Raw genomic sequence first — 144,179 nt, 5'->3', positions numbered from 1 at the left:
CACTAAAAAATTTTTTAAAACACAGTAAGTGAAATGACAAAGGAATTAGGATGCTACACTAGAAAATATCTATGTTCTATATGAGTTTTGTTTTTGGTTTTGTTTTGTTTTGTTTTGTTTTTTATTTTTTTTTTTGAGACGGAGTCTCGCTCTGTCGCCCAGGCTGGAGTACAGTGGCCGGATCTCAGCTCACTGCAAGCTCCGCCTCCCGGGTTTACGCCATTCTCCTGCCTCAGCCTCCCGAGTAGCTGGGACTACAGGCGCCCACCACCTCGCCCGGCTAGTTTTTTGTATTTTTTATTAGAGACGGGGTTTCACCGTGTTAGCCAGGATGGTCTCGATCTCCTGACCTCGTGATCCGCCCGTCTCGGCCTCCCAAAGTGCTGGGATTACAGGCTTGAGCCACCGCGCCGGGCCGTTTTGTTTTGTTTTTGAGACGGAGTCTCACTCTGTCACCCAGGCTGGAGTGCAGTGGTGCGATCTCGGCTCACTGCAACCTCAGCCTTCCAGGTCCTGGTTCAAGCAATTCTCGTGCCTCAGTCTTCCGAGCAGCTGGGATTACAGGCACCCACCACCACGCCCAGCTAATTTTTGTATTTTTAGTAGAGATGGGGTTTCACCATGTTGGCCAGGCTGGTTTTGAACTCCTGACCTCAGGTGATCCACCCGCCTTGGCCTCCCAAAATGCTGGGATAACAGGTGTGAGCCACCGCGGCTGGCACTATATGAGATTTTAAAAGCATTATCCAACTATGTGTTGTCTATAACAAAAAAACTTTAGATCCAAAGATACAAATAGGTAGAAAGTAAGAGAATTATATATATCGAGAGAGACTCTGTTGCCCAGGTTGGAGTGCAGTGGTGCAATCTTAGCTTACTGCAACTCCGCCTCCCAGCTTCAAGTGATTCTCTGGCCTCAGCCTCCTGAGTAGCTGGGATTACAGGCACACGCCACCATGCCTGGCTAATTTTTGCAATTTTAGTAAAGACGGGGTTTCACCATGTTGGTCAGGCTGGTCTCAAACTCCTGATCTCAAGTGATCTGCCCACCCCAGCCTCCCAAGTGCTGGGATTACAGGCATGAGCCACAGCCCCTGGCCAAAAAAAAGATTTTTTATGCAAACTAACCAAAAGAGAGTTGGAGTGGCTATACTAATATCAGAGAAAACAAACTTTATGATAAAAGTTGTTACTAGAGACAACAAAAAAAAGGAGTGTGTGTATGGGTGAATCCATCAAGAAGATATAACATTTACAAATACATATGCATCTAACAATAGAGGTCCAAAATACAGGAAAGAATCCTGATAAAATGGAAGAGAAAATTATGATTCAACCACAAGAGTTGGATACTTCAATACCCCACTTCAAATAATGTGGGACTTGAACAACAAAATAAACCAGACATAAATAACAAATATTTATAGAACACTCTATCCAACAGCAAAATACAAATTCTTCTGAAGTGCACATAAAACATTCTTCAAAATAGACAACATATTGTGACATAAAACAAGATGCAATAAATTTTAAAGGATTGAAGTCATATAAAGTATGTTTTTGGACAAGAATGGAATGAAATTAGATATAAAAGAAGAAAATTTGGAAAAGTTACAAATACGTGGAAATTAAACAACACACTCCTAAATAATCAATGAATCAAAGAATAAAAATAAAATTATAACAAATAAGAAAATGTTATGAGTTACATCAAAACTAAAACATAATAAAACTTTTGCAATGCATAATTTTTATAGCTACAAAATCCTATATTAAAAAAGAAATATCTTAAATCAATAATATAGCCTTATATCCTAAGATACTAGAACAAGAAGAGCAAATTAAACCCAAAGCAAAAGAGAAAGCAAATAATAGAGATTAAAGCAGAAATAAATGGAGTAGAGAATGAAAAATGATGGAGGAAAAAAACCAAAGGCTGGTTCTTTGAAAACGTCAACAACATTGATAAACATTTAGCTAGACTAAACAAGGACAAAAAACACAAATAACTAAATTCAGGAATAAAACCGGGTACATTACTACCAACATTACATAAATAAAAATGATTACTTAGGCATACTATGAACAATTATATGTCAGTAAATTAGGTAACATAGCTAAAATGGAAAAATTCTGACTTACATCAGCAAGACAGCCACTAGAGTCAACCTGGCACTCATTCCCCTCACAAAAGGAAACAAAACAACAAATAAACAACTATATTTCAACAGAAGTGACTGAGAAAGTACACTGGAAAGCAACAGGGGAGAGCAAAATCCCTGTGGAGCATGGAGGCACAGAACACCACCATAGAGGGGGAAGCTCTGTCTCCTCCACCAGAATTGCATCAAATACAGGGAGACGACTTCTTACAGGGAAAAAGTAAACTAGAGGCTCCCACCTGTCCCCATTGTCACCACAGATGCCAGCAGTCCTTGCTGTACATCTGACAAGGGATTAATATCTAGAATACTAAGCAACTTAACTCAAGAGCAAAAAAAATCAACAACCCAATTGAAAAATAGGCAAAAGACCTTAACAGGCATTTTTCAAAAGAAGACATGCAAATGACCAACTTATATATGAAAAAATGCTCAACACCACTAATTATCAGGGAAATGCAAATGAAAACCCCAACAAAATACCACTTCACTCCAGTTAGAATAGCTATTATCAAAAGACAAAACAAAATGCTTGTTGGCAAGGATGTAGAGAAAGGAAAACACTTATATACTGTTGGTGGGATTGTAAATCAGTACAGCCATTATAGAAAAGAGTATAGCGGTTCCTCAAAATATTAAAAATAGAACTGCCATATGATCCAGAAGCCCCACTACCGGGTATTATTCAAAGGAAATAAAAACAATATGTTGACGAGATCTCTGCACTCCCATGTTTATTTATATTAGCCAAGAAATGGAGTCAACCTAACGTCCAACAATGGATAAAGAAATGTGGTATATATATACAATGTGTGAATATAAACATATACACACACACACAAATGTGGTGTATGTATATATGTAATACACACACACAATGGAATACTATCCAGCCATAAAAAAGAATGAAATCCTGTCATATGCAGCAATATGGAGGAGCCTTGAGGACATCATGTTAAGTGAAATAAGCCAGACACAGAAAGACGAATAACACCTGATCTCCCTCATATGTGGAATCCATTTTTTTAAAAGACTGATACCAAACGGTCGCTTCTATCTTGGGCCGGTCGGGCGGGGGTGGCGGGAGCGGCCGCAGCTTGGGTTTCCAGCGCGCTGGGCTTCTGCGCCGCCCCCGCCTCCTCCCGCCGCGGGCAGCAGCGTCCCCGGGCGCCCGGCAGCGGTGGGGTCGGGGGATAGGGAAACTCAACCGGCAGCCTTGTGCCGGAGACAAAAGCGGGCTGCCGGCCACATTGTCTGACGGCGCTGCCTCCCGGCCTTTTGTTCTCGCCTGGCGCCTCGCCGCCACGCCCTGCCGCAGCTCTCCAGGCTCCTCTCGCTCCGGGTCGGCGCTCGCCCTCGCTTTCCTCGCCCTCCGCCCCGGCCAGGCTCCGCGCCTGCCATGGAGAAGACGGAGCTGATCCAGAAGGCCAAACTGGCCGAGTGCTACGACGACATGGCCACCTGCATGAAGGCCGTGACCGAGCAGGGCGCCGAGCTGTCCAAGGAGGAGCACGACCTGCTCTCCGTGGCCGACGAGAACGTGGTCGGGGCCGCAGGTCCGCCTGGAGAGTCATCTCAAGCACCCAGCAGAAGACCTACACCTCCCACAAGAACTTGCAGCTGATTAAGGACTATCAGGTGAAAGCGGAGTCCGAGCTGAGATCCATCTGCACCACGGTCCTGGAATTGTTGGATAAATATTTAATAGCCAATGCAACTAATCCAGAGAATAAGGTCTCCTATCTGAAAATGAAGGGTGATTACTTCCGGTACTTTGCTGAAGTTGCATATGGTGATGATCCAAAACGATAATTCCCAAGGAGCTTACCAAGAGGCATTTGATATAAGCAAGAAAGATGCAACCCACACAACCCAATCTGCCTAGGGCTTGCTCTTAACTTTTCTGTATTTTACTATGAGATTTTTAATAACCCAGAGCTTGCCTGCACGCTGGTTAAAACGGCTTTTGATGAGGCCATAACTGAACTTGATACACTGAATGAACACTCATACAAAGCACCCTCATCATGCAGTCGCTTAGAGACAGCCTAACACTTTGGACATCAGACAGTGCAGGAGAAGAATGTGATGTTGCAGAGGGGGCTGAAATCTAAATCCATGCAGGGTGTCATCCTTCTTTCCTTAAAGAAACCTTTTTAGACATCTCCATTCCTTATTCCACTTGGATTTCCTATACCAAAGAAACCCATTCATGTGTATGGAATCAACTGTTTATAGTCTTTTCATACTGCAGCTTTGGGAAAACTTCATTCCTTGATCAGTGTTTGTCTTGGCCTTCCTGGTGTGCAGTTACTGCTATAGAAAAGTATTAATAGCTTCATTTCATATAAACATAAGTAACTTCCAAACACTTATAGAGGACTAAAAATGTATCTAGTATTTAATCTGAACCAGTTCTGCAAGTGACTGTGTTTTGTATTACTGTGAAGATACGAAAATGTAGTTAATTACAGTTTAAAGAGTGTCCCACATAACTTAATTTCTACATTCCCTCCCTTACTCTTTGGGGGTTTCCTTTCAATAAGCAACTTTTCCGTGTTCTTAATGTATTCCTTTTTAGTAGGAATCCAGAAATATTAGATTGAATGGAGTCACAAATTGAAATGCCTCCTGTATCACATAAGGAGGTCATGTATATCTGTGGCAACAGGGAGTTTCCTTATTCACTCTTTATTTGTTGCTGTTTAAGTTGACAACCTCCCCTTCCCAATAAAAATTCACTTACACCTCAAAAAAAAAAAAAAAAACAACTGATACCAGAGAAGCATAAAGTAGAATGATGGTTACCAGAGATTGAGAAGGGGAGGGAAGAGGAGAAGGGAGGATAAGGAGAGATTGGTCAATGGATATGAAGTTACAATTAGGAGGAATAATTTCCAGTGTTCTATTGTATAGTAGGGTGACAATGGTTAACAATAAGGTATTGCGTATTACAAAATAGCTAGAAGAGAGGCTTTTGAATGTTCTCACCACAGAGAAATGATTGAATGTATGAGGTGATGGGTATGTTAAACACCCTGATTTGATCAGTATACTGTATATATATATATATATATGCATATATAAACATCAAATTGTACCCTGTAAATATGTACAGTTACAAACTGTCAAAACTACAAAATCACCAAATTACAAAAAAAAAATAAAATGAAAACAAAAAATCAGCCAGGCGCTGTAATCGCAGCACTTTGGGAGGCTAAGGCAGGCAGATCATGAGGTCAGGAGTTCGAGACCAGCCTGGCCAACATGGTGACCTCTCCCCCCCTTCTCTACTAACAATACAAAAATCAGCTGGGCGTGGTGGCACACACCTGTAGTCCCAGTTACTTGGGAGACTGTTGGGAGAAAAGCTGAGTGTTGGGAGAGAAGCTGAGGCAGGGCTTGCATATCTGCTAGACTTGCTGGCTCATTGCTTCTAGCATTCCCATTATCTCAAGCAGCTATATGCTTCTCATTCACTTGATACACTGTTTCCTTTTAACCCCCCATCCTCACCACCTGTTTCTTTGTTTGAGCACCAATAAATAGTGTGGGTTCCCAGAGCTCAGGGCCTTGGCAGCCTCCATACTCTTGATGGCCCTCTGGTCCCGCTTTCTCTCTCAAACTTTTTCTCATTCCTTTGACTCCACCGGACTTCGTCGCCCCCATGACCTGGTGTTGGGTCTGATCACCCCAACATTCCTAGCTGCCCAATGTGGGGCGACAAAGACCCCAGTTAAGGAATGCTAGAGCGTGTGAAAGAAGAGGACACATAGTCAGAGGACACCCGAGGATGTCTAAAAGACGTCCTAAAAGAAGCTCGGTGGGAAAGCTGAGTGCTCGGAAGAACCAGGGTAACAATGGGAAAAAGTGAAAGCAGACATTCTGCTTATTTAAATTTCTTAAGGCATTTATTACAAAGAGGGGGAGTGAAAGTTAGTACTCAGAATTTGTTATCACTCTTTAGTACAGTAAAGCAGTTTTGCCCATGGTTTCCTGAACAAGGGACTGTGGAGTTGGATGAATGGGAGATAATTGGAAGAGATTTTAAAAAGGCGCACAAAGAGGGAGCAGAAATTCCAGTTTCCATTTGGTCAGTGTGGGCACTAATAAAGGCAGCTCTTGAGCCATTTCAAACAGATGATGAGGCAGATTCAGATGAGGAAGAGGAGGGCAAGTGTTAAAAACTAACTTCAGATTCTGAGTGTGAGGAACAGCTACCGGAAGAGATTAAAGAAAAGAAAGGAAAACTTAAAAATGTATGGTTTTCTAGCCCGTTGGCTCCACCTGCTGAATTAACTGAATGGCCACCTCCTCTCTCTCCCCTTAATGGATGAGAAAATAAATGAGCTGAAAAACTTACTGCTCCTGTAGTTGCACCATTGAAACCTGGAGCAATTGGCAGTGCTGTACAAAATTCTATTCAAAAAGCTAGAACCGAGGGAGACCTTGAAGCATGGCAATTTCCCATTACTATAATCCAGCAGGAAGGACAGAATATAGCTAATTGGGCCACTTTTCCTTTTAAGTTACTAAAGGAATTTAAGCAAACCATTAGTCAATACGGACCGAACTCTCCTTTTGTGCAAACTTTATTAAAAAATATGGTTCTTGATAATAGATTAATATCATACGATTCAGATACTTTGACAAAATCCGTTTTCACTCCATCTCAGTACTTGCAGTTTAAAACCTGGTGGGCTGATGAAGTTCAAACTCAGGCAAGGGAAAACACACAAGCACAGCCACCTGTGCCTGTTTCCTTTGAACAGTTAATGGGAGTTGGCCCTAATTGGGGTCAATTAGAGAATAAAGCAGTAATGGAAGATATTGCCATTGTTCAGCTGCGTTTTGTGTGCTTACCGGCATGGGAAAGGATACATGTTACAGGGGAAAAATATCCTTTCAGTTCTGTCCGGCAAAGACATAAAGAACCATATATTGATTTTATTGCTTGACTCCAGGAGGCTATGTATGATGCCGTTACTGATAAAATGGCTCAGGATGTTGTAATACAGCTTCTTGCATACAATAATGCTAATGCAGAGTGTCAAACTGCTATTAGATCCCTGAGAGGGAAGGCTCATTTAGCTGAATATATTAAGGCTTGTGATGGCATTGGAGGTAATTTACATAAGGCTACTCCTTTAGCTCAGGCTATGGCTGGATTAAGAATAGGAAAGAATATGCCCTGTTTCTCAGGCTGTTGCTTTAATTGTGGGCAATTTGGACACACAAGAAAGGAATGTAGAAAAGGAAATGAAAAGGCAAAAACTACTATCATCAATCAACAGAAAAGTCCTGGTGTATGTCCCCGTTGTAAGAAAGGCAATCACTGGGCAAGTGAGTGTCATTCTAAATTTAGTAAAGATGGACAACCTCTTTCAGGAAACAGGAAGAGAGCCCCACCTCGAGCCCCTCAACAAACTGAGGCATACCCGGCACAGCCAGTGCCCTTACAAATGCACAAGAATTGTCCCCCGCCTCAGCAGGCAGTGCTGCGGTAGACCTCTACAGCACAATTCCCATCTCCTTACTTCCTGGGGAGCCACCAAAGAAGGTCCCCATGGGAGTTAGGGGACCCTTACCCTCAGGAACAGTCAGTGTATTACTTGGAAGGTCTAGTCTAAATTTAAAAGGTGTTATGTACATACGGGAATAATTGACTCTGATTATACCAAAGAAATTCAATTAGTTATTAGTTCCTCGACTCCATGGTCTGCCTCCCCAGGAGAAAGAATTGCTATTACCTTACATAAAACTAGGAAGCAGCACAGTGAAAAGAACAGAAGGCTTTGGTAATACTAATCCAGCAGGAAAAGCTGTGTATTGGGTTAATCAAGTGTCTGACAAAAGACCTATTTGCACAGTAACTATTCAGGTAAAAGATTTTGAAGAACTAGTAGATACTAGAGCTGATGTCTCTATTGCTATAAATCAATGACCCCGGCACTAGCCTAAGCAAAAGGCATCCATTGGTATTGTTGGAGTAGGAGCTGCCTCAGAAGTTTTTCAAAGTTCTTTGATTTTACCACATCAAGGGCCAGATGGTTAGGAAGGGATAATCCAACCTATCATTACACCTATTCCTGTTAATTTATGGAGTAGAGACTTATTGCAACAATGGGATGCTGAAATATCTATTCCTACAGATCAATATAGTAATAATAGTAAATAAATGATGAAAAATATGGGATATCGCCTGGGAAAAGAACTAGAAAAAAATAAAATTGGCCAATCAGAACCTTTAGAATTAAAAGGGCAAACAGATCGGACCAGATTGGGTGTCATTTTTAGGAGCGGCCATTGTTGAGCCTCTGGCTCCCATTCCTCTTGGTAGGCTAACTGTCAAACCGGTTGGGTGCAGTAATGGCCGCTGAAACAGGAAAAACTGGAGGCTTTAAAAGAACTGGTGCGGGAACCATTGCAAAAGGGACACATAGAGCCTACTTTCTCCCCTTGGAATTCTCCTGTATTTGTCATTAAGAAAAAATCAGGGAAATGGAGAATGTTAACAGACTTAAGGGCTATTAATGCTGCTGCAACCAGGGCTTCCCTCCCCAACACAGATCCCAAAATACTGGCCTCTCCTCGTGATAGATCTAAAGGATTTCTTTTTTACCATTCCTTTAGCTGCCCAAGATTGTGAAAATTTTGCTTTTACTGTTCCTGCCATTAATAATAAAGAACCAGCGGACAAATACCATTGGAAAGTACTACCACAAGGCATGCTAAATAGCCCAACTGTTTGTCAAACTTATGTCAGGAAAGCTACTAAGCCAGTTAGATAACAGTTTAAAAAATGTTATATCATCCATTACATGGATGATATTCTGTGTGCAGCTGAAACTAGGGAAGAATTGATGTGCTACAAGCAGTTAGAAAAGTCTGTAAATGCGGCAGGGTTGGTTATAGCCCCCGATAAAATTCAAACTTCTACTCCCTTTCAATATCTGGTAATGAAGGTAGAGCAAAGTGCTATGAAGCCTCAAAAGGTTCAAATTCAAGAGATAATTTAGAAACCTTAAATGATTTCTAAAAATTATTAGGAGACATTAATTGGATTCATCCAACTTTAGGCATTCCTACCTATGCTATGTCTCACCTCTTTTCTGCTTTAAGAGGTGATTCTAACCTTAACAGTAAATGCTCCATGTCCAAAGAAGCACTGGAGGAACTTCAATTAATTGAGAAAAGAATTCAGCAAGCACGAGTAGAACAGATTAATCCAATACAGCCATTACAGTTTTTAGTTTTTCCTCCTAAGCATTCGCCTACAGAAGTTCTAGTTCAACAGGATGATCTGGTTGAGTGGCTTTTTCTACCTCACAATACAACCAAAATGCTCACTCTGTACTTAGATCAAATTGCTGTGCTAGTAGGACAAACAGGGCTGTGTACAACAAAGTTAATGGGATATGATCCAAATAAGATTATAGTTCCATTAACAAAACAACAAATTCAACAAGTCTATATTAATTCCCAAGAATGGCAAGTTAATTTGGCCAGTTTTGTTGGCATTCTTGATAATCATTATCCTAAGTCTAAAATCTTCCAGTTTCTAAAATTAACATCCTGGATATTGCCTTCTATTACTCAAAAAACCCCTATTGATGGGGCCATTACTGTTTTCACTGATGGATCTAGTAATGGAAAAGCCTCATTTGCAGGACCTCAACAGCAAGTTTTTCAAACTGACTTTGCTTCTTCTCAAAGGGCTGAACTTATGGCTGTAATAACAGTGTTAAAAATTTTTAAACAGCCAGTAAACATTGTTTCTGATTCAGCCTATGTAGTGTAAGCCACGCAAAAGATTGAATGTGCCTTAATTCAAAATATGACTGATGAACAACTTAATTTTTTCATTCTTTACAGCAAGCAGTACAACAAAGGCATTCACCTTTCTGTATCATTCATATGAGAGCACATACTAACCTCCCTGGCCCTTTAACTAAACTTAATCAAAGGGCGGATGCATTGGTGTCTGCAGCCGTTGCTGATGCACAAACATTTCATTCTTTAATCCATCTTAATGCCACAGACCTTAGAAAAAGATATGGTCTATCATGGAAACAAGCTAAAGAAATTGTGCAACATTGTTCTGCCTGCCAAGTCCTGCATCTGCCACATCAAGGAACAGGAGTTAACCCTAGAGGTTTATCTCCAAATTCCATCTGGCAGATGGATGTAACACATACTCCTGCTTTTGGAAAATTGTCCTTTGTTCATGTTTCATTAGATAACTATTCTCATTTTATTTGGGCCACATGTCAAATAGGGGAAGCCATAGCTCATGTTAAAAGACATCTTTTATCTTGCTTTTCAGTTATGAGAATCCCAGAAAAAATCAAAACTGATAACGGCCCAGGATACTGTAGTAAAGCCATGGCTACATTTTTTCAACAATGGAATATTACCCATACTACGGGTATTCCATATAACTCACAAAGACAAGCAATACTGGAAAGAACTAATTGTACTTTAAAAACTCAAATACAAAAGCAAAAGGGAGGAGAAACTAGGAATATAAGACATGGCATATGCAATTGCATTTAGCTTTATTAACATTTAATTTTTTTAACTTACAAAAAGATCAACCCATGACTGCAGCTGAACAACACCTGACAGAACAAAAGGAAAATTAAAAGGCTGGACAAGATATATGGTGGAGGGATGCACATACAAAGAGCTGGGAAAAAGGAAAGATAATTTTATGGGGAAGAGGATTTGCTTGTGTTTCTCCAAGTGACAATCAGGTGCCTGTGTGGGTGCCCACAAAACATCTGAAAATCTATCATGAGCGACAGCATCTAGTGGACCACCTGTACAGTGCAAATTGAAGGTTTAAGGATTGCTTTTAAGCCTCAATTTGCTTTTTCTGTGCCTTCTGTTAGAAGGGGCCTGCTTCTTGTTATCAACGGTAAGTTTTACCCCGTGGTAATTAACCAAAGAGGCAGAAGCTGAGTTACAAATGCTTCAGCAATGGCATGCCTCCCAGCTACAGCCACAAAAGTTTTTGCTTCTGTTTCAGTAGATTTACTAACGTGGGGGTGAGGGTATGCTTGTGTTTTTGCAGGAGATGAACAAACCGTGTAGGTGCCCTCAAGATGTGTATGACCATGAAACATGAGACTGGAAGGACCCATGGATCCCAACCATGGACTGGGTTCTCCCAGTACGAGCCATGCTGAGAAACTGCTGGAGTGCCAGGGTTTTACCTATAGATGCTTAACAGACCAATGCTTTCTGACTGAACTCCTCTCTACCCTGAATACAAGAGACCCTAATAGGCAGGAGTATCATCACCCCTATTCAGCATGAAGAAGTTACAGAAGACAGACTTTCATCCTTCTGCAGCCCCTAGAATTAAGGGCCCTCTTGTAAAACGGAAAGGGGAGAGATGTAGGAAGCATTCAAACCAGAGTGACTCCATTTTGAATAAGGGCTAAAAAAAAATGAAGCTGGATCACCAACTGGCAATTAAGGGCTGCACAGCCTGCAATTGCCTTACTCAATTAACTTTCTTTTAAAAAAGTCACCTTATGCTAATAATGATAGCTGTGGTGGTTTTTACAAAAAAGAAAAGGGGAGCATGTTGGGAGAAAAGCGGAGTGGTGGGAGAGAAGCTGAGGCAGGGCTTGCATGTCTGCTAGACTTACTGACTCCTTGCTTCTAGCATTCCCAGTATCTCAAGCAGCCATATGCTTCTGGTACACTTGATACACTGTTTCCTTTTAACCCCCACATCCTCACCACCTGTTTCTTTGAGCACCAGTAAATAGTGTGGGCCTCCAGAGCTCGGGGGCCTTTGCAGCCTCCACCCTTGCGATGGCCTCCCAGTCACACTTTCTCTCTCAAACTGTCTTTTTCTCATTCCTTTGACTCCGCCGGACTTTGTCACCCCTACGACTTGGTGTTGGGTCTGATCACCCCAAGGAGACTGAGGCAAGAGAATAGCTTGAACCTGGGAGGCAGAGGTTGCAGTCAGCCGAGATCGCACCACTGCACTCCAGCCTCAGGCGACAGAGCGAGACACCGTCTCAAAAAACAAAAACAAAAACAAAAACAAACCTAGAAAGACACAAGCTGCAAAAACTGACTCAAGAAAAACGAGAAAATGTGAATAAATAGATAACAACTAAAGAGACTGAATTAGTTATTTTTAAAAAACCTTCCCACAATTAAAAGTCTAGAACCAGATGGCTTCACCGATGAATTCTACAAAATATTTAAAGAACTGATGCCAGCCTTCACAAACTCTTCCAAAAACAGAAGAGGAGGGAGCACTTCCTAACTAATTATCTGAGGCCAACATTACCTCAATACTAAAACCAGACAAAATAATCACAAGCAAAGAAAACTACAGATTAATATCACTTATGAATATAGACATAGTAAATTCTCAAAAAACTAGCAAATCAAATCCAGCCACATATAAACAGTACTACATGCCATGACCAAGTGGCATTTATCCCAGAAATGTAATGTTAAGTCAACATACAATAATCAATTAATGTAATACATCATATTAATAAAGGATAAAACCAAATCACTACATGTCAATAGACACAGAAAAACCATTTCACAAAATTCAGTATCCTTTCACAACAAAAGCACTTAGCAAACAAAGAATAAAAGGAAACTAGGGCCGGGTGCCATGGCTCACACCCATAATCCCAGCACTTTGGGAGGCCGAGGCGGGCAGATCACTTGGGTCAGGAGTTCGACACCAGCCTGGTAAACATGGTGAAACTTCAGTTCCACTAAAAATACAAAAATTCGCTGGGCGCAGCCCACGCTTGTAATCTCAGCTACTTGGTAGGCTGAGGTGGGAGGATCACTTGAACCTGGGAGGTGGAGGTTGCAGTGAGCTGAGACTGCATCACTGCACAGTGAGACTCCGTCTCAAAAAAAAAAAGAAAAAAAAAAAGGGCCAGGACAGCACTCCTAGCACTTTGGGAGGCCAAGGCAGGAGGATTACTTGAGTTCAAGACCAGCCTGGGCAATATAATGAGACCCCCATCTCAAAAAAAATTTTTTTTAATTAGCCAGGCCTAGTGGCACATGCCTATAATCCCAGCTACCTGGGACGCTGAGGTGGGAGGATCACTTGAGCCCATGAGGTCAAGGCTGCAGTGAGCCATGATGGTGACACTGCACTCCAGCCTAGGTAACAAAGCGAGACGCTGTATCAAAAATAAACAAATAAATAGAAGAAATTTCTTAAACCTATAAACATATTCTACCAAAACCCAACAGCTGATATCATACTTACTATTAAAAGACTGAAAGCTTTCTCCCTGAGTTCAGGAACAATAAAAGGATGTTCACTCTCCTCATTTCCATTCACCATTGTACTGGAGGTTCCAGCCAGGATAATTAGTCAGGAAAATGAAATAAAACACATTCAGATTAAAAAGGAAGAAGCAAAAACATCTCTATTCACAGATGACATGATCTTGTATATAGATAATTCAAATAAATCAACTCAAAAACTATTAAGGCCATCAAATGAGCCAGCAAGGTTGTAAGAATCAAGATCAAATTACTAAAATTAGTTGTGTTTCTATATGCTTTAATAAAAAATGCAGACATAAAAATATTTCAACTGTAATAGCATCAAAAATAATAAAACACTGAGGAATAAATTCAATTAAGTAAGTATAAGACTTGTACAGTAGAAACTACAAAACGTTGTTGAAAACCATACCTAAATAAATGGAAAGACATCTGGTGTTCATGTATTAGAAAACTTAAAATTTTTTAAGTCAGTACTTTCCAAAGTGATCTACAGTTTCAATGTAATTCCTATCAAAATTCCAACTGCCTTTCTTTGCAGAAATTGACAAGCTAATCCTAAACTTCATATGGAAATGTAAGGGACCCAGAAACATCAAAAGCAATATTGAAGAAGAATAAAGTTTGAAAGTCTCATTCTTCCCTATTTCAAAATTTATCACAAAGGTACAACAACAAAGACACTGTGGTACTGACCGAAGAAGAGACATATAGATCACTGCAGTAGAATTCAAAGTCCAGAAAAAAAATAGCTTCATACTTCTATAGTCAATTGATTTTTGACAAAGATCCTAAGAAAATTCAATAGAAGGTAAGAATAGCCTTTTCAACAAATTGTGTTGCAACAAACTGATATCACCATGAAAAAGAAATAAATTTAGACCACCTCATACCATATTAAAAATTAGCTTGATCCCATCTCTACAAAAAATAAAAATTAGCCATGTGTGGTGGCATACCCCCATAGGCCAAGCTACTTGGGGAGATGTGGTGGGAGGATTGCTTAAGCCCAGGAGGGCAAGGCTGCAGTGAGCCATGATCACATCACTGCACTCCAGTTTGGGCAGCAGAGCAAGACCCTCTCTCTAAAACAAAAAAACAAAACCATTAACTTAACATGGATAAAATACCTAAATATAAGAGCTAAAACTAGAAAATTCTCAGAAGAAAACAATGATGTAAATCTTCATGACCCTGGACTAGGCAACAGTTTTTCAGACATTACACCTAAAGTACAGACAGTCAACAAAAAAATTAGTTGGACTTCATCAAAATCTAAATATTTTGTGCATTAAAGGGCGCTATGAATAAAGTATACAGATAACCTGCTATTTGCAAATCATATATCTGAGAAGTGTCTTATATTTGGAATATATAAAGATGTCTTACAACTCGACAACCAAAAGACAAATAACCCAATTTAAAAATGGGCAAAGGCCGGCTGTGGTTGCTCATGCCTGTAATCCCAGCATTTTGGGATGCAGAGGTGGGAGGATCACTTGAGCCCAGGAGTTCCAGAACAGCCTGGGCAACACAGTGAGACCTCAGATCTACAAAAAATAAAAAAATTAGCTAGGTGCAGTGGTGCACAGCTGTGGTCCCAGCTACTCAGGAGGCTGAGGCAGAAGGATCACTTTAGCCCAGAAGGTTGAGGTTACAGTGAGCCACAATCATGCCACTGCACTCCAGCCTGGGTGGTGGAGCAAGACCCTGTCTCAAAAAAAAAAAAAAAGTCAAAAAACATAATTAGGCATTTTTCCAGAAAAGATACACAATGGCCAACAAGACATGAAAATTATGTTCAACACCACTAGTCATTAGGTAAATGCAAATGAAGCTATAAGATATTACTTCCTACCTACTGGCATGACTACAATAAAAAATAACAACAGTTGGCAAGGATGTGGAGAAAATAGAAGCCTCATACATTACTGATAGGAATGTAAAATGGTACAGCCATACTGAAAAAGTTTGGTGATTCCTCAATAATTTAAACATAGAATTACCATAAGGTCTAGTAAACCCACTCCAAACCCACAAGAATTGAAAAACAGGCATTCAGGCCGGGCGTGGTGGCTCACGCCTGTAATCCCAGCACTTTGGGAGGCCAAGATGGGCAGATCACGAGGTCAGGAGATTGAGACCATCCTGGCTAACATGGTGAAACCCCGTCTCTACCAAAAAATACAAAAAATTAGCTGGGCGTGGTGGCAGGCGCCTGTAGTAACAGCTATTTGGGAGGCTGAGGCAGGAGAATGGCGTGAACCCAGGAGGTGGAGCTTGCAGTGAGCCGAGATTGCGCCACTGCACTCCAGCCTGGGCGACACAGTGAGACTCCGTCTCAAAAAAAAAAAAAAAAGAAAAGAAAAACAGATGTTCAAATAAACATTTGTATATGTGAATATTCACAGCAGCACTATTCACATCAGTCAAAAATGGAAACAATTCAAATGTCCATCATTGATGAAGGACTAACAAAATATGCTATATTAATACAAAAGAATATTATTCAGTCATAAAAAGGAATGAAGTTCTGATACAAGTTATAACATGCATGAACCTTGGAAACATCATGAAAAGTGAAATAAGCCAGACAGAAAAGGCCACTTATTGCATGATTCCATTTATATGAAATATCCGGCACAGGTGAATTCATAGAGACCAGAATGCATATTGGTGGTTGCCTGAGGCTGGGAAAAGGAAAGGAATGAGGAGAAAATACTTAATGGGTACAAGGTTTCCTTTTTGGGTGATGAAAAAGTTCTGAAACTAATACTGGTGGTACTTGCACAACATTATGAATATCCTTAATGCCACTGAATTGGACTTTAACATGGTTCAAATGGTAAATATTATGCAATGCATATTTTACTAGAATAAGAAAAAGTAGTAAAATGCAAATCAGTTATCAAAACTAGCCTTTAAAATGCTTAAAGAAATCTAATAATTCTAAAACATGAATTATGAAATGTTTAAGAAATCAAAGTTAAATCTGTTGGTGACAGAATAAAACAAAATGCTAAGAAGAAAAAATGTAATGCTGACTGATGGCAAGGAAATTCTGAAATTTAGGGTAAGAAGAGCTACTGTAGTTATTAACCAATGTGAGTACTCTTATGTAAAGTGGCTTATAGGGTGAAAGTTCTTTAAGCAGCATAGATCTGACCAGGCATGTAATTCCAGCACTTTGGGAGGCTGAAGCAGGTGGATCATCTGAGGTCAGAAGTTCGAGACCAGCCTGGCCAACATAGAAACCCCATTTCTACTAAAAATACAAAAATTAGCTGGGCGTGGTGGCAGGCACCTGTAATCCCAGGTACAGGTACTCGGGAGGTTGAGGCAAGAGAATCGCTTGAACCCGGGAGGTGGAGGTTGCAGTGAGCCGAGATCATGCCATTGCACTCCAGCCTGGGCAACAAGAGCAAAACTCTTTGTCTCAAAAAAAGAGAAGAAGAAGAAGAAGAAAGAAGAAGAAGGAGGAGAAGAAGGAGAAGAAGAAGGAGAAGAAGAAGGAGAAGAAGAAGGAGAAGAAGAAGGAGAAGAAGAAGAAGAAGAAGAAGAGAAGAAGAAGAAGAAGAAGAGAAGAAGAAGAAGAAGAAGCAGCAGCAGCAGCAGCAGCAGCAGCAGCAGCAGCAGCAGCATAGATCCTAAGGGAGGGGCTTTGAGACAGCTGACTAGAGGCATCTGGTACTCACCTCCACGAAGAACCAAAGTAGCAAGTAGATAATCATATTTCAAACAGATCATTTAACAGAGAACACTGGAATTAGAGAAGTGACAGGAAACACTAAAGAGAGGAAGGAGAGGGAAGCGAAGCAGCCTGCTACCTGGGATCAGCTGGGAACCTGGAGAGGCTCCAGGGGAGCCCCTATCCAGGGGAAAGGATATGTGAGTGGCCCCCAGTGTCCACATTTCCATTGCAGACTCCTTCCCAGCCACAGGAAAGCCCCTAGACCCTTTCAGGCCCTGAGAATAAGCTGCCTGAAGAATGCATAATGACATGGCTCCAGAGAGGGGGCTCACACTGGTTCCCACACATACTCCAAGCCCTAAGCAGTTACAGCAAGGCACCATATTGGTTGCTAAGACTCACCAGACTGCATCCTGCCTGGGGGCCCAATAGCCCCTGCATCTCCAATCTTTGGAGCCCCATTGACGTTTCACACCCACAGCCACCATTGCAGCTGACTGTGCCACCAGGGCTAAAGCGCAAGAGAAGGCATTGGCAAGGATCCTGCTGCCCCCAGCAGTGAAGCTGCAGCACACCTTCACATGGCCTGAGGACAAACTCCCTTACCAGCAGTAGCTACCACATCAGACTGCCTCCACCAGGCCAAAGTGTGAGCACCCACCTGCATATAACTGCTACCAACTGAAAGCAACCTGTCCTCTATAGTAGCAGGGCTGTTGCAGTTGCTGCTGTCCCCATTCAAACATTCTGCCTTGAGCTTGAGGAGTGCCCTGCGTCTACCTTACACAGCCAATGCCTAAATGCACCACCTGGGGAACTGAGGACAGGTCCACCCAGCCTGGCTCAACCCTCGCTGTGACCTACCATGCCATCCAAGGGCCTAGAGGCTGCCCAGCAAAGACCACCACTGGTGGCACATGGGCATTCATCTTGAAGGCCTGAGGTTGGGCCCACCCAACCTGCCACTGCAGGTACCCACCTGCAGCTGGTACTCATGTGCACATGCCACTTGCAGGCCTCAGGACTATCTTGTATAACCCATTACAGCCATCATAAATACCAGTGTGGATAGCTTGGGAGCAAAAGGCTTGTACCACCACTGCAACTATCATTGCCCACACCATACCTGCATCCAGGAGCCCAAAAACCTACCCACCTTCCCAGCTTGCCACTGCCACTATTGGCACCCAAGCAAGCCACCTAGGAGCCCAAAAGACAGCCACCCCCCAGATCTAAAATAACACTGGTATCAACATACACCACGCTGAGACCCAAGGACAGGTACATTCAGCCCGCCACTGGAATCAAGGGACCAAGGACAGGCCCATGTGGTGTCCCTGTCCCCAGGAAAACCTCACCACAGCCTCCACCAATAATAGCATCCTAAGCCACTGAGGAAATCACAAACATCACCATATACTAAATCAACTCAGCATGGTAACGACTGAAACATTAAGACCTAAAATTATAAAACATTGGTCTATGCAAATCACTTATGGCTAAAACCTCGAAAGCACAGAAACAAAAACAGACAAATGGGACTATATAAATAAAAACCTTTTGCACAGTAAAGGAAACAACCAACAGAGTAATATCATTGAACTGAAGAAAATATGTGCAAATGAGTCATCCTACAAAGAACCAATATCCCCAATATACAAGGAACTCAAACAACTTAACAAGATAAAACAAACAAACCCATTAAAAAGTGAGCAAAGGACATGAATAGACAGTTCTCAAAAGAATACACACAATTTCCCAATAGGTATATGAATAAAAATGCTGAACATCACTAATCATCAGGGAATGCAAATCAAAACTATAATAAGATATCATCTCACCCCAGTTAGAATGGCTATTAAAAAGAAAAAGTAACATGCTGGCAAGAGTGTGACGGGAATGCTTATACTCTGTTGGTGGGATTGTAAATTAGTATAGCCACCACGGAGAACAGTATGGGAGGTTCAAAAAACTAAAAATAGAACTACCATATGTTCCAGGAATCCCACTACTCTGTATTTATCCAAAGGAAAATAGATCAGTATATCAAAGGGACACTTGTGAGCTTACTGCAGCACTATTCACAATAGAAAGACATGGAATAAACCTCAGTGCCTATCCATGGACCAATGGATTAAAAATGCACATACATACACACATACAATGAAATACTATAATCTATAAAAGAATAAAATCTTGTCATTTGAAGCAACATGGATGGAACTAGAGGTCATTATGTTAAGTGAAATAAGCCAGGCACACAAAAACAAATATCACATATTCTCACTCATATGTGAGAGCTAATAAAGCTGACCTTATGGAGGTAGAGAATAGAATGATAGATACCAAAGGCTGGAAAGGGTGTGGGTTTGGTGGGAGTTGGGGGAGGATAAAGAGTGATTAGTTAATGAGTACATTCAGTTAGATAGAAGGAATAAGCTCTAATGCTTGACAGCACAAGAGGGTAACTATAGTTAACAATGTATTGTATATTTCGATAGCTAGAATAGAGGACTTGAAATGTTTCCAACACAGAAATAATAAATACTCAAGGTGTTAGACATCCCAAGTACCCTGACTTGATCATTATACAGTCTATACATGTAATAATGTATCCCATGCACCCCATAAATTTGTACAAATATTATGCATCAATTAAAAATAGAAGTATAGATACTAGAAAGGCTCAATTACTGTCCAACCTCTAGGAGCTAAGTTATAGTCCAAGAATCCTTCACCTCTTTCCTTCAGCTCAATTCATTTCCAAACACAAGGTGAATAGTATTTGAAGTTAGGACAAGAAACTACAATTTTATTCTAACTCCCCATTCAGCACAACGTGCTCATTTTCTTTCTTATTTTCTTTCTTCCCATCCATGGAAGTAGTAGGATCATTTTCTTTACTTTAGCTTTCCCTGCAACTGTAGAGGCTAAGTTGCAGAGGTAGAATTCTTACTTCCTTATAGTGGGGTAAATATACAGTAGGGTTAGGTGGTAGATCTATGTAAATTAAAAAGAACAGAGTAAAGCAATAACATGGGATTCTAAACATTGCTAAGATTTTTTCACACAGAGTATCTTAAAAATGGGATTAAGTTATTGAAATAGCCTAATTGTTACAACCCTCACCTGAAATTAAATAGATTAATAAATTTTTAAAAATATTTCAACTTTTTTTTTTTTTTTGAGACGGAGTTTTGTTCCTGTTGCCCAGGCTGGAGTGCAATGGCATGATCTTGGCTCACCGCAACCTCTGCCTCCTGGGTTCAAGTGATTCTCCTGCCTCAGCCTCCCGAGTAGCTGGGATTATAGGCATGTGCCACCATGCCCGGCTAATTTTGTATTTTTAGTAGAGATGGGGTTTCTCCATGTTGGTCAGGCTGGTCTCAAACTCCTTACCTCAGGTGATCCGCCCGCCTTGGCCTCCCAAAGTGCTGGGATTACAGGCGTGAGCCACTGCACCCGGCCTAAAATTTCAACTTTTATTTTACATTCAGGTGGTACATGTGCAAGTTTGTTACCTGGGTATATTGTGTGATGCTGAGGTTTGGGGTATGACTGACCCCATCACCCAGGTACTGAGCATAGTACCCAATAGTTTTTCAACTCTTGGTCCCCTCCCTCCCTCCTCTAGTCCCCAGTCGCCATCTTTATGTCCACGAGTACAGAATGTTTAGCTCCCACTTATAAGGGCGAACACGTGGTATTTGGTTTTCTGTTCCTGCATTAATTTGCTAAGAATAATGGTCTCCAGCTGTATCTACGTTGCTGCAAAGGATATAAAGTTGTCTTTTACGGCTATGTAGTATTCCATGGTATGTATGTGCCGTATTTTCTTTATCCAGTCCACCACTGATGGTCACCTAGGTTGATTTCATATTTTGCCATTGTGAATAGTGCTGCAATGAACACACGAGTGCATGTGTTTTTTTGGTAGAATAATTTATTTTTCTTTTGAATATATACCCAGTCATGGGATTGCTAGGTCAAATGGTATCTCATGGGAGATATAGATATGGATATAGATATAGATAGATATAGATACACCCAGTCATGGGATTGCTAGGTCAAATGAATTGCTAGGTCAAATGGTTTTAAGTCCTTGAGAAATCTCTAAACTAATTTCCACGGTGGGTGAACTAATTTATATTCCCACCAACAGTGTATAAGCATTCCCTTTTCTCTGCAGTCTCAGTAACATCTATTGTTTTTCGACTTTTTTATAATAGTCATTCCAACTGGTGTGACATGGTATCTCTTTGTAGTTTTGATCTGCACTTCTCTGATGACTAGTGATGTTGAGCATTTTTTCATATGTTTTCTGGCCACTTGTATGTCTTCTTTTGAGAAGCATCTGTTCATGTTTTTTTGCCCATTTTTAATGGGGTTATTTGTTTTTTGCTTAAGTTCCTTATAGATTCGGGACATTAGACGTTTGTCTGATAGAATTTGGCTGTGAATCTATCTGGTCCAGGATTTTTTTTGGTTGGTAGATGTTTTATAACAGATTCAATTTTGGAACTTGATATTGGTCTGTTCAGGGTTTTCATTTCTTTCTGGATTCAATTTTGGGAGGTTTTTTCAGTAATTTATCCATTTCGTCTAGCTTTTCTTGTTCATGTGCATAGAGGTGTTCATAATGGTCCCTGAGGATCTTTTGTATTTCTATGGGATTCGTTGTAATGTCATCTTTGTCATTTCTGATTGTGCTTAGATTAATACATTTATCTTCATAAATTACCATTTAAACACATGAGAAAGCTTCCCAAATCTATTTAAAACGTCATCACTCTGGTTGCATCCTCATTCAGAACTGTGGAAATTCTGTATGCCTTTAGTCCCAGCTACTTGAGAGGCTGAGGTGGAAGTATCACTTGAGCCCAGGAGATAGAGGCTGCAGTGAGTTGAGATCACACCACTGCACTCCAGCCTGGGTGACAGAGTGAGACCCTGCCTTAAAAAAAAAAGAAGAGGCCAGGCGCGGTGGCTCATGCTGTAATCCCAGCACTTTGGGAGGCCTAGGTGGGCAGATCACAAGGTCAGGAGATCAAGACCATCCTGGCCAACATGGTGAAACCCCATCTCTACTAAAAATACAAAAATTAGCTGGGCGTGATGGAGCATGCCTGTAGTCCCAGCTACTCGGGAGGCTGAGGCAGGAGAATCGCTTGAACACGGGAGGTGGAGGTTGCAGTGAGCGGAGGTCACACCACTGCACTCCAGCCTGGCAACAAAGCGAGACTCCATCCCAAAAAAAAATTCCTACAGCTACTTAATAGGTGCACAATGATCATATACAATTGTCTTTGCATATTCCTAACTTCCTGGACTGGAAGTGGTCAGGGACAGAAGATAAGCAAATAATGATTTTATGAGTATAATTTTTCTAAATGTATTATTATATAATTAAGATGATCACTATGCAAATATAAGATCTTTAAGATTACTCATCCATTTCCAAAGGACTTAAAATAGTCCTTATACATTTTTAAACATTGATATAATTTATATCACAATTTATCCATCTAAAATGTACAATTCAGTGTTTTTATATTTACATAGTTTAAAACTTTTTTTTTTTTTTTTTTGAGACGGAGTCTCACTCTGTCGCCGAGGCTGGAGTACAGTGGTGCGATCTTGGCTCACTGCAAGCCTCGCCTCCCAGGTTCACGCCATTCTCCTGCCTCAGCCTCCCGAGTAGCTGGGACTACAGGCGCCCGCCACCACGCCTGGCTAAGTTTTTGTGTTTTTAGTAGAGACAGGGTTTCACCGTGTTAGATAGGATGGTCTCGATCTCCTGACCCTCGTGATCCACCCGCCTCGGTCTCCTAAAGTGCTGGGATTAAAGGCGTGAGCCACTGCGCCCGGCAAAACATTTTCATTACCTCAAAAAGAAATGTCTTATCCGTTAAGAGTCACTCCCCATTACCGGCCAACTATCCCAATCAGCCCTAGGCAACTACTTAAGTATTTATACATTTACATATTGTGGATATTTTCATATAAATAGAACCATAAATATGTGTTTTGTGATTGGATTATTTCATATAGCATAGTGTCTTTGAGCTTTGTCCATGTCATAATATATGTTTTTTTTTTTCCTGCCAAATAGTATTCTGTTAAATGGGTATAGCATACTTTACTCATTCATCAGCTGGATATTTGCATTATTTCACCTTTTGGCTATTAAAAATAATGCTGCATGAACAATCTGTGTTCAAGCTTTTGTGGGGACATAGTTTCATTTCTTTTGGGGATACACCCAGTGGAACTGCAGGCTCATATGACTACTCTATGTTTGAAATTTTGAGTAACTACCAAACTCTATTCCAAACTGGCTGCAACATTTACATTCCAACCAGCAATGTATGACTATTTCAATTCCTCCGCATCCCCCCAACACTAGTTATTGTCTGTCTTATTATGCCTGTCTATCCTACAGGGTATGACGGTGTACACCATTGTGGTTTTGATTTGAATTTACCTAATGACTCATAATGTTCAGCATTGTTCCATGTTCTTATTATCCATTCGCATATCTTCCTGGGGAGAAATATTCAGATCTTTGGGCCATTTTTTAATTGGGTCATCATTATTTATTTATATATTTGGAATAAAAGTTTTATCAGGTATATGATTTGCAAATATTTCCTCTCATTTTGTTTCCATCTCACTTAATGGTGTCATTTGAAGCACAAATGTTTTTGGCTACGATAAAGTTCACTTTTTTCTGTTATGTATGCCTTTGCTGTCATAGCTAAGATATCACTGCCCAACCCCATGTCACCCCATGTCACAGATATACTCCTATGTTTTATCTAAAAGTTTTATAAGGCCAGGCATAGTGGCACACACCTGTAATCCCAGCACTTTGAGAAGCTGAGGTGGGAGGACTGTTTGGGCCCAGGAGTTTGAGACCAGTCTGAGCCACAGACTCAGTTTCTACAAAAACTCAAAAATTTAGCCAGGCATGGTGGTGCATGCCTGTGGTCCCAGCTGCTCAGGAGGCTGAAGCAGGATTGCGTGAGCCTGGAAGGTCAAGGCTGCAATGAGCCGTGTTTGCGCCACTGCCCTCCAGCCCGGGTGAGAGTGTCACCTTGTCTCCAAAAATAAAAAATAAAAAGTTTTCTGGTTTGGGGCTTTATATTTAGGTTTTTAAATCCATTTTAATTTTTACATATGGTGTGACACAGAGGCCCAACTGGATTATTCTGCATGGAGATATTCAGTTGTTACAGTACCATAATGAAATACTGTAGTCTTTTCATTTAAAAACCTGTTTTATAATCTTTTCAAGTATTGTATTGTTCCAGTACAATGGGGGACTATTCTTCCCATTGAACTGTGTTGGCTCCTTGTGGAAAATCACATTGGCCCTAAACGTATGAGTTTATTCCTCAACTCTCAATTTCATCCCATTGACCTATGTCTACCCTTATGCCAGTATCACACTATCTTGATTAATACACCGTTGTGGTCTTTGAAATCGAGAAATTGAGTTTTCCAAGTTTTTCAATATTGTTTTGATTATTGAAAATATTGAAAAATATATTGTTCTGGGGTCGGTCCCTCAGTTCTATTTGAATTTTTGGTTCACCTTGTCAACTTCTGTAAAATGCCAGATGAGATATCAAAAGACTGCATTGGAGGCCAGGTGCAGTGGCTCACATCTGTAATCCCAGAACTTGGGAGTCTGAGGCACGCAAACTGCTTGAGCCCAGGAGTTCAAGACCAGCTGGGCAACACGGCAAAACCCTGTCTTTACAAAAAATACAAAAATAAGCTGGGCATGATGGCACATGCCTGCAGTCCCAGCTACTTGGGAGGCTGAGGTGGGAGGCTTGTTTGTGCCCAGGCTGAGAATACAGTGAGGCATGACTGCACCACTGCACTCTACCCTGGGCAACGGAGCAAGACCCTATCTCCAAAAAAAAAAAAAAAAAAAAAAAAAAGACCGCATTGGAAATGTAGATCAGTTTGGGGTGTATTGCTATTTTAACAATATTGTCTTCTAATCTATGAACATAGGATATATTTGCATTTATTAGATTGTCTACTAAAACAATGTTTTGATATGGTGTATGATATTAACTACCTTTTGGATGTTAAATCAACCTTGCATTCCTGGGATAAATCCCAGTTTGTCATGAAGTATAATCCTTTTTATGTAGTCCTGCATCTCTGAACAACAGTGCCATGTCCTGAGAAATGTGTTAAGTGATTTTATTGTATGAACATCATACGAGTATACTTACACAAGTCTATGGCATAGCCTATTACTCCTTGGCTACAAATATGAACAGCATGTTACTGTACTGAATAGAATACTGTAGGCAACTGAAACACAATGTATTTGTGTATCTAAACACAGAAAAAGTACAGTAAAAATACAATATAAAAGGTACAAAGCAGTACACCTCTATAGAGCACTTAACATGAATGAAATTTACAGGACTAGAAGTTGCTCTGGGTGAATCAGTGAGTGACTGTGAATGCCTAGGACATTACTGAACAATACTGTAGACCTTATAAACACTGTACACTTAGGCTAAATCTATAAAAAGCTTTTCTTCAATAAATTAGCTTTAGCTTACTGTAACTTTTTACTTTATATACTTAAAATTTTTCACTTTTTTACTCTTTTGTAATAACACTTAGAACACACATTGCACAGCTGTACAAAATATTTTCTTTATATCTTTATTTTATAAGCTTTTTTCTAATTTTTTACTTTTTTTGTTAAAAATTAAGTCACAGAAGCACACATTAGGCTAGGCCAACACCAGGGCAGGATCATCAATATCACTGTCTTCCACCTCCACATCTCATTCTACTGGAAGGTCTTCAGGGGCACTAACAAGCATGGAGCTGTCATCTCTGATGATAACAATGCTTTCTTCTAGAATAACTCCTGAAGGACCTGCCTGAGATTGTTTTACAGTTATCTTTTTAAAAGTATGAGTAGATGCTCCAAAATAATGATAAAAAGTACAGTAAATAAACCAGTGACAGTCATTTATTCTCAAGTATTATCTACTGTACATAACTGTATATGCTGTTTTTATGTGAGTGGCAACACAGGTTTGTTTACACCAGCATCACCACAAACATGTAACACGTTGCACTATGACATCACTAGGTGATGGGAACTTTTCAGCTGCACTATAATCTTATGGGACCACCATCATACATGTTGTCAATCATTGATCAAAATGTTATGTGGTGGTACATGACTGTATATTGCCGGATTTGATTTGCTTATATTTCCTTGAGCTTGTGGGATGTGTAGACTGTTTTTCATCAAGTTTGGGGCATTATTAGCCATTATTTGCTTAAATATTTTTTCTGTCCCCTTCTCTCCTCTTCTGGTATTCCCATTATGAGCGTATTTGTGTCCCACATTTCTCTAAGGCTCCATTTATTTTTCTTCACTTTTTTCCAAGTCCAGAATTTCCATTTCTGTATATAGAAATGGTGTATGTGTGTATTCTATACTTTATTGATATAGTCATTGTCATCATATCTCCCTTTAATTATTAAACAGTTTCTTTAATTTCTTTGAAGCTCCTTATAATAGCTGCTTTGAAGTCATTGTTCACTAATTCAATATCTGGTCCTCATCAAGGTAATTTCTAGTCTTTTTTCCTTGTATGAATCACATGTTCTTATTTCTTTGCACATCTCATTTTTACTGCACTGAACACTTTAGGTACTACACTGTTGTAGCTCTGGATAATGATACTCTCTACTCGAGGATTTGTCGCTGTTGTTTGTTCACTTATTTGGTGATGTGGCTAGACTAATCCTGTGAAGTCCATTCCCCCAGTGTATAGCCTCTAATGACCCCATTTAGATTTTTTGTTAATTTGTTTTTATCCTTAAATCTGGCTTCCTAAGGGTCATCCTTAGGTCAGTACAGTTTAGCAGTCAGTCACTGAGAGATCAGAAGTTGTGCTTAAGCCCCTTGAGTCAATAAGATTTTTTGTTATGTTTTGTTTTTGAGACAGTCTTGCTCTGGAGCAAGTCAGGCTGGAGTGCAGTGGGCAATCTCGGCTCACTGCAACTTCCACCTCCTGGGTTCAAGCAATTCTCCTGCCTCAGCCTCCCTAGTAGCTGGGATTACAGGCACACACCACCATGCTCAGCTAATTTTTGCATTTTTAGTAGAGATGGGGTTTTGCCATGTTAGCTAGGCTGGTCTCAAACTCCTGGCCTCAAGTGATCCACCTGCCTCAGCCTCCCAAAGTGCTGGGATTACAGGCATAAGCCACCATGCCCGGCCCCAGTAAGGTTTCCATTCTTTACTGTTTGCTCTGTAGCTTGGAGACTGCTTTCACACTTCAAGGAGTTTATAATTTTGTCTCACATTTAGTCAGGAACTAATAGCAAAGCAATGCCTTCTTCAGTTGCTTCTGAGAGAATGCAGATTTATGTATGTGTACTTTTCCATATCACCAAGTATGACCATGATTTTAGCAAGGCTTCCTTTGCTTTTTTCCTGATCTCCCTTTGAAACCTCTGGCTCGTATTCCTCTACAGGTATTGTACCATGCTGTTAGTCTCCACATATTGCTAACTGGTTATTCTATTCTTTTGGGCAATTCTTAGTCATAAGTTGCTCCACAGGCCAAATAAAGTCAGGCCTCTCAGGAAGGGCCAGGGTCTTGCCAGTTTTTAAGGCTTGCACTGACTCCCTCCCTTGGCAGAGCCTCTCTGTATTATGGCGCAGTATCTGGAGGAGATGGGAGTTCTACTTTGGACCATGCCCACTGGAATACTTCTTGCATAACAATAGCTCTTCTGCAACATGAATTTGGGTAGGAAAATGAGTGCAGTCTCTAGTTCAGTTGTTATGACCTCCACTATTATTGAGTTCTGTCAATTTTGAATAAATTGAGTTTCAATTTTGTGAATCTTCTGATCACTCTCCAGATACTTTGAATGATTGCCTTTGCTAATTTTAACCAATGAAACAGGTATTTCTCTGAGAAGAAGTTCCACTGAATTCTTCACAGTGCCACCCAGAGGTCCCCCACATTCCAATTTTCAATTGATTACGCAGAAAGTGGTAATCAAGTTTGGGAATTTAACTTAGTCCATGAAGCTGATTATAAGTGCAAAAATGATTCATTTCTAATTTTTAAAAGCTGGAATTAATGGTTAATTTTAAAAAATTATATACTTTTTTTGTTGTTTTTTTTTTTTTTTTTATTATACTTTAAGTTCTAGGGTACATGTGCATGACGTTTATATCATGTATAACTCCCCAATGCAATCCCTCCCTCCTCCCCCCTCCCCATGGTAGGCCCCAGTGTGTAATGTTCCCCTTCCCGAGTCCAAGTGATCTCATTGTTCAGTTCCCACCTATGAGTGAGAACATGCGGTGTTTGGTTTTCTCTTCTTGTGATAGTTTGCTAAGAATGATGGTTTCCAGCTGCATCCATGTCCCTACAAAGGATGCAAACTCATCCTTTTTTATGGCTGCATAGTATTCCATGGTGTATATGTGCCACATTTTCTTAATCCAGTCTGTCACAGATGGACATTTGGGTTGATTCCAAGTCTTTGCTATTGTGAATAGTGCTGCAATAAACATACGTGTGCATGTGTCTTTGAAGAACCACATAATTATCTCAATAGATGCAGAAAAGGCTTTTGACAAAATTCAACAGCCCTTTATGCTAAAAACGCTCAATAAATTTGGTATTGATGGAACGTACCTCAAAATAATAAGAGCTATTTATGACAAACCCACAGCTAATATCATACTGAATGGGCAAAAACTGGAAAAATTCCCTTTGAAAACTGGCACAAGACAGGGATGCCCTCTCTCACCACTCCTATTCAACATAGTGTTGGAAGTTCTGGCTAGGGCAATCAGGCAAGAGAAAGAAATCAAGGGTATCCAGTTAGGAAAAGAAGAAGTCAAATTGTCCCTGTTTGCAGATGACATGATTGTATATTTAGAAAACCCCATTGTCTCAGCCCTAAATCTCCTTAAGCTGATAAGCAACTTCAGCAAAGTCTCAGGATACAAAATTAATGTGCAAAAATCACAAGCATTCTTATACACCAGTAACAGACAAGCAGAGAGCCAAATCAGGAATGAACTTCCATTCACAATTGCTTCAAAGAGAATAAAATACCTAGGAATCCAGCTTACAAGGGATGTAAAGGACCTCTTCAAGGAGAACTACAAACCACTGCTCAGTGAAATCAAAGAGGACACAAACAAATGGAAGAACATACCAAGCTCATGGATAGGAAGAATCAATATCGTGAAAATGGCCATACTGCCCAAGGTTATTTATAGATTCAATGCCATCCCCATCAAGCTACCAATGACTTTCTTCACAGAATTGGAAAAAACGGCTTTAAAGTTCATATGGAACCAAAAAAGAGCCCGCATTGCCAAGACAATCCTAAGTCAAAAGGACAAAGCTGGAGGCGTCACGCTACCTGACTTCAAACTATACTACAAGGCTACAGTAACCAAAACAGCATGGTACTGGTACCACAACAGAGATACAGACCAATGGAACAGAACAGAGTCCGCAGAAATAATACCACACATCTACAGCCATCTGATCTTTGACAACCTGAGAGAAACAAGAAATGGGGAAAGGATTCCCTATTTAATAATGGTGCTGGGAAAATTGGCTAGCCATAAGTAGAAAGCTGAAACTGGATCCTTTCCTTACCCCTTATACGAAAATTAATTCAAGATGAATTAGAGACTTAAATGTTAGACCTAATACCATAAAAACCCTAGAAGAAAATCTAGGTAGTACCATTCAGGACATAGGCATGGGCAAGGACTTCATGTCTAAAACACCAAAAGCAACGGCAGCAAAAGCCAAAATTGACACATGGGATCTCATTCAACTAAAGAGCTTTTGCACAGCTAAAGAACTACCATCAGAGTGAACAGGCAACCTACAGAATGGGAAAAAATTTTTGCAACCTACTCATCTGACAAAGGGCTAATATCCAGAATCTACAAGAACTCAAACAAATATACAAGAAAAAACAAACAACCCCATCAAAAAGTGGGGAAAGGATATGAACAGACATTTCTCAAAAGAAGACATCCATACAGCCAACAGACACATGAAAAAATGCTCATCATCACTCGCCATCAGAGAAATGCAAATCAAAACCACAATGAGATACCATCTCACACCAGTTAGAATGGCAATCATTAAGAAGTCAGGAAACAACAGGTGTTGGAGAGGATGTGGAGAAATAGGAACACTTTTACACTGTTGGTGGGATTGTAAACTAGTTCAACCATTATGGAAACAGTATGGCGATTCCTCAAGGATGTAGAACTAGATGTACCATATGACCCAGCCATCCCACTACTGGGTATATACCCAAAGGATTATAAAAAATTATATACTATGTTTAACCTCATTACCCCAGGTAACAGTAAGTTGCATACAAACGGATGCAAGGGCAACATACAACGCAAAAAAATCAGTCCTGTTCAATTTCGTAGGTGTCATTATATCCAAGGCTGGAGTACTCATAAATGGCCAGGATGTCAGTCTATTAAATATGTGCTCATTCATTCATACTTTTTGCATTTTGTCCAAAAAGGCTCAGGCAATCTGTTTGCCCATGAAGGTAAATTATAATAAATGCAAATTATCTCAGTAAGAATTACAGAGAATAACTTTTCTAGTAAACAATTCTACTATGCTAATAAAAGTTATGTGTGACACCATAGCCTTACTTTTCTTTCCAGATCAACCCCAAGATCAAAAGGAAGGGGGAAGTATAATAAAAGGAAAAAAATGGGCTGGTGCGGTGGCTCACGCCTGTAATCCCAGCACTTTGGGAGGCCAAGGCGGGCAGATCACAAGGTCATGAGATTGAGACCATCCTGGCCAACATGGTGGACCCCATCTCTACTAAAAACACAAAAATTAGCTGGGTGTGGTGGCATGTGCCTGTAATCCCAGCTTTAGGAGGCTGAGGCAGGAGAATCACTTGAACCAGGGTCAGAGGTTGCAGTGAGCCGAGATCGTGCCACTGCACTCCAGCCTGGTGACAGAGTAACACTCTGTTTCAAAAAAAAAGGAAAAAAAAGTTAGAACTCTAATAGCAACTTTAGTATTCTTTAATATTGAACATTAGGTCAATATTAATAATGTCACCAATTCTACACAAACACTGGGTAAAGAAAATACTTTTTTACAACTGCAATAATAAACCAAATTTTCCATTTCTTTTATCTTCTCGACATGTTTTGTACCAAAGCAAAATAGCTATTCTTTTTTTTTTTTTTTTTTTTGAGGCGGAGTCTCACTCTGTCGCCCGGACTGGAGTGCAGTGGCCGGATCTCAGCTCACTGCAAGCTCCGCCTCCTGGGTTTACGCCATTCTTCTGCCTCAGCCTCCCTAGTAGCTGGGACTACAGGCGCCCGCCACCTCGCCTGGCTAGTTTTTGTATTTTTAGTAGAGAAGGGGTTTCACCGTGTTAGGCAGGATGGTCTTGATCTCCTGACCTCGTGATCCGCCCGTCTCGGCCTCCCAAAGTGCTGGGATTACAGGCTTGAGCCACCGCGCCCGGCCAAAATAGCTATTCTTTATTTAACTATTAACGTTTTTTGCCATGAAGAATCTTCAAAAAATATTTTTTCAGATAACTATATTTGGCTTATTTGCACTGCCATATAATCTTAAGTGAGTTAAAAAACTAAAAGTGGGCTGGGAGTGGTGGCTCATGCCTGTAATCCCGCACCTTCAGGAGGCCGAGATGGGTGGATCCCAAGGTCAAGAGATCAAGACCATCCTGGCCAACATGATGAAACCCCATCTCTACCAAAAATACAAAAATTAGCTGGGCATGGTGGCACGTGCCTGTAGTCCCAGCTACTCAGGAGGCTGAGGCAGGAGAATCGCTTGAACCCAGGAGGCAGAGGTTGCAGTGAGCTGAGATCACACTGCTGCACTCCAGCCTGGTGACAGAGTGAGACTCCATCTCAACGACAACAACAAAAACAAACAAACAAAAACAAGTTAAAAGAGAAATATGCACAAAATAAGGTATCCAGGTATATCTAAGTATTTTATTTGTGGGGAAAAAAGATACCCAGGGAATCATTATTGAACAAAAGACAAACCTAAGGGAAAAATTATTTTTCATACATTTAAGTTTATAAAAGTTTCTTTAATGATAAAACAATCAAATTCCTTCTCACAATGGAAAGTTCTACATGATCTTAAGGACCAAAATATCATGATTGAAAAGCAATATGGAAAGTTATTTGCAGTACAAACTATCACATTTACTTAAAAAAGCAGCCGAAGTTGCTTTTTTCCAGGTATACAGGCAACATTCCACACCATTCAATACTACCTTCCTTTTGTGAAACATTTTCTTCTGGTGGCTTCCAGAATACCAGCCTCCTGATTTTTCTTCTAGGTCACTGGTGGGTCCTTCTCAGTGTTTTACTGGTTCCTCTTCTTCTCTGCGTCTCAATGCTGGCATACCTTAGGTCTCTGTCTTTTGCCACCTTCTCTTCTCTAGATGTACTAGGTGATCTCATCCAAAGTCATGGTTATTCCCTAATGACTCTCAAATTAATTTTCCAGTCCCAAATTGTACTCTGAAGTCCAGACTTGGATATCCAATTGCCTACACAGCATTTCCAACCTAACATAGCCAAAACAGAATTTGATTCCACATTCCTCCAAACCTGTCCCTTCTCCAGTACACTTCTCAGAATTTCAGAGTTCACCCAATTGACAGGTCAAAAATCTGAGTCATCCTTTACTTCTCTCCTTCTTCCTCCTCATATCCAAGCTATCAGCAGACATTATCTTCTCTGTTTACAAAATAGAGTCTGAATCCAACCTCTAACCCCTCCCACCTCAACATTTATCACACTAGTCCAAAACTGTTACCTAGAACACTATAATAACCTAACCAGTCTCTGCTTTTCTCTTTAATCTTCTTCACTCTAACCTTAGCATTGTAGCTCCATATTTCATAAAGGTAAATCAAATTACGTCACTCCTCTTCTCAATCGAATTGCTTCCCATTTACACATCCACACCAGGCTATAAGGACCTGGCTTTCTTCCTTACGTCACTTCTTACCATTCTTCTCTCTTAATCACTATGCTGTAACCTTACTGGCCTCTTTGTTATTCCTCAAACATGCCAAGTAAGTTAACATTTTAGGGCCTTTTCACTTGTTTTTTACCTTTGTCCAGAATGCTCTTTCCCCAAATATTTATATGGTTCATAAGCTTCCTTCGCTGAGGCCTCTGCATATGTCATCTCTTCACACAGGCTTTCCTAAACCATCTTATCTAAAGTTTCAACCCTCTCCACATTCTGTCCCAATGGGATTCATCCCAGGATGCAAAGATGATTCAATATACATAAATCAATAAACATGATATATCATGTTAACAGAATGAAGGGCAAAAGCCCTTCATTAGCGCTTTTAATTATTGAGATTAGATAATTTTAATAATTTTAATAATTGAGATTAGATAATCTCAAAAGATACAAAAAAGCATTTGACAAAATTCAACACATTCTATCCCTATTCCCTGCCCTTTCTTTATAGCATTTGATATATGTTATTGTCTGTCTTCTCCACTGGAATGTACACTCCATAAAAACAGGCACTTTGGGCTGGGTGCAATGGCTCACACCTCTAATCCCAACACTTCGGGAGGCCAAGGCGGGTGGATCACTTGAGATCAAGAGTTCGAGACCAGCCTGATCAACATGACGGAACCCTGTCTCTACTAAAAATACAAAAATTAGCTGGGCATGGTGGCTGGCACCTGTAATCCCAGCTACTCGTGAGGCTGAGGCAGGAGAATCGCTTGAACCAGAAAGTAGAGGTTGCAGCGAGTCGAGATCATGCCACTGCACTCCAGCCTGGGCAACAGAGCGAGACTCCATCTCAAAAAACAAAAACAAAAACAAACCCAAGTACTTTGTATTGGTCACAACTGTATAACCAGCACACAGAAGAGTACCTGGCACAGAGTAAGGAGCTCAATAAATATTTATTGAATCAATAAATGAGTCAATGGATGAATGGGATTTCTAGTCTGAACACCATCCAATAATATAGTTTAGGGTTTGTTTTTTTTTAATGGGGGAAAAAAGGAACCCCAAGTATGCATCCTGAAAGACAAAAATTAATTCTGCTTGATTCTTCTCAAATTGAGGTAAATTTTTATTTTTTTTTGAGACAGAGTCTCGCTCTGTCACCCAGGCCGGAGTGCAGTGGCACGATCTTGCTCACTGCAACCTCCGCCTCCCAGGTTCTCTTTTTAGTAGAGACGGGGTTTTACCATATTGGTCAGCCTCATCTCAAACTCCTGACCTCATGATCCACCCACCTTGGCCTCCCAAAGTGCTGGGATTACAGGCGTAAGCCACCATGCCCAGCAGGCAAAATTTTATAGTACATTTTCAGCAAGATATTCTAGCTATTATTAATTTTTTTTTAAACTACAGAATTCCTTCTAAAAGTAAAATTTCAGTTAGTTTATTTAGTCCTTAACACTTAAAAACTGAAGCTACAGACACACACACATACACATATACATATACAATACACACAAACAAAATAGAGCAGTTCCATGAAATCAGACATATACAGGAATGTCTTGATTACCCAACAAATCCTCTTCCCTTCCTTCCCTCATCAAATTGCTATGATTGAAGGCCCAGGAAGTTACCAACTACTTAGGGCTTTTAGAGTCATACATGTCGCATCCTGTTAACTTGGTGCTAGTGCTGTTGTTCATAGTAAGAGAAATGACAATATCCCCAGAGGCAGCAAAAGTATTTTGCATGTTTATGCCTGTGAATTAACTGTCACCACATATTGCCTGCTGTCTTCCATCAATGCAGCTCATAGTACCCCAAAATGTGAAAAAATCCTACCACAAAACGGATGTGTCTTTTCATGTATAATTTGGTAGAAGGCAGAGCCTGATGATGAAGGGGTCCATTTTTCACTGGTAGGCTAAAAAAAATCTAAATCTTTAAAAATCAGTTAGCCACACCAAGGCTCTCCTAAGCCATGAACAGAAGGCCAGTCTGAGTACTCCTTGAGGATGGCAATCTGTTAGTGAAATGAAAATGGGAACTCAAGATGAGCCATTTTGCTCTAGCAATGAGGAGGGAGTTTTGTCCAGTATGCTCAGTTTATGTCAACATTCATTTAATATTGATTGTTGTAGTTTATGCCCTCTGCTCTGGGAACGGAAGAATGATGAACACTACTTCTTATAAAAAGTTTCAAGCCTTGTAACCCCTGTGAAAATAAATAGTCCAAATACCAGCTCCATTTCTTTCCCTGCAGGCACACAAAAAGGAAAATTACTTATCAAATATTTTACTATGCTTTTTCTCTATTTCCTCCTCTTTCCCTAGGAAGAGTTTGCAGCATCCTGCATGCACATATCAAAATTAGTTCGGGGGGAAAATGAGCTCAGTCACTAAGTAACATTTAAACCAGAAAGTACCCAATTCCAAGGGCTAAACATCCATTTTATTATGTTGGCAAAAAAATTTAAGTACTATGCAATGGAAATGTGTCATCATTCTCACACTCTAGGAGATAACATAGGAGCCGATATTATTACATTACTGCCTATATTAAATATGTAAATAGCAGTTTTTGATAGAGATAATTATACATGGTTTATTTTTTTATTTTTTGAGATAGGGTTTTGCTCTGTTTGTTGCCCAAGCTGGAATGCAGCAGTGATCACAGCTCGCTGTAGCCTCGACTTCCCAGCCTCAAGCAATCCTCCTGCCTCAGCCTCCCGAGTAGCTGGGACCACAGGCATAAGCCATTATGCCTGGCTAATTTTTTAAAATTTTAGTACAGCATGGTCTTGCTACATTGCCCAGGATGATCTCAAATTCCAGGACTCCAGGTGCCGGGGCTCATGTCCGTAATCCCAGCACTTTGGGAGGCCAAGGCGGGTAGATCACTTGAGGTCAGGAGTTCGAGACCAGGTGGCCAACAGGAAGAAACATCTTCTCTACTGAAAAAACAAAAATTAGCCAGGCATGGTGGTACACACCTGTAATCCCAGCTTCTCCGGAGGCTGAGGCAGGAGAATCGCTTGAACCCGGGAGGCAGTGGTTGCAGTGAGCTGAGATTATACCACCGCACTCCAGCCTGGGGGACAGAGCAAGACTCCTTCTCAAAAAAAAAAAAAAGAAATCCAGGCCTCAAGGGATCCTCCTGCCTCGACCTCCCCAAATGCTGGGATTGCAGGCATGAGCCACAATGCCCGGCCTATGTACGGTTTTGTTACACCAGTCTCATTACAGTCACACTTTATATATATGCAACTGTAACTATCAAGAGTTATATCCTAGATAAGACTAGAAAGAATAAGTGCCAATAAATTCACATTAAAGTCATTGGAATGAATTTGGAAGGCAAACACTTCATTTTGACTTTGTGGAGGCAGCAGGCTTAAGGTTTGGAAACAAGGAAAGGCATAAATTCTCTTGATGAAATTAAGCTATATGAAATCCCTCAACATGATGAAAGTAAATTTATTTACCTGAATAGAGCTCATGTTTACTGTCCTTTCTTCTGGGCTTTCCTTAAAAACAAACAAACAAAACACAAAACAAAACAAAAAAGAAGTGGGGAGATATGGGGATAGAAATACTTGGTTAGTACAAATCATCAGAAAATTAAGATGGCACTTCACTTGCTCATTTGCAAAGTTCTATTCCTACCATCACTTTTGGATTCCTTTCAAATAACCATCAGCTTTAAGAAATAACATTTTAAAAATTATTGCTAAGTGAAAACTCCTAAACTATGTATAACAGGCCGGGTACAGTGGCTCACACCTGTAATCTCAACACTTTGGGAGGCCAAGCCAGGCAGATCTCTTGAGACTAGGAGTTCGAGATCAGCCTGGTCAACATGAGACCTTGTCTCTATTCAAATAAATAAACTGTGTATAACACAATGCCTTTTTAACAGAATTGTTAGAATAATTAAAATAGTTGTTTTAGATGTAGGCAGGTTTCTATCATATATCATTTTATAAACATAAAATAGTAAATATAAACAAAATAAACTGGTGAAAGTACTTCTAAAACTTCATATTTGGAGTATAATCCCTCTATTCAGAGTACAACTCCTCTGAGTTGTGGAATGTCTGTATTTTTTCACACCACATCATCCTCTGTGCCATAGAGTGTTGGTTACGTACCATTTCTTTTTTCTTTTCACTGACACATAATAATTGTACATATCTATGTGGTACAATGCAATGTTTCAATATGCGTATACATTGTTTAATGATCAAACCATGGTAATTAGCATATCTATCACTGTAAACATTATTTCTTTGCTGTGGGAACATTCAAAGTCCTCTCTTGGCTACTGGAAACATAAACGCATTTCTTAAAAGAACTAAAAGCTGGCCGGGCGCGGTGGCTCAAGCCTGTAATCCCAGCACTTTGGGAGGCCGAGACGGGCGGATCACGAGGTCAGGAGATCGAGACTATCCTGGCTAACACGGTGAAACCCCGTCTCTACTAAAAATACAAAAAACTAGCCGGGCGACGTGGCGGGCGCCTGTGGTCCCAGCTACTCGGGAGGCTGAGGCAGGAGAATGGCGTAAACCCGGGAGGCGGAGCTTGCAGTGAGCTGAGATCCGGCCACTGCACTCCAGCCTGGGCGGCAGAGCGAGACTCCGTCTCAAAAAAAAAAAAAAAAAAAAAAAGAACTAAAAGCTAGGCCGGGCAGGGTGGCTTACGCCTGTAATCCCAGCACTTTGGGAGGCCAAGGAAGGTGGATCACAAGGTCAGAAGTTCGAGACCAGCCGGGCCAACGTGGTGAAGCCCTGTCTCTACTAAAAAAAAAAAAAAAAAAAAAAAACAAAATTAGCCGGGCATGGTGGCATGCACCTGTAATTCCAGCTACTCAGGAGGCTGAGGCGGGAAAATTGCTTGAACTTGGGAGGCGGAGGTTGCAGTGAACCAAGATCGTGCCACTGCACCCCAGCCTGGGTAAGAGAGCAAAACTCCATCAAAAAAAAGAACTAAAAGCTAATGGTGCTGGGGTCTCAATATATAAAGCTAACTACTTTTGGCTCCTGCTTCAGGAAAGTCCATAACAAGTATGAATCACTGCTTCTGCCCTCTCTCCCTCCAAATCATTGGGTTTTTGAGGATTACAACAATGCTCCAATATTGTCTCCAGATTTTTTCCCCAAGCTGCTGACATCCATCCTGCAAAGTCTGATTCTGGCAGTCTGCCTGTGCACACTCCAATAGCAAATGACAAATATGCTATTATTCCTACCTGACTGACAATGATCACACAACGTATCTGATCTCTTAGAAGCAGAAAGTGAAAAAAAAAGTTTTTGAAATTGATGAATATACTACTCACTGATGAATTCCATATTCTATTTATTTCTCTAGCTTGAACATCTCTTCTGAACACCAAGCTCCAACTGTCTACTTACATTTTTTTCTTGGATGTCTAACAAGCATCTCAAATTTAAGCAGGTCAAACAGAACTTGATTCTCAAATTGTCCTCCTCACAAAACAAAATAACCTCTCCTGTTCTCTCATCAGTATTCCTCTTAATAATAAATGGAACTACCACCAACTCAACTGTTCAAGTCAAAAAACCAAAGTCAGCCGGGCGCGGTGGCTCATGCCTGTAATCCCAACACTTTGGGAGGCCGAGGCAGGTGGATTACCCGAGGTCAGGAGTTCAAGACCAGCCTGGTCAACATGGTGAAAACCCGTCTCTACTAAAAATACAAAAAAATTAGTTGGGCACGGTAGCGGGCGCCTGTAATTCCAGCTACTTGGGAGGCTGAGGCAGGAAAATCACTTGAACTCGGGAGGCGGAGGTTTCAGAAAGCCGAAATCATATCATTGCACTTCAACCTAGGCAACAAGAGCGAAACTCTGTCTCACAAAGAAAAAAAAGGCCAGGCGCGGTGGCTCAAGCCTGTAATCCCAGCACTTTGGGAGGCCGAGGAGGGTGGATCACGAGGTCAAGAGATCAAGACCATCCTGGCTAACACGGTGAAACCCCGTCTCTACTAAAAAATACAAAAAATTAGCCAGGCGTGGTGGCGGGCACCTGTAGTCCCAGCTACTCAGGAGGCTGAGGCAGGAGAATGGCGTGAACCTGGGAGGCAGAGCTTGCAGTGAGCCGAGATCGCACACTGCATTCCAGCCTGAGCAACAGGGCGAGACTCCGTCTCAAGAAAAAAAAAAAAGTCATTTTCTCATTCCCACTTCCAATCAAACTATCATCAAGTCCCATCTGTTCTACCACTGCAATATACCTCAAATCGTCCATTTCTGTCAATTTCCATTACTACCCCTTGGATACAAATCACTGTCAATATCTGTTGTCTAGACTTCAGCAATAGCCACCTAATGGGTGTTCCTGTTCCCACTCGGGCCTCTTCTTATAACCCCATACTCCAAAAAGAAGCCAAAGTGATCTCTATTGGCCGGGCACAGTGGCTCATGCCTATAATCCCAGCACTTTTGGGAGGCCTAGGCGGGTGGATCACTTGAGGTCAGGAGTTCAAGACCAGCCTGACCAACACAGCGAAACCCTGTCCCTACTAAAAATACAAAAATTAGCCGGGCGTGGTGGCACAAGCCTGTAATCCCAGCTATTTGAGAGGTGGAGGCATGAGAATCACTTGAACCCGGAAGGTGGAGGTTGCAGTGAGCTGAGATTGTGCCACTGCACTCCAGCCTGGGTGACAGAGCGAGACACTGTCTCAAAAAAAAAAAAAAAAAAAAAAGTGATCTCTATCACATCAACTCAGACCATTTTACAACCCTACTTCAAAATCATTCCAGCCAGGTGCAGTAGCTCACGCCTGTAATCCCAGCACTTCGGGAGGTCAAGGCAGGCGGATCCCCTGTGGTCAGGAGTTCAAGACCAGCCTGGCCAACATGGTGAAACTCCGTCTCTACTAAAAATACAAAAATTAGCCAGGCGTGGTAGCACATGCCTGTAATCCCAGCTACTCGGGAGGCTAAGGCAGGAGAATCGCTAGAACCCTGGAGGAGGAAGTTGTGGTGAGCCGAGATTGCGCCATTGCACTCCAGCCTGGGCAACAAGAGCAAAACTCTGTCTCGGGGAAAAAAAAAAAAAAGCCATACTGCCCAAAGCAATTTACAGATTCAATGCTATTCCTATTAAACTACCAATAACATATCCATCGACAGATGAATGGATAAAGAAAATGTGGCAGATATATACAATGGGATATTATTCAACCATACAAAATAATGAAATTCTGTCATTTGTGGCTATGTGGATGGAAGTGGAGTACATTATGGTAAAGGAAATAAGCCAAGCACAGAAAGACAAACACTGTATGTTCTCACACATATGTGGGAGCTAAAAAAGTGGATCTCATGGAGGTAGAGAGTAGAATGATGGTCACCAGAGGCTAGGAGAAGGGGGTGGGGGACAGATGTGAAGAGAGGTTGGTTAATGGGTCCAAAATACAGTTAGATAGAAGGAATACATTCTAGTGTTTAATATCACAGTAGTGTGACTATAAGTAATAATTTATTGTATATTTCAAAGTGGCTGGAAGAGATTTGGGATATTCTTAACATGGAAAATGGTAAGATATCCCATTTACTCTAACTTGATCATTACATATTGTATGCTGTATCAAAATATCATATAAATACCCCAAATTAAAAAAAACAACCAAAAAAAGAAAAACAATGTCCCTTTTTGTTTTTGAGACAAGGTCTCACTCTGTCACCCAGGCTAGAGTTCAATGGAGCAATCACAGCTCACAGCAACCTTGATTTCCTAGGCTCATGTGATCCTCCCACCTCAACTTCCCAAGTAACTGAGAGCACAGGTGCATGCCACCAAACCAAGCTAAGTTTTTATGTAAAGACAGCATCACACTATATTGCCAAGGCTGGTCTCAAACTCCTGGGCTCAAGCAATCCTCCCACCTTAGCCTCCCAAAGTGCTGGGATTACAAGCATGAATCACAGTGCATGGCCCCAGTGTCCTCTCTTGCTTGTTACTGATCTAGGGTCAATTTACTCTGGAAGTTCAGCTTCCTCTCCTGTAAAACAGGGATAGTGATACCTAGTTTTGAGGCCTAACACATATATGTACATTATAGGCCAAGTCTGGCGAGTCACAAGTCTTCAATAATTGTTAATTCCTGGCCATAATAAAAATAAAATAAAAAAAAATAGATGTTGGCATGGATGTGGTGAAAAGGGAACTCTTCTACACTGCTGATGGGAATGTAAACTAGTACAACCACTATGGAAAACAGTGTGGAGATTCCTTAAACAACTAAAAGTAGAACTACCATTTGATCCAGTAATCCCACTACTGGGTATCTACCCAGAGGAAAAGAAGTCATTATACAAAAAAAAGGCACTTGTGCATGCATGTTTATAGCAGCAGAATTTGCAATTGCAAAAATGTGGAACTAACCCAAACACCCATCAATCAATGAGTGGGTAAATAAACTGTGGCATATATATATGATGAAATACTGCTCAGCCATAAAAATGAATGAATTAATGGCATTTGCAGCAATCTAGATGGGATTGGAGACTATTATTCTAAGTGAAGTAACTCAGGAATGGAAAAAAAAAATCATATGTTCTCACTCATAAGTGGGAGCTAAGCTATGAGGATGCAAGGGCATATGAATGACACAACGGACTCTGGGGACTCGGGGAAGGGTGGGAAGGGAGTGAGGGATAAAAGACCACAAATTGGGTTCAGTGTATACTGCTCAGGTGATGTGTGCACCAAAATCTCACAAATCACCACTAAATAACTTACTCATGTAACCAAATACCACCTGTTCCCCAAAAACTTATGGAAATAAAACATCGAAAAATAATAAATAAATAAACAAATAAATAATTGTTAATTATTTTTCCCTTTTAGCAATAAATCAATCTTCCTGAGGCTATTCCTTCCTCTTTCAGATGGGAATAATGGTGCCTAACCTTACAACCTTACAGGACTGCTTTGATAATCAGAGTCAATGTATATTGTGGTACTTAAAAAAAGAGGTTAAGGCAGGAGCGGTAGCTCACACCTGTAACTCCAGCACTTAGGGAGGCCGAGGAGGGAGGACCACCTGAGGTCAGGAGTTCGAGACCAGCCTAACCAACATGGTGAAACCCATCTCTACTAAAAACACAAAAATTAGCTGGGTGTGGTGGCAGGTGCCTATAATCCCAGCTACTCAGGAGGCTGAAACAGCAGAATTACTTGAACCCAGGAGGCAGAGATTGCAGTGAGCCAAGATCGTGCCACTGCACTCCAGCCTGGGTGACGAGAGTGAAACACTGTCTCAAAAAAAAAAAAGGGTAAGTTATTAAACAAAGGCAAGGCAAAACATTAGTACCATCATAATAATTATTATCATTACAATTATTTATGTCTGCACTTGACTCACTTGTCTTTATGAAGTTCAACATTATCTTATAAAAGTCTTATATGACAATCTAGCCTGAGCTATTTTCCAGACTAAACTGGTCACTTATATGCTTTAACATTTTTTATTCAATAGTCAAATCTGTTTGTTTCCAAGAATCTATAAGACTTGTAAAAAGAGTTTTTGCTTGCCCTTCCTGAATTTAGTAAGCCTGTGTGCTATAGAGGGTTACAAAAAAAAAAGTACCCAGTAATGTGTAAAAGGGAATTGTTATCCATCACCAAACAGGATTTATTCTAAGAATGCAAGGTTGGTTAAACATCTGAACCTCAATTAATGTAATATACCATATCAGTAGAATAGAGGACAAAAACCACCAAACCATGTTTATAGATGCAGAAAAATCGTTTCACAACATCTAACACCCATTCATAATAAAAAAAAAACATTCGGCCAGGCGTGGTGGCTCACATCTGTAATCCCAGCACTTTGGGAGGCCAAGGTGGGCAGATCACCTGAGGTCAGGAGTTTGAGACCAGCCTGGCCAACATGGTAAAACCCCATCTCTACTAAAAATACAAAAATTAGCCGGGCGTGGTGGCAGGTGCCTATAATCCCAGCTACTTGGGAGACTGAGGCAAGAGAATTGCTTGAACCCAGGAGGTGGAGGTTGCAGTGAGCCAAGACTGCACCACTGCACTCCAGCCTGGGCAAGAAGAATGAGATTCCATCAAAAAACACCATTCAACAAACTAGGAATACAAGGGCAGTTCCCCAACCTGACAAACGACAAAGTGAAATGTTTCTCCCTACGATTAAGTGGCCATTCTTGCCATTTTATTCGACATAGTACCTGAGGTTCTAGGCAGTACAATTAGGCAAGACAAAGAAAAGGCATTCAAATTTAAAAGGAAAAAACAAAACTATCTCTATTTGCAGAAGACATAATCTTGTATGTGGAAAATCCTAAGGAATATACCAAAAAGCTATAAAAACTAATAAATGAGTTCAACATTATGAGATATAAGATCAATATATGGATGCAGATCAATTGCATTTCTATATAATAGCATAAGCAATCTAAAACTGAAATCAAGAAAAATATTCCATTTATGATAACATCAAAAAACACAATACTTAGGAATAAATTTAACCAAAAAAGTATAAAATTTATAATCTGAAAACTGCAAAACATTGTTGAAAAAAACTGAAGACCTACATAAATGGAACGACATATGATGTTCATGCATTGGAAGAATATTATTAGGATGGCAATACTACCCAAATTTCTACAGATTACAAGCCATTATCTATCAGAATAGCAGCTGGATTCTTTTTTTTTTTTTTTTTTTTTGAGACAGAGTTTTGCTCTTTCACCCAGGCTGGAGTGAAGTGGTGCAATCTCAGCTCACTGTAACCTCCGCTCCCCGGGTTCAAGCGATTCTCCCACCTCAGCCGCTCGAGCAGCTGGTAGCTGGGATTATTGGCATGTGCCACCACGCCTGGCTAATTTTTGTACTTTTAGTAGAGAAATGGCCAACATTTCACCATGTTGGCCAGTCTGGTCCCGAACTCTTGACCTCAGGTGGTCCACCCATCTCAGTCTCCCAAAGTGCTAGGATTACAGGTGTGAGCCACTGTGCCCGGCCTGGATTCTTTATAGAAATTAATAAGCTGGTTCTAAAATTCATATGGAATTTCAAGGAACCAAGAATAGCCAAAACAATCTTGAAAAAGAAGAACAAGTTGGGGAACTCATATTTTCTGATTTCAAATCTTACTACAAAGCTATACTAATCAAGACAGCATTTACTGGCATAAGGATAGACATATAGCTCCATAAAATAGAATTAAGAGTCTATACATCTATGGTCCATTGATTTTAGACAAGGGTGCCAAGACATTTTAATGGGAAAGAGTAGCCTTTTCAACAAATGGTGTGGGTACATTTGTGTACTCACACACACAAAAATGAAGTTGTTTACTTAAATCACAACATATACAAGAGATAAAATCGATTTAAAAAACCCAAATATAAGAGTTAAAACTATAAAATTCTCAGACAAAACAGAGGAGTAAATCTTAATAACCTTGGGTTAGGCAGTGATTTCTTAAGCTCTGACAACAAAAGCATAAGCAATAGGAAAAAAAAGTGAAATTTCATTTCATCAAAATTAAAAACTTTTGTAAATCAAAAGACATTAACAAAAAAGTGAAGACAACCCACAAAATTGGAGAAAACTTTTGCAAATTACATATTTGATAAAGGATTTGTATCTAGAATATAAAAGAACTATTATAACTTGATAATAAAATCACAAATAAACTCATTAAAAAATGAGTAAAGGGCCAGGTGTGGTGGCTCACACCTGTAATCCCAGCACTCTGGGAGGCCAACCCGGATGGACCATTTGAGCCCAGGAGTTCCAGACCAGCCTGGGCAATATGGTGAAACCCTGTCTACAAAAAATGAGTCAGGAGTGGTGGTATGCACTTGTAGTCCCAGCTACTCAGGAGGCTAAAGTGGGAGGATCAATTGAGCTCTGGAGTTCGAGGCTGTAGTAAGTTGTGATTGTGCCACTACCCTCCATCCTGAGCTACCGAATGACCATCTCAAAAAAAAAAAAAAAAAATTAAGAAACTAAAAAAGTTAAAAAAAAGGCCGGCGCGGGGCTCAAGCCTGTAATCCCAGCACTTTGGGAGGCCGAGACGGGCGGATCACGAGGTCAGGAGATCGAGACCATCTGGCTAACACGGTGAAACCCCGTCTCTACTAAAAATACAAAAACTAGCCAGGCGAGGTGGCGGGCGCCTGTAGTCCCAGCTACTCGGGAGGCTGAGGCAGGAGAATGGCGTAAACCCGGGAGGCGGAGCTTGCAGTGAGCTGAGATCTGGCCACTGCACTCCAGTCCAGGCGACAGAGCGAGACTCTGCCTCAAAAAAAAAAAAAAAAAAAAAAAGTTAAAAAAAATGTTTAAATGAGCAAACAGTCTGAATAGAATTTCTCCAAAGAAAATATATAAATGATCAATAAGCACATAAAAAGATGCTAAACATCAATAGCTACCATGGAAATGCAAATCAATACCACAATGAAATACCACTTCACACATCCAGGATGCTAGAACCAAAAAAAAAAAGATAAAAAGTGTTAGGAAAGAGGTGGAGAAAATGGAACTCTCACATACCGCCGATGGGAATGTGAAATGGTGCTGCCACTTTGGAAAACAGTCTGGAAGTTCTTCCAGTGGTTAAACATAGAGTCATCATATGATCTAGTATTCCCACTCTTAAGTATATATACCCAAGGTATATACACCCAAGAGAAATGAAAACATATGTCCACACAAAACCTTTTACAAGAATACTTATTCACAATCACCAAAAAGTGAAAACAACAAAAATGTCCATCAATTGATAAATGAATAAAATGTGTCATATCTATCAAAGGAATACTATTTATCAGTAAAAACAAAGTACTGATACATGCCATAAGATAGCTGAATGCTAAAAACATATGCTAAGTGAAAGAAGCCAGGCTGGGCACTGTGGCTCATGCCTGTAATCCCAGCACTATGGGAGGTAGAGCAGATTACCTGAGGTCAGGAGTTAGAGACCAGCGTGGCCAACATGGTGAAACCCTGTCTCTACTAAAATTACAAAAAATTAGCTGGGCATGGTGGCAAGTGCCTCAGGAGGCTGAGGCAGGAGAATCGCTTGAACCCAGGAGGCAGAGGTTGCAGTGAGCTGGAATGGTATCACTGCACTCCAGCCCAGGTGACAGAGCAAGACTGTGTCTCAAAAAAGAAAAAGAAAGAAGCCAGTCACAGAAGACCACATATTGTATGATTTCATTGATTTGAAACTTCTAGAGGCCGGGCCGGGTGGGTCACGCCTGTAATCCCAGCACTTTGGGAGGCTGAGGTGGGCGGATCACGAGGTCAGGAGTTCGAAACCAGCCTGACCAACATGGTGAAACCCTGTCTCTACTAAAAATACAAAAAAATTAGCCAGGCATGGTGGCACACACCTGTCATCCCAGCTATTGGGAGGCTAAGGTAGGAGAATAGCTTGAACTCGGGAGGCAGAGGTTGCAGTGAGCCGAGATTGCGTCATTGCACTCCAGCCTGGGCAGCAGAGCGAGACTCTGTCTCAAAAAAAAAGGAACTTCTAGAACAGGTAAATACATAGATATATAAAGTAGATTAGTGTTTGCTTAAGAACAGGTAAATACATAGATATATAAAGTAGATTAGTGTTTGCTTAAGACTGGAGGTGGGAGGCCATGGGGAATGATAGCTACGGGGTGTGATGTTTCTTTTGGGAATAATGAAAATGTTCTAAAATTGATGATGGTGATGGATGCACAGCTCTATGACTAAACTAAAAGCCATTGAACTGTGTATTTGTTTTTTGTTGTTCTTGTGTTTTGTTTTTTGGTTTTTTTGAGATGGAGTCTTGCTCTGTCACCCGGGCTGGAGTGCAGTGATGCCATTTCGGCTCACTGCAACCTCTGCCTCCTGGGTTCAAGTGATTCTCCTGCCTCATCTTCCTGAGTAGCTGGGACTACAGGCACGTGCCACAACGTCTGGCTAATTTTTTGTACTTTTAGTAGAGATGGGGTTTTGCCATGTTGGCCAGGCTGGTCTCAAACTACTGACCTCAAGTGATCTGCCTGCCTTGGCCTCCCAAACTGCTACAATTACAGGTGTGAGCTACCCCGTGCCTGGCCTCCTCATACTATTCTACCTTTGTTATGTTTGACACTTTCCCATAACAAAAGATAGATTTTTTTTTTTTTTTTTTTTTTTTTTTTAGTAACAAGGTGCTAATGCTATGGTAAGGAGTTACAAGGCCAAAATATAGAAGATGATAACCCAAAGAAGTCAGTCTAATACTCAAAATCGCTTTTGGCCTGAGGGAATTTGCCAATCCAGAGGAATTTGCTACCAAAGTGAACTGTACTTCCACGGCCTCAAAGAACTAAGGTAATTAAATTTAGAGCACAGGGTTTTCCAAAACTGGGAACTCTTATAAATCATGCCCCACTTTAAACTTGAAAACCCAATGGGATATATACCTTCAAGGTAAGACATAACCAGAAGTAAATTAGTCCTCTTGCAAGCTTGCAGTCTGACCTCCTATAGTTCAGGGATCTCAGACACAGAACTTGGATTAGGGTAGTGCCAGACAAAGAGCACCACTGGGTACCAGTAAGAAGCAAAGGAAAGTCCTCTGTGCAGAAAGATATCATTTCAGTGTTCAAATTATTTCTACAAAATAATAGTCCAAGTATCCAGCACATGGTTAAAGATAACCGGGCACACAAAGAAACGAAGCAGTATGAGGAAGAAGCACAAAAGAAAGAAAGAAAAAAAAAAAGCGGGCAACAGAAACAGACATTCAAAAACTTCAGACGATGGAATTATCAAATACAGATTATAAAACAATGCTTACTAAGTTTAAAGAAAGGAAACACTGGATGGAAAAAACAAAAAGCAATAGAAATGGTTATCTCAAGGCAGAAGATGGTAAAAGATGGAAGAGGAAAGGACAGAAGTGAGATTTTCATAGTATAGAATTATGTAAATTTTTACATATTTCAAAATAAAATCTAAAAAAAAAAAGTAGCCAGGCACACTGGTGCACACCTTTAATTCCAGCACTTTGGGAGACTGAGGCAGGCATCTCGCTTGAACTCAGGAGTTTGAGACCAGCCTGGGCAATATGGCGAAACTCCATCCCTACAAATAGGAAAAAACTAGCCAGGAGCGTTGGCATGCGCCGTAGTCCCAGCTACTCAGGAGGCAGAGATGGGAGGATCACTTGAGCCCCCGAGGTCAAGGCTGTAGTGAGCCGAGATTGTGACAGTGCACTCCATCCTGGGGGACAGAGACTGAGAACGACACCTTGTCTTAAAAAGAAAAATAAGGCAATCTGTAAAACACGAAAATAAACAGAAATAACAAATGTACCTAACTGCATGTAAAATACAGTATGTGCACCTTACATTTGCAGAAGGATTTAGTCCAGGGGGAAAAAGACCTGCAAACATTTAAAATTCATCTAGTAGCCTCATGTTAGTAGTAATATTAATATTATTAATTTGACACAGGTTTTTGTATATTGTATAAGTTATTATGAAGGTAAGAAAAGAGAAAAAGACAAGAAGAAATATCAGAAAATCACTATACTATAGTCTCTGAAATTCTTCTATGTAATTAAAAAATATAATTCTTACTCAAATATTCAAATCAATCAATATGGTTTCAGAGGCTTATGTATTATTTTCCTCAGCATCTAGTCCTTGACTACATTTCAAAACCTCATCTCCTACCATGTTATAGTCTAACCCAGTGGCTCTCAACTCTTGTTGTATATCAGAACTATTTAAAAGGTGGGTCCTGAATGTCACCCTAGAGTTATTAAATCAGAGTCTCAGCATGGGAGCAGCTAAAGATGTACACTTTGAAAAAGCACCACTGGCTGGGCACGGTGGCTCATGCCTATAATCTCAGCACTTTGGGAGACCAAGGCAGGCAGATCACCTGAAGTCAGGAGTTCAAGACCACCCTGGCTAACATGGTGAAACCCTGTCTCTACTAAAAACATAAAAATTAGCCAGGCATGGTGGCAGGCACTTGTAATCCCAGCTATTCGGAAGGCTGAGGCAGGAGAATCGCTTGATCTTGGGAGGCAGAGGTTGCAGCGAGCCAAGATTGCACCACTGCACTCTAGCCTGGGTGAGAGAGCGAGACTCCATCTCAAAAAAAAAAAAAAGAAAAAAAAAAGAAAAAGCACCACTGGCAATTCTGTTGCTCAGTCAGTGTAGAATCACCGCTCTAGCCCTACAATTCTACCTCATGTTCCTCAAACATGACAGGCTCTAACACAGGGGTCATCCAACCACGGCCCAAGACCAAAACTCTAGCTCAACACCTGGCTTTGTAAATAAATTTTTTACTGGAATACAACTATAACCATTTGTTTATGCTTTGTCTACAGTTGCTTTCATGCTACAATGATAAAGTTGAGTACTCTTGACACAGACCACGTGGCCTGTAAAATCTGAAATATTTACAATCTGGCCCTCTACAAGAAAAGTTTGCTGACTTCTGTTCTATATTTGCTCTGCATCTTCACACTTTTCCTCAAACTCTGTTCTTATCTTGACAAGCTCATGTTCACACTTCAAAATTCCAATCAGCATCATTTCTGCAAATCCTGAACTTAGTGCCCCTTTATATTTTTTCATCATCCTCTGTATTTCTCCTATTATATCACTCATTATTGTTTTTTCTAAGATATCTGTTTAATGACTGCCTCCCTGACTAGATGTTAAGCTCTCTAACGACAACACTCAGAGGGTCTTACTCACTATAGTGCCTGGTTCATTGTATACGTATATTAAAATTTATTCAATGAATATCTCCCGCACCCTGCACACTTTTTTTTCATTTTGTTAAATTTCTCAATGTTCCGGTCTGTTAAGGGAATCCTGAGTCCAAATTCTTTCAGGTTATTTGTAATTCCACCCTGTTGTCTCATCCATGCATTTCAGATACTACCATTTGAGTTCTTCTCCATGTCACACACACATAATGTTGAAAGTGACAGGGCTGAGAATTAAGTCCTGAAAGGACACACACAAACATAAACCCTCCTCCATTGATATCAATCCATTAAATCAGCAGTCTTTGACTAAGATTCTAACTCTAATTGTACTATCATCTAGCCTACATTTTCTATCTTGTCTAGAGGATTCTATGAGAGCTTCCACATCTATGAAGCCTTTCTTTACATGGCACCACCTCTACCCAGGCAGGACTGAACTAATCACTCCCCCATCCTTCTTACAACTGAACCTTTTCTCATTTTGCCACACTGTATGATAGTAATTTGTTTACAAGCCTGTCTCTGCTACAAGCCCAAGCTCTCTTAGAGGACAGAAACTTACTTAAATTAACTGGAATCCCAGAGCCTAGCACAATGCCCAAAATTTAGTTGTTACTTAAAAAAAAATTACTAAACACGTCTTACAATTCAGACACATTAAATTTATGGCATTTCCTATATCCGCCATCACAGTATTACTATACAAAATCTAAAAATTCTTTAAATACCCTTACCTGCAGCAAAAAGGAAACAGCATAACTCAAGAAAGAAGGATGATGGATTATATTTAAACTGTTTTTATATTCAGTCACTCCAGTTTTTCTAGGATTTCAGGGTCAATATATATTCCTTTCCCAAAGGGTTTAGACGTCCACAGGCAACCAACCATTGATGTCAAATAGTGATTAAATTCTTGATAAGTCTTGCTGCTGAAATTGAACTCTGATTTTGTCTAACGGGAAAGAAATAAAAAATTGTCACTATCACCTATTCTCCCTTCCTTCTTATTCCCATCAGGTCATAAATATCTAGACTTAATTTTTAAACAACAGTGATTTAACACAGAGCTTTCTTATTCATACCTTTTGTACCAACTCATTTTTCTTTGCAGCAGTCAAATTTTTACGATACCTAACAGAAAAAACAAACAGAATGAAACATTTAACATGACTTTGAACATAATGCCTTTGAAATGGTAAAATTTTAAAAAAAACCCATACATTTTAAATGTAAATATATGCAAATGTGCATATACACAAATATCCAGTGGTCTAGTTAAGGATTTTATCCTTTTGTGGTACATTCTCCTCAAGTGAAAATTAATAGAGGCTCAATAAGTTGTATACTTAAGTTGTATACTTGACTAAATAAAAAATAAGCAATGAAAAATGCTTTCAATGTTTCACTATTAAAAATTTAATGGAGGCCGGGCGCGGTGGCTCAAGCCTGTAATCCCAGCACTTTGGGAGGCCGAGACGGGCGGATCACGAGGTCAGGAGATCGAGACCATCCTGGCTAATACGGTGAAACCCTGTCTCTACTTAAAAAAAAAATACCAAAAACTAGCCGGCGACGAGGCGGGCGCCTGTAGTCCCAGCTACTCGGGAGGCTGAGGCAGGAGAATGGCGTAAACCGGGAGGCGGAGCTTGCAGTGAGCTGAGATCCGGCCACTGCACTCCAGCCTGGGTGGCAGAGCAAGACTCCGTCTCAAAAAAAAAAAAAAAAAAAAAAAAAAATTTAATGGAATTCTCACTCATAAATGGGAGTTGAATGATGAGAACACATGGACACAGGGAGGAGAACATCACACTGGGGCCTGCCAGGGGGTGGGGGGCAAGGGGAGGAAGAGCATTAAGACAAATACCTAATGCATGCAGGTCTTAAAACCTAGATGATGGGTTCATAGGTGCAGCAAACCACCATGGCACATGAATACCTACGTAACAAACCTGCACATGTATCCCAGAACTTAAAGTAAAATAATTAAAAAAATTAATAGAGGCTCAAAAGCAGTCACTGATAAAGAATATATTTTCCTAATGTAAAAAAAAAAAAGGTGCAGCAGAAAGGATAAAGGGGAAATTCTTGTCTGAGAACTATTAACAACTAATTAGTTTTTAAACATTTTAACCTTGACATAGTCCTACAAGTTATGCCAACAAGGTCTACACTAAGCTGAGCATGGTGGCTCACGCCTGTAACCCCAGCACTTTGGGAGGCCAAGGTGGGTGGATCACCTGAGGTCAGGAGTTCGAGACAAGCCTGGCCAACATGGTGAAACCCTGATCTACGAAAAATACAAAAAATTAGCCAGGTGTGGTGGCAGGCGCCTGTAATCCCAGCTACTCGGGAGGCCGAGGGGGAGAATTGCTTGAATCCGGGAGGCAGAGGTTGCAGTGAGCTGAGATTATGTCACTGCACTCGAGTGATAAGAGCAAAACTCCGTCTCAAAAAAAAAGTCTACACTTATGGACTGAAGAAACTAATTTCAGTCCACAAGTGAAAGAATTAGAGGAGACCAGAAATAATACTTATAGTTTCACATAATTGGCAATAGCTCCCCTTATCTCCCAGAAAATGTTATTTTTACCAGAGAAGCTACAAACACTCAAAGCAATTATCACCAAATGACTAATTTTTCCTGAAGACACAGCAATTAGAATGAACAACGCTGAGTGCAACAGTACCATTGCACAACAAGTCCTTAACTATGAATTTTTTTTTTATTCCGTAGCCACAGCAGTGGAGGAGTTAAAAACAACACAGCTACCATGGCCCCATATCGGAAGGTCATGTCCAAAAGCAAGCCACATTTCCGATTTCCAGAGGCCCTGGCAGAAGATGAGTAGGAATATTTATTGTATTATAGCTGAAAGAGGAAGAGAGAATTATAATACATTGTTTCATAAAATGGTAAAAAGGCTTTGTACCTGTGCATAATAAAACACAGCTGGTTCAGGATGCTGGTATCCAGGCTGAGGAGTGCAGAATAGAAGATCCCAGGAGGAAACAACACCACTAACGGAAGGTTATAATTTATATATATGTCACATACCTTGGAGGAAGAATGATAACATCAGTATATAGAGTATTCCCCAGAACTCCTCAACTAAGTTCACCCAAAGAATCATCAGTATAAGATAAGCAATAATACAACATTAGCTTTGGACATGCCTAACTCCTAAATAAACAAGTAACTACAAGCTTGCTTAAAATATACTTCACCAGGCCGGGCGCGGTGGCTCAAGCCTGTAATCCCAGCACTTTGGGAGGCCAAGACGGGCGGATCACGAGGTCAGGAGATCGAGACCATCCTGGCTAACACGGTGAAACCCCGTCTCTACTAAAAAATACAAAACTAGCCGGGCGACGTGGCGGGCGCCTGTAGTCCCAGCAACTCGGGAGGCTGAGGCAGGAGAATGGCGTAAACCCAGGAGGCGGAGCTTGCAGTGAGCTGAGATCCGGCCACTGCACTCCAGCCTGGGCGGCAGAGCGAGACTCCGTCTCAAAAAAAAAAAAAAAAAAAAAAAAAAAATATATATATATATATATATATACTTCACCAAACATCAACCACACTATAGAGGATTATTTCCAGAAGGCCATTACTCAAATCTTTCATTTTTTTGGGGGGAAAGGTCTTAAAGTTAGGGGGACAGGGTAGATTAAGGAAGTATTTCTTTCTCCTTAAGTCCCATAATACTTACTTATCATATGAGTTAGCTGTCAACCTAGAAAACAAAGGAGCATGCTTCTAAGCAAATGCATAACACAAGACAACTAGGTATTAGTAAAGAGAGGAAGCTGGGAAAAGTGAGACTATAATGGATACTTCATGGATAATATTAAATTGGTGCAAAAGTAATTGCGGTTATTGCTATTGTTTTCAATGGCAAAAATTGCAATGACTTTTGCACCAACCTATAGTTCTGTCCAAGTCATATACTATAAAACAATAAAAGGGTACTAGGTAGCAAGAGAAGTAAGGCAATTGAAAGGTAGAAATGGAGATCTGAAAAAACAAGATATTTTTGGTTTCTGCCAGGGTTGGGAATGGGATGAACAAAAAATAATGCTAACAATAGACTTCTCTCTAGGGCCAGTATTAACACAGGTCAATGTAGTGGTACCTGGCCCTAAATAAAGGCATTTGTTTTTCCCCTTTGTTTAGGAAAGTGAGTTATTCTGGCGAGAAAATAATCATGAACTCCAAAATGTGAGGTTATTTTAATGATGCTAATAAGATCATAGCCCACTTTAATGGTTGTACATAAAATTTAAATAATAAGCCAGTAAAGTGGACAGCCTTCACAAAAATCCAAATGGGGAAAATGTAATGTGTACTACCTTCTCATAGAAATCCAAAATAAAGTGCAGCAAGAAAGTACTGTTGCTCTCCAAGCGCATTGCAGTAGTGGATAACCACCCTACATAGTGGATCAGTTTAGACACAGAGTTCATGGATCCACCCAAAGTTGTCTCTCTGCAATAAGAAATCATAACATTCAGATACAGAGTAGCAATAGTGTTCACAATTTCCAAGCTAAAGCTAAATAATATAAAGCAAAAAGTTGGTGAAGATTTTAAAAACTATCAGTGCTCCAATGTATAATTCACTTTTTTAAAAAAATCACAGTGATTAATCATAAAACTACACTTAGCCCTCCAGGGAACCATTAAGATGAATTCATAGAACATTCTAAGCAATCAGACTCTACTAGTAAATACCAGAGAAATAAAATATTAAGCTCCAAGCAGATATGAAAATTCTCAAGTGAGATATATAAAAACCATTAGAAAAATAGGTATTCCATTAAAAGTTAAGTGGGGAAAAAAAGTTCACATAAAAGTGACATGAAAAATTCAGGGCCGGGCACAGTGGCTCACACCTATAATTCCAGCACTTAGGGAGGCGAAGGTGGGGGTCTCTCTTGAATACAGGGGTTTGAGACCATCCTGGGCAACATGGCAAAAACCCCGTCTTTACAAAAAATAAAAAAATTAAGTGAGGTGGTGGGCATGCCTCTAGTTCCAACTACTCAAGAGGCTGAGGTGGGAGGATCACTTGAGCCTGGGAGGCAAAGGTTGCAGCGAGCGAGATTGCACCACTGCACTCTAGCCTGAGCAACAGAGCAAGGCTCCGTTTAAAAAAAAAAAAAGTTCAAGCCAGGTGCAGTGGCTCACACTTGTAATCCCAGCACTTTGGGAGGCCAAGGCAGTTGGATCATTTGAGGTCAGGAGTTCGAGACCAGCCTAGCCAACATAGTGAAACCCTGTCTCTACTAAAAATACAAAAATTAGCCAGGTGTAATGGTGGGTGCCTATAATCCCAGTTACTCGGCAAGTTGGGCCAGGAGAATTGCTTCGGGAGGTGGAGGTTGCAGTAAGCCAAGATCATGCCACTGCACTCCAGCCTGAGCAACACAGCAAGACTCTGTCTCAAAAAAAAAAAAAAAAAAATTCAGGATAAAATGTGAAAATGAACAAAATCATACAGTAAACTAGAAAAATGAGAACTAATTTATCCCAACCAAATCAAAAGTGATTTAAAGGAATAAACATTAAAATGACTTTAGGAATCATTTCCTATACTGTCAGTAACATTGCAACACAGATCGAAGGAAAACTACAGTACACAAATCAAAACTCAGTTTTGCCTTAATTCCTGAGCTAAAATGCTATTAAACATATTTTCACTTGAATTTGGCTGGGGTCAGTGGCCCACGCCTGTAATCCCAGCACTTTGGGAGGCCGAGGCAGGTGGATCACCTGAGGTCGAGAGTTTAAGACCAGCCTGGCCAACATGGTGAAACCCCACCTCTACTAAAAATACAAAAATTAGCCAGGTGTGGTGGTGCACGCCTATAATCCCAGTTACTAGGGAGGCTGAGGCAGGAGAATCCCTTGAACCCAGGAGGTGGATGTTGCAGTGAGCCAAGATCGTGCCATTGCACTCCAGCCTGGCCTGGGCGACAGAGTGAGACTCCATATCAAAAAAAAAAAAAAAAAATTATATATATATATATATATTATATATATATATATATATATTTTCACTTGAATTCAATTCAACCCTAAAAGGGAATTAGCAAAATTTTTGGCATCTTTTATTCTTCTAGTAAAAAAGCAGATCTGGCTATTTTATATTCTCCCCAGATCAGTGAATGGAGTCTCTTACAGCACATATGGGTATTAGTTCAATCCATCCATCTACTCACCACTGTCCTTCAATCTTTGACAATGTTAAATGGATTAGGAAAAGACTTACAAATTTGAATTCATAGTTTTGCCCTCCTATCTAGGTAGTTAACGATGGTTATGCATAAGGAAAAGAACATGTATAATCTTAAGAGTTTCAGAGATGATGATAACTCTACTACTGCCCACCACGATAATTCAGTGCCAAGGCAATCAAGGAAGGATCAGGAGACCATTCAAATAGGTGAGCAACTACACATAGCCAGCTGGCTATTTGTAAAACTATATCTTTTTTTTTTTTTTGAGATGGAGTCTCACTCTGTCGCCCAAGCTGGAGTGCAGTAGCACAATCTCAGCTCACTGCAACCTCCTTCTCCCAGGTTCAAGCAATTCTCGTGCCTCAGTCTGAGTAGCTGGGATTACAGGCATGCACCACCACACCCAGCTAACTTTTGTATTTTTACTAGAGACAAGGTTTCACCACGTTGGCCAGGCTGGTCTGGAACTCCTGACCTCAAGTGATCCGCTGGCCTTGGTCTCTCAAAGTGCTGGGATTACAGGCATAACTGTATCTTAACTATGATTTTTGGTAGCACTTGGCAACTGTGTCTGAAATAATTTGAAACAATGACGATTGCTCAGAACAGCCTCTTCTGAAGTGTTTCTCCACAAGACACTATTGGCATTTTGGATGAAACAATTCACTGTTCAGGACTGCCTCCTACTTCCCACCCACTGGAGCACATTGAGCATCCCCATCTTCCACATACTAAATGATGGTTGCAACCTCTTCCCAGTCACTGTGACAACCAGAAATGGCCCCCTTTGAGAACCACTGTTGAGAAGTTTTCTACCCTTCTCTTTTTATGATATATAACTACAATTTACTCCTTTTTGACAGTGATATGGCATATGGTCACATGATAAAAATAGGGCATTATACCTATATTTACTAAATAAAAAGAATTATTGAAAACTTGAACTATACTATATAATGCCAAACACTGATATGGCAAGCAAAATTATCCACATGTATCTCCATTTATATAAGAATTTTAGAAAACAGAATTCCTTTTTAAATTGTCTACCTTAACTTATGACACTAATAAAAGAGGAATCCTAAGATTTTTAAAAAGATAATACAGAAATTGTAAGGCAGCTATTTCAGGGGTATCAGAGACTTACATTGCAAGTCGGCCAAAGATTATAGATGCAAACATACTATTTTGTCAAATCTCTTGCTCATCTGGGGGAATAGAAAATGAATAAATATGGGTCCAGGCTCAGCAGCCCACAGAGGGGAATGCAGGTTAGGCAGAACCACAAGTAAAAGAGAGGAATTTCGGACTGGATGTGGTAGCTTACGCCTGTGATCCCAATACTTTGGGAGGCCAAGGCAGGAGGATAGCTTGAGCCTAGAAGTTCAAGACCAACCTGGACAACACAGTGAGACCTTGTCTCTACAAAAAAAAAAAAATTAGCCAGACGTGGTGGTGCGTGCTTGTGGTCAGAGCTCAGAGGCTGACGTCGGAGGATTGCTTGAGCCTGGGAGGTCGAGGCTGCAGTGAGCTAAGACTGCGTCACTGTACTCCTGGGAGACAGAGCAAGACCCTGTGTCAATAAAACAGTGGGGAGGGGGGAAGGTGGAGGTGATTTCAAACATACTATTCTTAATGTAATTTAGATAGAAGAGATTAAATGTTTAAGTGGAATTTCTTTATAATAGTTGTTCTTGGCCAGGCGCAGTGGCTCGCACCTATAATCCCAGCACTTTGGAAAGCTAAGGCAGGTAGATCACGAGGTCAAGAGATCGAGACCATCCTGGCCAGCATGGTGGACCCCCATCTCTGCTAAAAATGCAAAAATTAGCTAGGCATGGTGGAGAGCACCTGTACTCCCAGCTACTTGGGAGACTGGGGCAGGAGAATAGCTCGAACCCGGGAAGCAGAGGTTGCAGTGAGCCAAGATTGCGTCACTGCACTTCAGCCTGGAAACAGAGCAAGATCCCGCCACAAAGATAAGATAAGATAAGATAGATAAGATAAGATAAGATAAGATAAGATGGTGGTTCTCAAACTTCAGCTTGCACCAGAATTATGGTAGTGTTAAAACAGATTACTGGGCCCCAACTCCAGGGTTTAATTCAGTAGATCTAGGGCAAGACCTGAGATTTGCATCTCTAACAAGTTTCTAGGTTATGCTGATGATCCAAGGACCATATTTTGAGAAGCACAGCTTTACAAGATGTTTACTACCCACTAATGCTCCATTTCTTCTAAAAGTGACCAGGTGTATATGGAAACAATGTAATAATAAATATGAAAAATTAAAAACAATTTTCCAGGACTAAGAAGCTTCTATCCTCTATTCTCCTACCAAAGTAGGAAACCACTATAGGGATAAGAACATACAGAAAAATTAGTCTGGGCTCATCTTTTAGCCAGGCTAACTACCAGCTATTTGTAACTGAAGCTAAGGGGAATTTGAACATTGGTTAGATATTTAAAGATACTAAGAACTACTGGCCAGGCACAGTGGCTCATGCTTGTAATCCCAGCACTTTGGGAGGCCAAGGTGGGTAGATCACTTGAGGTCACGAGTTCAAGACCAGCCTGGCCAACATGGTGAAACCCCATCTCTACTAAAAACACAAAAATTAGCCAGGCATGGTGGCATGTGCCTGCAGTCCCAGCTACTTGGGAGGCTAAAACAGGAGAATTGTTTGAACTCAGGAGGCGGAAGTTGCAGCAAACTATCATCACCCCACTGCACTCCAGCCTGGGCAACAGTGAGACTCTGTCTTAAAGGGGGAAAAAAAAAGAACTGCTAATTTTTTAGGTGTCACAATGGTACCATTTTTTACAGTTGAAATGGGAGCTGAGTTTTGCTTAAAAATAATCGAAGAGAAAGGTGAAAGGTATTATAGATGAAAAAAGGTTAACCAAGAGTTGATAACTGTTGAAGATGGGTAATGGGCACAGAAGGGTAACACTGCAGTGTTTTCTCTACTTTTGATTATATTTGCAATTTTCTATAATGTAGTTTGTCAAATGTCAAAAAATAATGTGACTGATAACAGAATTTAGAAGAAGCGGCCGGGCGCAGTGGCTCACACCTGTAATCCCGGCACTTTGGGAGGCCGAGGCAGGCGGATTACCTGAGGTCAGGAGTTCGAGACTAGCCTGGTCAACATGGCAAAACCCCATCTCTACTAAATATACAAAAAAAACGTAGCTGGATATGGTGGCACATGCCTATAATCCCAGCTGCTTGGGAGGCTGAGGCAGAAGAATCATTTGAAGCTGGGAGGCGGAGGTTGAGGTGAGCCGATATTGAGCCTCTGCACTCCAGCCTAGTCAAAACAACCTGATTATGCCATTCCTTGAAATTTAGTCTTTTACTTTTACTTTGAAGGTAAAGCACACATTTAACAAAAACTTAGGGCTCTTATTTTAAACGCCAAAGTTAAGATAAATTAACACACATAACCATAATACAGCACAGAAACATAAAAACAAAGTTGTACGCAAAATTACGTTACAGATTTTTCCAGCTGTCATGAAAATTGGCTTTAAATATAAGAATATATTAAAATGAGTAAACTGAATGAAAGTCAAAGTTGCAAATTCTAATCTCAGCTCCCTAGTGTTTTCTTATATTAACTCTTGAAAGAAGTCACTTAGCAGATAAGGGGTTGCTTTCTGATTTATACAATAGGAACTTAGAGAATTAGTCTTCCTTTCAGGATTGTGGGGGAAGAAGAGTGAAAAGTCACAAAAAAAGTCTTCCAGAAAAGTACTACTAAGCATTTACATGAAAAAATTAGGTTTCATGCCACACTATTAAACATATGCAAACATTTGTATACAGATCGTCTCTTGTGGAAGACCGTTAGATAACTCACAGAGGACTGTTTGTAACAGGTTTCATGTGAATGTCCATAGAAAGCCACAACAGCCAATTCTGCAATAGCTCTTTCAGACTCTGAAGAACACTACACTGAGGGGGACAAAACGAAAAAAGATTCATGAAATCATTCAGACATAACAGTGTTCAGAACTAACAGAGGCTTAGAGATGAAAAGGACCATGGAGATGACCACATCCAATTTCGAACCCAACAGCTGCTTCTACAACACGATTAGTCTCCAGAAGACAGACGAATGCCAAGTACAAGTTTATTTTGCTATTTTCTCTACAAGAAACATACCTCAACAGGACTGCCTAACTTATCAGCCTAGAACAGACTTTTCTCTAAATTACTTCCATTTATAACAACTATTACATCATCAAATAAAAACAGCATCTATATCATCCCCCCTCAGAGAACTTTTGAAGTCGCTACAGATATGAATTCCTCTCCCTTTTTACCTTGTGGTCTACAATTACAATTTGCCACCTTTTTGACGGTCATAAAAATTTATCTTATCTTCTGTGACTTTGAAAACAAAAGCAATTCTAGTCTTTCTTTTCTCAGGCCTTGCCTTGATTTCCCAAGCCTCAATCACATACAAAAACATACAATGATGACATAAATTTGTCCGGGGCATTTATGATGATAAACCATGATATCTATAAATTTGAAAGCAATCCATACCATCCCAAAATCTAATACAGCAAACTTTTCTTAAAAATTCTTACTAAATAATGGCCTACTAATCATTTGAGTGTTTCCAGTAACAGAGTGCTCACTGCTACCTCAGAGAACAGTTCAATTAATATTCTTTTTGATAACTCACATTCAGGTTAGAAGTATGTTCTAGTTGAAAGCAACTCTGGAATCATCTAAGACAATAGTCTACTTCAGTGTCAACCAAGGAATTTTATCATTTGAAGATATTCAAAATTACAATGTTATATTATCATTTTTAAAATATTTTATTTTTAATTTTTGTGGGTACACAGTAGGTATATACAGTGTTATATTTAGAAAACAAAAATCTTGACCAGGCGTGGTGGCTCACGCCTGTAATACCAGCACTTTGAAAGGCCGAGGTGGGCAGATTAACTGAGGTCAGGAGTTCGAGATCAGCCTGGCCAACATGGTGAAACCCCGTCTCTACTAAAAATACAAAAATTAGCCGGACGTGGTGGCACATGCTTGTAATCCCAGCTACTCAGAAGGTTGAGGCAGGAGAATTGCTTGAACCTGGGAGGCAGAGTTTGCAGTGAGCTGAGACCATGGCACTGCATTACAGCTTGGCCGACACAGCGAGATGCTGTCTCAAAAAAAAAAAAAAGAAAACAAAAATCTTGGCCGTGCACAGTGGCTCATGCCTGTAATCCTAGCACTTTGGGAGGCTGAGGTGGGCAGATCCCTTGAGTCAAGGAGTTCGAGACCAGCCTGGGCAACATGGTGAAACCCTTTCTCTATTAAAAATATAAAAATTAGCCAAGCATGGTGGCACATGCCTGTAGTCCCAACTACTTAGGAGGCGGAGCCAGGAGGATCACTTGAGCTCAGGAAGCAGAGGTTGCAGTGAGCCAAGACTGTACCACTGCACACCAGCCTGAGCAACAGAACGAGATCCCACCTCAGGAAAAGAAAAAAAAAAAATATTGGCCGGGTGTGGTGGCTCACACCTGTAATCCTAGCACTTCGTGAGGCTGAGGCGGGCAGATCACAAGGTCAGGAGATCAAGACTATCCTGGCTAACATGGAGAAACCCCATCTCTAATAAAAATACAAAAATTAGGTGGGTGTGGTGGTATGTGCCTGTAATCCCAGCTACTCGGGAGACTGAGGCTACTCACTTGAACCAGTGAGTCAAAGGTTGCAGTGAGCCGAGATCACGCCACTGCACTCCATCCTGGTGACAGAGTGTGACTCCATCTCAAAAAAAAAAAAAAAAAAAAATTCTTTAATTCCCCACCTACCCTACCCCTGTCACCACATTAAAGAAAGGCATGAGGGGCCAGTTGCAGTGGCCACACTTGTAATCCCAGAACTTTGGGAGGCCGAGGTGGGCGGATCACTTGGGGCCAGGAGTTCGAGACCAGCCTGGCCAACATGGCGAAATCCCATCTCTACTAAAAATATAAAAAGTAGCCGGGCGTGGTGGCAGGCACCTGTAATCCCAGCTACTTGGGACGCTGAGGCAGGAGAATCACTTGAACCTGGGAGGCAGAGGTTGCAGTGAGTGGAGATCCTGCCATTGCACTCCAGCCTGGGCAACAAGGGCAAAACTCTACCTTAATAATAATAATAATAAAAAAGGTATGAGGTTTTTATGTTTTATGAGGTTGCAATTAGCCGAGATCATGCCACTGCACTCCAGCCTGGCAACACAGCAAGACTCCATCTAAAAAAACACACACACACATACACACAAACGAACAAACAAATAAGGTTGAGAAACACAGCTCTACCCTACATGTGAACCTTTTCTACATAAATATCCTGAATAGACAGCCATTAAACCTCTGCCTGACCTACTCCACTGTCAAGAAATATATCACCTCTGAAAGTCCTTTATTCCATCATGAGTCTGCTCTAACTGTTACGAGATACTGCCCTATATCTACCTCTGTTCTTGAAGCCACAGAGATCTCCTTTCATGTGACAATCCTTCATATATTGGAAGGGAACCAGAAAATCTTAGCCTTTTTTCCTCCAGGCAAAATATCCCTAGTTCATTTACTATCTCAAGTTGGAAAGCTTCAAGTCATCGTGCGTCCTTTACATTTTATCTTCAGTCACCATATTCTATCAATTTTTTTTTCCTTCAAAATGTCCTACTTGTTCATTTCCTTCCCAATCCCACTGTAACTGTGAAGACCAGGCCTTCACACCTTTGAGGTCACTTTATCCTCCTAGCTAGTCTACCTTATTCTAGTATCATCTCCCAAACCCCAATTCTTTCCCCATGGCTGCTAGACTCTTGTTATTTAAGCACTTCATTCACTGCATCCTCCTTCTTTCCAAGAACTTGCAGTGTACATCTCATTAGCTAAGGAACAGCACCTTACTTTTCATCCAGTAACCTCACTTCTATAAATGTATGCCAAGGGAAGAGTTTAAGAAAAAAACCTATATTATGAAGATGCTTGAGACTGTTATCTATTCCAATAAAAGAAACAAATTAGAAATAATAATAGAGGCCAGGTATAGTGGCTCACACCTGTAATCCCAACACTTTGGGAGGCTGAGATGAAAGGATCATTTGAAGCCAGAAGTTCGAGACCAGCCTGGGCAACATGGTGAGACGGTGTCTCTACAAAAACTTTAAAAATTAGCCAGGTTTGGTGGCACATGCCTGTAGTCTCAGCTACTTGGGAGGCTGAGGTGGGAGAATCCCTTGAGCCCAGGAGTTCAAGGTTACAGTGAGCTATGACCATACCACTGCCCTCCAGCCTGGGCAACAGAACAAGATCCTGTCTCTAAAAAGAGAAAAATAATAATAAATTACTAAATAAATTATGGTACTAAGGACTACAGTGCCACTATTAACAACATTATGATGACTATGTGGAAACATGAAAATTATTATGCAAGGTTAATTATGTATTCCGATTTTTTAATTTATGTCCACTGTTTGCAACTCTATGGAAAATGATAAATCAATAAGGACAGATATTGAAAAATTAACACTCTAAACAAATATAACAACATTAGTGTGGATTTGTGGGGCCTTTCCCATGCAAAATTCTTCAGTGAAAATAAGTTATTTGCTGATAGGCATAACTGACTAGACCCAAACAAAACACACTGAAAATGTGAAAATATTTTAATAGGCTTTAAAAATACTATTCATTTATTAGACTAAGCTGGGTAATCAAGTTATACAATAACAAGGCAATAACTAGTTACTACAGGCCTCAGAAACTAATGTTTAGCTAATTCTACCATATTTCACATTCCTGTTACTCTTACTCACCTCCCAATATGTAAGCCCCTTTAGTCACTTATTCTTCCTTGTCTCTATGCTTCTTGTCCTCTTTCATTGATCCCATCCTTTCCAAATCTCTCAACTGCAGTATCCAGAACCTCTGTTCTGTGGTAACCTAAACATACTCCTTCATATTCTACAAAGTATGCTTTTTTTGTCTTCTTACCTTAATCATATCCTAGCTCTCCTTCACCACCAAACCAGGACACTGTTTCCTCTGAATACATTTCATATCTATCCCACCTTAACAACTAGAAGTAAGCAGTGCCCTATACTAAGCTTCCCACTGCTAATGTGGAACAGAATATTAAGCCCCTTCTTTGAGAAGGTAAATATAAAATCAGAAATAAATCCTACTTTAAGAAGGAAATCAGATTTAATTTAAAAGATAATATACAGGCCGGGCACGGTGGCTCACGCCTATAATCCCAGTACTCTGGGAGGCCAAGGCAGGTGGATCACCTGAGGTCAGGAGTTCGTGACCAGCCTGGCCAACATGGTGAAACCCCATCTCTACTAAAAAATACAAAACAGGCCGGGTGCGGTGGCTCAAGCCTGTAATCCCAGCGCTTTGGGAGGCTGAGACGGGCGGATCACGAGGTCAGGAGATCGAGACCATCCTGGCTAACACGGTGAAACCCCATTTCTACTAAAAAATACAAAAACTGGCCGGGCGAGGTGGCAGGCGCCTGTAGTCCCAGCTACTCGGGAGGCTGAGGCAGGAGAATGGCATAAACCCGGGAGGCGGAGCTTGCAGTGAGCTGAGATCCGGCCACTGCACTCCAGCCTGGGCGACAGAGCGAGACTCCGTCTCAAAAAAAAAAAAAAAATACAAAACATTACGTGGGTGTGGTGGAGGGCACCTACAATCCCAGCTACTGGGGAGGCTGAGGCAAGAGAATAGCTTGAACCTGCTAGGCGGAGGTTGCAGTAAGCCAAGATCGTGCCACTGCACTCCAGCCTGGGCAACAGAGTGAGACTCCATCTAAGAAATGGATCCATTTGATTTTTGTATATTATGGTTTTTTTTTCCATTGCCTTAAGATTGTTTACAAATAATTTGTGAGCTACAGAAAGAATCTTATTAGTCAAACTACTACTAAAAGCTGAATTTGTTAGGCTAAATATTTGATTGCATTTTGCTACAGTCAGTTTTTCTCATGAGTCTGCTATCCCTTGCTTTTCTGAACACAAAAGGTTATCTTCAACTCTATTTCCAAACCATTATTCCTCCTTCCTTGTGTAAAAAACCCTTTCTCCTTTGTTCATACTATCCAGCTACACTACCCTCTATTTTTTATCTTCTCATATCTCTGCTGTCTATCACTTGGAATCTTATCCAGATTCATTGAGGACCTTAGAACTCTGCATTGTGTCCTGCCATCAATACCTCAGTTACACCAGTGACCATGCAAATGATCCCCCTAATATTTCAGCTTCACAGTTCCTTGACTTTGAATCAAATAACCTTCACCTTCACTCCACCTTAGTTACCCACTCCCACAGCCACACAGTAGATGCTGTCATGACCTGAACTGAACCACACCAAAATCTATTATTTTTTTCTTTGTTATAACTTCCTATTCCAGCTTTCTCACAAACTCAACTCCAACTATAGCTACTCTTGTTTCTCAACATCAGAGATATTCAACCCCTTAATTCCTTTTTTTTTTTTGAGATGGAGTCTTGTTCTGTTGCCCAGACTGGAGTGCAATGGTGCACTCTCGGCTCACTGCAACCTCCACCTCCTGGGTTCAAGCGATTCTCCTGCCTCAGCCTCCTGAGTAGATGGGATTACAGACATGCACCACCACACCCGGCTAATTTTTGTATTTTTAGTAGAGATGGGGTTTCACCATGTTGGCCAGGCTGGTCTCAAACTCCTGACCTCAAGTGATCCGCCCACCTCAGCCTCCCAAAGTGCTGGGATTACAGGCGCAAGCCACCGCACCCAGCCAATTCCTTAATTTTTAACCTCCTTTTTCAGGTTTATCAGCCTTCTCCTGGCCTTACTTTCCTATCTAGACTAGACCACACAGCTGATCACAACTCTCTTGTACTCCATTCAACCAGCAAAACCCAAACTGATTCAATCTCATAATTTGCTTTCTCTTCTCCAATATCTAAGTGGAAGAAAACACACAACTGCAAAGATTGGCGCCATTTCAAATTTATGATCACCAACTTCTGCTGGGCCCTTAATGACGCTCAATAATCCTTTTACTTGTCTTTAACCAGCTCTTTTTTCTCCCTGGCTGTCCTAAGCAGCTAACGCCCTCCTGGAGTGTCCTACTTAATTCTATTCTGTAAATCATGCTTCTTATTTTGAGAAATTTAACATTCTTAGGCACATAGTACTTTAATTGTCTTGCCCTTTCTTCTAACTTTACAAATATATCTATATATACACCTATCCACGCATCCTCTCCCCAGTCTTAGAGGATAAATGGTGCCTCCCAATTCCTAACCACCCATTCAAGTAAATCTCACTACCTAGTTTTAACCCAATACCTTCATATTTCTTCTGGAACCTTGTACCATCAATGATCCCCAATCTTTCTCCATTTTCAACCTCTCCCTCTTCTCCACTAGCTCCTTCGACTCCACCTATAAACACACTCACGTTTCTCTCATTTTAGAGGCAAAACAAACTAACGAACGAACAAACAACTTCCCCTGGTTCACAGTCCCCTTATAGCTCTCTCTACAACTTTTTTTGGTCAAACATTTTGAAACATATTCTATACTCATTGTCTTGACTTGACTTTTCACTCACTCCTCAACTCACACAATCTGACTTCTACCTCCTCTGAATACATTTCCATATCCCACCTTAACAACTAGAAGTTGTTCCACTGGAACTACTCACAAAGGAAGCCAAAACCTCTGTATTGTCAATTCTAAAAGAAACTTTTTTCGTCCATATCCTTCTGAACCTTCCTGGGATACTTAGCAACATTATTCCTTCATTCTTTTTTGATATCCTATATTCCCTTTGTTTCCTTGGAACTATTATTCTCCTGGTTATTTTTATACCTCTGGCAATTTCTTAAGATTCCTTCTGACTGTCCTCCTTCTTGGCCTGAGAATTAAATACTGTGCATTCCCCTGAGTTCTGCTTTTAGCCTGCTGTCTGTTCCCTCCCTTCCTTCCTTCCTCTCCCCACTCCTCTCACTCTCAAATATACGTGTATGAAAGTGTATATGCATATTAGGTTGAACCACAGCAAACTGCCAATCATTAACCACCTCTGACGTACAAGAAGTGGCAATTTCCTATGGTGCAGCCTAATGTTTAAACAGTTCTTTAGCGTGGAAGAATAAGAGAAGAAACAAAGAATAACCCAATTAGAAGATTGAGAGAGAATTGCAAAAAAAAAAAAAAATTTCAAACTGAAGTCTCTGAAAATTTATTAGCTGGGAGAATTGGTGTGGATATCATGTGAATGACGATATTGGTCAGGATGTACAAGTTACAATTAACATAAATAGACCTCAAATCCAAGTTAATGTGATAGGTAATTAATCAAGTGCCATTCAATTATGACAAACACTAACCAGGACAACATGTTTCCTGTCAATGTGGCCAACAGTAACTGATTTAAGTTAAAAAAAAAAAAAAAAAGTTATAAAAGAAACATTACTTAATTGCCCCTCTTTTAGAATAGGAATAACCATTCTATAAGAAAGTGGCTCTCAAACTCATTCAGGTAGAACTTCTGGAAGCCATACTGGTCTCCTTGGAGACCACCCCAAAATAGTAACATATTATATATAAGGTTGGAACAATTTTATTAGCAGAAAACGACGATTACTATAAATATAAAATATGAATGTCAAGGGGAGTTTTGTTTGCTTTGGTCACTACTATATCCCCAGTGTCAAGAAGGGTATATAGTAGGTGCTCAAAAAATATTTGTGAAATGAATAAATGTATCTACAAAAATATAAACCACAACAATCAAACTAAGTATTTCTCAGTTCATTTGTTTTTATTAATATGCGTCTGCCACTTGTTCGTTCACTATGTCATTTGCTACAAGTGGAAACAGGTCAGGAAAACTGTATGCAACACAGCCTTAAAAAAGGAACATTCTATGCATTAACTTTGAGTTGAGTGATGCAGCACCTCAAAGCCCAGGTCCAAGAAAATCCTGTTATAAAACCATTGCTGTAATGTCAGTTTGGAATTGTGCACCACTAGCAATAGAATAATACATCCTATTGAATCTAAGCAAGGCAAGTTTTTGTTACCTTGAAATAAATGGTTGATGTAAAGAAGAGCTGTGCTAGATGGTCAAAAAGAAGTGGTTTCACCTCTAGGAATAATAAAAAAAAAGATTATTCAAAATCCTTTCAATCTTAGTACATTGAATTAAATGACTCCAAATTTTCATGATACATACCAGAGAAGCTACTAAAAGGAATCCAGCTCACAAGCTGAAGGAACTGTGACCGACAACAAAGGCCATCCCAGAGAGGAAGGCTCTTATACAGGAATGCTTCACAGGAATAAAACCCCTCCTGTAACACAAGTGAATAGTAAATCCTTATATGGAACTCTTCAGTCACAAAATTACGCTCTAAACAACCAGTTTATTTTGTGCTATAGTTGCTTCACTCTTAGACTAATTTTTTTGTCATGAATATAATAAAAGCCTTAGGTTAGGTGCCAGACTTCCTCAGAAAAAGGATGAGATGATTAGTATTTGCATACATTACCGTCTTTATCAATATAGTTCTCAAACACCATAAAACTTCATCAATTAGAAAGACGGTTAAAAGTTATAGAATATTTTTTTAAAAATAAAATTTACTATCTTGGGATACATGCAGTAATTTGAACAGTCAATAAAATGTATACAATATTATGTAGTAGGGCTAGAATTTCATTAGAGGCCATAGACCAAATCTCAACTCTGGGCAGCTCCATCTTTAGAGGCTCAAATGTCTAGGTTGCTTATATTTCCACCAGAGTGAGGATCTGGGACTTCCCTTTTTCCCTTTGTCACCTAAGCTTTTTACAGTGACATGCACTAGGACTCTATCCTCAGACCTTCTTTTCATGACATGAATTCTCTGTACAATCTCATCCGTATCATAGCTAAAGCCACTTTTAACATGAGGGTACCTAAATCTGTATCTCTAGCCCAAATCTCATTCCTGAGCTCTAGACTCATCATTTTACTGCGTACTGGATATGACCGCTTTGATGTCCCATTAGGACTCTCTTAAGTGAAACATCTTTCCTTCCAAGCCTGCTCCTCCTATATTTCTTTTCTCAGTGAATGCCATTCATCTTCCCAAGTAGAAAACGTAAACATCAACCTAAATTGCTATCCTCACTACCATCATCTGCACCCAGCTTCCAATTAAATGGTTTCACACCAAATCCCTAAAACTTGGGTTGGGTGTGATGGCTCACAACTGTAATCTCAGCACTTTGGGAAGCCAAGGCAGAAGAAACGCTTAAGCCCAGGAGTTTGAGACCAGCCTGGGCAACGTGGTAAATCCCCAATTTTATAAAAAAAAAAAAAAAAAATACAACAAACAAACAAAATATAGCCAGAAGTGGTGATGCACACCTGTAGTCCTAACTACTAACTAGACTGAGCGGGGAGGATCAATTGAGCCCAGGAGGTCAAGGCTGCAGTAAGCCACGATTGTGCCAGTACACTCCAGCCTGGGCAACAGAACAAGACCTTGTCTCAAAAAAAAACAAAAAACAAACAAACAAAAAAAAAACAAAGAATTATTCCACAAACATTTATCAATCAAGCTGAACATCTATACATGAAGAAAAGTTAGACATGGTTTCTGCCTGCTGGGAGCTCATGAGTGGAAAAAATGGATGCTAAAAGTGTCACGATAGAGGTAAGCACAGGGAGCCATGGGAGCACACAGAAGGAGGAGCTAACCCACACTGGGCAATAAGTGAAGGTTTCTTGATGGTGCTGATACCTAAGCTGCAGCTTAAAATACAACTCAGGGTTACCCAGACCAAATAGTCCATTGGCTGGAACATATTTGGTGTTCAAAAAATGTTTGTTGATTATAAGGATATAAGTAGTGACCCTATGAAATTTACATTACTGGCTAATTCAATTAACTGAATACATTTAATTACATCTTCAGTTTGTTCTCTTAAATTACAGGCTTTCCCCTTTTATTTGCATAATACAACATATTCTTTCTTTAAATCTAACAGTGCAAAGATAAAAGTCCAACTCAGCTTTATCTATAATGAGCTTCAAACTGAACAAATACTATTTACAAAAGATGTCAGGTATTAAAAAAAAAAGGTTTTTTGTTGTTGTTTTTGAGACAGGATCTCACTCTGTAATCCAGGCTGCAGTGCAGTGGCACAATTACGGCTCACTGCAGCCTTGACCTCTTGAGCTCAAGTGATCCTCCTACCTGATCCTCCTGAGTAGCTGAGACTACAAATGCATGCCACCATGCCTGGCTAATTTTTGTATTCTTTGTAGAGATGGGGTTTTGCTGTGTTGCCCAAGGTTGTCTTGAACTCTTGGGCTCAAGTGATCCACCTGCCTTGACCTCAAGGTGCTGAGATTACAGGTGTGAGCCACTGCAGCGGGCAAGAAAAAGTTTTCAACGGATATCTAAATAAATTTTAGTAAAGAGTGGTGGAGAGTGGAAGAAGCAAGTGAAATCTTACTTGTAAGAAGCACTCTGCCCTGATGATAGTATCCAGGAAGTTGGTAAATTCTTTTCCATGTTCATAATTATTCACCTTGTACCAAATACATTCTAGAGAAGAAACAGTAAATACAAGCATCTAGTTGTACCACAATAAAAAGTGCACAAAACATAATTATCACTAAAGTGACAAGTGACAAAGTAAAAAAGCCATAAGTCTCATACATCCTAGCTAACTCATGATGTAGACTGGAACAGATACATGGAGATGATAGTGAGATGTTCCTCAACAACTTGGTAATATAGGGAAAAGCTTATAGTGTAAATATAGGGAAAAGCTTATAGAAATGGAGAGAATTCACATATAATGAATATGATAAGCTTTATATCATATAGCAATCAATCCAAGAAAGTATAAACATCTGAATTAAAAGTTTTAGAATACCCTAAACTTCAATTAGAGTAGGCTAGGTATAATGTAAGAGTGACAGAAATTTAGTACGAGGAAATCTAATAAACTGTATATCATATTCTTCAGAGCAGAAGAAGGAGAATTGGACTGGAACCAACTAAAAGCAACTTTAACCACCAGAAGAGTCAGGAGTTGCTTATCCAGTATCCAGTAAAGAAACACTCAATTTGGTCAAAAGAAATACTATCTCTAGAGAAATATACCTGCCCCTCCCCACCGCCCCCCACCATTGGAGGATGAAATGCTCAGGCTTTACTATGGCCTGAATGAAAGACTTCTCACTGCCCTTTCCTTTAATTCTATAATTAAGAAATCTTCTAATGACAAATTTGACTCCCATATATGCTGACAGCAGAGAGGGGATATTCTGGTTGGCAGATATGAACATTTTGTTTACCAGAAATAATTAATTTTATAATAAGCTGACATTCTGGCTTATACATTTGTCTCTTTTGAGTTTCGTTACCATTAACGGGATGACTCTGGGGCCCTAACAGCAAGTTTCTGAATATACAAAGATGAAGAATCCTTGAATTGTGATAGTCATCAAAGTGGAGCCACCCAGTGAGTTTTGGGGGCCATCCAGCAGTGTTTCCTTAACAAAATCCCTCCACCTTCTTAATGCCTTAAAATTACAACAACAGAAACATTCATGCTCTAAATATAAGATTACCACAGACATACTTACAGCATATGAAGACTCCTGTTGTCTAGAATTTGGCACCCTTATAAAATAAACCCATTTGTTAACTGTCTTGGTCCATCCTCACTCAATTCTTACCTTCTTGTAATGTTTGACTCAACCAGTAATAAAACCTCAGCAAGACTGGCTCATCTCTGACACAGTTGATATAGTGAAGCAGCAGAGAGTTGTTTAGCACTGAGCCCATCTGAGAAGGCAGCTGCAATGACAGAACAACCGATCAACAGTTAGGTATCTGAAAAGTGGATAAGGGAATCGTCATATAGAAAATATATAACAAAAATAGGCTGGGCATGGTGGCTTATGTCTATAATCCCAAACATGGAGGCTGAGGCAGGAGGATCACTTGGGCCCAGGAGTTCGAGGTCAGACTGAGTTTTAAATAATTTTTGTTTGTTTGTTTTGAAATGGAGTCTCACTCTGTCACCTAGACTGGAGAGCAGTTGCGCCATCTTAGCTCACTGCAACCTCTGCCTCCCAGGTTCAAGCGATTCTCGTGCCTCAGCCTCCTGAGTAGCTGGAACCACAGGCATGCACCACCGAGCCAGGCTAATTTTTTTGTTGTTGTTGTTGAGATGGACTTTCGCTGTTGTTGCCCAGGCTGGAGTGCAATGGCGTGATCTCAGCTCACTGCAACTTCCGCCTCCCGGGTTCAAGTGATTCTCCTGCTCAGCCTCCCAAATGGCTGGGATTACATGCATGCGCCACCACGCCCAACTAAATTTGTATTTTTAGTAGAGGTGGGGTTTCTCCAGGTTGGTCAGACCGGTCTCGAACTCCTGACCTCAGGTGATCCGCCTGCCTCAGTCTCCCAAAGTGCTGGGATTACAGGTGTGAGCCACCGCACCCAGCCCAATTTTTGTATTTTTAATAGAGATGGGGTTTCACCATTTTGGCCAGGCTGGTCTCGAACTCCTGACCTCAAGTGATCTGCCCACCTCGGCCTCCCAAAGTGCTGGGATTACTGGCGTGAGCCACCGTGCCCAGCCTGATATAAATTGTTTTAAAAATTAGCCAGGCATGGTGATGCACATCTATAGTCCTAGCTACTTGGAAGGCTGAGATGAGAGGATCACATAAGCCCAGGAGTTCAAGGCAACAGTGAGCCAAGATCACGCCACTGCCTGGGTGACAGAGTAAGACCCTATCTCAAAAAAAAAAAAAAGAAAAGAAAAAAAAAGGGCCATGAAATTCAAATAGAAAATGCAAAGAAGCACATGGTCCAGTCACATACCTCTAAGCAATGGATGTTCTGTAAAAGTTGGGGGAAGCTTTTAAGTTGTTCTAGTGGAAATGATCCACTTCTATTCAGACAATCAGAAAGACTCATCTCTTTTTTCCACACTCTTTAGTGTAGCTACTGGAATTGAGCACTGGTATAACTGAGAGAGAATTCCACTTCTGAAGAAAGATAATAAAACAATCTATCAATGGACTAAACAGACTACAAACCATAAATATAAAAGCAGTTGTTAACGTGTTTCAATGAAAGGAATCTGAATATGGCTGACACAGAATCCTGGGTAACTGACATGTACTTAAATATCTATAATCTCCTCTAAGATCTGAATGGTTATTACTTGGATTTAATAAAAGAAAGCCATGTAAGTTGTTTCAGCTTTAGATACTTACTCTTTTTAGAGGACGAACATTAGCTGGACCTAACATCAACTTCAGAGGTTCTGGAGAAGGTCCCCGGTTTCTTTGCTTCACGGCAAGCAGAGCCATCTTCCACAGATTCTCTGAATTCTTAAAATATATCTATAAATTTGGATATAAAGTACAAGAGAGTAGGTACCCATAAATTGGAGCAACATAAAGTCTAAAATCCTCATTATTGAAAATATATTATGAAATCCTTTACACCCATACAAATGCACTTTTTTTTTTCTGATTAGTAATCTATTAAATACACCAAATGGGATCAACACGAAGTGCCAATCCCTAAAAAAGCTTTCCCCAAACAGTATTTTAGTTGAAATCGGTAAGTTAACTTTACCAAAAATACATATTTCAATCTCAATATGATTTCTCTCTCCTTAATCCCTTACCTTCTTCCTTACAGGCAAAGATACAGAAATCAGAGCAGGAGCAAAGAACTTATACAGCGACAACAAAGCCTGGAGATGAGGCTGCATTCCCTGAAATAAAATAAGTTTTCCATTTTCATTTCTGTGGCTATTAAGAAATGAGGAAACAAATACCAATAAGAAGGAAAAAAGTATATTCAGACCATAATTTCACTATGAGATATAGCTATAGGAAGATGCTATCAAAAATCAATGAATGAGTAACCAGACATTTAAGTCAACCACCATAAAACAACCGTCTCCAAACTGTGATCTTCTGTCTTACGACCTTTTCCAACTTTACTTCTTCCTTGTATTTTCTCTCTTCTCTTCCTATACCTTAGGCTGACCAGTCATGCTTACTAGCATAGCATAGCTTATTCTCACTGGTAGCATACTCAGGACTCAAAGTTTACTCATCTTTGATTTAGACCTCAAGGAGATAGGACCAAAAGAGAAGCTAATACCTGATTATTATAATTATTGGAAAATTATCTAGGAATTACAATTGGTATGCCATAATCAAGCAGCTTTGATATAACTGAAACAAGTTTTAACAAAAGCACTAATTTCACAATGAAAGAAGTGATTACTGCTAGATACCTGTTTTATAAATTTAGCTATCCAGAGAAAGCATATCACTAAAATGAATTCTAAGGAAGTAACCAATATTATGCTAAAATGTTATTGAATCGAGTACTGTACAAAGTAAGGCAGCAAATGAGGCTTAGAAATACAATATTTCCATTTTATAACAGCTTCTTGAAATTAAATGTATTAAAAAACCAAAATGACCCAGTTTATCTATGTTGAAAATATCTCCTAACCTCTGTACACCCATTAGTAATGAGTATCAGAGTGTTTGTTTTGAGCTAGAATGCTTTTTAGAGAATACTTAGTTGTGCTGAGGCCTTTAGAACTTATAGTCTAGTTAATTAAAACTATCTTTTTTGTTAAAAAGTTAGTACTAAAAGAGGGAAGGGGGAGATTTCCAGTTAAAAATGGCATATTGAACATATGATTAACTCTGGGTTCTCCCAAAGCCCCATTTAAAAGACAGTGAAAGAATGAAAAAGGTGGCTGGGCGCAGTAGCTCATGCCTGTAATCCCAGTACTTTGGAAGGCCGAAGTGGGTGTATCACTTAAGGTCAGAAGTTTGAGACCAGTCTGGCCAACATGGTGAAACCCCATCTCTACTAAAAATACAAAAATTAGGCCGGGTGTGATGGTGCACACCTGTAGTCCCAGCTAGTCGGGAAGCTGAGGCAGGAGAATGGCTTGAACCTGGGAGGCAGAGGTAGCAGTGAGCTGAGATCGCATCACTGCACTCCAGCCTAGTGACGGAGTGAGACTCCATCTCCAAATAAATAAATAAATAAATAATAAATAAATAAAATAAGAATGCAAAAGGATAAAGCAAACCACAAGTTCAAAGAGAACAAGAGAGGAGACAACAGCATATGAGAAATCTAAATAAGATTTTGGAACCTAGAATGAAGATGGTTAAATAGAAACCAAGTTAGCAGAATAGATAAAATGAAATCTAAGGTATAGACAGAAAAAGCCTCAAAAAAATCAGATTCTTGCTTGACAACTCCCAGAAAGGATCAAGAGTTGAGGGACCAGATATCTCTAAAAAGTGGGGATGCAAGAGGGACAGAAAACAGGAGTATTGTATGAAAGGCTATATAAGAAGCAGTTAGAATCCCAAATTCCTTCATTATACTGGCAAAACATTAGGGCTTTACTCTCTGAAAATGAAGCTGGACTTGGATACCAGGTACAGCCAAGGGAGGATACCAAGACCATTTCTCACTGCTTTCTAGTGCTCAGGTCTCAGAGTACCAGTAGCCAGGTTTACACCCTGTGATGATGTATTACCCCATTCTAACACTGCTATAAAGAACTGCCCAAGACTGGGTCATTTATAAAAGGAAAGAGATTTAACTGACTCACAGTTCCACATGGCTAGGGTGGCCTCAGGAAACTTAAAATCATGGCAGAAGGAGAAGCAAACACATCCTTCTTCACATGATGGCAGGAAGGAAAAGAATTAGAGCTGGGCAAAGGGGGAAGCCCCTCATAAAACCATCAGATCTTGTGAGAACTCACTATCACAAGAAGAGCATGGGGGAAACAGCCCCCATGATTCAATTACCTCCCATCGGGTCCCTCCCATGACATGTGGGGACTATGGGAATTATAATTCAAGATGAAATTTGGGTGGGGACACAGCCAAACCATATTGGATAGTTAATTTTAAGTGTTGATTTGGCTGGTCCACAGGCTGCCCAGATATTTGGAGAAACATTATTTTGGGTGTTTCTGTGAGGGTTTTTCGGATATGATTAACATTTAAATCAGTAGACTTTGAGTAAAGCAAATTGACTGCCCTCTGCAATGTGGATAGGTGTCATCCAATCAGTTGATGGCCTGAATAGAAGAGGTCCTAAAAGAAGAAGAAAATGTCCAACAGACTGCCTTCAGACTTTATCTGCAACAGCAGTTCTTCCTGGTTCTATAGTAGACTGCCACTTAACTCAAACTGGAACATCAGCTCTCCTGGGTCTCCAGCCTGCGGGCCCATCCTGTAGATTTTGGACTTACCAGCCATCATAATCAAATGAGCCAATTCCCTATAATATTATAAATACACACACACACACACACACACACACACACACACACACACACACACTTGATTCTCTATGTACAACTGTGCAACCTCATAAGACAGGAAACAGGAGAATTCTGCTTTGAGAATATTAACATAGTCATCTGGGAGGATCCTCAACAAAACATCAAGATCCTACAATGAACAAGTCCTGCTCATACACACAAGTTTCCAATCATCATGTTACTGTTTTACTTTTAATATGAACAATTAAGCTTTACCAAGCATTGGTGAGCAGTGGCTCACACCTGTAATCCCAGCACTTTGGGAGGCCAAGGCGGGAGAATTGCTTGAGCCCAAGAATTTGAGACTAGCATGGGTGACACAGAGAGACCCTGTCTCTACAAAAAATTTAAAAATCAGCCAGGTCTGGTGGTGTATGCCTGTAGTCCCAGGTACTCTAAAGGCTGAGGAGGGAGGATCACTTGAGCCCAGGAATTCACGGTGTCAGTGAGCCATGATCATGCCACTGCACTTCAGCCTGGGTGCAAAGTGAGACCCCCATCTCTAAAAAAAACTTAAATAAAATTTAAATGTAAAAAGTACCATGAAAGACCAAACAATCTGAAAACAGAAACTACAAGGAAACAGAGACAAAGCTTGAAACAGAAAAAAATCACAGCCCAAAGTGTATACACACAGGCTCATGCCTGGTAGAGAGAGAACCAACCCTTAGGACGAGACCTAATTCCCCTTTCTTGTTCTAAAGATTGCTCTGGACAGGGCCTAGCATATGTAGGAAAATGCCCCACTTCCTACCATTCATGCCTGCCACCAGAAAGACAATTTTTGTGGTTTTGTTTCCTTCATAGATGGGAGTTATGGGGCATGGATGGGGACAGACGGGATATATGCCTTGGCAGGTATCAGAAATTCACACATCCAATGTATTTCCTCACATATGTTGACTATGCCTGTTACTATCATGCATGTTAGGTTACATATGAACATGGCTATGCCTTCTTGGTTTGATATTGTTGGACTTAGCCAAATTCATCAAAATTCAGCTAACCAAAACAATGTTATGTATGCGTCTTTATAAATGGGTACTTATTGATAATGGAATAATTTAGTGATGTACTGTATAGAGTGGTAGTAATGAAACCATACATTTAGTGTCTCCGTTATAAAGTTTTAGACAATCATCTCATAAATCATTTTTTAACTTGAACATACACTGTGTTTCAGCTCATACAAATCAGCAAGACCTTTTTTTTTGGAGATAGAGTCTCGCCCCGTTGCCCAGGCTGGCATGATCTCAGCTCACTGCAACCTCCACCTCCCAGGTTCAAACAATTCTCCTGCCTCAGCCTCCCAAGTAGCTGGGATTACAGGTGCCCACCATCACACCCAGCTATTTTTTTGTATTTTTAGTAGAGTCGGGGTTTCACCATGTTGGCCAAGATGGTCTCAAACTCTTGACCTTGTGATCTGCCCACCTAGCCTCCCAAAGTGCTGGGATTACAGGTGTGAGCCACCGCACCCAGGTACTAAGATCTTTTATTATGGTAAGAATTGTCTTATTCCATTGAAACGTTTTGCTGTAACATGGGAAAAGGTACATCTTTTTCATAATCTCTATTAATGTAAAATAAAATTCAAAATGGACAAAAATATTACCAATGATATCTTCAGAGAACTAAGAAAAAATAATTGTACCCATGGAACTAAAACAGAAGGCTATAAAAAAAAAAATCATTGAACAGCACTAAGAGGAGACCTCACATTGGAGAAGCACAAATGTGTTCTGTGTTTGTGTCTTTCATTCAATAAATGCCTATAGGTAGGCCATGAAGGCTCCAGTTAGGCATGGCCACTATTACTTCCTATTGTTTCATATCCAAAGCTTCACAGACTTCTGTTACCTGGCAGGTAAAATGGAAATAACAATACAAGAGAGCTGTAAGGACTAGAGATAACAATCAGAGAATATACTGAAGTTTAAGCATCCAGAAGATAATGTCTTAAAATGCTTTCCTAGGCCAGACTCAGTGGCTCACACCTGTAATCCCAGCACTTTGGGAGGCCAAGGCAGGTGGATAACCTGAGATCAGGAGTTTGAGACCAGCCTAGCCAACATGATGAGACCACCGTCTCTACTAAAAATACACAAATTAGCCTGGCGTGGTGGTGTGCGCCTGTAGTCTCAGCTACTTAGGAGGCTGAGGCAGGAGAACTGCTTGAACCCAGGAGGCAGAGGTTGCAGTGAGCTGAGATCGCACCACTGCACTCCAGCCTGGGCAACAGAGCAAGACTCCATCTCAAAAAAAAAAAAGCTTTCCTAGATCACATCCATACAAAATATAAATTCATTTATGACCACTCCCTAATACTTACTGTTACAGCCATACCAACCCAGCTCCCTAAACAATGTTTGCTGTTTGACATCTCCATGTCTTTGCTCATGCTGTTCCCTCTGGGAGGAATGCCCTTCTCTCCCTTCTTTGCCTACTTAAATCCTATTCATCCCTTAAAAATTATCTCAAGCAGGGCAGGTGCAGTGGTTCATGCCTGTAATCCCTGCACTTTGGGAGGCTGAGGCAGGTGGATCACCTGAGGTCAAGAGTTCGAGACCAGCCTGGCCAACATGATGAAACCCTGTCTCTACTAAAAATACAAAAAATTAGCTGGACATGGTGGTGGGCACCTGTAATCCCAGCTACTCAGGAGGCTTAGGCAGGAGAATTGCTTGAACCCAGGAGGTGGAGGTTGCAGTGAGCTTACACCCCACTGCAATCCAGCCTGGGCAACAAGAGTGAAACTCCATCTATAAAATAAAAATAAAATAAAATAATTATCTCAAGCATCACCACTCCTCCTTGACCCCAAGTCTGATTCCGATTTTTCATTTTGTTGACTGAGTTCCCCAGAAAATAAGTTCCTTAAAGATAATGAGTTATAGGCCAGGTGCGGTGGCTTACGCCTGTAATCCCAGCACCTTGGGAGGCTGAGGCGGGTGGATCACTGAGGCCAGGAGTTCCAGACCAGCCTGGCCAACATGCGGAAACCCTGTCTCTACCAAAAAATACAAAAGTTAGCTGGGTGTGGTGACGCGTGCCTATAATCCCAGCTACTCGGGAGGGTGAGGCAGGAGAATCGCTTGAACCTGGGAGGTGGAGGTTGCAATGAGCCGAGATCGTGACACTGCACTCTAGTCTGGGCAACAGAGTGAGACCCTGTCTCAAAAAAAAAAAAAAAAAAAAGATCGAGTTATTTGATTTTGTATTCCCAATGCCTGGCTCAGTACCTGGTACATAGTACATTGGCAGGTCTTAGGTCTTTTCGGTACTCACCATTTTGGCCTGAAGATCAAGCAGTTTTCTCACACGAAATGGTTTGACTAGAAAACATAAAGGAAAGAGGTACCATGCATTTGGATTCAGAATAAAAAGAAATTGGTTATATTTAACCACCATGCAGTTCATACAGTTTCTTCTTATAACATATCAAGAAAATAAATACCCTGTTCAATTAAGCCATTGAGCAGATGCTCTTAAAGTACTAAAAAGCAATTTCCACAAAATGACTTCTGTCATATAACTAATGCTAATAGTTATTTTAACTTTATAAAGGCCAATACAAATGCTAATTCCACAAAGTGCAATACAACTGTAATGAAAATACTCACCATTCTCTTTTTTGGTAAGTAAATATAACAAATGGCAAACATAAGGGCACTGTTAAAACATAAAAAAAAAATTAAGAGAAATGATAATATGTCTTGAACAGAGGGGCAACACATTTTCCTCAAATGTCAATCTTACACTGATTAAGTAAAAAACCTTCAGGACTTCACTGAACAATAGTTTTACAAAGAGTCTCTTTTTCCTACTATATAGTGATAAAAAAACAATAGTTTTAATCAGCATCTCATTAGGTAATTTTTTAGTTATTTTTGGAATGTAAAGATATTGCAGACAATTTGAAAAACAGAATTACCTATCATCCTTCTACCTAACAAAAATTCATGCATTCCTTTCAATATTTGTATGAATTTATACAGATATTGAAAGGAATGCATGAATTGTTGTTATTCCTTTCAATATTTTTATGTATGTATGTATTGTTAGTTGGTGGAGACAAGGTCTCACTATGTTGCCCAGGCTGGTCTCTAACTCCTGGCCTCAAGTGATCCTCCTGACTCAGCCTCCTAAAAGTACTAGGATTACAGGCATGAGCCACTGTATCTGGCCCATACTTATTAAGACATAAACTTGAAACTTTTATCCTGATTTTCTATTTAAAACCATTTTCCCATGTTGTTTATTCTTCCAAATTATCATTTTCAATGATGCTTCATACTCCAGTCAGTATATATACAAGAATTTAGTTAACAGCTTAGTCTTCAGTTTGGCAAATAGCATGCACTCAATTTGCTAATTAAATTATTGAATGACTGATTCCCTTCTACCATTTCATTTTCAGTGTCCATCTGTTGAGGTCTTACTCTAGATTAGGGGTCAGGAAACTATGGTCTACCTGTTTTTGTATATAAAGTTTTATTGGGACACAGCCACATTCATTAATTTATTATTGTCCACAGTTGCTTGCACACCACATCAGCAGACTTGAATAGTTGCGACAGAGACAATATGGCCTTCATGCTCGGAATATGTATTACCTATCCCTTTAAGAAAAAGTTTGCCAACATCTTCTCTAAATAACAGGAAAGTGAAAAAATAAAGTATTTAATAGTACTAGAGAAAGCAACAAGAGCAAAGACTTTCTTTAAACAAAAATTTGTTATTTTTGTAGTCATGACTCTAAACTTTAAAGTCTAAACTACAGCATATTCCATATCGCCTCTTCTGTACTTAGAAATGGTTTGAGAAAGAATCTAAACATATTTTTATAAGCATGTATTTAGATATGGATTTTTTTTTTTTTTTTTGAGACGGAGTTTCACTCTTGTTGCCCAGGTTGGAGCACAATGGCATGATCTCGGCTCACTGCAACCTCCGCCTCCCGGGTTCAAGCGATTCTCCTACCTCAGCCTCCCGAGTAGCTGGGATTACAGGCATGCACCACCACGCCCGGCTAAGTTGGTATTTTTAGTAGAGACAGGGTTTCTCCATGTTGTTCAGGATGGTTTCGAACTCCCGACCTCAGGTGATCTGCCCGCCTTGGCCTCCCAAAGTGCTGGGATTACAGGTGTGAGCTACCACGCCTGGCTGGACTCTCTTTTTTTAAAAGAAAGAATACGGCCGGGCGCGGTGGCTCAAGCCTGTAATCCCAGCACTTTGGGAGGCCGAGACGGGCGGATCACGAGGTCAGGAGATCGAGACCATCCTGGCTAACACGGTGAAACCCCGTCTCTACTAAAAATACAAAAACTAGCCGGGCGAGGTGGCGGGCGCCTGTAGTCCCAGCTACTCAGGAGGCTGAGGCAGGAGAATGGCGTAAACCCGAGAGGCGGAGCTTGCAGTGAGCTGAGATCCGGCCACTGTACTCCAGTCCAGGCGACAGAGCGAGACTCCGCCTCAAAAAAAATAAAAATAAAAAAAAAAAAAAGAAAGAATACATGTTATGACCATGTCTGCCATATGCTACCCAGAGAATAGCAATTTTCTTTTTTTTTTTTTTTTTTTTTGAGGCGGAGTCTCGCTTTGTCGCCCGGACTGGAGTGCAGTGGCCGGATCTCAGCTCACTGCAAGCTCCGCCTCCCGGGTTTACGCCATTCTCCTGCCTCAGCCTCCCAAGTAGCTGGGACTACAGGCGCCTGCCACCTCGCCCGGCTAGTTTTTTTTGTATTTTTAGTAGAGACGGGGTTTCACCGTGTTAGCCAGGATGGTCTCGATCTCCTGACCTCGTGATCCGCCCGTCTCGGCCCCCCAAAGTGCTGGGATTACAGGCTTGAGCCACCGCGCCCGGCCAGCAATTTTCAGTATAAAAAATGTGTTACCTCATACGCTTAAGGATATGAACTATTAGCAACACTATCATGTTGAATATGAAATGAGTGTTACACAATCACTTGCCCTTGACTCCAGCATTATAGGAAATCTGACATTCTCTTTTAATCACATGTAGAAAGGAAAAACTCATATATATTAATTATTTTAAAATTGCCTTTCTGAGGCCGGGCGCGGTGGCTCAAGCCTGTAATCCCAGCACTTTGGGAGGCCGAGACGGGCGGATCATGAGGTCAGGAGATCGAGACCCTCCTGGCTAATACAGTGAAACCCCGTCTCTACTAAAAATACAAAAACTAGCGGGCGAGGTGGCGGGCGCCTGTAGTCCCAGCTACTCGGGAGGCTGAGGCAGGAGAATGGCGTAAACCCGGGAGGCGGAGCTTGCAGTGAGCTGAGATCCGGCCACTGCACTCCAGCCTGGGCGACAGAGCGAGACTCCGCCTCAAAAAAAAAAAAAAAAAAAAAAAAAAAAAAAAAAATTGCCTTTCTGTCAAATATTTAGGTTGGTGCAAAAGTAATTGCAGTTCTTGCTATTTCAATGGCAAGTACTTTAATAAGTACTTGGGTTATAAAAGGCTCAGTCCCTGCCTGGAAGAACTCAGTCTATTGAGCTATTAGAGGAAAGGAGAAAGCATATCTTCTTATTTCCTATTCTTTACAAAGTATGTTTAAACACAGAATTCATTTGTATTGCAATTTGGTCAGTTTATGAACAGAAACAATATGAGGTTAAGAGAAATGTCAGAGGTTAAGAGAGATGTCAAAGGTTAAGAGAGAGACAATGATGTACCACTTGTCATTCAACCACACCTGTGCACCACAAGACATGCAGCAGGGATAAGCATCCTGCATCCTTACTTTCTATCGACACTTCCAAGGTTACCACTCTTTCACCCTTGTATAGAAAAAGACCTCCTCTGAGACTTAGTTCACCCAACTTTACTACCTCTACCTTACCTATACCTTGTCAGCTCACTACTAACCTAGTACCTTCCCCAAAATTCCATGAGGATTTGGGCATCTCACTCAGTTTTCAGCTCTAACTCTAAACCCAGTATCATGCCAGATGACTTTAATGTCCCTATCAACAAATCACCGTGGTCTTAGAGTTTACTGACCTCAATTCCAATGACCTGATAACCATCTATAGATATATTGTGTATTAGATACGCCGAATGACCCTGACTGCTTTCCTGCCAACTTAGCAATGTTTTTGACATCATATCCAGCTGTTGAAGCATGTTTCAGAGCTGGCATGAAAGCAAGAATCTGCAGTTCCCAAAAACAAAGTGAAAGTAGAAACACTAAATATTGAACAAGCTTTCTCACCAATATTTCTTGCCAAACCTTAAAAACTTTGAACTTACGACTTTAATAGCTACAAAGGGAGGCAGGGGTAGGGTAGGCAGAGGATAAAGCTTAGGACCCACCCAATGTGTAGATTATGCAGAGGATCTATTATAATAAAAAACTGGAACCCCCAAGAGCTACACACTAAGTGTATGGTTGTGAAATTAAAACCCCACTGTGTTGAACAGGACAGCAAGTAAACTTTCTTGTCTTGACCGTGGAAATGGGTGAAAGGAAAATAAAACCTTTCCTAAGAATTTGTAACCACAAGCCAGCTCAAAAAATGTCTGCAGTTTGGCCAGGCATGGTGGCTCATGCCTGTAATCTCAACACTTTGGGAGACCAAGGCAGGCAGATTACCTGAGGTCAAGAGGTCGAGACCAGCCTGACCAACATGGATAAACCCCGTCTCTACTAAAAATACAAAATTAGCTGGGCTTGGGGGTGCATGCCTGTAATCCTAGCTACTCGGGAGGCTGAGGCAGGAGAATCGCTTAAACCTGGGAAGCAGAGGTTGCGGTGAGCCAAGATCACGCCATCGCACTCCAGCCTGGGCAACAAGAGCAAAACTCTGTCTCAAAAAAAAAAAAAAAATTATATATATATATATATATCTGCAGTTTGAATTTACACAAATGGGATGGCCTGGAAAACCTAAAGAGAATAACTTAAAGTGGCTCTAGCTTAGTTGTAACTCCCAGGTAAATCATGTATCTTGTATCCAGGACTTGTATCTAGAATACAGAAAGAACTCTTATAACCCTATAGGATAATGAACAACCCAATTTAAAAGTGGGCAAAGGATCCTAACAGACATTTCTCCAGGGAGGGTATACAAATGGCCAATAAGCACATGAAAAGATGCTCAATATCATTAGTTATCAGGGAAATGCAAATCAAAACCACAATGAAAGACTACTTTACACCTATTAGCATAGCTATAATCAAGTCAGATAAAATAGCCAGTATTGGTGAGGATGTGATGAAATTTGAACCCTGTTATAGATTGCTGGAGGGAATGAAAAATGGTACAGCCACTGTGGAAAAGAGTTTGGCGATTCCTCAAAAAGCTAAACATAGAATTGCCATATGATACAGTAATTTTTTTCCTGGGTATATACTCAAAGGAACTGAAAAAGCAGGAACCTGAACAGATATTTATATACCAATATTCAACACAGCATCATTCACAATAGCCAAAAGGTGGAAACAACTCAAATGTCCAACAACAGATGAATGGATAAACAAAATGAGATATAGTCATCCCTTGTTATCAGCAGGGGATTGGTTCCAGGACTTCCCCTCTCCGCCATCATATCAAACTCTACAGATTCTCAAGTTCATTATATAAAATTGTGTAGTACTTGCATATAACCTATGTACATCCTCCTGTATACTTTAATCAGGGGGTGCCCAGTCTTGTTTTCCGGGCCACATTGAAAGAAGAACTGTCTTGAGCCACACATAAAATACACTAACACTAATGATAGCTGATGAGCTTAAAAAAAAATCCCCCCAAAAATCTCATAATGTTTTAAGAAAGCTTACGAATTTGCGTTGGGCCTCATTCAGAGCAATCCTGGGTTGTGGGTTGGACAAGCGTGCTTTAAATCATCTCTGGATTAGTTATAATACTTAATATAATGTAAATGCTATGTAAATAGTTATTACACTATTACACTAAAAAATACTATTACACTAAAAAATATTATTTTTTATTTTTATTATTTTTTATTGTTATCTGTATCTTTTAATATTTTCAATCAATAATTGGATGAATCTATGGATGCAGAACCCTCAGACACAGAGGGCTGACTGCATATATATGAAGTAGAATATTATTCACCCATAAAAAGGAATGAAGTTCTGATACATGGTATAAATGGATGAACCTTGAAGACATTATGATAAGTGAAAGAAGTCAGACACAAAAGGATAAATACTGTATGATTCTACTTATATGAGGTGCCTAGAACAGGCAAATTCATAGAGACAGATAGTAGATTAGAGGCTACTAGGAGCAGGGGAAAGAGGGAATAGGGAATTACTGTGTAATGGTTAGAAAATTTCAGTTTAGGGTAATGAAAAAGTTTTGGAAATAGATAGTGGTGATGCTTGCACGACACTGTGAATGTAATACATGTCACTGATATATACACCAAAAAAGTTTTAAAATGGTGAGGGTCAGGCACAGTGCCTCACATCTATAATCCCAGCACTTTGGGAGGCCAAGGCAGGAGGATTGCTTAAGGCCAGAAGTTCAAGGCCAGCCTGGGCAACATAGTGAGACTCTGTCTCTAGAAAAACTTTAAAAATTAGTTGGGCATGGTAGTGCATGCCTGTGGTCCCAGCTACTTTGCATGATGAAGTGGATGACTCATTGTATGGTATGCGAAATAAATCTCAATAAAGCTATGTTTGTCTTTGGTGTTTTGTTTTTTTTTTTTTTTTGAGACAGAGTCTCGCTCGTCACCAGGCTGATCAATCGAGGTTGCAGAGAGCCATGACAGTGCCACTGCACTCCAGCCTGCACAAGAGTGAGACCCCATTCCAAATTAAAAAAAAAAAAAAAAGGCCGGGTGCGGTGGCTCAAGCCTGTAATCCCAGCACTTTGGGAGGCCGAGATGGGCGGATCACAAGGTCAGGAGATCGAGACCATCCTGGCTAACACGGTGAAACCCCGTCTCTACTAAAAAATACAAAAAAACTAGCCGGGCGAGGTGGCGGGCGCCTATAGTCCCAGCTACTTGGGAGGGTGAGGCAGGAGAATGGCGTAAACCCGGGAGGCGGAGCTTGCAGTGAGCTGAGATCGCGCCACTGCACTCCAGCCTGGGTGACAGAGCAAGACTCCGTCTCAAAAAAATAAATAAATAAAAATAAAATAAAATAAAATAGAAATAATGAAAAAAAATAAATGGCCAGGCTCAGTGGCTCAAGCCTATAATACTAACACCTTGGGAGGCCAAGGAGGGCAGATCACCTGAGGTCAGGGATTTGAGACCAGCCTGGCCGACATGGTGAAACCCCGTCTCTACTAAAAATACAAAAATTAGCCAGGCGTGGTGGCGCATGCCTATAATCCCAGCTACTCGGGAGGCTGAGGCAGGAGAATCACTTGAACCTGGGAGGCCGAGGTTGCAGTGAGCTGAGATCACACCATTGCACTCCAGCCTGGGCAACAAGAGTGAAACTCTGTCTCAAAAAATAAATTAAAAAAAAAAAATTTAAGTACTAATACACCAGGCACGGTGGCTCATGCCTGTAACCCCAGCACTTTGGGAGGCCAAGGCAGGCAAATCACCTGAGGTCGGGAGTTCAAGACCAGCCTGACCAACATGGAGAAACCTCATCTCTACTAAAAATACTAAAAATTAGCCAGGCGTGGTGGCACATGTCTGTAATCCCAGCTACTCAGGAGGCTGAGGCAGGAGAATAGCTTGAACCTGGGAGACGGAGGTTGCATTGAGCCAAGATGGCGCCACTGCACTCCAGCCTGGGCAACAAGAGTGAAACTCCATCTCTCCATTTCCCCTCCATCTCGGGAGGGGAAAAAAAAAAAGTACTAATACATGCTATAACACAGATGAAACTTGAAAACATTTTGCTAAGAGGCAAGTCATAAAAGACCACATTATTACATTAGTTCATTTATATAAAATGTCCAAAATAGGCAAACTTATAAAGACAGAAAATTAGATTAGGGGTTGCTTAGAGCTAGGGGGTTAATAGAGAGATGGGAGTGATAGCAAAGGGTATGGGGTTTCTTTTTTTTCTTTTTGAAATGATGAAAATGTTCTAAAATTGACTATGCTGAAATGGTTGTACATACCTGTGACTATACTTAAAATCAGTAAATTGAATACTTTAAATGGGTGAATTGTGGAGTATGTGAATTAAATCTCAATAAAGCTGTGTTTGTCTTTTTTTTTGAGACAGAGTCTTGCTCGTCACCCAGGCTGGAGGGTGCAGTGGTGCAATCTCGGCTCACTGCAATCTCCGCCTCCCCGGTTCACATGATTCTCCTGCCTCAGCCTCCCAAGTAGCTGAGATTAGAGGTGCCTGCCACCATGCCTGGCTAATTTTTGTATTTTTCGTAGAGACGGGGTTTCACCATGTTGGCCAGGGTGTTCTCAAACTCCTGACCTCAGGTGATCCGCCCCCTCAGCCTCCAAAGTGCTGGGATTACAGGTGTGAGCTACCACGCCTGGCCTAAAGCTGCTTTTTAAAAGTAGCTAGAGAGAAAAGAAAAAAAGGATTACAATTAGATGATTCAATAACATGATGGAAGCAAGGAGCTAGTGGAATGATATTGTCAGTATCCCGAAAAATGTAACTGTCATTACAGAATTCTACATACACCAATACCAGTTTTCAAGAACAAGGGCAAAGTAGAGACATTTTCAGACAAAGAGTTTGCCATCAAAAGATTTTCAATGAAAGAATAAAAAATACACCTTTAGCCAAGGAAAATAATCTCATCTTGAAGGTGTAAGATGCAAAAACAAATGATGAGCAAAGATACTGGGAGATATGTGGGCAAATCTAAACAATTATCAACTGTAAAAACAATATCGGTCAGGCGCAGTGGCTCATGCCTGTAATCCCAACACTTTGGGAGGCCGAGGCAGGCGGATCACCTTGAGTTTGAGACCAGCCTGACCAATATGGAGAAACCCTGTCTCTATTAAAAATACAAAAAATCGCACCATTGCACTCCAGCCTGGGCAACAGGCTGTCTCAAAAGGAAAAAAAAAACACCTATTCTGTGTGTGTGTGTGTGTGTGTGTGTGCGCGTATGTGTGTGTGTGTGTAAAGGGATGGAGAAAAACAAGGTAAAACTAAAACCAGACAACAACAGCATATAAGCCAGGAGCAGTATGATGAGAGCTAAAGCATTCTTCAGCACCATATGACAGGAAGAGAAAAAAAAGAACAAGAAAAAGAGAGTTAAAGCATCCTAAGGTTTTTGTATGCTGTAAGATAAAGGTACAGATGCCAGTCACCTTTAGACTTAAAGTATGCATGTTAAGTAGGTACAAAAACACTTAGATGACTTCCAAACAAGAATAGGAAAAAAACTAGGGTCAAAAAAAAAAAAAAAAGCTCATTTAGAATATCTCAAAATAAGATATCTGAATTTACTTCTACTATAATCACTACACCAAGGTAAATAAACTAATTCTCAGCCGGGCACGGCAACAGAGTGAGACTCCGCCTCAAAAAAAAAAAATTAGAGGACCCCTTGGCTGGCGTGGTAGCTCACACCTGTAATCCCAGCACTTTGAGAGCCCGAGGCCAGTGGATCACCTGAGGTCAGGAGTTAAAGACCAGCCTGGCCAACATGGTGAAACCCCATCTTTACTAAAAGTACAAACAAATTAGCCAGGCGTGCTGACAGGTGCCTGTAATCTCAGCTACTTGGGAGGCTGAGGCAGGAGAATCTCTTGAACCCAGGAGGTGGAGGTTGCTATGAGTTGAGATCACGCCATTGCACTCTAGCCTGGGCCACACGAGCAAAATTCTGTCTCAAAAAAAAAAAAAAAATTAGAGGACCCCAAAATTGCTTTTTTTCTGGGTAATGTCTGTCAACACTCACCAGGTTAGAAATAATACTGAGAATATTTTTTTTGAGACAGGTTCTTGCTCTGTCACCCATGCTGGAATACAATGGCACCATCACAGCTCACTGCTGCCTCCAACTCCCAGGCTCAAACGATCATATGATTTCCGCGCCCCGCCCCACCCCCAGCCTCCCAAGTAGTTGGGACTACAATTGCATGCCACCACACCCAGCTTTTTTTTTTTCCCCCAGTAAAGACGAGGTCTCACTAGGCTGAAATGCAATGGCATGATCTCAACTCACTGCAACCTCTGCCTCCTGGACTCAAGCGATCCTCCTGCCTCAGCCTCCTAAGTAGCTGGGACTATAGGCACATACCACCACACCTAGCTAATTTTTGTACATTTTGTAGAGATGGGGTTTCACCATGTTGTCCAAGTTGGTCTCGAACTCCTGAGCTCAAGTGATCTGCCCACCTCGGCCTCCTCAAAGTGCTGGAATTACAGGCATGAGCCACCACGCCCAGCCCATTTCTACAAATCTTTTTAATGTCTCTGGCTTAAGAGAATACAGTTGGAATCTGTGCTTCTATATTAATTCTGTTATGTTTTGATTGAATTGCATGAAGAAAATCCAGCCTCACACAGATATATAGTTGGAAAAGGTAGGAATAGTTTAAAAGGCTTTTCAGAAAATTACGGATATTAGTCTTTGCTACTACACCAAAACTTGACAAGTGGTAGTTTCTTAAGGGGTAGCTGTAATGTGGAATCTGAAACACTCTCAATGAAAGCTCTGTACTCTGTTCCATTAAAATTCATTGATGCATCTTGTATTTTAAAGGGTTCTTTTACCCATTTATGAATTTAGAATATCATATTTGTTCATCGGGAAAATATTGGCTCACTGAGTTATACTGAGCTTCCAAATGCTGACACATTTCATTATATGGTAACTAAAAATCACAACATTAATACCATCACCAATTATTAGAAAAGTCTTTCAGGTATCTGAAAGCTGTCAGGTTCATAGTGGCAGATACAAATTTTCTAAACTTTAATTTTTCACTTGAATGCTCAAATGTTATCACTGGCAACAGATACGGCCAGTTGTTTTCTTTGAATAACAGGCTTGTTTTGTTCATTTTCAAGAAAACATCTTCCAAGTACCCAAGTCTGTATAACTATGGTTTGTATGTCAGTCACTCTTGTTTTTGAGACAGAGTCTCACTCTGTCGCCAGGCTGGAGTGCAGTGGCGTGATCTTGTCTCACTGCAACCTCTGCCTCCTGGGTTCAAGCAATTCTCCTGCTTCAGCCTCCCAAGTAGCTGGGACTACAGGTGCGCATCAACATGCCTAGCTAATTTTCCTATTTTTAGTAGAGACGGGGTTTCACCATGTTGGCCAGGATGGTCTCAATCTCTTGACCTTGTGATCCGCCTGCCTCGGCCTCCCAAAGTGCTGGGATTACAGGTGTGAACCACTGCGCCCGGCCATCAGTCATTCTTTCAAATAAAAAAGGAGCTAGTTTGGCTCACAACTCAATCACACAAATGCTTTTCCTCAGAATAACCATTGTACTTTAGTATGCAGGAGGACTTTGTTTGTACTTGCCATTTCATCACACAGAATATTAAAGACGTAGAGATTTAATAAAACTATTGAGTTAATTTTTATGCTTCACTTGACATTCTTAAGTGAAATTAGCATTTTTGTTTTTTTACCACAATGAAGAACATAATGAAGAATATGCTAGTACAGTTTGGTGCCACTGCCTTGATTCATGTTAAATGGCCAGTAGTTTTACCCACAATTGCTTTAGCACCATCAGCGCTAAGGTCAACAAAGTGAAAATGGCAAATAATACCTTGGTATTATTATGAAAATAATTTTGACCTCTTGGACTTCCTGAAAGGGTCTTAGGAAGCCCAGGGGGTCCACAGACCATATTTGAGTATTTCTTGTCTAGGACATCATGTTATATCTAGATTATCATGTCAGCTTCTTAACTAGTATTCCTGCCTTCGGCCTCTCTCTTAATTCACATTGTTGGGCACTACTAGATATAGCTTCCTACAGAGCTGCTTTCAACATATTCCAGCCAAAAATTTTCAGTGATTTACCCACTGAATAAAGTTCAAATTCCTTAGCATCACATCGGAAGACCTCTACAATCTGTCCTCACCCAACTTTTTCAGACTTACCACCTAACACCATCGCCAATTAAGTCAGGCTGGTCTATTTAAGGTCTCATAAAACACAATTTACACACCTCACAACTTTGCTTGAAATATTCCCATCATATCAAATATCATTTTCTGTCACCAAATCCCAAATCCTATTCAAACTGTGAGGCCCAGCTCAACACCCACATACTTTATGGTGCTTTTAACTAATCATTTTGATTTACAGTGCTTTCTTCTTTCCTGGAAATATTATAGCAATTATTATCCTCAAACTATCATATGCTGTTTTTGATAATTTATGTGATTTCCTTAATTCTCCAACTAGATTTCAAGTTCCTGGAGTATAGAAACCCTATGCTAAACTTTGAATCTTCTACAGTGCGTAGAACAATGCAATGAACACACTGGAAACATCATTTTAAAAAATAAAATCAATAAATGAATTCCCTTCCCAAAGGCAAGAGAAATACAGTTAGACGAGTGATTCACACGGTCTGTGAACTACTGATGGTCCTTGAAAGTCTTCCAGGTGGACAGTAGATTGATTTCTTAAAGTTATTAATGTTTTTAAGGGAAATAATTATGCTATTTAATAAAAATCACTCCATTGGCACTCATGAAAAGTAATCCTCTCCTTCTCATTAATTCTGATGAGGCTTTTGCAGTGTTAATCAAGAAAATGTAGAATAAATGACTCAAAGGACCCTGTTGAAGTGGTTTAAAAGGGAAAAGATGGCAATGAGTGCTCTAGATCAGCAAACAAGACTCCAATGTGAAATCAACTTTATCTGTAACATTTTTATTTCCTTAAAATAAGATATAAAGTAAATATGATAAAAACTTTCTATTTGTTAATCTGAGAGACAGGAGCAAAATAGAATGCTATCATTTGCCCTTTTCTGTATATTTGATACGTCTATGTTATCTTGGTACATTTCTGTATGTTTGATATATTTTTAAAATAAGGAAAAACACATTGTATAGCATGCTGAAGGATATATGGTGCATCAATATACACTCATGTACTATTTGATTGATGCCTAATGCTGTCCAATTTTTACTTACCAGTGCATCATCTTGCAATGAAGCAAAAAAGAAGCCATAGAGCAAGTTAATTGCTCCTTACGATCAATGAAGTCAAACATTGCAACCAGCCAACGATAAAAAAGCACCTATTGAAGAGACAAAATACTTATCTTTAAAGAAATATAACTGGTACAGAAGAGTTTAATTCTGCCCCCCGTCCCCCGTCGCCAGGGCTATTTTAGAGGCTTCAGGCACAAAGTAGAATAATAATTTTATTTCTCAGTAAAAATTTCTGTTTGAACATAGCCCTTGCATCAAGATATATTGTTACAAAACTACAGGCTTTGCACAAAAGGCCAATGCCATTACTTGATAAGTGGCTCTTCCTTGTCAGCCCTTAAGTGGTTCTGAAGGACTTATAATCAAAGTGTTTAAAAAGATTACCTTGGTGCTACCAGAACACTTGTCAACACAAAGCCAGGAGACTGCCTTAACCACAGAATCTTGTGATATTACTGTTGTTGGGATCATGCACTTCAATATCCGTGTGTTTACAGCATTTCCTGGAAAGGAGACAAGCTAAATTAAACTACATTTTAATGTCTCGATTGTTCTTTTACTATTATTCACTCTTGGATCTAAAAATCTCACATTAGGCTGGGCGTGATGGCTCATGCCTGTAATCCCAGCACTTTGGGAGGTCATGGTGGGTGGATCACCTGAGGTTGGGAGTTCGAGACCAGCCTGACCAACATGGAGAAACCCCATCTCTACTAAAAATACAAAAATTAGCCAGGCGTGATGGAGCATGCCTGTAAGCCCAGCTACTCGGGAAGCTAAGGCAGGAGAATCGCTTGAACCCAGGAGGCGGAGGTTGTGGTGAGCCGAGATCGCGCCATTGCACTCCAGCCTGGGCAACAAGACCAAAACTCCATCACGAAAAAAAAGAAAAAAAAACCTCACATTATATTGAAGGCAATAAAAACCAACAGTATGTAAAATTCAGTATCTCTTATCATTATTAATAAATTGTTCAAAACAAAAATGTACCTTTAACTACTGATGTAAACTATAAGGCAATGGTTAGGCACAGTGGCTCATGCCTATAATCCTAACACTTTGGGAGGCCGAGGCAGGCAGATCACTTGAGCCCAGGAGGTCAAGACTAGCCTGGGCAACATGACAAAACCCCGTATCTACTAAAAATACAAAAATTAGCCAGGGGTGGTGGGGGAAGCCTTTAGTCCCAGCAACTTGGGAGGCTGATGTGGGGGAAACACCCGAGCCCAGGGAGGTCGAGGCTGCAGTGAGCTATGATCGTGTCACTGCACTCCAGCCTGGGTGACAAAGTGAGACCCTCTCTTAAAAAAAAACAAAAATAAAAAACTATAAGGCAAATTATTTGGCTCAAATATTTCTATTTAAAAAATATAAATGAGTACAGGGTTTCTTCTTGGGGTGATGAAAATGTTCAAGAATTAGATAGTGGTGATGATTACACAACTCTGACTATGCTTTAAAAAACGCTGAATTTGGAGCCGAACGTGGTGACACATACCTATAATCTAAGCACTTTGGGAGGCTGAGACGGATGGACTGCTTGAGCCCAGGAGTTTGAGATCAGCCTAGACAACATAGCAGGACCCCATCTCTATGTAAAAAAAAAAAAATTAGCTGGGCATGGTGGCGCCTCCTGGGAGGCTGAGGCCGGAGGACTGCTTGAGCCTAGGAGTTTGAGATTAGCCTAGGCAATATAGTGAGACCCCAATCTCTACAAAAAATACAAAAATTAGCCAGATGTGGTAGCACATGCCTATAGTCCCAGCTACTTGGTAATCTGAGGTAGGAGGATCACTTGAGCCTGGAAGGTGGAGGTTGCAGTGAGCTGAGATCACACCACTAGACTCCAGCCTGGGTGACAGAGTAAGACTCTGTCTCCAAAAACAAAAATGCTGAATTTTTAAAACAGTGAATTTTGCCAGGAGCGGTAGCTCACGCCTATAATTCCAGCACTTTGGGAGGCCGAGGCAAGCAGATCACCTGAGATCAGCAGTTCAAGACCAGCCTGGCCAAGGTGATGAAACCCCATCTCTAATTAAAAAAATACAAAATTAGGCCAGGCGTGGTGACTCACACCTGTAATTCAGCCTGGGCGACAACAGTGAAACTCCATCTTGAAAAAAAAAAAAAAATTAGCTGAGTGTCATGGTAGGTGCCGTAATCCCAGCCACTCAGGAGGCTGAGGCAGGAGAATCACTTGAACCTGGGAGGTGGAGGTTGCAGTGAGCTGAGATCACGCCATTGCACTGCATCCTGGGCTACCAGAGTGAAACTCCATCTCAAAAATAAAAAAGTAAAAAAAAAAAAAATACTGAATATTATGAGGGCACGGTGGCTCACAATTGTAATCCCAGCACTTTGGAAGGCCAAAGCAGGCAGATCATCTGAGGTCAGGAATTCAAGACCAGCCTGGGCAACATGGTGAAATCCCATCTCTACTAAAAATACAAAAATTAGCTGGGCGTGGTGGTGAGCACCTGTAATCTCAGCTACTCAGGAGGCTGAGGCAGGAGAATCGCTTGAAACTGGGAGGCAGAGGTTGCAGTGAGCCGAGATCACATCATTGCACTCCAGCCTGGGCAATAAAAGTGAAACTCCGTCTCAAAAAAAAAAAAAAAAAAAAAAAAAAAAAAAAAAAAAAAAACAATGAATTTTATGGTATGTGAGTTAAATCTCCAAAAAAGCTTTCAATCAGAGGAAAATTCAAAGATTTTTTTTTAATGGCCTCATAGACTGATTTATTTAAAGCTACTGATGGACGCTTTGCATGAGGTGTTACATTTAAGAATGTATTGTTCATGAGACAATGTGAGCCAGAAATAAAACATATATATAAAATTAAAATGTATATATTTGTATCATCCACTCGCCCCAAAAAAGCAGGGAGAGTAGCAGAATAGAACAGATTTTTTTTTTTTTTTTTTTTTTGAGACAGGGTCTGACTCTGTCACCCAGGCTGGAGTGCAGTGGTGCAATCATAGCTCACAAGAACCTCAAATTCTGGGCTCAAGCAATCCTCCCACCTCAGCCTCCAGGGTAGCTGGGACTACAGGCACGTGCCACCATACCTGCTTACGTTTTTTATTTTTAGCAAAGACAAGGTCTCACTATGTTGCCCAGGCTGGTCTCGCACTCCTGGACTCAAGGGATCTGCCCACTTCGGCCTCCCAAAGTGCTGGGATTACAGGCATGAGCCACCGTGACTGGCCTAGAACAAGATATTCTTGGAATTGACTGGCAGTAATACCATTCTACACTAGTCCAATCTTTCCACTTGATCTCAGGCCTCTATGGTGTTCTCCCATCTGGTAATAGAAATGATGTCACAGAGATCACCTGAGGTCAGGAGTTCGAGACCAGCCTGGCCAACGTGCTGAAACCCCATCTCTACTAAAAATACAAAAATTAGCTGGGTGTGGTGGCGCATGTCTGTAATCCCAGCTACTCAGGAAGCTGAGGCAGGAGAATTGCTTGAACCCGGGAGGCAGAGGTTGCAGTGAGCCGAGATCACGCCATTGCACTCCAGCCTGGGTAAAAAGCGAAATTCCATCTCAAAAAATAAATAAAGAAAGAAAGAAAATGAAGGTAATGAAGTAGACTAAGTGACCTTTTAAGATGCCTTCCAGCAACATTGTTTAAATTACTACGTATACTTAGATAAATACTAAAAATGGTTCTCATGTATTTGGTGACAAAAGTATGTATTTTGCATTTTATTTGTAATGATATATGGTAACTGGTCATTTTCAGCATATGCACACAGAAACTTTTTGTGTGTTTACACAAAAAAGCCCATTGTATAATCTTAACAGATTGGTCTTATGTGAGAACAGTAAACAAAAAACTGCAACTAATTCCATGAACAACCTAATTCAAGTCTAAAAGGAAGGTCGGGCACAGTGGGTCACGCCTGTAATCCCAATGCTTTGGAGGCCAAGGAGGGCGGATCACCTGAGGTTGGGAGTTCGAGACCAGCTTGACCAACATGGAGAAACCTCATCTCTACTAAAAATACAAATTAGTCGGGCATGGTGACGCATGCCTGTAATCCCAGCTACTCAGGAGGCCGAGGCAGAATTCCTTGAACCCAAGAGGTGGAGGTTGCAGTGAGCCAAGATCGCGCCATTGCACTCCAGCCTGGGCAACAAGTGCAAAACTCAATCTCAAAAAAATAAATAAACAAAGTCTAAAAGGAAAAACTAATAGCAAAGTGATGACAAAAGCATCCGAGACCGGGCACAGTCGCTCACGCCTGTAATCCCAGCACTTTGGGAGGCCAAGGCAGGTGGATCACGAGGTCAGGAGTTCAAGATCAGTCTGCCCAAGATGGTGAAACTCCGTCTCTACTAAAAATACAAAAACATTAGCCAGGCGTGGTGGCAGGCACCTGTAATCCCAGCTACTTGGGAGGCTGAGGCAGAGAGGTGGAACTCGGGAGGTGGAGGTTGCAGTGAGCTGAGATTGCACCACTGCACTCTAGCCCGGGCGATGGAGTGAGACCCAGTCTCCCAAAAAAAAAAAACGAAAACTGCCCTTGGCCAGGCACGGTGGCTCACACCTGTAATCCCAGCACTTTGGGAGGCCAACGCAGGAGGCTCATGAGGTCAGGAGATGGAGACCATCTTGGCTAACACAGCGAAAAAAAAAAATACAAAAAATTTGCCAGGTGTGGTGGCATGTGCCTGTAGTCCCAGGTACTCGGGAGGCTGAGGCAGGAGAATTGCTTGAACTCAGGAGACAGAGGTAGCAGCGAGCTGAGATCGTGCCACTGCACTCCAGCCCGGGTGACAGAGCAAGACTCCATCTCAAAACCAAAAACAAAAAACAAAACAACATCCCCCTCGAGCCATGTGCGGTGGCTCAAGCCTGTAATCCAAGCACTTTGGGAGGCCAAGGCGGGAGGATCACTTGAGTCTAGGAGTTCCAGACCAGCCTGGGCAATATAGTCAGACACTGTCTCTATTATAAAAAATGTGTGTGTATACCTATCTATCTATATATATGTGTGTGTGTGTATATATATGTATATATATACATATTTTTAAAAGAAAAAAATATAGGTGCTAGGTGAGTCAAAAGAAAAAAAAAAAAAGCATCTCCTCAACATACCAAATTTGCCACTGAGTGCAATATTTAATAGAATGTCAATTTCTTCTGAAGCTAACCATTCTTCCAAGCCACATTTTCCACAGTTTTCAAGTGTTTTTCCAAGGTTTTATCTTTATTCTGTGAAGTTTTAATGGGACCTGAAAAAAGAAACAATATTAAATAGTGAGACCTTTAAAATTATTTCAGTCTTCGGCCTCAATAATAACAATTTGGAACTCTTTAAAGGAATAGCTAATGACCAGGCGTGGTGACCCACATCTGTAATTCCAGCATTTTGGGAGGCCAAAGCAAGAGGATCACTTGAGGCCAGGAGTTTGAGACCAGCCTGGGCAACATGACAAGACTCTATCTCTACAAAAAAATTAAAAACTAGCTGGGCATGCTGGCATGTGCCTGTGGTCCCAGCTCCTCAGGAGGCTGAGATGGGAGGCTCACTTGTGCCCAAAAGGTCAAACGTACAATGATCATGCCACTGCACTCCAGCCTGAGCAACAAAGCAAAACCCTGTCTCCAAAAATAAAGGAGTTTATGTAAGAAGTGTCTTCACAAAAACCATTCAAAGATGTTTTTAACTAAAGAATATTTAACAGCGATAGCGCCTTCAGTGAGGAAAGCTGGATTATGCCTGACATTTCCATTCTAAACTAACTAAAAGCACTGAACTTAGACTACAACCTGTTTCAATACTAGGACAGTGGTTCCCAAACTTTGCCATACATTGGAACCACCCAAAGCCTTTAAAAAAATCCTATGCCAGGTTGCATTCCATACCAATAAAATCAGAAAGTCTAAGAGTGGATGCCTGACGTCAGTTTGTTTGTTAAAGATTCTCAGAGCCAAAGGGGTAGAGAGGAAGGAAAAGAAAAAAAAGATTCTCAAGTGATCCCAATATGCGGCAGTTTGGGAACCACTCTACTAGTAAGTTTTGTTGTTGTGTCCCTAGTGCCCAGCATACTGATATGTAGTAATTGCTCAATGTCTATTAAATAAACAAGAGCATGAATGAGTAAAATTATGCTTTCCTTTAAAAACTCTTCAGAAAAAAAGACTAGAATATTTTTACAGAAATAGGACTTTCATAAGGAAAACAATCCACCTTTACCTTTCTCAAAATATCCCACTGCCATTTGCAAAGCATCTTCAGCTTGATCATCAGCATGTTCATAATCTCCCACTGGATTGTTTTGTCCATGTTTTGAGATGTTCTTTGAGTTGCTTGGACCCTGTTTTACTTTCCAGGCTGAAAGCGTGGTCTGAAAACTATTTTACTACTGTGAAGTCCTGTTTTGTGCCTTGACGTTCTTAACTCTCTTTTGAGGTGACATTACTGCATATGTTCTACACAGAAACAAGTGTTATCATAATCAGCCAAACAGTCCTTTTTATCCACAGAGACAGGGTGTGTTTCCAGTATTTAGTATACAATAGCTAGCATACAACAGGCATGCAATAAATAAGTTGACAACAATTCAGGAAACAAAATCTAGAGGTTGACTTTCTCAGAAAGTCCTTGCCCTAAATAGAAATAGAAACAACCTGCCAAGGAACGTTCATCAGCTGAACTAGCTTTCTAGTGGAAAAAAACAGTAAGAGTACAGGCAACATATACAAGTTAGTTCTCTCTTAGAATGGCTATGTCATATAAATGGGTCCAAACTAATCCATCTCGGCGGGCATGGTGGCTCACACCTGTAATCCCAGCACTCTGGGAGGCTGAGGCGGGCCTGACTTGAGGTCAGGCATACAGGAGTTTGAGATCAGCCTGGCCAATATGAGGAAACCCTGTCCCTGCTAAAAATACAAAAATTCGTTGGGCATGGTGGCACACACCTGTAATCCCAGCTACTTGGTAGGCTGAGGCAGGAGAATCGCTTGAACCCAGGAGGTGAAGGTTGCAGTGAGCAGAGATTGCACTGCTGCACTCCAGCCTGAGTGACAGAGCGAGACCCTGGCTCAAAACAAACAAAAAAACTAATCCAACTCAATAACTCAATCTTACTTTCTCCACTCCTATTTTCCCCACTTCTCCTTGATTTTGCTTTTAATCTTTATGCTCCTAAATTTGTCAGTGCTAAGTCAAAGCTGCATAGTTCAAAAGCCAAACTGGTGGCCAGACTAAGCATTTTCAGGAGACAAATATTCCCATTCATTCACTTAATAAATAATTACTAAATGTCATCTACCTGCCAAGCACAAGTCTAGTTACCAGGGATAAAATAATAAAACAACCAAGGTCCCTGCTCTCATGACACTTACACTGAAAGGGGAGGTGAGAGTCAATAAATAAGTATACAACTAAGACCGGGCATGGTAGTTCACAGCTGTAATACCAGCACTTCGGGAGGCCGAGGCCGGAAGATTCCTTCAGCCTAGGAGTTCAAGACCAGTCTGGGCAACACAGTGAGACAACGTCTCTACTAAAGATTTAAAAAATTAGCGGCCGGGCGCGGTGGCTCAAGCCTGTAATCCCAGCACTTTGGGAGGCCGAGACGGACGGATCACGAGGTCAGGAGATCGAGACCATCCTGGCTAACCTGGTGAAACCCCGTCTCTACTAAAAAATAAAAAAAAAAAAAAAATTAGCCGGGCAAGGTGGCGGGCGCCTGTAGTCCCAGCTACTTGGGAGGCTGAGGAAGGAGAATGGCTTAAACCCAGGAGGTGGAGCTTGCAGTGAGCTGAGATCCGGCCACTGCACTCCAGCTGGGCGACAGAGCAAGACTCCATCTCAAAAAAAAAAAAAAAAAAAATTAGCTAGGCGTAGTGGCACGTGCCTGTAGTCCTATCTACTCAGGAGGCTGAGGCAGGAGAATCGCTTGAGCCCGGGAGGTCGAGGCTGCAGAGAGCCGTGATTGCGCCACTGCACTCCAGCCTGGGTGACAGAGCAAGACTTTGTCTGAAAAAAATAAAAAATAAAAGGAAGAAAAGTAAGCAATAATGAATATAATACACAGTGATGTGATAGAAATGAAGTGGGGATGGGAAGCTACATTGTAACTTTGTAATAAGTGTTCAGAGAAAACCTCTCTGAAGTGACCTTTGAACTGAGATTTGAATGTCAAGAAGGAACCAGCCATGAGAAGATCTGGTGGAACAGTATTTCATGGAGAAGAGGAAGACATGCTAAGACCTTTAAGACCTTAAAGCAAAAAGAGCTTTATGTGTCAAAGAAACAGCAGCTTGGCAGGGCAAGGTGGGTCACACCTATAATCCCAGCACTTTGGGAAGCTGAGGGCAACATAGTGAGACATTGTTTCTTTTTTTTTGAGACAGTATCACTCTGTCACCCAGGCAGGAATGCAGTGGAATGATCTCTATCTTGGCTCACCACAACCTCCGCCTCCCAGGTTCAAGCAATTCTCCTGTCTCAGCCTCCCAAGTAGCTGGAATTACAGGCTCACACCACCACACCCGACTAATTGTTGAATTTTAGTAGAGACTGGGTTTCACCATGTTAGCCAGGCTGGCCTCAAACTCTTGACCTCAAGTGATCCACACCCGCCTCGGCCTCCCAAAGTGCTGGGATTACAGGCATGAGCCACCACGCCTAGCCCAACTCTGTCAAAAGAAAGAAGAAAAAAAGGAAAGAAAGGAAAGGAATGGAATGGAAAGGAAGAAAGGGAGGGAGAGACAGAGACAGACAGAAAGAAAGAAGAAAAGAAAGAAAGAAAAGAAAGAGTAATAACATTAGTCTTAGAGGGAGTGGAATGAAAGAGGTAAAAGGTAATGAGCGATGAAATCAGAACGTAGCCAGTGACTAAGATCATATTGGGATTTGCAGGCCAGAGTAAGGAGTTTAGATTTTAAGTGTCACGGGAAAATACTGGGGAAGAGGGAAAGGTTAGAGAGTGGAGCAATACCACCTGATTTGCGTTTGAAGATCATGTTAGTTGCAGTGCAGAGACGAGAACGTTAGAGCTCAAGGAGAGGCAAGAAACCAAATAAAAGGCTGTTGCAGAAGTCCAGAAGAAGGATGACTGTAGCCTGCACTAGGTCTAGGGTGTAGAAGTGGAAAATGATTGGATTCGTGCAATGTTTTGGAGTTAGATAGAGCAGGCCGTGATAAAATAATTGGATGTAGGGAAAAGGGAAGAGGAACCAAGAATGACTTCTGAGTTTCTGGCTGCAAATAGGAAAAACGAAAGGAATGGTCGGAATGACACTTACTCAATCCCACCTCCCTGGAACAGATGAGGCCAGATCAGGAGAGGAATATGTCCAAACCAGTGGGACGTTACAGGTTCCGAGTTATTTCCTAGGTTCCTAGGAAAGAAGGGCAAGGGAGCAGCTTCTGACCCCACCCAGTTGAACCATCCCAGCGCTTCCCAAGGATCCTTGGAGGGAAACTGGTTAGGAAAACCCGACTGCAGTCACACCTTGCAGGACAGTCCCACCCTCAAAAGTTAAAAAATTCTCTTCGCTCCCATTTCGCGCGGTGCTTAACAGTACCTCCTTACCTGACACTCTACTTGTACCCGCACAGGCCTCTGACGACCGAATGCCGCCTCCGGAATTCAAAGAAGCTGACTCCACCCCACGCATGCGCTTCCGCGCAGACCCAGGCGGCGGCTGGGCCGAGCAAGGCACTCAGCTGAAGCCTGATTGGCTAGAGGTGGCGGGTGGCTCGGTGGCGGGAGGTGGCGCGCGCGACGACGCTGACGTAACCCAATTACGGAGAGCGGCTTGCCCCACCCACCTGAGCCTGTGGGGAGCGCAGCGAGTGGGCCGTTGCTGCTGGTGTCAGCTGATTGGCTGGCGTTCCCACTGAGCTAAGAATATTCACGTTCGTCATTTTGCGTATAGCGGGACAATTCGTGTCTGGGTTCTTGAATTTAACATGATCATTATAGTGATTATTTTGCCTAGGCTGACCCAAGATGTCGGGACTTTGTAGGAAAATGTGAAACCGCAAATATCACAATAAATGTGGCTTCTCCCTGGCCGAGACTTAAGTTAAAGGGCCTGTCGCTTTCCCCATGTGAACCTAGGGCGTGGGAGGAAAGAAAGGCTGAATCTGCCCTCCTTTTACCGAGAATGGGTATTGATATCCTCCAAGGTTTTCTAGAAACCGGCTGTCAACATGTAACTATTACTAACAATGAGGAGTTAATTGACCTTAAAGAAACTGGCTTTAAAAACAGCAACAAGGGTTTAGTCTAAGCTCTCAGCTTAGTCCCTAATTTAATCTCTTATTAGAGTAGGAATCAGAGAGAAAAGACAAATTTAATGACTCTCACTGAGTTGTTGAGACCAAAACATACCTGTAAACTTTAGGCAAACTTGGCGGTGGGGGGACTGTAATCTTAGAGATGAATAATCAAAGTTTATGTATTTGGGAAAGGATACAGCAAAAATAACTTTACCACATCATATATGGTTTTCAGAATAGTTTCACCAACTCTTATTTAATCATGCATGACAGCTGAGGCTCTTCAATTTTTTCTGATAGATGCTGTTCTTTAATAAAACTGAAAATTTCTTGAATAATTTTTCATGTTTTTAATCATGTTTCATAGGCTCAAAGAAATGTAAATTGGAAGGAAATTTAAGGTTTCGACATCCTTCTTTTTGTAGATGGTGAAACTGGAGCCCTGAGTGGTGAAATATCTTGCCTAATGTGAAAAGTCCGTGGCAGTGCAACTCGTACCACTTTGTGGAGATATATGTGTATATGTGTGTGTATATATATATAGATTTGTATATGTGTATATATAGATATGTATATATATGTGTGTGTGTGTATATATATAGTGAAAGATAGTGATTCACCTTTGATACACCTTCAATTTTCTCCAAAATCATTTTTCGAACTTCTCTTGGCATCACCTAATTAAGCAAAACTCCCAAACCTGGAAATTGATTGAGATCCTAATTACGTGGCTTTCTGTCTTGTGTGCTAACATCACAAAAGTGTGGGGAAACGTAAATAAAATTGGAAAGTTGGGCCAGGCAAGGTGGCTCACACCTGTCATCACAGCACTTTGGAAGACCGGGCCAAGCAGACTGCTTGAGCCCAGGGGTTCGAGGTCAGACTGGGCACCATGGCAAAATCCCGTCTCTACAAAAAAAAAATTAGCCAGGCATGGTGGCATATGCCTGTAGCCCCAGCTATTCGGGAAGCTGAGGTGGGAGGATCACTTGAACCTGGTAAATTGAGGCTGCAGTGAGCTGTGATCACGCCACTGCACTACAGCCTGGGCAACAGAGCAAGACCATGCCTCAAAAAAATAAGACAAAGAAAAAAAAGAAATTGGAAACTTGGCAACCTCATTAGCATATTAAGTGATTAAACTCCCTCTTTTCTTTCATCTCCTCCTTCATCCAGACTCAGAAAAAGAGAGGCTAAATCCTTTGATATGATCCTTACTTTCCAGATTTTCAGTATTTGTCCAGACAGTTTCCTCCAAATTTCAAAAAGTTTTATTTTGAAAGAATGAGAGAAATAAAACAGAGAGGTATCAATTACCAAGAACAATTACACTGAAGAAAACACAATAATAAGTACTCTTCCCACACACACACCCCCCACCCATTTCCCTATCCCTGGCACAATAATATTAAAACCACCAAAGCACATCTAACAAGGAAAAACAACAGTACGTAATGAAAAAAGCAAATGTCCATACTGCTCAGTCCAACTAACCCTTATGAAATGTCCTTCCCTCAGCTAAACTCCACCCACTGGAATGATAAAGAAGTGTAGAGACAACCCCTAGGGGGGACTTGGAACTCTGCTTATACTAGCAAAGCTCAGTGAAGAATCAGTAAGAGTAGTGAATCTGTTTGGCAATGAAACACTGGATATAGCTTCCTTTTCAAATTTTGGATGATTGCAGAGAACAGGTAGAGTTTGAGACTCACAGACTTCTAATAGGACTGATTCCTGTTCCCTCAACCCTAACAGTGGAGCAGCTGCCAAATCGTGGTTGGCTGCTGAGAATAGTGGAAGTGAGGCAACTTTGGGCTTAAGACAATCTGAAAAAGATGTCTGGAAACAAGTTTACTGCTTCAGTTTCAAACTGTGAGTAAAGGGGTTTAATAGGTGGGGCTCGGACAAAGGCAAGGTGAAACTTCCTATATTATCACTTGAAGAATTAAATTATCAATTTGACTGCATGCATCCTTTGTTTTAATTAAACTCAATATGGACTATTTAAAATTTAAACAACTTTTGGAATAGAGCCTAATTAATTTCATATATAACTCAGTATCCGAAATTGAATTTTTTTTTTTTTCCCTAAAGTAGTAAGTTTAAGTTTTCAGCATCTGTGGAGAGATTCCCGGCCATGGGACTACATGACTTGTTTTATATCAGGATTCTCTTTATAGGAAATTTGTTTTATTCTGCCTTTGCTGGAATCAATCTATAAAGGGAAGGATGCCTGTGCAGGATTAGTTCAAGATCAGAGATTTCTCTGCTCGTGTGTGTATGCATGGGCACGCGCGCACACACACACAGTAGTTAAATACATTTTCCCACACACAATGCTTGTTGGAGTCCATCTCACAATTACACTTCAATAGTAGCCATATACATGTACATGCAGCAAGATGTGAGAGTTGCCCCAGAGTGATTAAAGGTGGTGCACAAATGTCAATGTGGGGAAGTCATTTTAGCATATAGATGTACACAAGCCAATAGGGTCATTAACTTGCAGATTACATTTTTCGCTTTCCCCAAGATAAATAAATCAAATGAAAAACACACACTGACGTCTTCCTGGTGTCATGGACGCAACTGCCTGGAAGGTCCACTCTTTGCACTGCCACTTTCCTATGACACCTTCACTTTGCCCTGAGGGGCCTTCTCATATAAGGTGGGTTGCTCCTCAGCATTCCCTGGCAAAGGCTTCTTCTCAGAAGACCGGTCTTCAGGCTTGCGGGCAATCAGCAGGCGGCAGGTGAGCAGGATTCCAAACACCAGAGCATGGGCGTAGCGTTTGAGAGGATCACCGACCAGCTGGTGGAAGAAGAGCACAGCCAACACCAGCAAGAGTAGGAAGAAGTTGGCCACATCTTTGGGACGCCCGGGCACAAGGGTCATGACGATGCCACAGGCCACCTCAAGGGCACCAATGCTTTTTCGGAGGAGAATGGAATTGATCCCCATTTTCTTCAGCAGAGGGAGGGCTCGAACATAGCTCTTGTAAGCACGTTTCTAGAGTGGAAATATTGTAAGGAAATTACTGCATTAACCATGATTTTAACATTAGAATGAAGAAAACACAAGCAGAGTCCTCCTTCCCTACCTCCATTCCCCTTTCACACTAGCCACTGGTGTCCCATTACATATAATTTTTCATATCTTAATTATATGTAATTAAACTTAGAGGCCAGGCACAGTGACTCACACCTGTAATCCCAGCACTTTGGGAGGCCGAGGCGGGCAGATCACCTGAGGCCGGGAATTGGAGACAGCCTGGCCAACATGGTGAAACCCCATCTCTACTAAAAATACAAAAATTAGCCAGGAGTGGTGGTGGACACCTGTAATCCCAGCTACTTGGGAGTCTGAGACACAAGAATGGTTTGAACTCAGGAGGTGGAGATTGCAGTGAGCCAAGATTGCACCACTGCACTCCAGCCTGGGCGATGGAGTAAGACTCCATCTAAAAAAAAAAAAAAAGAAAGAAAGAAAAAGAAACACCAAGCAATCTGCTGGAATCCCTGTGATTTAAACCTTAGTAGCATCTTTGCTATGGTCTGAATGTTTGTGTCCCCAACAAAAATCATATGTTGAAATCATAACCCCCAAGATGATGGTATTAGTAGGTGGGACTTTGGGAAATGATTATGTCCATGAGGGTGGAGTGTTCCTAAATGAGATTAATTCCTTTATAAAAGAGGCCTCAGAGAGCTGACTTGCCCCTTCTGCCATGTGAGGACACAGTTAGAAGGCACCATCTATGAAGAGAAAGTGGGTCCTCAATAGACACCAAACTGCTGCTGCCTTAATCTTGGACTTCTCAGCCTACAGAACTGTGAGAAATAAATTTCTGTTGTTTATAAGCTACCCAGTTTATGCCATTTTATTATACCAGTCTGAATGGACTAAGACAAGCACCAAAGGTAATAAGGCAGATAATTTGATTTTATAGTTTAAAAACATTTATGATTATAAATCATAAATAGCATTAGAATTTGTTTTAGCCAGGCACAGTGGCTCACGCCTGTAATCCCAACATTTGGGAGGCCAAGGCGGGCGGATCACCTCAGGTCAGGAGGTCTAGACCAGCCTGGCCAACATGGTGAAACCTCATCTCTACTAAAAATACAAAAATTAGCCGAGTGTGGTGGGGCATGGCTGTAATCCCAGCTACTCGGGAGGCTGAGGCAGGAGAATCACTTGAACCCATGAGGCAGAGGTTGCAATGAGCCAAGATTGTGCCACTGCACTCCAGCCTGGGCGACAGAGCAAGACTCCATCTCTAAATAAATAAATAAATAAATAAATAAATAAAATAAAATAATATAATATAAAATAAAAAGAATTTTTAAAGAATTCACTAGGCCCATAAAAACTGGTACATGTTAGCCACATCCATATTTTCTAGTGCCTGCTTTGTCAAAACCCAGGTGCATATGAATACTAAGCAAAATGAAACAAGGTAAGGCGCAGTATGGTAAAGCTTCACTAATTTGAACTTCCCTAAATTGGAATCTGTGATATTTCAGAAAAGAGAGAATCTGGAGTTTATATTTGTAGAATCTATAAAAATGAAAGTGTTTGCTGAGAAAATAGAAAAATAAACATGTATGCAAATGTCAGCCCTTTATATATCTTTAAAGTATAGTAAGACAAAATCAGTCTCATTCCATTGAGATAAATCCCCAAACCTTTATAAGAAGCTACTTTGGCTAGCTTCATTCCTTAATTTTTATTTTATTTTATTTTTCATTCTTTTGAGACGGAGTCTCACTCTGTCGCCCAGGCTGGAGTGCAGTGGTGGAATCTTGGCTTACTGCAACCTCTGCCTCCCGGGTTCAAGCGATTCTCCTGCCGCAGCCTCCTGCATAGCTGGGTTTACAGGTGTGCACCACCACGCCTGGCTGATTTTTTTTTTTCTTGTATTTTTAGTAGAGATGGGGTTTCGCCATGTTGGCCAGGCTGGTCTCGAACTCCTGACCTCAGGTGATCCGCCCACCTCGGCCTCCCAAAGTGCTGGAATTACAGGTGTGAGCCATTGCGCCTGGCCTCATTCCTTAATTTTGATTCAAGAAATATTTATTGTACACCTGTTATGGGTTTTGCATCAATGATGCAGAGATAAATAAGACAGGGTAATGAAGCTTTCAGACTAGTAGGGGGAAACAGATATGTAAACAACATAAAGCAGCACAGTTAGTGGTACATAAATAGAGATCTATATAAGATCACAAAGTAACAGAATTATATTGACCTTCGAGTTATAGATCATTCATATTTTTCACTATCCATTTTAGCGTGTTCCTCATATTGGAGTAAACTGATGAGATTTTATCAAGTGTCTTATTGGGTTGGTCCACTGCTTTGTTTGCATTTAGTATCCATTCATCCATTCAATGTTTCCTTCCTTCCTTCCTTCCTTCCTTCCTTCCTTCCTTCCTTCCTTCCTTCCTTCCTTCCTTTCTTTCTTTCTTTTTTTCTTTGCTTTCCAGGAGGTGCTGTCATCTGAGTTCAATATTTATTAAGTGCCTCCTTATGCTAAGCACTGTACTGGGTTCTCTGGATATAAGTGTCAATTATTCAAAGGTCCTGTCTTCCTGAAGTTTGAGGTTTATAAGGGGAAGAGCAGATATGTAAATACACAAGTGCAATAAAGTGTTATAAGTGCTGGATACAATTATGTAGCAGGAACAGTATAGGCACACCAGAGGGAGTGGTCAAATCTCCCTACATAGTGACAGAAAATTTGGAGTGGAATCTTTTTTTTTTTTTTTTTTGAGACAGAGTCTTGCTGTGTCGCCCAGGCTGGAGTGCAGTGGCGCGATCTCGGCTCACTGCAAGCTCCGCCTCGCGGGTTCACGCCATTCTCCCGCCTCAGCCTCCGAGTAGCTGGGACTACAGGCACCCACCACCATGCCCGGCTAGTTTTTTGTATTTTTAGCAGAGAGTGGAATCTTAAAAGTAGAGTAGGTGAGGCTGGGCATGGTGGCTCATGCCTGTAATCTCAGCACTTTGGGAGGCTGACGCGGGCAGATCATCTGAGGCCAGGAGTTCGAGACCAGCCTGGCCAATATGGCGAAACCCTGTTTCTACTAAAAAAAAAAAAAAAAAATTAGCTGGGCATGGTGGCACACACCTGTAATCCCACCTACCTGGGAGGCTGAGGCACGAGAATCACTTGAGCCCAGGAGGCAGAGGTTTCAGTGAGTCAAAATGACACAGGCCTGGGCAACAGAGCAAGACTCTGTCTCTAAAAAGAAAGAAAGAAAGAAAAGAAATGGAAAGAGAGAGTCCACAAAGCAGATAGAAGAAAGTGTGGTCAGAAAAGCAGGAGGAAAACCAGGAGAGATCAGGTCATGGACACCAAGATAAGTTTTAAGAAGAGAATAGTCGGGAGGAGGGAGGGATTGCATTGGGGAGTTATACATGATATAAATGATGAATTGATGGGTGCTGACGAGTTGACGGGTGCAGCACACCAACATGGCATAAGTATACATATGTAACAAACCTGCACGTTATGCACATGTACCCTAGAACTTAAAGTATAATAAAAAAAAAAAAAGAAGAGAATAGTCAAAAGTGCCAAATGCTAGACAAGTGTAAGAATGAGGCAGAAAGCCAACTTGACCTCTCAGAAGCATCTGGCACTTAAACTAGTGTTCACGCACTCTAGATTTAGAACAAATATTGACAAGCAAATGCACCTTTACTTAATGGATTAATTATGAGTGGCCCCAGATAATCGCCTATGAGGACTCTTAAAAGACTAATGGATTAGAAAAAAGCATGGTTTGGATGCAAACAGACTTGGCGTCAAATCCCAGCTCTGCCACTTTCTAGCCTTTTTTTTTTTTTTTTTTTTTTTTGATATGGACGGCACTCTGTCACTGAGGCTGGAGTGCAGTGGTGGGATCAGAGCTCACTGCGGCCTCTACCTCTGGGGCTCAAAAGCAATTCTCCCACCTTGCCTCAGCCTCCTGAGTTGCTGGGATTACAGGGTATGCACCATCATGCCCGGCTAATTCTTTTGCTTTGTTTTGTTTGTTGTTGTTGCTGTTTTTAGAGACAGCGCCTGGCTATGTGGCCTGCCTTAACTTTCCAAAGTGTTCCTGCCGCTTTCTAGTTGGGTGTCTCTGAGCAAATTATTTGAAAGGTCCTGAACAAGCCTGGACTAGGGTAAAGTCAGCAAGGCTACTTACTTTGGATGGAAAATTTAAGGGGGCACCAAAAACACTCACTAATCAAGGTAAATAACATCCATGATGAACACAATATGAAACTTTTAAATAAAGATAGGCTCTGACGCTACACTTGCACGACCCTGCTTCACTCACTTCTCCCTAAACCTGCCTGGTCAGAGACTGTCATTTAAAATTCCACCTCACACTAGTCCCTACCCTGTTCCTGAGCCTATATGGAAATACAAAGTGTTAGTCATTCTTCCTCTCTCTTCCCATCTTAGATTAAATCAAGGATTTTTCACAGAGAAATTAGGAGAGAGGTTGACCAGTAGGCAGAGTAAAACCTTGGGCTGAAAGGAGCCAGACTCATGTGGGGCAGAGCTGAGCTGAGGTTTAGGGTACCTGGTGGTGGTGAGAAGCCCACCCCTTTCCTCTCATTAACCTAAATACATGCCACCTGCCTTATCCTTCGCCCTTTGCACTCTGGTGATGGTAGCAGGGGGACGTTACGGGGAAAATTGTAGACCCCAGAGGCTTCCATAATACTTTTTTTTTTGAGGCAGAGTCCCACTCTGTCACCCAGACTGGAGTACAGTGGCTCAGCTCACTGCAAACTCTGCTTCCCAAGCTCAAGCGATTCTCCTGTCTCAGTCTCCTGAGTAGCTGCGATTACAGGCGTGCACCCCCACGTCCAGCTAATTTTTGTATTTTTAGTAGAGACGGGTTTTCACCATGTTGGCCAGGCTCTTCTCGAACTCCTGACTTCAGGTGTTAGGATTACAGGCGTCAGCCACCACGCCTGGCCTCTTAACACTTCTGAGGGTCTCGCTGTCACCCAGGCGGGAGTACAGTTGCACCATCAGGGCTCACGGCAGCCTCGAGCTCCCAGGCTTAAGTGATCCTCCCGCCTCAGCCTCCCGAGTAGCTGGGCCTACAGGCTTGTGCCACCATGCCTGGTGAATCTCTTTTAAATTTTTTTGTAGAGACTGGGTCTCACTATGTTGTCTAGGCCTGTCTCAAACTCCAGGGCTCAAGTGATCCTCCTGCCTCAGCCTCCCAAAGTGTTGGGATTACAGGCGTGAGCCACCACGCTTGGCCAGTAAGGGCCATTTCTAATTAGCAACACAAAGGTTCTCAAGAGGCAATTCCTAAATCCTAAGTGTAAACTTCTGATGTGATAAACACAAAAGACAGGATGAGTTTTTTGTTTGTTTGTTTTTTGAGACGAGTCTTGCTCTGTCACCCAGGCTGGAGTGCAGTGGTATGATCTCAGCTCACTGCAACCTCTGCCTCCTGGGTTCGAGCGATTCTTCTGCCTCAGCCTCCCAAGTAGCTGGGACTACAGGTGCACACCACCACGCCCGGCTAATTTTTGTATTTTTATTATTTATTTATTTATTTATTTTGAGATGGAGTCTCACTCTGTTGCCCAGGCTGGAGTGCAGTGGCATGATCTCGGCTCACCACAACCTCTGCCTCCTAGGTTCAAGCGATTCTCCTACCTCAGCCTCCCGAGTAGCTGGGATTAGCGATGCCTGCCACCATGCCTGGCTAATTTTTGTATTTTTAGTAGAGATGGGGTTTCACTATGTTGGCCAGGCTGGTCTTGAACTCCTGACCTCATGATGTGCCCAGCCCAGGATGAGTTTCTTATAGTCAATTAGGAGCCAAGACTTCCAGATGCTGCCTGAGTGGCTTCTGGAAACACTTCTTTTTTGACTAGGGCTTAACCACCCATCATTCAGGTATAAATTCTTATCTATACTATCGTGCAATCTGTAACTTGGGGCCATACTCTATGTTTTAAATCAAGTTCCTATAACTTCAGTAATCTTTTTTCTCTCCATTTAGTAGAACTGCATATTACTTTTTTAGTTTAGCTAACCTCTTAAACTGCAGCTGTGGATATTTTTATGCAGCTGTGCTTCTTTCTTTCTTCTATTTCTCAAGAGGAAACTGCATGTGGATAAGCCATTTTATCAAATCTTTCATTGAAAGCTGAGTAGGTACAGATAGGATTTATTTTCTAGGACTCCAAAGAGGGAATGTTTAGTTTATTGGAGATGGGACTAAGCTTGGATGGGTCTTGACATTACAGGAAGCCATCAATCTTTCTCCTGTGGAGTAGGATAGTGACATCAAAAGAATCCTATTGGCCAGGCGCAGTGGTTCACGCCTGTAATCCCAGCACTTTGAGAGGCTGAGGCGGGCAGATCACCTGAGGTTGGGAGTTCAAAACCAGCCTGACAAACATGGAGGAACCCCATCTCTACTAAAAGTACAACATAAGCTGGGCGTAGTGGCACATGCCTGTAATCCCAGCTACTTGGGAGGCTGAGGCAGGAGAATTGCTTGAATCCGGGAGGCAGAGGTTGCAGTGAGCCGAGGCCATGCCATTGCACTCTAGCCTGTGCAACAAGAGCAAAACTCCTCCTCAAAAAAAAAAAAAAAAAAAAAGAATCCTATTATTGCAAGCCCCCTCATTATGCTTGGTCCAGGCCACTTCAAGTTAAACAATAGAAGGGTCACATGTCTTGAGTCTATAGTAACTAGGTCTCTAAAGACTTTAATTGTATGGATAGTAAGAATAAAGAGAGTTGACAGATTCACTTTCTTAAAGGCTCTTGCAATTCACTTTGTTAGGTCTGTGTTCTTTCCATTGCAATAACCCAGGCTCTGAAACCATAGTTTCCATATAGGGGGAAGAAAAACAGGAAAAAGACGGGTTTAGTTAAATGTTTCAAGCCCCTGCAATCAAAGGCAATCATCTAGCAATATCCTTGGACTGGAATTCTTAAGCTGAATTCCAATTTTAGTTTTGCCACTAAATTGCTTGGAGAAAATTACTAAGTATTTTATTACCTTAGTTTCCCCTTAGATTCAGTAAATCAAATGAGCAGTTTGGAGATTTAGGTAAATAATCAAAGTGTCATAGCATCAGCTGAGGACAACACACACACATTTGATCATTAACGAGCCACACAATTAGGCCGGGTGCAGTGGCTCACACCCATAACCCCAGTACTTTGGGAGACCAAAACGGGTGGATCACCTGAGGTCAGGAGTTTGAGACCAGCCCGGCCAACATGGCAAAACCCCATCTCTACTAAAAATACAAAAATTAGCCAAGCGTGGTGTCACACGTCTGTAGTCCCAACTACTTGGGAGGTTAAGGCAGGAGAATCATTTGAACCTGGGAGGCAGAGGTTACGGTGAGCTGAGACCATGCCACTTCACTCCAGCCTGGGTGATAGAGCCAGACGCTGTCAAAAAACAAAACAAAACAAAACAAAACAAAACAAAAAAACCCACACACAATTAGAAATCCATATGTTTGCAAGCCACAGTAATTTAATAACAAAATCATTGATGAATCAAGCAGGTCCATTCTTGTGGTATGAGGACGTTATGATTCAGACATGAGTCAAAAGCATATGGAGCCTTTTATTTTTTGTTATTTTGTTATTTTATTTATTTTTATTTTTGAGACAGAGTCTCACTCTCACCAGGCTGGAGTGCAGTTGTGCGATCTTGGCTCACTGCAATCTCTGCCTCCCGGGTTCAAGCGATTCTCCAGCCTCAGCCTCCTGAGTAGCTGAGATTACAGGCGTGTGCCACCATGCCCAGCTAATTTTTTTTTTTTTTGTATTTTTACTAGAGACAGGGTTTCACCATGTTGGCCAGGATGGTCTCGATCTCTTGACCTCGTGATCCACCTGCCTCAGCCTCCCAAAGTGCTGGGATTACAGGCGTGAGCCAACGTGCCTGGCCTGTAGAGCCTTTTAATTTTTTAAATTTATTATTTTTTTCTCTTTTTTTGAGATGAATTCTTATTCTGTCACCCACGCTAGAGTGCAGCTGCATGATCTCAGCTCACTGCAGCCTCCACCTCCCGGGTTCAAGCAATTCTCCTACCTCAGCCTCCCAAACAGCTGGGACTACAGCTACCCGCTGACGTGCCCAGCGAATTTTTATATTTTCAGTAGAGATGGGGTTTCACCATGTTGGCCAGGCTGGTCTAGAACTCCTGGCCTCAGGTGATCCACCCAACTCGGCTTCCCAAAGTGCTGGGATTACAGGCATGAGCGACTGTGCCCAGCCGGAGCCTTTCTTTAGTCATACCTTTTTTTTTTCCTTTTTGTCATTTATTCTTCACCACACAGCAAGATCCATGATCTCATATTAATGACATTAAATTTGAATAGCTCAAAACTGTCAAATAATATTAATCTTTGATTACAATTAATAACCAGCCCAAGCCAGCTAACAGGACAAAATACAAAATGAGAACACTGAGCAAGCAGTGTCCACTTCAGTTCACTCATGCCAATTAGATGAAAGGAAAAGATAAATTGGCTAATATACTGTAGAATTCCATTTATATAAAGTTCAAAATCAGGTACAATTGACTTATGTTGTTAGAAGTCAGGATAGTAATTACCCTTGAGGGGGTAGTAACTGGAAGGGGCCATGAGGAAGGTTTCTGGGGTGCTGGTCATGTGGTGGTTTTTGTGGCTTTTTTTTTTTTTTTTTTGAGATGGAGTCTTACTCTGTCACCCAGGCTGTAGTGCAGTAGCACAATCTTGGCTCACTGCAACCTCTGCCTCCTGGGTTTGAGCAATTCTCCTGCTTCAGCCTCCCAAGTAGCTGGGATTACAGGTGCCCACCACTGAGCCCAGCTAATTTTTGTATTTTTAGTAGAGACAGGGTTTTGCCGTGTTGCCCAGGCTGGTCTCGAACTCCTGACCTCAGGTGATCCACCCACCTCGGCCTCCCAAAGTGCTGAGATTACAGACATGAGCCACAGCACATGGCAATATGCTTTTTCTTAAAATGAATGCTTGGTTACACGGGAATGTTCTGAAAATTCCTTGAGCTGCATACTTAGGCTATGTGCATGTTTCAGTATATATGTTATACTTCAGTAAGATTTACAAGGAAAAAAAAACTATATGAAAGCAGAAGAAAGCACTGATAAAAATATATTTTGGCAAAAAATCTCAGCCTGGTTGCTATCTTAAACCATAAAGCCTACATAAGTGCTGCAAAATGTACTGACTCATGTGTGATTTTTCTGAATCTCTGTAAGAAATAAAGCCCGTGTGAATCACATATCATTGTTTAAATGTAATAAAAAGCCATTGCATATTTAATTGCCAAATTGCCACATGAACGATAAACATCTTTTTTTTTTTTTTAGATGGAGTTTCACTCTTGTTGCCCAGGCTGGAGTGCAATGGTGCGATCTCGGCTCACCACACCCTCTGCCTTCCAGGTTCAAGCGATTCTCTTGCCTCAGCCACCAGAGTAGCTGGGATTACAGGCATGCACCACCATGCCCAGCTAATTTTGTGTTTTTAGTAGAGAAGGGGCTTCTCCACGTTAGTCAGGCTGATCTTGAACTCCCGACCTATTCTACTTTCCATTGTCATATAATGCCCACCTAAAGAGGAAGCCAGCAAGCTTGATCCTACCAGTCAAAGTGGACGCTTCCCAGATTGCATCTTAGGGCAGAAGACTGACTCCTGCTGTCAGTCAAAGATCTCTCTGAAACAAACTCTGCTTTTGTCCACGCTGAGAGGCTACAAGCTCCCCAACATAAACTCTAACACATAGTTTAGCTTGTGATGGCAGACTGTGTGAACTAAGCAAAGCTGCTTCGCATCTCAGGGTCTGTTTCCTCTCTGAAAACAAACGTACTGTACCACCTCAGAGAGCGGTCTAAGCATCAATACATTACTATCTTATTACCTAGTTGGAAAACAATAGCAGTGATTGGGAGCTTAAAAGATTACCTATGGACATTAAATAAACTGCCCAAACATATTGGGAGTGTTTCCTCAGGATTACATAAACAGAAGGGCATTTAGCTACACATAAACAAATAAATCAGATCAACAAACATTTACTATGAGGGAATCAAAGAACCAGGGACTTGCCCAGTCATCCTCAGGACCAAAATCTCTTGGCTTTATTGTCACCAGGATTTTGGTGTTTTCTTACCTTTTCATATGCGGTCCCCTGTGCTTACAGGATGAAGCCACTACTACAAAAAGCTGAACACCAGATTTAAAGCAAGCCAACTATTTATATGTTCCCAATCACTGCACAGGAAACTGCATCCCAGCACTTTTAAGGGCTGTCTCCCATTTTCAAGTGAACTAATAAAGGCATTTAGTCAAGGGAATGGCCAGTCATGTTGAATTCACGTGGGATTTAGAGTACTCTATAATGATACTTGCTAAATCTGGAGGAGGTATGGGACAACACATGCCAAATGGGCTATTCAGAGATGCATCTGGAAGTTCTGCATGAGATCCACTGTACATTACACAGCGGCAAGTGTGGATTTTTCAATATTAACTGATTGCATAAAGGTCTGTCCACAGGGCACATGAAAAGAGCATCTTGTTCTTCTAAATGCTTGATTTCAGGCTGGGAGTGATGGCTCATGCCTGTAATCCCAGCACTTTGGGAGGCCAAGATGGGTGGATCACCTGAGGTCAGGAGTTCACGACCAGACTGGCCAACACAGTGAAACCCCATCTCTACTAAAAATACAAAAATTAGTCAGGCGTGGTTTCACGCACCTGTAATCCTATCTACTCCAGAGGCTGAGGCGGGAGAATCGCTTGAATCCGGGAGGCAGAGGTTGCAGTGAGCCAAGATCGCACCACTGCACTGCAGCCTGGGCAACAAGCGCGAAACTCCGTCTCATAAATAAATAAATAAATACATGCTTGATTTCAGTCCCTTAAACTGGCTATTTAAATCAGTTAGGAAACCACTGCATAAAATAGAATCACTTAACATAATCACCTCACCCAAAGCATTTCTTGAACACATACTATAGCAAACACTGTACCAAACACTTTTATACATAATCTCAGTTAATATTTACAGCCTTCTGAGGTAGGCATTCCTTTTTTTTTTTTTTTTTTTTTTCCTTAGGATGGTTTGTTTCTTAAGTGGTAGGCATTCTTATCCCCATTTTATGAACAAAGAAACTGAGACACCAAGAGTAGCAGGACCTGAACCCAAGTCTGTGTGACTATAAAGCCTGCACTCTTTCCACTAACTCTTGCTGGCTTCTCCAGTACAAACAGGATAAAATTTCATAGTTATTTGTTTGTTTTTTAGCAATGATTCTCCCTGGAGAAGATAACACCTAACAATTACACAAATGATTTTAAAGGAAAACAAACAAAAAAAAATAGTTGGCAGAAAAGCAAAAAAAAAAAAAAAAGAAAAAGAAAAAAAAGAAAAAGAAATCAAATCCAATCAAAAATCTAAATTTTAAAAATTGATTTTGAAGTAAAACAAAATTGAAAACATGGATTGGGCAGTTAAACTGGTACAATAAAAGGAGGAAGACTATGCCGGGTATTCTCAAGAATTGGTTGTCAGTTCTGGCATCCATAAAAACCCAACAGTTTTAACCATTAATGATCCTTCTGTTGGGAGTATTGAGTCATGGACTTGGTTTCTCATCTCTGCTCCAACAACAGCTTACCTTCCTGGCCTTGGATATGTCATTAAACTTGTTCTGCTTCAGTTTATCCATCAGTAAAATAAAAATAACGAATACACTAAATCTGCCTCACAGAGATGTTCTAAAGAACAAATAATCTTAAAACAACAACAGCAGCAACAACGCTTTGAGATCTTATAAGAAATGCCACTGCAGTCAATACATGACTAACCTCCTCGATGCAGAGGAATCACTCCTTAATGGAAAACAAAAAATCCCGGATAATCATCCCAACTGATCTAGGGTTGGGGTTCTGAGAGACTTTCCCTCCGAGAGACAGGGGCTTCTTAGAGAGTCCCTCTAAGAGGCAAGAAATGGCTCCTGAACTGCATAATCAAGAGCCAACCAGAGAAATCTGAAGGGTGGTAACAAGCCAAGGCAATGCTACAATGACTCATTCATTCACCCATCCACTCCACAAATACATATTGAGCACCTTCTCTGTACTAGAACTGAATTTCCCTCCCTTTCCTATGGGAACGAGAATAAAGCTGGGCCAAGCCCAGGCACTATGCAGTAAGATTCATGCCAGAGAGCGATCTCCAGTCTATGGCCCTATGCTCAATGCAGGAGAGGACCTTGGCAAAGGGCAGTCTGAAAATCCTCTTCAAACTATTGTGACGTCTACTTCTCAGTTAGATACAATCTTTCCATTCCCTCTAGATGCCCCTAGCACAGAAGCACAGAAGTGTGCATACACACCCACACACAATGGTTCTATATTGCTGTGTTACGCTATATCTATTTAAATATGTTCCTATGTATTATATGAAATCTTCATATTGTTTCTTCTGCCTTTCATTAGGCTGCGCTAGACAGCTCCATTTCTAGGAAGAAACATACTGTAAACCCATTTGTGGCTGGTCCTCCTTGTGAGCTCCTGCCAAGCTGGTAGGAAGCTTCCCGGTGACTCCATCTTAGTTGGATTGCCTGCAGAGCCTAACACTGTACTTAGGGTGCAGCTTGGGGGGCCTCTGAAGCAGCTGACTAGGGTCTGGAGGGCAGGGAGCATACTGAAGAAAGGTAGTGTCCCTAAGGCTAGGGAAAGCTTACAAATATCTATGATGCATACACACAAATATATAAATATATGTACATGAAAAGTAAAGCAAGAGCATGTTCATTTATTCATAATCTAACACCAAACTACTACCACCAAGACAGAAATATAGTGGCATTTCTCCTCCACCCTGTCCCTCTGTCCCAACCTCTTCAAGCCATTTGGTGGCTTCTGCTACCCCACCCCATCCCTCTTCTCCCAGTGCAGGCTGCCTCGGGTACTCATTTTGACCTGATTTCAATTCCATCTGGTCAAAACACGCTGGGAGGAGGGGAGGGGAGAAGGAGAAGCATGTAAGGATTTGCCACTGGGGCTAGACCTAAACCCTTGAGTCCTAGCCACCCTCCCCCACCCTAGGGTGATCCTGCGGTGAGGAAGAAATGGAAACCTCCAGCTTAAACCCTGAGACAGAAGCCAGAGCTGCCTGCAAACATTTTCTGAGCATCTATTAATATAATTTGCCAGTCTCCATCCATTGGCAGCTCATGTTAAGGGGCCCTGGAAAGCTCTGCAGTGGGTTCAGGAGAGCTATGAATTCCTCGCAATGTGTGAGACTGTTCCTCCCTGCCTCAGCCCTAACAGGGCTTGCTTCTTTTCTCTTTCCCCTTCTGTTCCTCCCCTAAGCTCCTTTCTCTCTTGACCTTGAGAGCCCAGTAATGTGCTCCCTCCCATTACTGGCAGTCTGGCAAAGGCGACGAGAAGCAGGGTCCCTTTAGCTGGGGTGGGGAAAAGAAGAGGCAAAGTGACAGGGGAAGGGGGAGAGATCCGAAAGTGCTAGAAACATTCCCTGCCATCTCCTAGTACTCCACAGCATAAGAGCAGTCCTCATCACGCCCAACTGGGGAAAGCAGCCCAGCCCCCAGGTTGCAGAGGAGATGTTTTGGCCAGTCACCTTCCGTGATTCCAACTCTGCAGAGGGGAAAACCTGCAGAGGGCCGGGCTCTGGTCATCCACAGAAGGCAAGGTAGGGATTACGGACTGTTTTGCAGGAGAGAAAAAGCAGATTTTGCAGATTTTGTAGATTACCTCACACACAAAACAAAATAAAACAAAATATCTAGCTCTCCCTTGAGAGAATGGGAAGAAACAAGAGCTTAGTGATCTTTATTTGGGCCAAGAATGCTTTGTCTCAAGGATCCAGATACATATCCAGGTGGCTGGAGGAATACTATCAGCTGTCTGCCTGGGATGAGGAATACCAGTCAGCCCCTAAAAATTGCTTGTTTTAGTAGCCCATTTTTCCCAGCACTTTCCCTCTTTTCCCTTTGTTCTGCTCTAAAATAAATAAACTCTCTGCTTGCTAAACTCTTAGCTCACAGGGAGGGAATCAGACTTGTAGACTGGTTGCCCGGACGTTGGGTGTGTGCTGGAAGGAGGGAAGGGCTGCTGCCAATGACAGGTGCTACGCAGGTCTCAGCCTTCTGGTTTACTTGGGATGGGGGGTATTTGCTGGGCAACCCCTCCCCCAACTGGCATTCAGTGGCTCCAGAACAGCATAGCCCACAAAAGAAATCATTCTTGCCCAGCTGCTCCTTCCTTCCGAGCTGCAAAGTTGTTGAGAAGGGAGGGTCCAGGTGGGGATAGGGGCTAAGGGGTAGTACCAGAAACTGAGAAGGAAACAAGGGGAGAGGTCCTCGCAATCCCATGGGAGTGCGCTCCTCATCACCCGTATGCTTCACTTACCATCTCACTGTAGGCATCCTTGCTGAGCCTGGGGGTCAACTTGATAGTCCCCATGAAAACAAAGAAGAGTCCCAGGGCACTGAAAGGGCCACAATAGTTACGGTTCTGGGGGATGCCATGGGGTCGCCAAGGCAGGTCCCAACTAATCCTTCTGATTTGCGCACCCGCTACTGTCCAAGGCGCAGGCAGTTAGCACAGGGAGAGCCGGGGGGACGCTGCGGAGGCAGCAGGCAGCTAGAATGACAAAGGGAGAGGAGGGAGCTCGAGAGAAAAATTGAGAGATCGAGATTCAACCACTCTCACTACAACAATCGCTGGGTCCTAATGCCCTACGTGTGCTCACAGGCCAAAAGGACAGTCTCGAAGTTAAATGAAGCCCTAAACGAAAAACGGAAACTTCAAATCTTAAATGGGGAGAAGGGAGGTTATGTATGAGTTCGGTCACCGAGGGACCCCAGGAATGAGGAATTAGGGAAGACAGGCTTTGCTGCCACCTTCCCACTGGGCTCACTTTTCATCTCCCCCTCCCACTTATTATCCTTCAGTTATTCACTCCCTTTTTCCATCTCTTCCTTTCTGTCCCCCTTTCCTTTCCCTAAATCAAAATGTTGGTCCTCAGAGAGTTGTTTCTGAAGTTGGTAACACTCAAGCTTAAAACTGCAAAGTTGTCAGTCTTCAATGCTGCCAAAGAAGGCTTTCTCTTGCTCAAAACCTTTAATGACTGTCATAGCCAGTGGTTAACTCCAGTTTTAAATTTGGAATTCAAGGCCCTCCACATTTTAACCGCTGTCTCTCTTTGGAGATTTAGTTTTCAACGGCTCCCACTGCCACATGCCACCCCTCACCTATCTACTCATGGCCTCATACAACCTAAGCCTTCCCACCTCATCTACCTTTAACTCCCTATCTTTTGACCCCGCCCCCCGCCATCACTCTTCCATTACCATTAAACCTTTTCTTCAATGTCACCTCCTCCATAAAGCCTTTCCTGATTCATTCTCAGTTAGATATGATTTCTCCCTCCTCCAATTTTCTATAACAATATCCAATAATTGTCAACTGTTTACTAGATGCTAGACGCTGCCCTCTACTTGTTTTAACCAATTTAATCTTTACAGCAACACTATGGACTAAGTATGAGTCCCCATGTTATTAATGGGCACATTGAGGGGCTGGGAAGGTAAGTAACTTGCCCAAGAGTATACAGGTAGTAAGTGGAGAGCCAGGCCTCAAACCTAGGCAGTCATTTCTTGAGCCCAGATTCTTAACAATTGCTCTGCTGCCTCTCCTGTAATATTTTTCACTATTAGTGTGGCACTTAAAGTTGTTTAGCACTGTAAGTGCACACACACACACACACACAGAGTTTTGTTTTGTTTAGAGACAAGGTCTCACTCAAGTGATCCTCCATCTCAACCTCCAGAGTAGCTGGGATCACAAGCACATGCCGCCATGCCCAGCTAATTTTTTTATTTTTTGTGGAGTGGGAGCCTTGTGATGCTGTCCAGGCTGATCTCTAGTTCCTGGATTCAAGGGATCCTTCTGCCTCGGCCTCCCAAAGTGTTGAGATTACAGGCATGAGCCACGGAGCCCAGCCCTACACTTTTTTTTTTTGAAACGCAGAGGGTCTCCCTCTGCAGCTTCAAGTGGTCTTCACACCTCAACCTCTCAAGTAGCTGGGACTATAGTCATGTGTCACCACGCCCAGCTAATTTATTTTTTGTTTTCTGTAGATATGGGGTTACCTTATGTCGACCAGGCTGGTCTTGAACTCCAGGGATCCAGTGATCCTCCTGCCTTGGCCTGCCAAAGCTTTGGGATTATAGGCATGAGCCACTATGCTCAGCCCTACAGAATCATTTTTAATGATTGTATAAAACTTTAGCATCACTTGAATGTTCACATTCGTTTAGCATCCTATTGCTTGATATTGATGTTGTTTCCATGGTTTTTACTTTTACAAATAAAAATGTGATGCATGGCCTGGTGTGGTGGCTCACACCTGTAATCTCAGCACTTTGGGAGGCTGAGGCAGGCAGATCACCTGAAGTCAGGAGTTCAAGACCAGCCTGACCAACATGGTGAAACTGTAACCTCCCAAGGGGTTCACCTTGCCCACTGCCTAGACAGATCCCATTCATCAAGACAGGGGAATTGCAACAGAGAAAGAGTAATTCATGCAGAGCCCACTATGCAGGAGACCAGAGTTTTATTAATTAAATCAGTCTCCCTGAGCATTCGGGGAGCAGAGATTTTTGCTTGTTTTGTTTGTGTTTTTTTTGAGACAAAGTCTTGTTCTGTCACCCAGGCTGGAGTGCAGTGGTGCAATCTAGGCTCGCTGCAACCTCCACCTCCTGGGTTCAAGTGATTCTCCTGCCTCAGCCTCCCCAGTAGCTGGGATTACAGGCATGTGCCACCACACCTGGCTAATTTTTGTATTTATAGTAGAGACAGGGTTTCACCATATTGGCCAGGCTGGTCTCGAACTCCTGACCTCAGGTGATTTGCCTGCCTCGGCCTCCCAAAGTGCTGGGATTACAGGTGTGAGCCACCACGCCTGGCTGGGGAGCAGAGTTTTTAAGGATAACTTGGTAGGTCAGGGAAAACCAGTGAGCCAGGAGTGCTGATTGGTCAAGGATGAAATCATAGAGAGTCAACGCTGTTTTCTTGTGCTGGGTCAGTTCCTGGGTGGGGGTCACAAGGTCATATGAGCCAGTTTATTGATCTGGGTGGTCCCAGCTGATTTATCAAGTGCAGGGTCTGCAAAATATCTCAAACACTGATCTTTGGAGCAGTTTAGGGAGGCTCAGAATCTTGTAGCCTCCAGCTGCATGACTCCTAAGCCATAATTTCTAATCTTGTGGCTAATGTTAGTCTGTCAAAGGCAATCTAGTCCCCAGGCGGGAAGGAGGTCTGCTTTGGTAAAGGGCTGCTACCATATTTTTTTAAACTATAAACTATAAACAAGGTTTCTCCCGAAGTTAGTTCAGCCTATGCCCAGGAATGAACAAGAACAGCTTGGAGGTTAGAAGCAAGATAGAGTCAGCTAAGTTAGATCTCTTTCACCGTCTCAGTCATAATTTTACAAAGGCGGTTTCAATCCCTCCCTTTGGGTTTTATAATACCTTAAACTTAAGGTATAGGCTATAAAGATGGGAAAAGTCCGTCAATCGCTCTGGCTTCTTCCTGCTGACAGGGGATGTAGTGGGAATGGGAGTGAACCCCAAGCTGAGAAGAGTGGAACTGCTTTGCAATTAACTGTCTGAGCATATTCATGCAGGCCTGGTTGAGCTTCCAAGATTCGTATGGCAAAAACGTTAGTACTCTCATCTACAGTTTTACTACAGTGTTTAAATGAACAGTCTATTTTACCTTATAAGGTAAATAATGAGTCCTAGGATGAGGAGTACAATTCCCAATTTTAAAAGCAAAGATTTGAAAGCATTAGTTTGGGGACTTCTAACCCACAAACAATTAGAATTTAGTCTAAACTGCAGAAAAACCTCAAGAACAGCTAACAACAGTGTACTATAGTTTTTCTTTTGAAGCATAATTTTTCTCTCTCCAGTTCCCATTTTTATAAAATAAATCATGATAGAACTGATTTGTTTACAAAATAAGCTTTAGTCTTACTGTATGTGGCCTGATTATTTGCACAAAGTGCAGCAAGTGTATTTTTCACTTAGGCTTTTTTAATTGGCTTTGCTAGAACTCTGTTCCATGAAGAATCTCAGATAAGACGTTTTAAAAGCTGAGCCCAGCCATGGGTTTTTACCCTCAAGTACCTATGAGTGGGGCAAATTCCTTTCCTTTTGAGGTCCCAAGATAACTTGGGGTTCCTGGGCCTGTTAGAAAGTGACATTCTTTACTTACCACAGAACAGGAACCTTGCACAGGGACTCTGTGTGGACAAGGTATGAGGCCAGATGCCTCAATGGGCTTAATTGCTCTGTAAGTCAACTTTGATTATTTAAAGGAAGCATGCCATTCCAGTCAAAGCCTTGGTAAAATAACTAATTTCTCCAATTGTGTTCTGTTACAAAAGAAAACAAATTCTTATTGAATTTATGCAATTAACTATACTGCCAGAAATTGAGAATACTCACAAATAGTTTCCAAATTCTGGAGAAATCAGGTAGAGAGGAATAAATATGCTCCAAATTGTGTTCACAGCACTATATTTTACTCACTTGTTAACAGTTGCAAATGGCTCTAAAGAAATAAGTTCTCTTGACTCTGAAAACAAAGGGTCTAGCAATGTTTAATACATTAGCTCTCCATGAGAGTCCTAGAAGATTGGTTTTTCCTCTATTGCAATAGCTCAATTTTTAAAGTTACCTGAGACCTGCACTCAGAGTCCTATGTCTGATTATAAACTGCCTTTTGAAAAGGACCAAAGGAAGACAAAATGTCTGTGGATGACAAAATTCTATAGCCACTATTAAAGCTACCATTGACTAGGAGTTTTGGTTACTTCTGTGGCATACAACAATTTTTATGTAACAATTATAATTATTGATAATGTACACTAAATTATATCAACATTATAGAAGTTTCCCATTATTTTGAAACACATACCAATAACATATTTATACAAATACAGTCCAGAGAAAACCAAACACCATTCACTCTTCTATTTGAAAGTATTTTTCAATTCTAATTTTACAATCTCCCAGAGTAATTAATCAGAAACTCACATTTAGGAGCACTTCTTAAATTTTATAGCTGATTATAAAATCATCTTTTAAAGAAGACCAAAGTGAGACAACAATTGTCTGTGGATGACAAAACATTTTAGGGCAGCCACAGTTAAAGGCACAATTGACAAAGAAATTTACCTCTGTGGCACACAGTCATTTAACATAGTAATTATAATTATTACTGATAACATATACTAAGTCATATTATAACATAGAATTATAGCAGTTTTTGGCCGGGTATGGTGGCTCATGCCTGTAATTCCAACACTTTGGGAGGCCGAGGTGGGCAGATCACGAGGTCAGGAGATTGAGACCATCCTGGCCAACATGGTGAAACCCTGTCTCTACTGAAAATACAAAAATTAGCTGGGCATGACGGCATGTGCCTGTAATCCCAGCTACTTGGGAGGCTGAGGCAGGAGAATCGCTTGAACCCGAGAGGCAGAGGTTGCAGTGGGCCTAGATCGCGCCACTGCACTCCACCCTGGTGATGGAGCTAGACTCCGTCTCGAAAGAAAGAAAGAAAGAAGAAAGAAAGAAGAAAGAAGAAAGAAAAGAAAAGAAAAGAAAGAAAAGAAAAGAAAAGAAAAGAAAGAAAGAAAGGAAGGAAGAGAATTATAGCAGTTTTACATAATTTTGGAACATATACCAATGACACATTTACGCAAATACAGACCAAAGAAAGCCAAACACCATTTCATATTTGACAATGCTTCCTGTATGGTTTTTGTACCAAATAAGCCAAATGTCATTTTTGGACTTTACAGGACCTAATATCTAAAATATTAGGCTAGAAAGAGATATAATTTATAATTTATAATTTGATTTTGGAAAGTTTGTCAAATATCAAAGATTTAAAGCACTGGATATCACAAACTAGAATCCCAGGTCACTATAAGTAATTCATTTGACCAAAATGGTAACTCCAAAATATTTTTTAAAAAAGAAAACCTTGGCCAGGCACGGTGCTCACACCTGTAATCCCAGTACTTTGGGTGGCCGAGGCAGGTGGATTACCTGAGGTCAGGAGTTTGAGACCAGCCTGGCTAACATGGCGAAACCCTGTCTCTACTAAAAATACAAAAAATTAGCCAGGTATGGTGGTGCACGCCTGTAATCCCAGCTACTCAGGAGGATGAGGCAGGAGAATCACTTGAACTAGGGAGGTAGAGGTTGCAGTGAGCTGAGATCGCACAACCACACTCCAGCCTGGGCGACAGAGGGAGACTCCGTCTCAAAAAAAAAAAAAAGAAAAGAAAAGAAAAACCTTTGCTCTGATGGAGGAGACTTAACTTTCCAAACAAGACCCAATAAAGATAGCATGAGGCTAACCAAATAGTCTCTTCTCTCTCCTCCCTTTTTTCCCTGCAATTTACTCAAAGGAAGAAATAAAACACTTTCATCATCTTTTAACATTACATAAAAATCATCTTCAAAGGAGAAAACCAAATTTAATGTTTGCATTAGTGCATCTCTAATGTTAAGGCTAGTTTTTTAAATAACATTTTATATCTCTATCCAGTTTTAATTAGTTTGACCATAAGGTAAGGTTTTCATAAACTGTTTAGAATACTCTACAATTTTCCATCAAACAGATCCACTTTCTAAGAAAATCCTGCTCTAAGAAAATTAGAAAATTGATGGGCCTGGATTCTGGCCCCACAACAGTATCATTTCCATGTTTTAACCTATGGAAAAAAGCTAAATAATTTCTTTTAAATCTTAGCCATCTTGTTTATATCCACAGAATTTTTTATAAGGCTGACCCTTTTCACTTTGCTTAAACTTTCGGTTGTGTTCTGTTACTCTTTTAGGTTAAAACAATCCTTAAGGCCGGGCGCGGTGGCTCACGCCTGTAATCCCAGCACTTTGGGAGGCTGAGGTGGGTGGATCACGAGGTCAAGAGACCTAGACCATCCTGGCCAACATGGTGAAACCCCATCTCTACTAAAAATACAAAACATTAGCTGGGCATGGCGGCACATGCCTGTAGTCCCAGGTACTCGGGAGGCTGAGGCAGAGGCAGAGGCAGAAGAATCGCTTGAACCTGGGAGACGAAGGTTGCAGTGAGCCGAGATCGTGTCACTGCACTCCAGCCTGGAGACAGAGGGAGACTCTGTCTCAAAAAACAAAAAAAGACAATCTTTAAAACCCTCTGAACTAGACAAAATTACATTCCCTTTAACAAAAGCCATATTCCCAATGCCTTTCTTTACATGAATGTAAAACTGTTTCTCCAGTGTTTTCAATTACATGTTACAATGTTAACTCTTAGCAACTTTTATTTTTAGTGAAAAATCTGATAAGTAAGTAATTTTAATTAGGTACTAGGGGTGGAGCCTAGGACACACGGAAATGAAGATAAGGTCTGACTCTTTTTAGCACAGCTAGCTGGCATAGCTCTCCATATGTCTCCAGGCCTTATCTATAATCCAATACTCCAAAGTAGGTACATCGAACAACTTTCTAAAGTTAAAGAAAGTTTGACCTTAAGGCATTTAGCACATCTGACATCTGACCTTAATTTGGAAAAATGTCTACATTTTCAAGACATTTGATTTTACCAATAATCTTTAAAACTGTTTTTATTTCCAAAAAATTACTAAAGTCATGTGAACAAAAAAGCATTAAAGTTCCTATTTTTCTGACAAAATATTTAAGTGCTTATTTTTCTAAGTCAATTAATCAGAGGGGTTTTTTTTGTTTGTTTGTTGTTGTTCTTTTTTTTTTTTTTTGAGACGAAGTTTCACTCATCACCCAGGCTGGAGTGCAGTGGCACGATCTTGGCTCACTGCAACCTCCACCTCCCTGGTTCAAGCGATTCTCTTGCCTCAGCCTCCTGAGTAGCTGGGATTACAAGCATGCGCCACCATGCCTGGCTAATTTTTACATTTTTAGTAGAGATGAGTTTCACCACGTTGGCCAGGCTGGTCTCAAGCTCCTGACCTGAGGTGATTCCCCCCACCTCGGCCTCCCAAAGTGCAGGGATTACAGGCATGAGCCACAACACCCGGCAATCAGAGTTCTTTTATATGTAAACATCACACACATACACACACACACACACACAATGCATATAAATACAGACAGAAGATTCGGCACTTGTAAGAGCCACTGCACCCAGTCTCTATGCATTTTTTAAAGAGTTATTCCTGGCTGGGTCTGGTGGCTCATGCCTGTAATTCCAACACTTTAGGAGGCCAAGGCAGGAGGACCACTTGAGCCCAGGAGTTCCAGACCAGCCTGGCAACATAGTGAGACCCCGTCTCTACAATGTAATTTAAAAACATTAGCTGGGTGTGTGGGCATGTGCTCATAGTCCCAGCTACTTGGGAGGCGGAAGCGGGAGGATCTCTTGAGCCCAAGAGTTCAAACGAGTTATTCTTAGGAGTGTTATGCTATTTTTGTCATCATTAATGCATTTTTATTCCATTATATCTTCTAGCTGGTTCTTGCTGGCTTACAGGAAAACTATTGATTGTTATTCGGCCACTTTTCTGAACTCTCTTCTTAAATTTATGAGTGTTTCAATTGATTCCCTTGGGTGTTCTCTTGATAAACAAATGAACTGGAAATAATGGTAATTTCTGTATCCCTTGCAATAGTTATTCCTAATTTCTTTTTCAAATCTTATGGTATTAACTACAAGCCAGCTTTTAACATTTACTTGGCTTGGGCCAAGAGTACGATTGGTGGCCTACTTACCACACATCAAGGAACCATGAATTGGAACACAAAGAGAAGCAAGAAAACCTATGCTTGTTACTATTGGGAAACAATCATTGTTATGGAAGAATCTATTGCTATTGAGACAGAAAGGATTTGACAAGTTAATTTGTCTTTTCTCTAACTAAGCAGATCTGCTACTAAGATTTTCCTTGTACTTCTACTACAAGGCTACAGTAACCAAAACAGCATGGTACTCGTACCAAAACAGAGATATAGACCAATGGAACAGAACAGAGCCCTCAGAAATAATACCACACATCTACAACCATCTGGTCTTTGACAAACCTGACAAAAACAAGCATCGGGGAAAGGATTCCTTATTTAATAAATGGTGCTGGGAAAACTGGCTAGCCATATATAGAAAGTTGAAACTGGATCCCTTCCTTACACCTTATACAAAAATTAATTCAAGATGGATTAAAGACGTAAATGTTAGACCTAAAAGCATAAAAACCCTAGAAGAAAACCTAGGCAATACCATTCAGGACATAGGCATGGGCAAGGACTTCATGTCTAAAACACCAAAAGCAACGGCAACAAAAGCCAAAATAGACAAATGGAATCTAATTAACTAAAGAGCTTCCGCACAGCAAAAGAAACTACCATCAGAGTGAACAGGCAGCCTACAGAATGGGAAAAATTTTTGTAATCTACTCATCTGACAAGGGCTAATACCCAGAATCTACAAAGAACTTAAACAAATTTACAAGAAAAAATCAAACAACCCCATCAAAAGTGGGCAAAGGATATGAACAGACATTTTCAAAAGAAGACATTTATGCAGCCAATAGACACGTGAAAAAATGCTCATCATCACTGGCCATCAGAAAAATGCAAATCAAAACCACAATGAGATACCATCTCACACCAGTTATATTGGCAATCATTAAAAAGTCAGGAAACAACAGGTTCTGGAGAGGATGTGGAGAAGTAGGAACACTTTTACACTGTTGGTGGACTGTAAACTAGTTCAACCATTGTGGAAGACAGTGTGGTGATTCCTCAAGGATCTAGAACTAGAAATACCATTTGACCCAGCCATTCCATTACTGTATATACCCAAAGGATTATAAATCATGCTGCTATAAAGACACATGCACAAGTATGTTTATTGCAGCACTATTCACAACAGCAAAGACTTGGAACCAACCCAAATGTCCATCAATGATAGACTGGATAAAGAAAATGTGGCACATAAACACCATGGAATACTATGCAGCCATAAAAAAGGATGAGTTCGTGTCCTTTGTAGGGACGTGGATGCAGCTGGAAACCATCATTCTCAGCAAACTATAGCAAGGACAAAAAACCAAACACCGCATGTTCTCACTCATAGGTGGGAATTGAACAATGAGAACACTTGGACACAGGAAGGAGAACATCACACACCGGGGCCTGTTGTGGGTAGGGGGAAGGGGGAGGGATAGCATTAGGAGATATACCTAATGTAAATGACGAGTTAATGGGTGCAGCACACCAACATGGCACATGTATACATATGTAACAAACTGCATGTTGTGCACATATACCCCAGAACTTAAAGTATAATAATAATGAAAAAAGATCTTCCTTGTACTTCTAAGCAGTGTCTGATATCAGCAGCAGCATAACTCACAAAACTTCATGGCTTGTGGATGGATTTGTCTTTTGTTTCAAGTATATAGATTGAGAGATAGGAAGTATTCCCTTTGAGTTTGGATGATGTTAATCATGAGAGTGGAGGTTTAGGATTATGTGAGCTGTATCAACACTAAGTACTAGATCCCAAGTGACACAAGTGCCTGTGTCTTTTTTTTTTTTTTTTGAGACGGAGTCTCGTCCTGTCGCCCGGGCTGGAGTGCAGTGGCCAGATCTCAGCTCACTGCAAGCTCCGCCTCCCGGGTTTATGCCATTCTCCTGCCTCAGCCTCCGAGTAGCTGGGACTACAGGCGCCCGCCACCTCGCCCGGCTAGTTTTTTGTATTTTTTTAGTAGAGACGGGGTTTCACCGTGTTAGCCAGGATGGTCTCGATCTCCTGACCTCATGATCCGCCCGTCTCGGCCTCCCAAAGTGCTGGGATTACAGGCTTGAGCCACCGCGCCCGGCCTATGCCTGTGTCTTTTTTAATAAATTTGAGTATTTACAATATGAGATATCCTTTAAAGCATGAGCCCCAGGGCAGAAGCCCGTTTGTCCAGGTCTAAGGATGATACTGGTTATTCAAAACACTATTAAGCACTTGTAAATGGCAGCAGCCTAGCTTTGTCCTTGACTCCAGTGAGAATGCTTTTAGTTAGAAGGAAGCAATAATTTACAGAGGGTTTGGCCAGGTGCGGTGGCTCACACCTTTAATCCCGCACTTTGGGATGCCGAGGCAGGCGGATCACCTGAGGTCAGGGGTCTGAGATCACACTTTCCAACACGGTAAAACTCCATCTCTACTAAAACTACAAAAAAAAAAAAAAAAAATTAACTGGGCATGGTGGTGGGCATCTGTAATCCCAACTACTTGGGAGGCTGAGGCAGAAGAATCGCTCGAACCTGGGAGGTGGAGGTTGCAGTGAGCCGAGATCACGCCACCATACTCCAGCCTAGGCAACAGAGTGAGGCTCTGTCTCAAAAAAAAAAAAGCATTATTGGGGGTTTATCATGTATCAAGTGCTAAGTGTTTTGCTTACATAATCTCATTCATTCAATACAGCAACCCCCAAAATTAGGAACTATTATTATTAGGTTTTGATTTATTATGTAACTTGCTCAAAGTCACATGCCTATGTATTCCTGAGCTGGGATTTTTATTTTTATTTTTTAATAAAAATAGAGACAGGGTCTCACCATGTTGCCCAGGCTTGTCTTGAACTCCTGGGCTCAGAGAATCCTCCCACCTGGGCCTCCCAAAGTGCTGGGATTACAGGTGTGAGTCACCTCACACACACATAAACTGAGATTTTAAACCCAGGTTGGTCTGAAACCAAAAGCCCATTTTATTAACTACCACATTTTTTACTGACTTACTTTTTCTTATTTATCGTAATGTGGTTATTGGTTTGAGATGGACATGCTTTATCTTTACTTGGCTCTAGAGGCAAAATAGAATACCAGATTTTTTTTTATCACTTCTCAGCCTTTTGGTTAAGATCAAGTGTAGAATACTGGATTTTTTTTTTTTTTTAATTTGAGATGGAGTCTTGCTCTGTTGCCCAGGCTATAATGCAGTGGCACAATTTCAGCCCACTGCAACCTCCACCTCCCTGGTTCAACCAATTCTCCTGCCTCAGCCTCCCAAATAACTGGGATCACAGGCACCTGCCACCATGCCTGGCTAATTTTTGTATTTTTAGTAGAGATGGGGTTTCACCATGTTGGCCAGGCTGGTCTTGAACTCCTGACCTCAGGTTATCCACCCACCTTGGCCTCCCAAAGTGCTGAGATTACAGGCATGAGCCACCATGCCCCGCCGGAACTGGTTTTTTACTTTATCTTGGAACTGAGCTGAGATCCAATACTTGGTTCCCACAAAGGGGCGGCCTTCTTTGTTGTCTGTTAAGGCCTAAGAAATTCTGCTGTGTTCTATCTCATTCCTTACATCCTAATGTGTAGATTCTTGTAGTTTTTTGCTTGAACTATAAAGGTCTCTGGATGGTGAGTGCACCACGGGTCACCAATTCACATGCCTACAAGGGGTGAGGAATAAACGCATAAATCTGGTGAGACATTGGGCAATAGATATTAAGATTTTTGGATTGTGACTCCTGAATACTCTGGAAATTCTGGGTTGACCACTAATTAGGCCACCGGTTATAGTGCAGACCATCCCGTACTCTTCAGTGGTTCTCAGAATGTGATCTGAGAACCCCAAGTGGTCTATTATTTCCTCAAGGTAATTAATGGGCTGGTCTCTAAGAATATTAGTGTTACTTTGTTTCTGTTTTGCTTTTACTTGGTGTTTTATCCAAAGAAGCATCATTCCCCCCAATCTTTTTTTTTTTTTTTTGAGACGGAGTTTCGATCTTGTTGCCCAGGCTGGAGTGCAATGGCACAATCTCAGCTCACCGCAACCTCCGCCTCCCAGGTTCAAGCGATTCTCCTGCCTCAGCCTTCCTGAGTAGCTGGGATTACAGGCTGGGATTAACCACCATGCCCGGCTAATTTTGTATTTTTAGTAGAAATGGAGTTTCTCCATGTTTGTCAGGCTGGTCTCAAACTCCCGACCTCAGGTGATCCGCCCGCCTTGGCCTCCCAAAGTGCTGCAATTACAGGTGTGAGCCATCGTGCCCAGTCTTCCCCATTTGTTATGAAGTAGGTTTCCTATGACATGTACCAGGTAGATGGTCTGCATAGCCTTTTACCTTCTCACAGGTGGTCCCTATTGAAAGACCATGTGATCCATAGCAGAATAACATACCCACATCTCCCATAGGGTCACTTCTGACTTGCTTTGCAGGATGAAAGGGGATGCCTTAAGTTTTTTTTTTTTTTTGTTTTTTTTTTTTTTTTTTTTTTTTTTTCCTTTTTGAGGTGGAATCTCTCTCTGTTGCCCAGGCTGGAGTGCAGTGGCGCCATCTTGGCTCACTGTAATCTCTGCCTCCCGTGTTCAAGCAATCTCCTGCCTCAGCCTCCCAAGTAGCTGGGTTTACAGGTGCACGCCACCATGCCTGTTTAGTTTTTGTATTTTTAGTAGAGACAGGGTTTCACCATGTTGGCCAGGGTAGTTTTGAACTCCTGATCTCAGGTGATCCACCTGCCTCGGCCTCCCAAAGTGTTGGGATTACAGGTGTGAGCCACCGTGCCTGGCTGGGATGCTTTAATTTTATCACTAGCTATCATCTAGGGAGTAATCACTCTGTGCTAGGCATTGTACAATTGCAGTCCATTACATACACCAGTACATTCAATCCTTCATGATAGCCCATGAAACAAAGCCCAGTGGGTTCTATTAGTATGCCAATTTGTATAGATGGGAAAATTGGGGCTCAGGGTGGTTTGACCATTTGCCCAAGGTCATCTTCTCATAAGTAGCAGAGCTAGAAATGAAATCTGCACAACAACAGAGCCTATTTTTTAAAAATTACACTTTAAATTCTAGGGTACGTGTGCACAATGTGGAGGTTTGTTGCATAGGTATACATGTGCCATGTTGGTTTGCTGCACCCATTAACTCGTCATTTACATTAGGTATTTCTCCTAATGCTATCCCTCCCCCTGCCCCTACCCACAATAGACCCTGGTGTGTGATGTTCCCTGCCCTTTGTCCAAGTGATCTCATTGTTCAATTCCCACCTATGAGTCAGAACATGCGGTGTTTGGTTTTCTGTCCTTGTGACAATTCGCTAAAAATGATGGTTTCCAGCTGCATCCATGTCCCTGCAAAGGACATGAACTCATCCTTTTTTATGGAGCAGAGCCTATTTTCTTGACCACTATAGGTTCTTAACCTTTACTGGCATTAGCATCACCTGGAAATTTGTTTTTAATGTATATATCTGAGGCCTGCCCACAAAGATTTGTGTTTAATTGGTCTAAGGTAGGGTCCCTGGTACAGGTATTTTGAAAAAGCTTCCCGGCCGGGCGTGGTGGCTCACATCTGTAATCCCTGTACTTTGGGAGGCTGAGGCGGGTGGATCGCCTGAGGTCAGGAGTTTGAGACCAACCTGGCCAACATGTTGAAACCCCATGTCTTCTAAAAATACAAAAAATAGCCCAGCATGGTGGCAGGTTCCTATAATCCCAGCTACATGGGAGGCCTGAGGTAGGAGAATCACTTGAACCCGGAAGGCAGAGGTTGCAGTGAGCTGAGATTGCGCCACTGCACTCTATACTGGGCAACAAGAATGAAACTCCGTCTCAAAAAAAAAAAAAAAAAAAAAGCTTCCCAATCACCTGATGTGCAGTCATCCTAATGAACACTGATCTTTGCTTCATTGCCTAAAAAGTCAGTGACCTTAGCTGTACCTCAGGGAATACAAGGCATAAGGTGGAAAAATTGAAATAAAAAGAGAAACAAGGTTATGGTAGTGTGAGTATTATCATCAACATGTGCCTCTCTCTGTCTACTGTAGGCAATATATGTTCTTTATAAGGTAGGTGTGAACAGCAGCTCTCAAGAGAGCTTGCACGGTAATGGCTCTTTCCTCAGCTTCACAAGATAGTGCTAATCGAGACCCTCCACAGGATCAGGCTGAATGTGTCAGATATATCAAAAACTTCAACTGACAGGTAGCGATACTTGGCAAATACTGCTCTTCGATTTTAACTCTTTGAGTTTCTTCCAAAAGAGAACTAAGATCACATTGTACATGCATCAGCTTTTGGTAGCAGTCAAGACTAAGAAACTGAGCTGAACCCAGGATATGCCCAGCTTTTTGCAGAAATACTGTGTTCTGTGAGCACAGCCTTTGTACTGTGTTCTCCTCCAGAGTGGAATCTCTTGCCTATTGTCTGGTCTTCCTGGAGAGATAGAGACAGACCTGAACATCCCCCAGGATCCCTGAACATGGAGCCCTAAGAAAAGCGCAAGCTCCCTATTGTGCACAAGTTCCTTCTTAGCTTCATTACAGTGGTAGGCTCTTCTGTCCGTGATGCGAGGCACTGGAGTACAAAGCAGAGGTCCTCTGAGTGTACTCTCCAGTCCAGCAATATCAGTATCACTTGGGAATTTTTTAGAAATGCATATTCTCAGGTCTACTGAATCAGGAAACTCTGGAGATGGGACCCAGCATTCTGTGTTTTAACAAGCCCTCCAGAGAATTCTGATGCACGCTAATGCTTGAGAATCACTGGTTAAAAGTTGAAAGATAAAAAGTGGAGACACGGGGCTGGGCATGGTGGCTCACACCTGTAATCCCAGCACTTTGGGAGGCCGAGGTGGGCGGATCACAAGGTCAAGTGTTCGAGACCAGCTTGGCTAACATGATGAAACCCCATCTCTACCAAGAATACAAAAATTAGCCAGGCGTGGTGGTGTGTGCCTGTAATCCCAGCTACTCGGGAGGCTGAGGCAGGAGAATCACTTGAACCTGGGATGCGGAGGTTGCAGTGAGCTGAGATTGTACCACTGCACTCCAGCCTGGGCGACAGAGCAATGCTCTGTCTTGAAAAAAAAAAAGAAGTGGAGATATGGGCATCAGATAGCTGAATTCAAGTTTTGGTTCCACCACTTACTGTGTGGCCTTGAACAAGTTAGTTATCCCTCTCTAAGTCTCAGCTACCTCCTCTGTAAAATACAGGTAAGACTTTTCTCACGTGTAAAATAAGGACCCACATGAGATAATGCATGTTTTGCACTTAGCACGGTGTGAGGCACAGAGTAAGAATTCAATACATATTGAATATTCGTTATTATTACAAGTGTGGTTCTGAATAATCATTTTCATTTCCAACATAATTGTTTTTCTTTGGCAAAAGTCCTAACTATAAGTTCAGAAACCAGCCAGATGCGGTGGCTCACGCCTGTAATCTAGCACTTTAGGAGGTCGAGAGGGGTGGGTCACTTGAGGTCAGGGGTTCAAGACCAGCCGGGCCAACATGGCAAAACCCTGGCTCTTCTAAAAACAGAAAAATTAGCTGGGCATGCTAGCATATGCCTGTAATCTCAGCTACTCGGGAGGCTGAGGCAGGAGAATCGCTTGAACTCAGGAGTTGGAGGTTGCAGTGAGCTGAGATCACACCACTGCACTCCAGCCTGGCAACACAATGAGACTCTGTATCAAAGGAAAAAAAAAAGTTCAGAAACCAAATAACACATCTTAATAATGCAATGGGGATGGGGCAGAAAGTATTTCATCTACCAGTTTCCTTCTTTCTTTCCTCTTTTTTTTTTTTTTCCAGATGGAGTTTCGCTCTTGTTGCCCAGGCTGGAATGCAATGGCACAGTCTTGGCTCACCGCAACCGCCACCTCCCGGGTTCAAGCAATTCTCCTGCCTCAGCCTCCTGAATAGCTGGGATTACAGGCATGCGCCACCATGCCCAGGTAATTTTATATTTTTAGTAGAGACGGGATTTCTCCATGTTGGTCAGGCTGATCTAGGACTCCCGACCTCAGGTGATCCGTCCACCTTGGCCTCCCAAAGTGTTGGGATTACAAGCGTGAGCCATTGAGCTCGGCCTCATCTACCAGTTTCTTTACAGAATTATGGAACATAAAAGTGAGGATAATAGCAAAGATATAGAGTAAACCTAAATACCCATCAACGATAGACTGATCAAGAAAATGTGGTACATATACACCATGATATTCTATGCAGCCATAAAAAAGAACAAGATCATGTCCTAAGCGATTAATGCAGGAAACCAAATACCACGTGTTCTTACTTACAAGTGGGAGCTAAACATTGAGTACACATGGACACAAAGAGGAGAACAATAAACACCAGGGTCTGGTGGTGGAGGGTGGAGGGTGGGAGGAAGATTGAAAAACTACCTATTGGGGCTGGGCGCGATGGCTCATGCCTGTAATCCCAGCACTCTGGGAGGCTGAGGCAGGCAGATCACTTGAGGTCAGGAGTTCGAGACCAGCCTGGCCAACATAATAAACCCCATCTCCACCAAAAATAGAAAAATTATCTGGGCGTGGTAGCATGTGCCTGTAGTCCCAGCTACTCAGGAGGCTGAGGCAGGAGAATCTCTTGAACTTGGGAGGCAGAGGCTGTAGTGAGCCGAGATTGTGCGATTGCACTCCAGTTTGGGCGACAGAGGGAGATCCTATTTAAAAAAAGAAAAAAGAGGGCCGGGTGCAGTGGCTCAAGTCTGTAATCCCAGTACTTTGGAGGGCTGAGACGGGCGGATCATGAGGTCAGGAGATCGAGACCATCCTGGCTAACACGGTGAAACCCTGTCTCTACTAAAAAATACGAAAAACTAGCTAGGCAAGGTGGCAAGCGTCTGTAGTCCCAGCTACTCAGGAGGCTGAGGCAGGAGAATGGCGTAAACCCGGGAGGTTGCAGTGAGCTGAGATCCGGCCACTGCACTCCAGCCTGGGCAACAGAGCGAGACTCCATCTCAAAAAAAAAAAAAAAAAGAAAGAAAAGAAAGAAAAAAGGAAAACTACCTATCAGGTACTATGCTTACTACCTGGGTGATGAAATAATCTATATGCCAAACCCCTAAGACATGCAATTTATCTATATAACAAACCTGCACATGTACCCCTGAACCTAAAATAAATGTTAAAAAAAAAAAGTAAAAAGGCCGGGTGAAGTGGTTCATGCCTGTAATCCCAGTACTTTGGGAGGCCGAGCTGCGAGAACTGCTCAAGTCCTGGAGTTTGAGACCAGTCTGGGCAACATGGCAAATTTGGTGTCTCTACCAAACATTTTTTAAAAATTAGCTGGGGCCGGGTGCAGTGGCTCACACCTGTAATCCCAGCACTTTGTGGGGCCGAGGTGGGTGGATCACCTGAGATCAGGAGTTCAAGACCAGCCTGGCCAACATGGTGAAACCCCGTCTCTACTAAAAATACAAAAATTAGCCAGGCATGGTGGCGCATGCCTATAAACCCAGCTACTCGGGAGGCTGAGCCAGGGAGAATTGCTTGATCCTTGGAGGTGGAGGTTGCAGTGACCCGAGATCATGCCACTGTACTCCAGCCTAGGTGACAGAGAGAGATTCCGTCTCAAAAAAAAAAAAAATTAGCTGGGTGTGGTGGTGTGTGCCTGTGGTCCCAGCTACTTGGGAGGCTGAGGTGAGAGGACCACTTGAGTTCATGAGGTCGAGGCTACAATGAACTGTGATCACACAACTGCACTCCAGCCTGGGTGACAGAAGGAGATCCTGTTTCAAAAAAAAGAAAGTAAGTACACTTCTCCACTCCCACTGCTTCGCTTGACTTGTCTAAGGAGGGAGAAAACAAGGAAGAAAAATAGAAAGTAGTGTCTTTATTAAGAGTTTACTGATGATGATTTGGAGAGGATGCAAATTATAGCCTCTGGGTAGTTGTAGAATTTGTGCCCTTGGTGTTGAGTCCCAGGCATGAAGCCCAGGTTCATGTACTGATGACATTCCAGCGTGGAGCAGGACCCAGGATAGAAGTTCCTATGCTATTTCCCTACATCTAGCTTTGAGGAATAAGCCACCAGTACTGGAATGTTATTAACATTGAATTGCAAATTTCAACACTATAAAAATCAAAAGGTTGGGACTGTAAAAAGTGAGAAAATGAACATCAGCACCAGCCATTTAAATGTAAGGTAGTAAATATCTGTGTTACCCTAGAAACCAGAAGTATAAAGGTAGCTAGGTAGTTTGGTGACAGTTTCCAGGGTAATTCCTGCCACATACAACATAAGAGCTTTCCTGTTATATTAATTTTTTTCTCTGCATGCCCACTGGACCTTCACTCAATTCCACTATTTCCTCCCTCTCCCAAAAGACTCCCTCTCTGATTTCCCTGTTTTTGTTAGTGGCAGTGCCATTCTCCTAAATACTGTTGTCAGAAACCCTAGATGTTTATCAGTGAACTGAAGGGACCCCAAAGTAATGTGTATCTCCAAACTTAAGAGACACGGTTTAGAGAAAAATCAGACACATAATTTGGGAAATGATAAACTCTTCAACTGAAAAAATTAAAAAAGAAAAAAAAGGCTCACAGTGGATGAAACCAGCCAGTTGTGACTCTTCCCAGAAGCGACTTCTGGTAAATACAATTTGTAGATATATGCAAATAAGATTAAGATGCTTCCCAATATCTCACCTGGGAGCTACCAACCTAGAATGTAATTCATGTAAGACAGCTGTTACCTTGGAAACTGTGACATGTAATGAGAACAGGAGGCAGGTAATATTGTAATGACAGAAGATTCGGATAACTAATTACAGATGGTGAAATAAAGAACATTGGAGAGTAAGTGTTTATGCACTACTATTCAAGTGACAGGAACACTGGTCTGGTACACATGTTATAAATAACCCAGTCAAAGACCTCCCTTAAAACCATTCGGCCGGCCAGGCACCGTGGCTCATGCCTATAATCCCAGCACTTTGGGAGGCGGAGATGGGTGGATTACATGGGTCAGGAGATAGAGGCCAGCTTGGCCAACATGGCAAAACCCCATCTCTACTAAAAATACAAAAATTAGCCAGGCATGGTGGCACATGCCTGTAATCCCAGCTACTTGGGAGGCTGAGGCAGGAGACTCGCTTGAACCCAGGAGGTGGAGGTTGCAGTGAGACTAGATTGCACCATTGCACTATAGCCTAGGCAACAAGAGTGAAACCAAAAAAAAGAAAAAAAAAAACCCTTCAGCTCCATTTGTTCAAGTTACAAGTGACCACATGATTACTAGTTTGGTTTCTCAGGTATATTAATATCTGGTAGGTATGACCCTAAATAATAGATAAGACAATTCCTGTCACTGGAAACTATATTTGTCACTGGCATTTATTTGACTTGTAAGCCAATATCTTATTTTATTATAATCATATTATTATTATTATTTTTTGAGACAGAGTTTCACTCTTGTTGCCCAGGCTGGAGTGCAATGGCGCTATCTCGGCTCACCTCAACCTCTGCCTCCTGGGTTCAACTGATTCTCCTGTCTCAGCCTCCTGAGTAGCTGGGATTACAGGCATGTGCCACCAAGCCCGGCTAACTTTGTATTTTCGGTAGAGACAGGGTTTCACCATGTTGGTCAGGCTGGTCTTGAACTCCCAGCCTCAGGTGATTCACCCGCCTTGGCCTCCCAAAGTGCTGGGATTATAGGCGTGAGCCACTGTGCCTGGGCCTTTTATTATTATTATTTTTATTCAGATGGAGTCACTCTGTCACCCAGCTGGAGTGCAGTGGTGTGATCTCAGCTCATTGCAACCTCCACTTCCGGAGTTCAAGCAATTCTCCCGAGTAGCTAGGATTACAGGTGTGTGCCGTCACCCCCGGCTAATTTTTAAAAAAATTTTTAGTAGAGAAGAGATTTCGCCATGTTGGCCAACCTGATGTGGAACTACTGACCTTGAGTGATCTGCCCGCCTCAGCCTCCCAAAGTGTTAGGATTACAGGCGTGAGCCACTGCACCTGGCCCATATCTCTATTTTCGTAGAACAGATTCCTAGAGGGAGAATTCTGGGGGCAAATGCTATGAAATTTTTTGAGACTCGTGATTCTATTGCTTTCTAGGAAGCATCAATTTACAATCCCACTGGCAGTGTATGAAGGTTTCTGCCTCACTGCTCATGGTCTACTTTGAGAAATATGTGTTCCTTTTTTTTTTTTTTGTGACAGAGTCTCGCTGTCTGTCACCCAGGCTGGAGTGCACTAGCACTGTCACGGCTCACTGTAGCCTTGACCTCCTGGGCTCAAGCAATCCTCCCACCTCAGTCTCCTGCTAAGTGGGACCACATGGTGCGTCACCATGCCTGGCTAATTTTTTGATTTTTTGTAGAGTCGTGGTCTCTTGATATTGCCCGAGCTGGTCTCAAACTCCTGGGCTCAAGTGATCCTCTTGCCTCGGCCTCCAAAGTGCTGGGATTATAGGCGTGAGCCACTGTGCCTGGGCCTTTTATTATTATTATTTTTATTCAGATGGAGTCACTCTGTCACCAGGCTGGAGTGCAGTGGTGTGATCTCAGCTCATTGCAACCTCCACTTCCGGAGTTCAAGCAATTCTCCCGAGTAGCTAGGATTACAGGTGTGTGCCGTCACCCCCGGCTAATTTTTAAAAAAATTTTTAGTAGAGAAGAGATTTCGCCATGTTGGCCAACCTGATGTGGAACTACTGACCTTGAGTGATCTGCCCGCCTCAGCCTCCCAAAGTGTTAGGATTACAGGCGTGAGCCACTGCACCTGGCCCATATCTCTATTTTCGTAGAACAGATTCCTAGAGGGAGAATTCTGGGGGCAAATGCTATGAAATTTTTTGAGACTCGTGATTCTATTTGCTTTCTAGGAAGCATCAATTTACAATCCCACTGGCAGTGTATGAAGGTTTCTGCCTCACTGCTCATGGTCTACTTTGAGAAATATGTGTTCCTTTTTTTTTTTTTTGTGACAGAGTCTCGCTGTCTGTCACCCAGGCTGGAGTGCACTAGCACTGTCACGGCTCACTGTAGCCTTGACCTCCTGGGCTCAAGCAATCCTCCCACCTCAGTCTCCTGCTAAGTGGGACCACATGGGTGCGTCACCATGCCTGGCTAATTTTTTGATTTTTTGTAGAGTCGTGGTCTCTTGATATTGCCCGAGCTGGTCTCAAACTCCTGGGCTCAAGTGATCCTCTTGCCTCGGCCTCCCAAAGTGCTGGGATTACAGGTGTGAGCCATTGTGCCTGGCACAGTTCTTTGTAAATCTTCATTAACTTCATAGGTAAAATAGTACTATCTAGTTTGTATACTTTGCATGTTCTGTGATTACTAGTGAGTCAGAACAAAACACCTTACTGAGCAATCAGATTTCTTTTCCTGGAAATTCTCTCTCCATGCCTTTGTCAAAGTCTTTATTGAGGACATCGTGTTCTTCTTGTAAGTTTATGTAAGCTTTTTATCAAGAAAGATAATGACTCTTTGCTATACTTGTATATATTTTTCTGCTTTTTTAAATGATTTTGTTTTGTTAATTATATTTTTGTCATGTCAAGTTCTTAAGGTTAAGTAGTAAAATCTACCTACTTAGTGTTTTTTTTTCTGCTGCTTTTAATTTTATGATGTCCTCTCCCATCCACAGTTCAGATGCATAATCATCTGCGTCTTATTCTAGGGCTTTTAGGGTTTGATTTGATGGTTGCCCAGGCTGGAGCGCAGTGGTGCCATCTCGGCTCACTGCAACCTCTGCCTCCTAGGTTTAAGCGATTCTCGTGCCTCCTGAGTAGCTGGGATTACAGGCACGTGCCACCACTCCTGGCTGGTGTTGAACTCCTGACCTCAGGTGATCTGCCTGCCTCGGCCTCCCAGAGTGCTGGGATTACAGGCGTGAGCCATTGCACCTGGCCGATGGTTTGATTGTTTTGTTCTCCAACTAATTCATCTGAAATTTCAGTTGGTGTGTGGTAGTCGGAGCTCAGATTTTAATGGACATCACCTGGTATGCTTGTTACAAACCTAGATATTCCTGAGTCCTATAACTGCCCCATGGGTTCTTCCTGCCCACTGCACAAACAAAATAGACCATGGCATTGCAGTAGAGAAAGAGTTTAATTGACACAAGGCCGGCCAAACCATCTCCTCAAAGTATCAAAGTATCAAAGGTTAGGGGTTTTTCGAAGGTAGTTTGGGGGAAGGGACGGGGGTGGCTAAGCAATGGGTGCTGATTGCTTGGGTTGAAAATGAAATCATAGGGATTGGAAGCTCTCCTCTTGCACTGAGTCACTTCTGGGTGGGACCACAGGAGTGGTTGGTGGGTACAGGTGGAGCCATGGGTGTCAGACACCCAAAAGACCTGGAGACATCTCAAAAGGCCAATCTTAGGTTCTACAATAGTCATGTTACCTGCAGGAGTAATTGGAATAGTTGCATATTTTGTGACCTCTGGAATAGTGGCTGGCAATCATTTAACTATGCCTACATCTTAGTAGAATGCAGGCCCCTCTCATCCTCCTAACCTGGTTGGTGCCCTTTCATTAGTTTTACAAGGGTGGTTTAGTTTTTGGGAAAGGCTGTTATCATTTAAACTATAAACTAACTTTCTCCCAAAGTTAGCGTGGCCCATGCCCATGAACGGCCAAGGACAGCTTGGAAGTTAAAGGCAAGATGGAGTCAACAATGTCAGATTTTTCTTAATGTCATCATTTTGCAAAGGTAGTTTCAGTGACCTGGAAGCTGAGGGAGACTGCTGCATACATTCAGATGGGAGGTCATAAGGTTCTGTGCTAAGGCAAGCTATACTGCATACTGCAAACGTTTCTCAAAATATGGTCAGGGGCACATCTGCAACATAATCCGCTTGGATGATTGTAACACATATGGATTCTGAGCCCCACTCCACACTTACTGAATTGTCCCACCCCACACCTACTGTGGTTCTGACCCAGGAGCAGACTCAGTCCAAGAGGACCATTTTCCATACCCCTATGATTGCATCCCCAACCAAAGGGGAAGAGGAGGTGATGAAAGGTGTAGAGCTGTCTATACATATAACTATAACTGCCTACCAAACTATCTTTGAAAAATTCTAGCCTCCAAATTTTCAGGGAGATTGACGTGAGTAATAACTCCATCTCCCACATGTTGTGGCCGAGCTCTCATCAATTAAACTCCCTTTTTTTTTTTTTTAATTCGAGATGGAGTTTTGCTCTGTCACCCAGGCTGGAGTACAGTGGCGTGATCTTGGCTCACTGCAACCTCTGCTTGCTGGATTCAAGTGATTCTCCTGCCTCAGCCT

The 144,179-nt window shown here is 41.5% G+C and overlaps 2 protein-coding genes and 2 pseudogenes across 2 annotated transcripts; 2 read left to right on the top strand and 2 right to left on the bottom strand.

Moving 5' to 3' along the window:
- Positions 1 to 3,487: 3,487 nt before the first annotated feature.
- On the top strand, positions 3,488 to 4,913 carry LOC117084335 (annotated as a pseudogene).
- Positions 4,914 to 34,657: 29,744 nt separating this feature from the next.
- On the bottom strand, positions 34,658 to 102,393 carry CENPI (centromere protein I). Its single transcript, XM_033214315.1, is given in 26 exon segments — positions 34,658 to 35,493; positions 36,722 to 36,763; positions 50,741 to 50,829; positions 50,832 to 50,958; positions 51,089 to 51,137; positions 52,937 to 53,061; positions 54,354 to 54,489; positions 60,109 to 60,203; positions 68,346 to 68,410; positions 68,498 to 68,615; positions 70,771 to 70,862; positions 72,005 to 72,125; positions 73,161 to 73,264; positions 73,267 to 73,327; positions 73,559 to 73,687; positions 73,978 to 74,067; positions 79,963 to 80,009; positions 80,298 to 80,346; positions 92,742 to 92,791; positions 92,794 to 92,848; positions 93,147 to 93,265; positions 97,872 to 97,925; positions 97,928 to 98,008; positions 98,974 to 99,209; positions 102,036 to 102,131; positions 102,326 to 102,393. Coding segments are annotated over 24 exon segments (2,256 nt in total). The 5' UTR covers positions 99,197 to 99,209; positions 102,036 to 102,131; positions 102,326 to 102,393; the 3' UTR covers positions 34,658 to 35,358.
- Positions 102,394 to 104,265: 1,872 nt separating this feature from the next.
- On the bottom strand, positions 104,266 to 120,745 carry TMEM35A (transmembrane protein 35A). The gene is given in 3 exon segments (XM_033214192.1): positions 104,266 to 106,026; positions 120,473 to 120,552; positions 120,555 to 120,745. Coding segments are annotated over 3 exon segments (501 nt in total). The 5' UTR covers positions 120,592 to 120,745; the 3' UTR covers positions 104,266 to 105,642.
- Positions 120,746 to 131,992: 11,247 nt separating this feature from the next.
- LOC117086637 lies at positions 131,993 to 132,125 on the top strand (annotated as a pseudogene).
- Positions 132,126 to 144,179: the final 12,054 nt, after the last annotated feature.

The sequence above is a fragment of the Trachypithecus francoisi genome, unplaced genomic scaffold (genome assembly GCF_009764315.1).
Source record: "Trachypithecus francoisi isolate TF-2019V2 unplaced genomic scaffold, Tfra_2.0 Contig00054, whole genome shotgun sequence".
Taxonomy (NCBI): Eukaryota; Metazoa; Chordata; class Mammalia; order Primates; family Cercopithecidae; genus Trachypithecus; species Trachypithecus francoisi.
Note: the sequence above shows the minus strand (reverse complement) of the source record. Positions and strands in the feature narration are given on the sequence as shown.